Source organism: Xenopus tropicalis, chromosome 10 (assembly GCF_000004195.4).
Source record: "Xenopus tropicalis strain Nigerian chromosome 10, UCB_Xtro_10.0, whole genome shotgun sequence".
NCBI lineage: Eukaryota > Metazoa > Chordata > Amphibia > Anura > Pipidae > Xenopus > Xenopus tropicalis.
In genome coordinates this window covers 29,126,976-29,271,154 of record NC_030686.2, presented here as the reverse complement: position 1 = coordinate 29,271,154, position 144,179 = coordinate 29,126,976, and the positions used below count along the sequence as shown (strand labels likewise).

The window sequence follows — 144,179 nt, the reverse complement described above, 5'->3', positions numbered from 1 at the left end:
TTGGGTCACATGACCATACTATGAAACACGCCTCTGTGGTTGGTATACTGAGGGGTATATTTAGTAAAATTCGAAGTATTGAATCCCAATAGATTCCCAGAAGATGAATTTTATCACATTTTTTAAAATGTGTAATAAAAGTGTTTCAATGAATTGGCACATTTATGGTAGCATTAAGCTCTATCACGTCAGTGAAGATCAAGGAATTAATAAACAGTTAAATCAACTCAGTACTAGTACTAAGAGGGGCTTTTATGATTCTGAAAACATTTTTTTTTTCTGTAAAGGCCTTTTTTACCAGGTGATAGCCTGAGAGTAAGTGATTTCCTAGGGCACAATGGGTTGGGGGGCAAGTGATTAGCTGTAGGGGGGTAGTGGAATGGAGAGAAGGGAGGGGGCTTGCAAGCTACTGGCAGTAGGGGCGGCACAATGGTAGAGCACCAGGCTTTAGGTGCCTTAGGTTCTTTACTAGAAACCAACACACATGTAGGCCATGGAACTCTGCTTCCTTATTAAAAACCAACATGCTAAGGCCATTTCGGGAACAATGTAAGCCCTTTTTCCTTAATGAAGAGCAACATACAGTAGGCCATTTTAGAGAATATTGTAAGTCCTGCTTCCTTATTGAAAGCCAACATACAAAGGCCACTCACAAAACCATTTTAATCCCTATTTCCTTATTAAAAACCGACAATCTTGTGCAATTTTACAAAACAATTTGGAAGTCGTACTTCCTTACTGAAAGCCAACATACAGTACTGAAAACCAAGCATCTTTGCTGCAGTGTGTAATTCCAACAAACATGTTTGCACTCAGAACAAAGCACAAGTGAACCCCAGTAGGAGGTTTGCCCTTCTGCAGATGCTACAGAGAAGCAGAGTGAGAACTAAATGTGAATTCATTTCAAACATTAGTAATAAAAGTAAATACTGAATTCAATTCCCTGTTTAGGAAGATCATATTTACACTCTTGAAACATTAGACATGAGAAAGTGGCTCACACAGCCTCTTTTCATTACATGAATAAGGAGCTCCAGTTTATTACCTATATAGGACATAGTCCCTATTTATATTATTCTTTCAGCTGGATATAAATATCTGCTGCTCTGGGTGCATGACCTCTGGTCCTTCCATGTTTCACCATTAACAGAAATGTACACCATATCCATTTATCACATTACTATTTCCCACAGCCTTACTGTAGAATCTCATTGAAATGGTTATCCCAGACGTTTGACAGGATTTGAAATCCATGCTCTTTGTACATGTAATGAAATGCAACATATTTCTAAATTGCTTGGAAAAAAAAATAAATCCCGGTATTTTGCGTGGTTTACTTCACATGGGTCCAGTTCCAATTTCTCCAGAAAAACGATCTGTAAAGCAGTGCATAAAACATTTACAGCGCTAGAAAAGTAAACCACAGTGAGTTTATAAAGTCATTTGCTCCTGACACACAACATTGGCTAGATAACTTGAAAGCCATTGCGATATATACAATTACCCCTGACTTCCACTTTGGAGACGTCTTGTCAAATTGTCCTTCTCCTACATATTGTGACTGGAAATATAATTTAATCAAGAGAGAAAAAAAAAAAATAACTTTTTCCATTTTTACAGTAGGAACATTTGTGGGGAGAGATGGAAAGTAGAAGATTATGTTGTGTAGCAATAGAAAAACCTAAGGAGGACGATGTCGTGTGAGGACAATTTAAAAGCTAATCCTATAAGTTACAAAGGTCAGCCACCCAGAAGAAAAGCTTGTCCTTAAAACATGGAAATTTGGAAACCTGGTTGCTATAATCTGCGGTTATATGATTTCCAGCTCCTTCACGGATGCCAGGAAGAGAAGTGGTTTTTGTTTAAGGGTAAGGAGATGTTATGGAAGGATTTGAGGGTCTTCAAAAGAGCTTAAACAAACCAAGACAATGTGCCAACAGTAGCATTCTGCACTCTGATTGGATGCATTTTCTGTTATGTCATAGGCTTTTACCTCAGCCATTGCAGTGGGGCGAGGGATTCTATTCTCTGTCTGGGTGTATTATGAAAAAATATAAATTTTAAAAAATTGTGAAGTGTGGCTGTCTGCATTATGAACAGAACCCATGTACATTATGCCTTTATTCTGTTGTACATTATGTTTACCATATGAGCTGTCTGCAGCAGGCTTGCTTTTGCATGAGAGGCTACAATAAATTACAAATTGTCTTTCTTACCGCATACGGTTCCAATAAGCTCTTCTATATGCGCTCTTCCATTGAATGAACACTATGAAAAGCGAATGCAAAACTGCACTACGAAACATACACATATGTAACATGCACACACACATATTCAAACTTCTGCAGGGCAGAAAGTGCAACTTTATAAATGTACTTGCAATAAGGATTATTACAGTATATAAAGCTGCTGTAACCAAATCAGGCCTGAGGGGCTATATAAAGTAAGAATGTCCTACCTATGGCAACTACAACTATTTCAGAAGTAAAACTCATACTATCCACAATTGCCTTTAGCTTTTGGTAGGAATGGGTAGTTTTGAAAAGAAGCAAAAGGCCTCCAGGTTGGGCAACATTGTTCTGATGGCTGTGACATTGGTTGAATGTGACTACCTGAAGCCCTGTCCTAAGCACAACTGCTTCTTATCAGCTCCCCACTATGTGTGGGGCCAAGAGAACTCTCCCCTAAAGACTGCCCTGACCATAAAATCCCAAAAGGACTAAGGTAAAATATTGTCTTCAACAAAAACCCAGCATAGGAACAGGGCCCAGCATTTACACATTAGAGGTGGTTAATGCATTCCAGAGCATCTAAACAATTAGAAATGTTTCAAGTATGCCTAGGGTTTGTTTTCCTGTAGATGTGCAAAGTTGATCCTGTTTCAATCATATGGCCAAGACTCATGTGTTTTTCAAGGTCCCATTTCACAGCATGCCAGGCCTGGTGAGGTCAGTGGGATGGAAGAAGTTTTGACATATGGCATCCATACCTGATCAGTTCAACATTCTTTAAAATTTCTAAGAAACTATAGTACCCTAAGCCACCCAAAATGGAGTAACTGATGTGAAGCAATACTGTTCGTAACCTGATGAAGGGTGTGTTGGATACCCCCGAAACGTTGATGCACAGGTAGTCAGAATAAATAGGGTAAACTCCCTGACTGCATAAAGAAGTGGTAGTGCAGCTCCTTTAATATTTCTGCTTATAGTAAACCGTGCCCAGATTTCAGAGAAAGTTTGCATCACTAGTGAAATACAAGATGGTGGGTGTGTGGCTTATAACTGTATTGATTTTCAGGGGGCTCCAGGTCCCAGTCTTCTTTGCAGGTTTTTGTGCTTGTTGGTTGTAGGGATCAAAAAAGATCTGTTGTAGAAGCTACATTTTATTCAATTCCGGTTCTGGTACTAGGATTTTTCTGCAATTACTCAGTTTCTATGTATGTATGTTTATATAAAGGTATGTGATCTCTTATGTCACTTTTTATTGAGAAAGGTCCAAATTATGAGAAAGCCATCTCCCAGAAGAGTATATTTACAGCACATAAACGGAGGAATAGTGCAATAAATGAAAAATAAGTAATACAATATATACAGTTCCATTAAAGAAAGTAGTACAGGTATGGGATCCCTTATCCGGAAACCTGATATCCAGAAAGCTCCAAATTACGGAAAGCCTGTCTCCCATAGACTCCATTATAAGCAAATAATTCAGATTTTAAAAATTGATTTCCTTTTTCTCTGTTAAAATAAAATAGTGCTTTGTATTTGATCCAAACTAAGATATAATTAATCCTTACTGGATGCAAAATAATCTTATTGAGTTTAATTAATGTTTTATTGATTTTTTAATAGACTTAAGGTATGAAAATCCAAATTACGGAAAGACCCCTTATCCGGAATACCCTTGGTCCCGGGCATTCTGGATAATGGGTCCTATACCTGTACTGACACTAAATAACTACTCTTCAAAATATGAAAGTACAAAGAAAGTTACCCATAGATCATGTTAATGTTTTTTTCTGATAAGGCTGCTTTTGTAAGTAATTGTTACTTGAAGTCCCTAAACCTGACTGTTTTGCCAACCTGACTGTCCCTTCTCAGCCTGTCAGTTATACCTTCTAATGCTAACGGCCTCCTGCTGCACAAACATGGCCGCCCCCTCATAGAGGAACATGGGGGATCAGATTGGTAATGTAAAAGCATTGGGCATATACTTATAAGGCAATATTATAAATAGCACAGAAAGTCAATGCCATGATAGATGTGATGATAGAAAAAGATTTAATTTCTGATGTCAGTATATTTTTAAGTGCAAGAGGAAGGAGGTCCATGCCCCACAGACTGACAATTTAAGGGGGGGTAAACATAATAAAAGGGAATGGAAAGGAAAAAGTATGCAAGTTTTGCATTCTTTTTGTGAACAGTTATCACTTTCGCAAACCTGGAACCCGATTTGGCACTGGACAGAATGCAATGTGTATATTTTGCACTAGTTTGATCATTTATACTACAGGTATGGGGATCCCTTATCCGGAAACCCGATATCCAGGAAGCTCCGAATTATGGAAAGCCCGTCTCCCATAGACTCCATTTTAATCAAATAATTCAGAATTTTAAAACTGATTCCCTTTTTCTCTGTAATAATAAAACAGTACCTTGTACTTGATCCCAACTAAGATATAATTACCCTTTATTGGGGGCAGAACAGCCCTATTGGGTTTATTTAATGGTTAAATGATTCCCTTTTCTCTGTAATAATAAAACAGTACCTTGTACTTGATCCCAACTAAGATATAATTAATCCTTACTGGAAGTTAAATAATCCTATTGGGTTTGATTAATGTTTTATTGATTTTTTAGTAGACTTAAGGTATGAAGATCCAAATTACGGAAAGACCCCTTATCCAGAATACCATGGTCCCAAGCATTCTGGATAACAGATCCTATACCTGTACTTACAATTTGGAGTTTTCTCACCTAAAACTAGGACTCCTTCAATCAGGTATTAAAAATGCACAACTTGCATATAGAACTTACGCCTTTTCTCAGATGCATTTTTTCAGAAAAAATACTGTCCCAGATAAAATGAAACAGGTGGTGACATAATATGTGGGGAAATGCCATAAGGGGGCGAATCAGTGATGTAAAGGTGTGGGGGGAAGGTAGTGGGAAGGGGTGGTTTCTACTTTCTTCTGGGAGCAGGGAATGGGTAGGATCTGGGGCAGAACAATTGGGAATTACAAATTTACAGGCAAGTACATAATGTGTAAATGATTAATGCAAGCCCCTAGACTTGGCTGGTATTTTACTCCCATGCTGGGTATTTTCCCTCCTTGCCAGGTGGAAACCTTAGTGGCAATTAAAATGTCATACTTATGAATATTTTTCATTTATGACATTTATTAGATTTACGGCAATTATAATGGTGCTTTAATAAGCGGCTATTCAGCCAAATAAATGGGTATAGCACCACTATAATCACAAGGTGTGTGGTTATTTTTGTTGTCGCTATTGATTCCCTGCCAGGCATTTAGGCAGCCAGTGCACCACAAGGACACTCTGCAATTTTGTGTGTGGGAACCATAGTACACGGAGTTTATTTCATTTCTCCATTATTAAAACCAGGCACAGATTAATTCCCTATCCTTTGGGGAGCACTTAGTTTCCATATATGCTGCAGACTCCAGTGGCTTCGGTGTATCTATGCAGCCATGCAGTATGCATCAGTATTAGGCTGATGCCACACGAGGCGTTTTTACGCTGCGTATTTTCTCATTCTCTCGGCGGCTGAAAAACGTCCGATACCATCATCCATAGAAATAGTTTGAAAAGACTCGAAGCAAACCACACAATGCGGAAATACGCTAGAAAACGCCTTAGCACGGATTTTTCAAGCGTAGGCTGAAATACACCAGTACAGGTATCGGACCCCTTATCCGGAAACCCGTTATCCAGAAAGTTCCAAATTACAGAATGGCCATCTCCCATAGACTCCATTATAAACAAATAATTCTAATTTTTAAAGTGATTTCCTTTTTCTCTGTAATAATAAAACAGTACCTTGTACTTAATCCCAACTAAGACATAATTACCCCTTATTGGAGGCAAAACAAGTCTATTGGGTTTAATTAGTATTTAAATTATTTTTAACAGACTTATGGTATGGACATCCAAATTACGGCAAGATCCCTTATCCGGAAAACCCCAGGTCCCGAGCATTCTGGATAACAGATCCCATACCTGTATTTGCAAAGCAAGCTATTCCTATGTATACGCAAAGGCAGCTGCCAGACCTAGCGGAAATACGCGTCATTTTTTACTATTTCGCACTATTAGCACCATGGTAAACGGGATTTGCTATGTCACCAGTACTAGGCTGAAAAACACCATAGTCAGGGGCTGGGATGCTTGTGGGGCGTTTTTAGGCTGAGAAAAAACGCAGCGTAAAAACGCCACGTGTGGCATCAGCCTTAACTGCTAATTGGTTATTCAGCCTTCAGATATATTATGAGCCAGGTTTTAAAGGAGCACAGTGACAACGTTCTCGTAGCATGAATGGGTTAAGAAGAGCGAGTAAGGAAGGGAAGGGGTCTTCATAAAAACCCACACACACTGTTTCCATGTGACAGAAATCCCTCTACGGTCTCCTTTACTTTCCATTACCTAAACATCACAACACCTCCCCCCCAAATAACAGAACACCTGCAGACAGCTCTGCAGAAGGTTCCGTGACCCGCTGAACTTTCCTAGGAGTATTTGAAGCTTTTTTGACATTTTAATGTAGTGTCTCGAAACCAGGAGGCTGCTGGATCTGTCCCGGGAGTCTGGAGTGGGTGAGGGCAGGAAGGAGAGGTTTAAAGGGAAAGTGGAAATTGTTCTGGATTTCATAGATCATTCAGTTATGCAAGTAACACATGTTTTATCTCTCGGATACAGTAAATCTTTATATTTATATGTGAATGTGCACACGGTCTGCTGAATATTGCCAGTTTTTTGTCAATGAAAATATGCACCATTTAATATAGTGAATATATAGCAGAATATAGGAGTGTAGTTTATAGCGCATTCATAGCGCTGTCCTGCTTGCCTTGGCTGAGCCATTGTCTATAGGCAGCTAAAGAACTGCTCTGTTTAGTGCTCACAATGATGTTGTTTTATTGATATGACTCTAAGTCAGCTGAGAAATAGAGAAGTACAGGTATGAGATCCCTTATCCGAAAACCTGTTATCCAGAAAGTTCCGAGTTACGGAAAGGCCATCTCCCATAGACTCCATTAAAAGCAAATTATTCTAAGTTTTAAAAATGATTTCCTTATTCTCTGTAATAATAAAACAGTACCTGTACTTGATCCCTACTAAGATATAATTACCCCTTATTGGGGGCAGAACAGTTCTATTGGGTTTATTTAATGGTTAAATGATTCCCTTTTCTCTGTAATAATAAAACAGTACCTGTACTTGATCCCTACTAAGATATAATTACCCCTTATTGGGGGCAGAACAGCCCTATTGGGTTTATTTAATGGTTAAATGATTCCCTTTTCTCTGTAATAATAAAACAGTACCTGTACTTGATCCCAACTAAGATATAATTACCCCTTATTGGGGGCAGAACAGCCCTATTGGGTTTATTTAATGGTTAAATGATTCCCTTTTCTCTGTAATAATAAAACAGTACCTGTACTTGATCCCAACTAAGATATAATTACCCCTTATTGGGGGCAGAACAGTCCTATTGGGTTTATTTAATATTTAAATGACTTTAGCAGACTCAAGTTATGGAGATCCAAATTACGGAAAGATCCCTTATCCAGAAAACCCGAGCATTCTGGATAACAGGTCCCATACCTGTATAACCTATGCTATCTTATAATTATAATAATCAGCACCTTTTATAAGGATATTGTTTACAGGATATTCATGGCTCCTGTTTATTGTAGATGATAATTGGGTTAATTTACACGCCCTGCCTATGGCAGACAGTAAGGACAGGACGGGAACCAGGTACAAAGTACAGATACAAGCAGGCCCAATAGGGCACTATAACAGACGCTCCCAGTTATATCAGGAACCAATTAACTTACCTGTATGATTTTAAAGCATGGTACGAAACAGGAGTACCTGGAGGAAACCCACACAGACACAGGTAGAACATACAAACTCCTTAAACCCCAGGACCCCAACACAGCAAAGCAGCAGTGCCAGTCTCTGTGCCACAGAGCCCCATGTACAGTGTTGGGAGTATGTTGGCTCGTGTAGATGGAGGGATGAACTGTCCAGTGTAATGCTGGTCCCAGTACAGGTATTGGACCTGTTATCCAGAATGCTCGGGACCTGGGGCTTTCCGGATAAGGGGTCTTTCCATAATTTGGTTCTCCATGCCTTAAGTCTGCTAAAAAATCATTTAAACTTGAATTAAACCCAATAGGATTGTTTTGCCTCCAATAAGGATTAATTATATGTTTTTTAAACATTATAATCTTTATAAGCTTCTTTTTTAAGCTTATAATGGAGTCTATGGGAGACAGGCTTTCCGTAATTTGTAACTTTCTGGATAATGGGTTTCAGGATAACGCTTTGCTTCACATTTCCTATGGTCCATTTCATAATTTTGTTTAATATTTGGTGAATTATTAAAGTGCTGACTTACTGGTAAATGTAATTCTATGCTAGAAGAATTTGTTAAAAGGCATTGTGCTAACAACCAGCATTTGTTCTCAGCAGCTTTCTCTCTTCCATGGTATCTTTCTGTCATGTCAGGGCCTCTTGTTATAGGATGCAGTCTTTTAAAGGAACAGTAACACCAAAATAAAAGTTTATCAAAGTAATTGAAATTTTATGTACTATTGCCCTGCCCTGGTAAAAGTTGTGTATTTGCTTCAGAAACCCTCCTATAATTTATATAAACAAACCTGCTTTGTAACCATGGGGGCAGCCATTCAAACAAAAATTGGAGAAAAGGCACAGGTAACATAGCAGATAACAGATGAGCTGCTTAGATTCCCATTGTATTCTACAGAGCTTATCTTTTATCTGCTATGTAACCTGTGCCTTTTTTCCATTTTTCCAGCTCAAATGGCTGCCCCAATGGCTACACAGCAGTTTGCTTCAGAAACGCTACTGTAGTTTATATAAATAAATTTGTATGTATATGTAGCCATAGTCTTATTTTACCCATAGACTTTGTACTGTAGGTTTGAAATGATGTGATATTTGTATATAGAATTCTGACAGAGGAAGCACTCTTTCCTCCTCTCGCTTTTCTCCTGTTAACCAATCCAGCAGCCGGCTAACTGGGACCGGTGTGGGATAACAGGGAGAGCTTTGCTGAGCTCTAGTGGATAAAATCAGTAGCTGACAATGGACAAAATATTCTGTCAAATCCAATCTCTGGCTGAAACTGCAGCTAAACAGCAATCAGGCTGATTTAGAAAGGAGCATTGATTCAATTTCAAAATATCTTTTTTAACTTTATGTTCAGGGGCCCTCCAGCCAATAAGGAAAACAGCCTTGTGCCCTCGCCATCTTGTATTCATGCTTGAAGGCTCAAACCACTCCCTTTGCCAGCACTTACCAAGCCTCCTCTGTATCCCCAGACCCCCTGCAGTTGTTTTCAGGGTTTCTCCCACAGTATAGAGGAGAAAAAAGGCTCCTTTTAGACTGGGAAGAAACAATTGTCACCCAAAGCAATGTACATGATTCTTAGATGGGAGGGCAGGGAGTCTATGGAATGGTCTATTATGTTATGTTGTGATGTCAGAGTACATAAGATGGTCTTCAATGACTTATTTGACAGACAATAATATCCATTGTGTATGTACGTAAATATATATTCTGTATTCATGTCCAATGCACCTTATCACAGGGGGCATGGTGTGCCGGCAAAGGTGGGAGCAAGAGGACCAGTGCTGCCGTTTATATATTATATTTATATATTCTCCTTATGGTTGATTTTGTTGTCAGGACCAGCAGTTATGTCTGTCTTTTTAGCCAAATAATTCTTCTGCTGCTACTGCGACTGTTTTGCTATTACTGTAACCGGCTTACCCGACGGCAGGCAGAGGTGAAAAATGCCCCCTTTGCCCTGTCCTAGAAAGGACTAATAATACATAAACATTGCAGCCTTGTAAATCAGCCTCTCTATCCCCTGTATGTAATAAAAGGCACTAAGTTTGCCCAGGAGCAGTAACCCATAGCAACCACTAAGCAAATGCTACCTGCTGATTGGTTGCTATGAGTCACTGCTCCTGGGTAAACTTATTGCCTTTTATTACATAACCCCCTAAAAGTTTTATACAGGAAGATTCCTACACCGTTTCTAAGCAGCAGCAGCAAGTTTTCCCCTGTTTTACTATCGCTCATTGTCCCACCGGGACACACACAAACACACACAGTGATGCACCTGTAGCAGAACATTGCAATTCTTGGCCCGGTTCCTCAAGTTTATTCTTAGTGCAAAAGAATCGGAAATAACAAATATGTCAAAGTTTCCTGTAGGAAATAGTGCTCAGCAGTGACTGGAATCCCATCACAATCCGATCCCAAGTCCAGTTAATGAATCCTGTACCTTGGATATTCTGGATTTTATGTTTAGGGAAAGTTAATATATATTAAAAAGAGAAATAAACTCTTTGAAGTTATTTAGAATAACTAATGGAAACATTTGAGGAATAAATTCAGTTACTTTCCTAAAGGTTCTTAAGCCCCCAAATGGTAGGGAAGACAATCTGTTTCATAGAGATTGTATATCACTCAGGATGCCCATTGGGCTCTCTACTTTCTGGCATTTGCCAAAAGCAACTAAATCCGCTGTTTCTATCATCATAACTAGAAGCTACTGGCTCCATAGCAGAGTTCTTTAATGGCTCCCTGTCAGGAGCATTATCTGTTTCCCAAACATTTGCACATTGGTGCATTGGTCCACTAGAAATCACAGGTTCTGCTCTCCGTATTCTTAAGGTGGCCATACACGGGCCGATTCAGCCGAGTATGGGCACTAACGATGGGCCTGCCCGACCGATATCTGGCCTGAAATCGGGCATATCTCGATCGGGCAGGTTTAAAAATTTTGTCGGATCAGGGACCACATCAGCTCATTGATGCGGTCCCCGAACCAACTTCGACTATACCCATCGTTCTAATTCGATTGTTTGGCCCCAGGGCCAAGCAACTGAATTAACCTGTATTAGTCCGATATCACCCACCCGTAGGTGGGGATATCGGGAGAAGATCCTCTCGCTTGGCGACTTCGCCAAGGAACTCAGCGTGTATGGCCACCTTTACACCAGTGTCTTCTATTGTTACTCTTCTCCATAGCTTCCTGCCATGTTGGGATTGCTTATATTGGAGCTTAGGGGGAAGGTCAAACAGGCGTATTGTAAAGCTCTTGCCCCCATATGTAATAAAAGGCACTAAGTTTGCCCAGGTACAGTAGCCCATAGCAACCAATACAATATTTACTATTAAACAGGTGACCAGTAAATGCTACCTGCTGATTGGTTGCTGTAGATTTAATGCATCTGAGCAAACTTAATGCCTTTTATTACATAACCCTCTTAGTTCCATGTTACAGGGACTGATAGAGAAACTGGTCCCTGGAATTTGTGCCCCCTATAGAAGCAAACTGGAGATAAGTTCTGCTGGGTCTGCAGTAGAACATATCAGCACTTATCTTTATGGATAAAAGCTCAACTACTATGTAACTATGCTAAGCCTGATAAACAGTCTCCAAGGCAGTCAATATGGTGTTGAATTAAAGAAGCAAAAACAATGGTACAATAGCAATACTCATTTTATATAAGAGCTTAATAACGTTGTACCCAGTCACAATGAGGAGATTTGGGAAGCCATAAAAGAACCTACTATGTATGAAACAATTAGGGTGGGGGAGATGAGACGGAAATTCCTGTTTTCTCCTGATCTCCTGTTGCAGGTGTTTCTGCCCTACTGTCCAGGGAGTTTCCTTTTTTGCATCTTGACTTCCCGAGCAGAATGTGTGAAAAAACATGCACGAAAGTCAGGTCACGGGGGAAAGGTTAGTCCCTAATTACAGTAAGCTAATGTCACCCCCCCCCCCCAGAGCATGACTAGAATACATTCAGATATTGACATTTTGACATTTACATTATCTGCCTTCAGCGGCAGTGAACCTTGTAAGAACCCAAAAGTCTTATCAATTGAACTGCAAAAAATGTACGCAAATTGCCTTTTTTTTTTTTTACTTACTATGCAGCGGGAAAGGCTTTTTTAAACAGAATTTCAGCAACAATTTAGAAAGCAAAATGTTGGTGCATATTGCACTTACTTAAATCAAGTTGTACAGAGACATGCTAAAGGAACTCTTCCTCAGAGCGAGTGAGTGCTTCTGTGTGTCTGTGTGCATGCATTATGGATTTAAGTCGTCATTTACAAACTGTTGGGCAGGGTGCAAAATGTAAAAAAAGGTGAATACCACAACATAATTTGCGTGTAAATGTGAAGTGTGAGCCTTCCTATGAATACAGCTCTGCCTACATTCAGCAACACTGCATTCATAAGGCCTGAGCAGTGGGTGGCACGTGGGTATCCGCACAAATGCCCTATGCAAGTATTGAGCTCCGGTTATACAGAAGAGCCTTGTGCTTACTGCTTGCCTGTGCATTGGCGCTCAGTGCAAAGTGTTAGGCATATGTATGCACGCAAGTTTCTTTGTGAAGTACACAATTTTGCAAACAAGTTAGTGCTTTTCACTTTTTTACATTGCTATATCAATCATCAAATATGGGGGGAGAGGTTGTTAGACCTGGCCTATTTTTAAGGTCCCTTATACCACTGGGTAAGTTGATCTGTTTTGCACATCAGTGAAAAATAATAGGGGTCACTTAGACAATCAACAGAAATGCAGGGGCACTAAAGGTCCCCATACACGGGCCGATTATAGCTGCCGATATTGGTCCCTTGGACCGACCCGGCAGCTTATGGCCACACCAGGCTGACTTTTGTCCTGCAGATAAACACAGGCAGAGAATCAACCCCTACACTCCAATCAGCCTCCCCCTGTGCCTGCACACATGGCCGTATGCAAGTTCATGGAGCCGATTGCAGCGCTGAAATACATGTTTTGACACAGTGGCTCCGGGTGCATGCACAGGATAGGCTGATGGGAGCATTTGGGCGTTTTCTGAGCCTGAGGATAAACACAGTCCATATGCTCCCATCAGCTGGGTGTGCCTCCCAGATAATAAACACTAAAACACAAGAGAGCACAGCACCAGTAGACGCAATACAGTCCAGTTCTTACAGTCTGCTGTAGGCGATTCAGACCCTGGGCTGTGCCAGCCATTACTCCCTAACTTGCATGTCTGAATGATGTACCTATTTGCCTGCCCTGCCACTTATAAATACATTGCCGCCACACACAGACAACTCAGTATTCAGTTGATAAAATAGATTTCTGTGGTCCGTATTGGAGTGCTGAGACCTACACCAACTCTACCAGCTACCTGCACAATTCTTTTGTACTTTGCACCATTCCCTGCAGGTAGCAAATTACCCCTAATGAGTAACTGAGTGATTGAGAAAGATCATAAAACAGTGTTAAAAAATTAGCAGCCATAGTTCTCCAGCACTTGTGTCTTCCTAGTAAATGAGCCCTGCATAGTCAGCCTCAGTCATTCAACAAGATCTTGTAAACAAAGATTTACACCATTCATTTATGCCAACAAATACTGCTATCCACAGGCAATATATATGTCAAGAAACCCATGTGGCAGTTCTCCTTATTGTCTCTTAATTCCTTTAGCAAGATGCAGCTTGGAGTAATTACTATAAAGTCCTGTTTTCCTAGCTGTAACTAATAGTTGCCATAATGTTATCTCAATAAGGAGTAATGTGTACCCACCTAGAGTTTTCATGTTCAATTAAAACTGAAGGAAACTGTTGTGGGAATCTCCTGTAGAGCAGCTTTCACATAAACCCTATGGGAAGTCTGACAAAACAAAATCAGCTCTAGCCAGAATATAAGAAGGAGGGATGCACTGATAGGGTATCAACAATTATGATTAAATTGCCTAATGTATATGTGTCATTCAGGATATATTTTTTTATTGCTAGGGAATGTAGTAATGTTGTAATGCCTTGTGCTACGTGGAATATATAGCACCACCTTTTCCTGGAAGTTAGGAGATTTACCCTCTGAAAGCTGAGCTGTTAGCGGGGTCACAAGTGTCCTGACCCTTCTTATGAAATAGTGCGTGCAGCAGTGCATGTATGGGATTGCCTAGTGATGTGCACCAAGGCCAGTAGGCGAAGGGATGTTTTCTAAGTGTCATGTTTCAGTATTCTGAAGCATCTAAACCACAGACATGGCAGCATGTTGCAATTCAGGATAGAAGTACCTGAAAACAGATATAAAATAAAAAATAGCAAGAAAACATTTACAGTCAGTCTGGTTGCCGGGGTCAGGACCCCAACAAGCAGAGTGCAGTTTTAATCTAAGGTTGAAAACAGATACTGTACATTAGGAAGGATAAAAATTTAAAAACTTTTCAATTTACCTTTATTATCTGATTTTTTTTAAAGATGTCTATGTATAACTTACAAAAAGAACATTTAGGGTAAAGATACACAGAGCTACTTAGAAGCAGCTACTTGCCACAGCTACTTAACGCAGAAAACCCTGCCATAGACAATGCTGAGAACTACCTCTGCTAAAACACACATAGAGATGATTATCAGTAAATGATCAGCATTGTCTATTTTAGTAGCAGTGACAAGTAGCTGCTACTAGTAGCTCTGTGTGTCTTTACCCTTAAGGGCTCTGGCACACGGGGGAGATTAGTCGGGGGGGGAGCCCGCTCGCGAGTCTTTTTCGGCGATTTCCGCAAATCGCCCCGCCGCGTCTGCCATCCCGCCGGCGACTTACATGTTCGCTGGTGGGATGGCAGGGGTTGGCAACTCGGAGAGATTAGTCGCCCGCGAACAGGGAGTTAAATTGCGGGCGACTAATCTCCCCCGTGTGCCAGAGCCCTAAATGTGATCTTTCAGTTCAGATGCCATTGGTTGTCCAAGCAGATTAGTGCTATTAAGCAATGCAAATAATTAAATCAGTTCATATCCAACAATGTGCCCTGTAGGACATTCGGTTAAACAACCCTGAGGTCATCATTAGTAGAGCGACCAAAATGCAACAGCTGAAACAGTGCTACTGTCCTATTAAGCTCTCTGTATGGATTATTAAAGCTGGATAATTCTAATTAGTTCTGAATTTTGTACATAGCTTAGTTCTAAGCCAGTGCTGTCCAACTTCTGCGGTGCCGAGGGCCAGAATTTCTCTAGCATACATAGTGGAGGCTGTGGGCTGCCAGTGGGACAACACTGTTCTAAGCCAATGCCTTTGTTCCTATTGGCTATAGCAAACAAGGATTCTCAGAAGGCTTGATCAAAGAAATTCACCAAGCCTTAGAGTTCAACAGACCTTGGTTTTCTCCAAAGAAGATCTATGGTACTCAGGAGGACTAGCCTTTGAAGCTAAAACAAAGCCAAGGTAAAAAGATGAGCAAGACCCAAAGTAGGAAACTCTATAGATGTATATATGTATGTGCTTGTATCCAATACAGCCCAAATCCTATAGCTACCTTAATTACCCTGGTGACAACAAGCTTTATTTAGGGTGTCATTTTGTTTATGTCCATATAAATACATCTACATTTTCTATAGCAAGAAAGGGAAAGTTGTGCTCATCAATAAATTCTAAACGATTAGGCAGGAGTGCAAAATACATGTAGATAACAACAAAATATGCTCTGCACTCACCCATTATCAATATACAGTATATAGGGCATTAAGACATTCTGTGCACTAAGCTACCAAGATACACCCTCCCCTTTAAGCAAAACAGGGATTGTTTGTCCATATATTGCAATATACTTCTCTGCACTCACTGGCCAGCTTGGACACCTAAATATTCCCCTTTTATAAAGGTACATGGGAAAATAAACTCTGTAAATCTGTTCTGAAGCCCCTGCTTTCCTAAAGGTGCATCCTTTCCAATAATTTCATTGAAGAAGGAGACTGATATAGTTAACTTTATGGTCAAAAACATCACATTGTTGTCCAAAAGTAGCTGGACACTCTATCTAAAATGATATATCATCAGGGCTAACACCTAAACTGTCTCTGTAACCAACATTGGAAAAAAAGATATTCGTTGTCACCTTGTGGTTTTTATGGGCAGCCTAACATCCCCCTTGGATCCTAGAAACAGGAATATTAAATAGCATTTAACCATCTGGCAATCTATCAGAAAGGTCTGGTTTGGCAAGTTATAGGAGAACACTGGGGCATTGACTGGCCTGCACATTGCCCTTATCTCTCCCAACTAAACACCTATGGGATGAACTGGAATGCCAACTGTGAGTCAGGCCTGGTCCCTAAAATCAGTGCCAACCTCCTTTAGGCTCTTGTGGCTGAAAGGAAACAAATCCCACCATGAGATGCTCAGTGTGTAGATAATTATGGCCAGATAGTGTATTTTCTGTCTGTTTATAGCACAGCCCTGCACAATGCTTTTTTTCACTAGGATTCAAGGGGAATGTTGTCATGTGTAGCTGTTTCCTTGGAGTTTTTTGTATGCTTTACGGCCTATGGTTTAGAGCAGGGGTCGGGAACCTTTTTGGCTGAGAGAGCCATAAACACCACATATTTTAAAATGTAAGGCTTAGAACACGTCTTCTAGGTAGGGTGGGTGCCAAGGATGCCGGATGCGATGCGGAAGAGGGCATAGCCTGCGCTCGGCGGATAGAAGACGTGTTCTAAGGCTTAGAACACGTCTTCTATCCACCGAGCGCAGGCCACTCCCCCTGTTATTTTTTTATTTATGATTTGGCAGAGAGCCAGATGCAGCCATCAAAAAAGCCACATCTGGCTCCCGAGCCATAGGTTCCCTACCCCTGGTTTAGAGATTATATTTAAAGGGCATGTCAACCCCAAAAATAAGTTCAGTCTCCTCCAGCAAGACAGGTCTGTCAATCTTCTGGCTTGTGCCACCAGGGCAGAGAATAGAAAGGGACAGACAAACACTGCTTTTATTAGCAGTTATTATATACAAATAACTCACAAACCATAACAATGAATGTATGTTGCAAAGTTGCTTAGAATTGTGTTTTCTTTTATTAGGCAAGAAATTATATTCTGGGTTGACTTGTCCTTTAAGCTGGAGATGACAAAAGCGTAGAATAATGTGACTGAGGAAAGGCTATAGTTAGTATAAAGGGGATTCAGTGATATATGAATAAGAGAAGCCGATCTCTAATTCTCATTCACAAATAACTTTTATTGGCTGCTATAAGGGAGGAAATGTCTGCAAGCTGAATGCTAATTAGCCAAGGAATTTGTTGCTCACATTTTTATTTACATTCCTCGCATAAATCCAAAAAAATAATAGCTTTCCAAACCGGAAAAGGTTGCTGTTTTTGTTCAGCGCTTGGAAATAAAAATCCATTTTATTACAATTTTTAATAAGCATTTGGTACCTTTGATTTGATGGTGGCGAAACCACTTGTTTGTGTCACTTAGAGTTTCTTCCCAAACCTAAATTTGGAAAGAGTGAAAAACATAGATTGGGGGACTCGCTGCAGCTCCAGGGGGAGAGTTGGGGAAGGAGCATGTGAGTGTTTTGGCTCTCAGAGGTGTGAAAGGAAACAATCTTGACGTCTACAGGCAGGAAGAAAACAAATCTCCAGCCCTGACTGTGCCTCCCAGTGAGGCCATTTTTTTCGAAAGCTTAACATGTTCTTAAAAATAAAGTTGAATGCTGTGTTGAAAGGATATCCGGAATGAGAGATATAAGGGTGCAACATAGCAATGCCTTGGGTAAGTTAACCCATTCTTTCCCGCAAGAGTTTAAAAAGAAAAGATTATTTAAAATAAATGATTTTTTTTATACAGGTTATAAATTAAACAAGGGGTAACCAATGGAATTTACATATAAACAAATTTAGCTTAAAAGTAGACAGGGTCGGACTGGGGGTTGCAAGGCCCCTGCTGGCCGCGTCCCCTAACTCCCCCCCCCTCCGCAAGGACCCCCTAAACACCCCACAGGGTCCCCCACCTGACGTCCTCCCCGAGCGTGCATAAATTTAACACGTCAGGGGAGGAATAGTCGAGCAGGGGGCACCGGCAAGGGTCGGGTCTGGGCCGCCGGGGCCCACCAGGATTTTTCCCAGTGTCCCAGTCTGACCCTGAAAGTAGAGACAGTTTTGCTGTAAAATTAAAGTAGGCATAAGGGGGCATATTTACAGGTGAATGGAAATTTGGAGAAAATCTCTGTGAAAAATGTGATTGGTTGCTATGGGTTACTGCTCCTGGGCAAACTTAGTGCCCTTTATTACATAACCCCTTTGGAGTTTTTTTAAAAAAGATTTGCGATTACATTTCATGATTGAGTTTCGGCGGAAACAAATTTACAAATGAGTAAATCAGCCTTCCTGTCTTATGTCTATGAAGGGGATTTCTCCTATCATTTATCACTGCTGAAGCTACCAATTGAAAATAGGCTTATTGTAAAAAAAAAAGGGGTTTTATATGCAAAGGGGAACTGGGCACCTCGAAACAAATGTAATAATAATGAAGATATGTCTATGAAGATTTTCATTCATCCAGGTCATGGTATATCTAGTATAAATACATTTAAAGCAACAGGACTTGTTTGGTAATCATTGAAGATGTTTCACTACTCATCCGAGCAGCTTCTTCAGTTCAACTGACTGGTATGGGAAGCCCTCAGTATAAATACTCTTCCACTAATCCAATCACAATGGCACTTTGTAACTCTTCAGAAAGGTGACATCTGAAACTCACAGAGGTGTGAATGCTGTGGAGTTACTTTGAAAGGATTACCAATGTATCATGCAACTCTTCAAACAGGTGTTACTTGTTAGAGTTGCATGAATGGATGTGTGAAGAGTTCTGAAACTGCCGGGGTACAGATGTTAGAACAGCATTGTATGTAGCAGACAGATGGTGTTGAAGTCCCCCGCCTTTGTTTAGGGATGGTTTCTCCACTTTGACATGAATGGCCTCTTTTACACCTCTTTCAAACCAGCGGTCTTCTTTGTCCAAAATTTGGACGTTGCTATTTTCAAAGGAGTGTCCCAGCGAGATGCTTCTCTACTCGCTGGTGTTGCTCATTGTGCTCATCTGATTTGTATGCTTGACAAAGGGGTTGTTTTGCCCCGAAACGTTGCACTTCCGTAATAAAGTATCTAAAGGGCTAGTCCCGTTTGTAGCTCTTGAGTGCCATTGCTTTCTTCTATTTGGATTCTTTCGGAGGATCCCCCCGCAGTGAGCACCGAGCGCAAATTTTTGAGGAGAGTTAAGGGTGTGCGTATAAGGTCCTTTGTTCATTGTGCTCATCTGCCATTTGCTATGATACAAGGGCGCAGAGGAGTCATCTGGTCAAACAGAACAGCATGGGTGCTACTGCATCAAATTAATTACTTAAAAACTAGAAAAACTAATGATTAGCAGAAGAACACTTTTATATTTTTTTGTTTAGTTCTTCTATAAAATGCCCCATGGGAATATACATTGCATTGCTGTTCCTTCTAAGGTCTGTGCTGAAGCACCAGTTTATGACAGCAGCAAATATAAAAGCAAGGGATAAGGTATAAAGTCAAAAGGCCTTTATATATGAACCTCATATATATATGCATATATGCCCTGTTATATTTACATAGGAAAAAAACAAACAATTCCCAGACCCAATGGCCCATTGTCACCTGAGCTCGTAGTGTCATCGTCTGCAGCATTTTCCCTTTGCTTAATGTCTCGTCTAAAAGCCCCCTGCTAATTCCAGAATCACTTGTTAATAATCCCAGCTTTGTGATGTAAATGATATAAACAGAACAAATAACAGTTTAGTCACAGGAACAGATTATTATTGCATTTGTAGAGCATTTTCCAAAAAATGATGTCAAATAAGAACAAGCCTTTCTTCAAATAACTGCAGACATTGCGTAATATATTGTCTTACTGCAATGCCATTATATGCCCATGGTTAGCTAACATATACCAACTCTAGATAATATCGTCTTGATAAAAGAATACAGCAGCTCACAATTTATTCAAGTTTGAGTCCTGCATTCAAATAAATGCCATTTTGGTTTGCTTTTTATGCTGACTAAATACATTGTCCATAATCCATATCATGAACACCATTCGGTCTATGATTAAGGAGATTTTCCTGTTCACCGACATGGAAGCGATGGGGTTAAAGGTGAGAATATTCTTCCTCATAGAAGCAGGAAAAGTAGGGATGCAGAGGCTCAAAGTGTCTTCCTCACAGGATATCCAGCCTCGCCTCGGCTTGTAGCCAAACTCCCCCGTTTGATATGACCTCTATTCCATATGAGGGAACAATGCACATCATCTGTGTGAGACTTAACACATCGTGGGCCCACTCCTTCTAACTGCCATCTCTGGCCCAACCGAGCTCTATGATTATAACAGGTGTGCAGTGGAGACGGTCAGCTCGAAAAACGGCCTCATGGGAAACAAAGGCAGCTGAATATAGAATTTGACCCTAATGAGTAGGCCTAATGGAATCAAGTGTCTTTTATCTGAGGGCATCTGAAATACAGTTTTGCACAGTTAATTCCTATTCTGAATAGCACAAGCTATGAAAACTGATATAATTGATATACAAAAATGAGTGCATATTTAAACAATAGTTTTTCTGCCTATAAAAAAAGCTACAGGCAAAACATGGAAGGTGACCGATTGCCCAACAAAATTTTGATCTGGTACACACTAGGGAATTATGTATAATATGCCCCCCATCAGGAGGTAGAAATATAAATACTCTAGTTTCTCTAGTGCAAAAATACCAGCATAAGTAATACTTGTGTGTGGCACAATATGGATATTTTGAACAATACAATTAAAAAAATGCAGACCCTTTTTGTAACCCATAGAGATAGGTGCATGATTATATTCCTTTCGCAAGGTATTTACAGCTCTGTTTGCAGTCTCTGTCTTTTCTGTTAATAGTCCTTGTATTGTGCTTCTGCCATAATCTCCCATACCATCTTCTAGTGCCCTTATGCCATATTAATACTCACTGTATATACACAGATTTGCTCAACCCAGTCACCAAGCATCCTGAATCCTGGTGCATTGGCTCAAGGCCACAATACAAAGGTTGACCCTGAACACATTCTAATTGTTTATGGCCAAAACATGGACAGATGTTGGCCAGTTTGGTGCAGAATGATCACACTTCACCAGTGACCAGTGTGCGGACAGCTTTAAGGTGGCGACACACGTGGCGATTTGGGATCTTCAGTCACTAAAGATCGTTCAATCAGTCACTAACCATTCAGGGCTGAAACGGCAGATAAGGAGGTAGAAACAATAGGATTTCTACTTCCTTCTGCCGATTCAGCCCTGACGGCAGATTTTGCTCAGGCGCCTCTATCGAGTCGACCGATATCAGCAGCCTCCTGCGATATCGGTCGACTTGCCGACTTGCCATACACGCACCGAATATCATACGAAACCTCGTTTATTATCGATGCGTGTATGGCCAGCTTTAGTCTTCTGCTGCAATCTTTGGGAGGTGAATGGCTTGTGGTCAAACCATGTGGGTGTAGGCATAGCTCAACATCATTGGGGCCGGGGCAAAAGTGAAGATATACCAAATAGCAGACATTGGAAAGGCAAGCTTATCCCCATATGGCCATAAGACAAAAATGAAACAGTAGGATATACAGTAGGAAATAATAATAAACATGAAATCCACCTTCAGGTCATAAATAATTATTTATTGCAAAGACATTAGGCACTTAATCATAGGCTCATGACTATCTATGAATATTTTTTCAACGTCTGTATATCTATATAGCCTAGAATTCATGAGTGTCCATTTCTGTTGATGTACGGATATCTAATAGCTAGCTGAAAGTCTAGGGCTAGAACACCTGGACCCCTTCCTTGACATAGTAAGCTATCTCCTTGATATCATGTAGTGCTTTATTATTTCTCCGTAAATGCAGGATCTAATCAGTAATGGATAAGGTAATAAAATTGTCGTTTCTGTCTTTTTCCCCATCTTTCCTCTTTTTTCTTTTTTTGTCCTTTTTAAGATTTTTGAATTGTACATTAGTTGCCTTTCATATCGACCCCTCCATGTTTTTGTTCCATTCCTGCGGGGTACATGACAGCGACATTTTGTACAGATGTTTATTTGCATAATTCATTGTTCCTAGGGAGACGTTTACATTGAATTTTTCAACGCTGTATTTTTAACTCTGAAAAAGAACTTTCTGTGGCGTAAATCGAATTAGCTGTCTTTTCCACAAGAGAGTATCTCATTTTTTAAAATAAATAGGGAAATAATTATTCATAGCTTTAAGTGGAAATTTAATTAAAGATTGATTAATGCTTTTAATACTAGGCAACCACCAATACCCATTAGGCTTTATTTATTTTTAATTCATTATGTTTTCTTTTTTTTACTATTTTTAATCTTCTAAATATGCTACACTCCCACTCTCTTCTTCCTTGTTCTGAAGTTCTGTATACACAGCCTTACTTTTTTAGTCCTTCTGCCCTTCCAGTGTCTAAAATTTTCTGAGCTTAGAGAAACATTAGAATGGAGATTAGATCACGCTGACTACTCATGCCATTACCCTTATTACCACCCAAGCACAAGGTATTTTATCCTCAAGGCATACCTCTACCCCAGGGGTCCCCAACCTTTCTTACTCATGAGCCACAGTCAAATGTAAAAAGACTTGGGGAGCAACACAAGCACCATAAAAGTTCATGGAGGTGCCAAATAAGGGCTGTGATTGGCTATTAGGCAGCCTCTATGCACCCTATTGGCTTACAGGGGGCTTTATTTGGTAGGAAATCTTGTTTTTATTCAACCAAAACTTGCCCCCAAGTCAGGGATTCAAAAATAACTCCCTGGTTTGGGGGCACTGAGAGCAACATCCAAGGGGTTGGGGAGCAACATGTTGCCCCCGAGCCACTGGTTGGGGATTACTGCTCTACCCATTAGCCATACTCTTATCCATACTGCTATTGGTATAAAACTCATCTTCTGTCCTGTAAAATGAATTCTTTATTGTTGTCAAATCTTTTATCTTTAAGTGTTGGTTGCCCTTTTTTAAATAGAATCTGTATTCTTTAAACATAACAGGGCAGGTGTAGGGTTTTAAGGATAGCCAAAGAAAGTTAGGTAGAGTGGTCAGTAGATGTTACTGTAATTAAAGACCAACACTATAAATGATGGAGTATCCCTGCTAACCTCTGTAAATGACCCTTTAGGATAGTCATGTATGGTGAACCCAAATCCCAGCGGGAGTATCTGGACTCCAATCTAGGCCTGGTCAGTACCAGAAAACAGGAGCAGAAACATATGACAAACTCTAGGTCAATAACAAGCTGGGGTCAGAACCAGGAAACAAAACACGGGATGGGAGCAGGTAACAGGAGGTTCATTAACTGGAGCACTTAACAAGCGAGCGTGACCTACAACGGGCAGTGTATGAGCACAGAGCTGGGGATTTTATAGCCAGACTGATTGCTAACTCTGAGAACCTGTGGCCAGATTAGTAACAATTGAATTCACTATACCTGTCTGGAAACTAAGGTGAACGCAGCAAAAACCTAATAGCAATGCAGGCTGCATAGAAAAAGGGATATCATTGGCTTAAATCCAGACAGGATGTTACAGGTAGGGACACATACTAAGTTCATTACTTATCCAACTAGTTGGGGTTAACTGCTGGCTTTAGTGACTGAGGACCAGTGGGAGACAGGAGTCCCAGCAATTTTATTGAAGCCATCAGTGAAAGACTTATAGTGATTGGCTGCTGTGCTGGTGTGGCCAGCATTAAACACTGAACATGACTTCAGGAAAAAACATTTAACATTGAACATGACTTCAGGAAGGGCCTCTTAGCTGTCTCAACCAATAAACACTTTTGCATGGGTTGCCTATACACACACTCCTATCAGCACCTCTGTTATTTCACTATCATTTCCTGTTTGTGTTTTCTGCCGTCATTTCTAAAATGTGTTCATTGTTTTACACTAAAAACCAAACAACATGCAATATTGTCTGAAAAAGAATGTTTATTGCTTTGTACTTGTGCCAACACTAATCTTTACTGAAAATTGATTAATATTTTCAGTAATATGTTAATTCTCCTACAACAGCACCTTCAAAGTGTAGGGGATCAGAAAACTCTTTCCCCTGACATCATCCAGTCCGGTTACAGACTGGAGAGAAACCAATTGGCTGGGAGTCCCAGTGCACTTCTGAGATAAAGGGGGTGCCTGACAATGGAGCCAAAAATCAGGGGTGGGGCCAGCAGGTTATAAAGGGAATCCCTGCTGTATTGCCAGCCAGAGAGAGACCCATCCGGAGAGCAGTGAGAGGATAAATGGCTGAGAGGAGCTTTGCTTAGTATTTGGAGCGCCAGCCTGTAAAGAGAGATCCACTACGCTGCTGTTGGATGCCTTTACCACTGTGCGGGTCCCCAGTGAGTGAAGAGAGAGTTATTGAAAGACTCCTGTGTGTCCCCTATGTGAGGACAGGTGTTTCTCGAGTGCCTGCTACATGGGAGCAACTGCCTATCCAAAGGGAGAAGTACTTTGGGGCAGGTAGCACTACCTGGGGAAACTAAAGAGTTCTTGGGGATGGGACTTTGCCAGAGACTGAACTGGGCAGGGTATTTCCACCAGGAGTGGAGTGTGGGACTGTGTCCTGGGAGAGACTGTGCCACAGGTTTGGCTAAAACCACACGGGTTCCCCACAGCAGGGTTTATTACTGTTTTCAGTGTAATCCAACTTCTATAGAGTGTGTCAAGAAAGGGTTACAAAAGGATCAAAATATTAATGGGGCAAGCATATTTCCCATTACAGGCATAAAAGTAATATGCTATTAATGGAAAACACCCACTACACCTACCAACCATAATCAACCGAGTGAATTCCAATAGGAAATTTGAATATGGAATTGCTACTCTACACAACAATACTTCCCAATACCTCAAAATCTGGGATGTTGTGGGAACTACATGGCTTGCCACATAACTCAATCAAGCCTCATAGGGGACACCCACCCACTCGCTTATATTCTCTCGAGTCGCAGACCATCTGCCCTTATGGACTCCCCCATGACCAACAATTTAATAGCCAATCTTGGCGGGTATCATGCATCCATTAGTTACCTGTACCCATGGCTATAACTTTTTTCTTTCTTTCCCTTTGAAACCATTTTACTGTTGGTTACCCTTCTACAGAAGAAGCAGACAAAACAATCAAAACTCATTACTGGTATAATAGCTTTATTAGTTCATTGTTCCATGATAACTAATGTGCCTTCATACCATACAGCTCTGTATTTCTCTGTCTTTTTTTTCTTTTCTTTTTTTTCCTTCTCTCCTTTTGTACAATTGAAAAAGAAAAATATAAGTTACAAAAAAAAAAGTAATATGTTATTATGGCTGATGAAGCTTGCTCTATCCCAATGCCCTTAGCAAGCCCTGACATAGTTCCCACAAGTTTTATGGAAACTCGACATGTTGATGCAGCCAACAGGTAAGGAGCTGAAACACACTATATCAGTCAGATAGATACCATAAATGTAATGTAATGTATGTAATGTATTAAGTACAGCAATTGAACATTAACATCAGGAACAAACATATAAGTTAATTAAATCAAGGATTTTAAGAGTCCTTAACCCTATATGGTCCCTAACGGACCACTATTAAATTGCTACCTATGAGAGAGTGCAGCTGACCTCCTCAGAAAGAGTTCATCTCCTTGTAACACTTCTAGGGGGCATCTCTAACACACTAGCGCAAAATGATTGTCAACAATGTTTTTTGACACGCAACATTGTCGCGTATCGAAACAGGAGAGATTCGCTCATTACTACTTACAGAATATTCACAATATAAATTGACCACAATTATAGAGTTTGTGCTAACAATTCCTCACAATACCCCACAGCCTCTATAATCAGGTTCACAAAGGCTCTTCACTGCTCTCAACTATTCAGGTGTCACCACATCTTACTGAACAGGAACTGGTAAATCCCATTGAGGAGTGTCCAGTTGTAGTGGTGTGGGATCGAACAGGAATAGACTGGGCACAGCACACTAGATAAGACAGGAAATTACAGAGAAATCAGTCACTAACTTTCATGTAGTACAATGGCTGGAAGAGGATACAAGTAGCAAGTCTTGAGGAGCAGATGAAATAGCAGGACAGGAATGGCCAGGAACACTTTCAAACTGGAAACATCACTTCTACATAATACAAAAAAGGGAAGCAGTGCTGGGAATGGCAATGACTGACTGTAATAGACAATGCCAGACAGTATTAGAGAAGGCTGACCAATAGTAGTATATATTAATCAAAAAAGGTACCGCTCACTCATTCAGGAACTCGTGCAAATAAGTGATTTATTGAAAAAAATTAAATGTTTTAAGCACTGCTGATATATAAATATATATAGAGAGAGTGAAAGAAAGAAAGGTCAAAATGGGAGCATTCTACACTTGAAATCTAAAGCTGGCCATACACGCACTGATAATATCGTACGAAACCTCGTTTCGTACGATATTCGGTGCGTGTATGGCAAGTCGGCGAGTCGACTGATATCGCAGGAACCTGCTGATATCGGTCGACTCGCCGATTGGGCAGGTTAAAAGATTTTGATTGGGCGCCATAGAAGGCCCCTTACCAAAATCTGCCTTCAGCGCTGAATCGGCAGAAGGAGGTAGAAATCCTATTGTTTCTCCATCTTTATTTGCCGTTTCAGCCCTGAATGGTTTGTGGCTGATTGTATGATCTTTCGTGCGACCAATGGTCGCACGAAAGATCGCAAGTCGCCACGTGTGTGGCCACCTTAAGTGCCCAGGTGCTTAAATAATCAAATTTGCAAAGTATGCAAAAGTTCAAAAAAGTATAGCTCTAAACAGGGTTTGGTAACATATAAAAAGTGATTTTAGTGGTAACCCATAACCACTAAATAAATCCCTTTCTTACCAAGCCCTGCTGAGTGTCATACTTTTTTTGAAAGTATAAATACATATATATTTATTGTTCTTTCACCTGCAGGTTTAACAGGAACTATTGGGACTATTGGGACTGCATGGCCTGGTACATTCAGGTACCTCTCAGCCACGGGAGACTGAGTTCCTGTTGTGCCATTATTATTTCTGGGAGTTCCTTGTAGCCTTATTCTCCTGCCTTTTGCAGGTGTTGACAGTTATTCATTTTGTTCTCTTTAAAAGGTCCCCTCCCCTGTTTGACCCTGGCTGGATCATTTTGTTAATTTTGTTAATTTGCGGGTTGTTCCCGAATTGCAGTACTGTTCCTGAGTTCTTGGTGAGTTGTGTTTCCGTACCTTGAGTTTCTAGTACAGTTCTGTGCTCAAGATTCTTTGTTCCTGTCTCCTGGTAACCTGATATCCCTAACCTACTAAATACCAATCTATGGGGCTCCAAACTGGTGTGAACCCACACCACCATGACCTCCCTGACATAATTATCCAGCCCGGACGAAATGGAAAATGAATAATTGGCAACACCTGGCAAAAGGCAGGAGAATAAGGTGTCTACTTCTAAGAAAAATCCACTATCCTGTCTTCAAACTTTATATTCTACACTCAGCATCAGTAGTGTCCTACTGGGCGGATCAGTTACCCTTTATCTCAGTATGCAGCAGACCTCCCAAGGAACATCAAAGAAGTTGCTGGAAGTCTATACGAAAGTTAATTAGCTGGTGAATGCTAATTGTAAAACAATATGTGCCTCAACCAGATGACCAAACTGTCCCACAAGTTCTTAAGACACTTTGTACCTAAGCAAAAGTATCAGAGTAGACCAAAGTAGACTGACAGTTACATAAAAGTTTGTCAGAATATATTCCCCATAATGAATTGGTTGAGGCAGTACATTTCGTTCAAGTTTTTTATGTACTATTTTGTATGTAGAGTATGTACTAGCTATGAGAAAGGATTTGACCAAGACCGAACTTTGGTTACTAACCAACTTCTAGGCTATGCTCCCTGTTTAGGTCTTATAAAACAATTGCAACACTAGAGCAGGGCTATGGAAGGTGGTTCGGAAGATTGTGACCAGTCAGCCTAAAAACAAGGAAACAAATCTAAAGCTATAAAATGAAAACAAAAGGTAAATAAATATATATATTTACTTCATTGTATGCCCTTTAGATAAATATGCAAAGAAGGTATTGTATAGTTTAAAAAGTTTCTCAACTGGGTCCACCACATGAATCTGGGTGATGGATGGCAATAAATATTGAAGAAGGCAATGTGCAAAGTGCAAAGAAAGGAAAAATTTGCCATGTTTGATGCATTTTGCAGTCTGCTCTGCATGTAGAAATGAATGGCCTGCCTTCCCCATGAATACAGTGTGTAATGAGTGCCCCCTTCCCCATGAATACAGTGTGTAATGAGTGCCCCCTTCCCCATGAATACAGTGTGTAATGAGTGCCCCCTTCCCCATGAATACAGTGTGTAATGAGTGCCCCCTTCCCCATGAATACAGTGTGTAATGAGTGCCCCCTTCCCCATGAATACAGTGTGTAATGAGTGCCCCCTTCCCCATGAATACAGTGTGTAATGAGTGCCCCTCCCCATGATACGTGTGTAATGAGTGCCCCCTTCCCCATGAATACAGTGTGTAATGAGTGCCCCCTTCCCATGAATACAGTGTGTAATGAGTGCCCCCTTCCCCATGAATACAGTGTGTAATGAGTGCCCCCTTCCCATGAATACAGTGTGTAATGAGTGCCCCCTTCCCCATGAATACAGTGTGTAATGAGTGCCCCCTTCCCCATGAATACAGTGTGTAATGAGTGCCCCCTTCCCCATGAATACAGTGTGTAATGAGTGCCCCCTTCCCCATGAATACAGTGTGTAATGAGTGCCCCCTTCCCCATGAATACAGTGTGTAATGAGTGCCCCTTCCCCATGAATACAGTGTGTAATGAGTGCCCCTTCCCATGAATCAGTGTTAATGAGTGCCCCCTTCCCCATGAATACAGTGTGTAATGATGCCCCCTTCCCCATGAATACAGTGTGTAATGAGTGCCCCCTTCCCCATGAATACAGTGTGTATGAGTGCCCCCTTCCCCATGAATACAGTGTGTAATGAGTGCCCCTTCCCCATGAATACAGTGTGTAATGAGTGCCCCCTTCCCCATGAATACAGTGTGTAATGAGTGCCCCCTTCCCCATGAATACAGTGTGTAATGAGTGCCCCCTTCCCCATGAATACAGTGTGTAATGAGTGCCCCCTTCCCCATGAATACAGTGTGTAATGATTGCCCCCTTCCCCATGAATACAGTGTGTAATGAGTGCCCCCTTCCCATGAATACAGTGTGTAATGAGTGCCCCCTTCCCCATGAATACAGTGTGTAATGATTGCCCCCTTCCCCATGAATACAGTGTGTAATGAGTGCCCCCTTCCCCATGAATACAGTGTGTAATGAGTGCCCCCTTCCCCATGAATACAGTGTGTAATGAGTGCCCCCTTCCCCATAACTTGCACACTAAGGGTTGAGCTTTTGTGCCTCTTAGTGATCTTTCCCTGCCACCCGGGATCTGTGTTAATGAGCCCTAAATACCATACCTTTTCCCTTCTTTCCTATATGTATAAAAGTTGCTATATTTGCCCAGCTTAAATTACCCAATCCAGAGGCTTGTTTCAACCACCTGATCCAAAGTAAACTTTGCACCTTTTATTAGAATACCCCTTTGGAGTGTTTCCTGTAATATTGGTACTGGATACTATGTATGACACATCCATTCTAGTATCAGAGTACTAAGCAATACTGCCATAAACATATTTCAATGGATTTACTATTCATATCTATATAACAGAGAAGCACCTGCAAATCACATTTTACTAAATCTCTTTACAAGACCCATCAAAGCACAAACATTCTTGTACCAGACAATAATTCAGTAGAAACCATCAACTTGATTTAATGCTATGAAAACAAAATGTATGAAAGAGGTGTCCAAGGATGACTGATTATGCAGTGAATCCAAGAAGATGACTTTCCATAGGACCCTTGAGCTTATCAGCTGTTTGGGAAGTTAAAGGGCCAGTCCTCCTAATGTCACATGAGAAATATAGTATTATCAAAGGCAATTGTGTTGCTTAAGAGAAACAAACTCCATATGGCAGGATAAAAAGAATATCAGGTGCTACTATTTTTACAATGTATTATTGCCTAAAAAGACTTAAGCCTTGGCTTCCCCTCCCATCTGATAACCTTGGTCTGCAGCATTAATAGCATCCAACATGAAGGCTTAGGAGAGGACTAAAGGCTACTGATTTTTAGGAATGCATCAAATCTAGGGTTTGGTTTGGGATTCGGCCCAAGATTCTGCCTTTTTCGTCGGATTTGGCCAAATCCATGGTCCTGGCTGAACCGAATCCGAGTCACGTAAACACAGAAGTTGGAAATTTTTCCAAAATTTTCCAAATTTAACCCTTTCAAGACCTAATTAGCGTATGCTTATTTGGATTTGGTCCGCTATTCGGCCGAATCCTTTACAAAGGATTTGGGGTTTCAGCCGAATCCAAAAAAGTGGATTTGGCGCATCCCTACTGATTTTATTACCCAGCCAAAGAAAACTATCCATATTTAAGCACCCCTTCATCCAACTCTCTAACCCATTACAGATTTTCTTTTTGCATGCCAGCACAAATTTGAGTTATCAGTTATCACCTTTTCATGTGACATTTCAAAGGCCAGTCAAGGATATAGAGGACACATAGGGGCACATATACTAATCCACGAATCCGAAACTGAATGGGAAAAATTCAGATTGGAAACGAACATTTTGCGACTTTTTCGTATTTTTTGCGTTTTTTTCCGTCGCCATTACGACTTTTTCGTAAATTGTCACAACTTTTTCGTAGCCATTACGACTTGTGCGAATTGTCGCGACTTTTTCGTAGCCGTTACGATTTGCTCGTATATTGTCGCTACTTTTTCGTATTGAGCGCTCGTAAACGGCGGGCAAACTTTTCAGTCTCCCATAGGGCTCAGTGGCACTCTGCAGCTCCAACCCGGCCCAAGGAAAGTCTCCCATAGGGCTCAGTGGCACTCTGCAGCTCCAACCCGGCCCAAGGAAAGTCTCCCATAGGGCTCAGTGGCACTCTGCAGCTCCAACCCGGCCCAAGGAAAGTCTCCCATGGGGCTCAATGGCACTCTGCAGCTCCAACCCGGCCCAAGGAAAGTCTCCCATAGGACTCAATGGCACTCTGCAGCTCCAACCTGGCCCAAGGAAAGTCTCCCATAGGGCTCAATGGCACTCTGCAGCTCCAACCTGGCCCAAGGAAAGCCTCCCATAGGGCTCAATGGCACTCTGCAGCTCCAACCCGGCCCAAGGAAAGTCTCCCATAGGGCTCAATGGCACTCTGCAGCTCCAACCCGGCCCAAGGAAAGTCTCCCATAGGGCTCAATGGCACTCTGCAGCTCCAACCCGGCCCAAGGAAAGTCACGATACTGAAGCTTGAATGAATCCGAAACTTTCATACTCGGCGCGACGGCTACGAAAAAGTCGCGACAATTCGCACAAGTCGTAACGCTACGAAAAAGTCGTAACGGCTACGAAAAAGTCGCGTCAATTTACGAAAAAATCGCAAAATACCGATCATATGTGCCCCATAGTGTATAATTAAACCACAACTAATATGACTAATATGATTATGAGCCTTCCATATCCTTGGATGAACTCTGTTAGCAGGTTAATATTGTTCTGAAATAAGGATACATTTTTTTTCCTTTTTACTGGAGGACTTTAGTAATAACTTCCTGTGCCCAAAATTCAGGAAGAGATTCCTGTGAGGTAACCATGAATCCTCCTGTAAAAAAAGGTGTCCGGAATAAATGTCTATACATTCGCAATATCCTGAAAAGGATCCGGCATAGTGCGATATAACCAAATACAATGAATTATCATTTCTCGGCCTATTCTTAGATGCTGTCGCCCCTTGTCGGTTCAAACAATCAAGGAAAGATATTCCTGGAGCTTCTGTTCTTAGGAAGCTGTCAAGGTGATTGATACGGGCTTCCCCGAACTCTACATTTGCATTTGCAATAAACAAAGTGGTTCACATACTTACTGAAATACCTCAAGATCATAACCCAAGCATGCCTGAGGGTCAAACCCTTGTCTGCTTGCTTGTCTATTTTTGTGAATCATCCTAAAATGCCATCTAAGTTTGGATGCAAACACTACAATGCATCACATTAATGTAAGGGCCATACATTCTCAAACTGATATGTCGAAAATGTGGCACAGTTCAAATATGCATGAACTGTAAATATTATAAGCCTATCTGACAGGAATTGTCTGCACTAAGATAGACATTGCATGAAGCAAACCTGATTGTGGTCTTGTACATTGTCCCAACTGATCTGCTGGGATTTTACAAATGTTAGGAGATCTAAATATTGCTGACTGACAAAATGGGGCCATAGTGGATCCCTTTAAGCACCCAAATGTGAAATGGGTTTACCAGAAAAAGGTAAGAACTTGAGGTTGCCCAACCTGTGGCTCTTGAGTTGTTGTTGAAGTACATCCCCTGGAGGCCACTGCCAACCAAAAACAGCTGAATGCCATTGGTTGGATGTTATTCATATAAATACTAGGGTTCTCCAAAATGTATTGGCTATAGCTACAAGTACTTATGTGCTGCAAAGATCCTCCTTAGAGGCCATGCATAGCAATCCATGACTATGGCTATTTCACAAGACTGATGCAGCCAATATAATCCATAATATGATACTAAGTGACCTCTAGAGCTGACAGAATGTCCCAAACTTCTAGATGTAGTTAGCTCAGAATGACAAGCCTCTGTAGAATGCACAGAACGCTGCTTTAAAGGAAATAAAACCCTCAAAAACAATAACTGTAAAATTGCTAAAAAAAAAAAAAAAGATTTTAGATTTCAAGATATTAGCACATTTTTACACTGCAAATATAAGTCATCTGACACTTTTCTAGACTTTGCTAAGAAGAGCAGCAACACCGGAAGAGTTTTCTCTTTTTCTTCTGAAATGTTCTACTAATTCAAGTGGCAGAACTGACCAGCAGGTGGAGTTGGTTTAATTTCAGTATATTAGCAGTTTAAACATTTCCTAATATCTTGAAATGCAGAAAAAAAATATAAATTTAAGGTTTACCAAAAGCATATATGGGCAACCAATCGTCCTCCTAAATTTGAACTTTTGAAATATGGTTTACAAAAGCAGACCTGTCTTTAGACAGAGAGTTTAGCTAGGGGCGACTATATTGTTTTCAGCTCTTTGTGAGGCCCAGAATAGCAGCAAGCAAAACCCTACTATGCCCCATAAAAAGTTATGTATGTCACAGTTAAATTTTAAAAGGGCTAATTTTTCATTTGCACATGGGCAGTAACCCATAGCAACCAATCATAGTAAATTAGGTTGAAAAAACACACATCCATCAAGGTCAACCTTTTATGCCTATATATAACTTGCCTAACTGCTAGTTGATCCAGAGGAAGGCAAAAAACCCATCTGAAACCTCTCTAATTTGGCACAGAGGGGAAAAAAATCCTTCCTGACTCCAAGATGGCAATCAGACCAGTCCCTGGATCAACTTGTACTGAGAGCTATCTCCCATAACCCTGTATTCCCTCACTTGTACTGAGAGCTATCTCCCATACCCCTGTATTCCCTCACTTGTACTGAGAGCTATCCCCCCTACCCCTGTATTCCCTCACTTGTACTGAGAGCTATCTCCCCTACCCCTGTATTCCCTCACTTGTACTGAGAGCTATCTCCCCTACCCCTGTATTCCCTCACTTGTACTGAGAGCTATCTCCCCTACCCCTGTATTCCCTCACTTGTACTGAGAGTTATCTCCCATAACCCTGTATTCCCTCATTTGTACTGAGAGCTATCTCCCCTACCCCTGTATTCCCTCACTTGTACTGAGAGCTATCTCCCCTACCCCTGTATTCCCTCACTTGTACTGAGAGCTATCCCCCATACCCCTGTATTCCCTCACTTGTACTGAGAGCTATCTCCCCTACCCCTGTATTCCCTCACTTGTACTGAGAGCTATCTCCCCTACCCCTGTATTCCCTCACTTGTACTGAGAGCTATCTCCCTATCTCCTGTATTCCCTCACTTGTACTGAGAGCTATCTCCCCTACCCCTGTATTCCCTCACTTGTACTGAGAGCTATCTCCCCTACCCCTGTATTCCCTCACTTGTACTGAGAGCTATCTCCCCTACCCCTGTATTCCCTCACTTGTACTGAGAGCTATCTCCCCTACCCCTGTATTCCCTCACTTGTACTGAGAGCTATCTCCCATAACCCTGTATTCCCTCACTTGTACTGAGAGCTATCCCCCCTACCCCTGTATTCCCTCACTTGTACTGAGAGCTATCTCCCATAACCCTGTATTCCCCCACTTGTACTGAGAGCTATCTCCCATAACCCTGTATTCCCTCACTTGTACTGAGAGCTATCTCCCATACCCCTGTATTCCCTCACTTGTACTGAGAGCTATCTCCCATACCCCTGTATTCCCTCACTTGCTAAGAATCCACCCAGCCCCTTCTTAAAGCTATATAATGTATCAGCCAGTATGACTGATTCAGGGAGGGAATTCCACAACTTCACAGCTCTCACTGTAAAAACCCTTTCTGAATATTTAGACGGAACCTCCTTTCTTTTAATAAGCATTGGTGCCCTAGTGTCTGCTGGAAGGACCTACTGTTAAATAAAACATTAGAGACCTTATTATATGATCCCCTTATATATTTATCCATAGTTATTTTATCACCCCTTAAGCGCCTCTTCTCCAGTGTAAACAACCCCAGCTTGGCCAGTCTTTCCCCATAACTTACACTTTTCATACCTCTTACCAGCTTAGTTGCCCTTGGGATCCTTTCTAACTCAATAATATTCCGTTTGAGCACTGGAGAACAAAAGTGCGCGGCATATTCTAGATGGGGCCTTACCTGCGATGTAAAGTGAAAGAATAACCCCCTCCTCCTGCAAATCTATACCCCTTTTAATACAGCTCAAAACCCTGTTTGCCCTTGCAGCTGCTGCCTGGCATTGCTTGCTACAGCCAAGTTTATTATCTACAAGGACTTGTTCATTAATGTTTGGCATATGCAAATCCATAATGGAGAAGGACCTTCTCTGCCATTTTCCTTTCCTATTCCTGCTACCTCCTCTAACCAGTCTTTCACAGAATTATTCACCGCACCCCCCCATGCCAAGTTTAAAATCTCCTCCAACCCTCTAGCCATTCTCTCTGCCGATTGGCAAAGAGGCTGTAGCTGATTGAAAAATCCACCCAGTTCTCCAGAAACCCAAAGCCCTCCCCTACACCAATCTCTCAGCCACACAATAATCTCCCTGAGCTCTCACTGCCTTCTTAACGTTGCTCATGGCATAGGCAGTATCTCTGAGAAAATTACCTACGAAGTCTTCGCCCTCAACTTTTTGCCTAGTTTTTAAAATCGTTCTTGAGGACCTCCCCCCTCCTTTAACTTTGTCATTGGTACCTATGTGTACCAAGACCACCGGATCTTCCCCAGCCCCTCTCAATAATCTGTCTACTCATTCCCCTGCATTCCAAACCCTTGCACCAGGCAAGCAGCACACAGTTCAGCATGTAGGGTCCTTGCAACAGATTATCCTATCCACCTATCCACCTTTCTAATAATTAAATCCCCTATAACCTGTTTTTTTCTGCCAAGCACTACTCCCCCCTGTATTAGAGGTGCTGCCCCCCAGGGTGCTCTGAGAGTCAGCCTTCTTCATACATGCCAGTTCAGAGCTGTCCTTCCCAGTATCTTCACCCAAAATAGCTTATTTGTTGGTTTGGACAAGCTGTGGACCAGCCCCATTACCCTTCCATCCCCTACTTTCCCCCCTGATTGTCACAAACTTGTCTTCCTCATTAACCTCCACTGTCCCCTCTCCACGCCCCACTATACCGGCCCCTGCCAGTGGTTGCTCCGTGTGCCTCTTGTCCTCTCACATGTTTGCAGCTGCCCCTCAGTGCTGCCAGTTCCCCCCGTAGAGTCTACACTTCAGATTCCAAGAAGAAAACCCACCTGCATCTCTCACAGGTAAATGCTGCATGGAACTGCTGCTCCAGGATCACCAGGATCATTTCTACACTGGGAACTTACAGTCTCCCGAGTGCAATTCCTTGTGTAACACCTGTTTTGTTTTAAAAGCCTTTTGATTTTTAATGTCTGCTAAACACTTAATTCACATGCAACACTCGCTGTGCAGTCAGCAACTTATTGAGGTACAAATCAATTATTGGATTTTTTTCTGCCAGCTGCTGAAATTTGATTGGTTGACGTGGGTTACTGCCCATGGGCAAATTTGCACAGTGATGATATATTACCTTTCAAAGGCCTCTCCCAAAAATGTGTGTATAGTAAAGCCAAACAATGAATCCCATTATATCAAGGTGGTTAAATATGCAGACTGCAGCAAAAATCAAAGAACACTTGTATACTTTGGCTTCAAAATCAATAATGCTATATCTTTTTGTCTTAGCATGCCACAATTTACAATTTATTGTATAGGGCTTTGCCTTGACAGACACCAATCATAAGACAAAAGTTTTCTTCAGATAAAAAGACGATCACAGAAGAGATTATGCAGAACTGCACACACCATCGTACAATGAAAGTAAAATTATTATTCAGGGGAGATAATTGTCTTCATCTATTGTTTCTAAGGCGCACTTTGAAAATGTAAATGATTGCCTTATGTAAGTCGTTCACTATTCAGTATCTTTTTTTCATTGATGTTCTGAAAGAGAAAGTTTGAGCAATACATTTTAGGAGCTTTCAGAAGAGTGTTGGCATCAGTTGCCGTCCAGGGTATTGGAAGGTTTTCCAAGCAGCCAATCAAAATGTTCCTAATTCAAATGTTAGCACAAGCTTGAATTTGTAGGGCAAATTGCGGTTAGGTATGAAAAAGGTAGTACTGGAATTATATGGAATGCTTGGGACCTGGGGTTCTCTGGATAAGAGAAATCTGGAGCACTATGCCACAACATATGTCTGGTAAAAGCAAAAATCATTTATATATTAAACAAACCCAATAAAATTGTTTTGCCGCCAATATAGATTCATGCATCCTAGTTAGGATCAAGTACAGGTATGGGATCCCTTATCCGGAAACCCGTTATCCAGAAAGCTCCGAATTACGGAAAGCCTCCCATAGACTCCATTTTAAACAAATAATTCAGAATTGTAAAACTGATTTCCTTTTTCTCTGTAATAATAAAACAGTACCTGTACTTGATCCCAACTAAGATATAATTACCCCTTATTGGGGGCAGAACAGCCCTATTGGGTTTATTTAATGGTTAAATGATTCCCTTTTCTCTGTAATAATAAAACAGTACCTGTAATTGATCCCAACTAAGATATAATTACCCCTTATTGGGGGCAAACAGTCCTATTGGGTTTATTTAATGGTTAAATGATTCCCTTTTCTCTGTAATAATAAAACAGTACTTGTAATTGATCCCAACTAAGATATAATTAATCCTTATTGGATGTGAAACAATCCTGTTGGGTTTAATTAATGATTTATTGTTTTTTTTTGTAAACTTACGGTACGGAGATCCAAATTACGGAAAGACCCCTTATCTGGAATACCCTTGGTCCCGAGCATTCTGGATAACAGGTCCTATACCTGTACAAGATACTGTTTTATTATTATAGAGAAAAGGAAATTATTTTAAATATGGCTTAAAATGGACTCTATGGAAGCTGGCCTTACAGTAATTTGGAGCTTTCTGGATAACAGGTTTCCCCAGTACTTAAAGTATATACAGAACTCCTGGGCAGTTTACTTTGCCTTTTACATATCAACAAATGATCCTCCGCAACACCACCAACTGGAATATACAGTATATGGTACTTCAAGGTATGGATGAAGAAAAGACACATGTCCATCTGGCTGAACCTTTCATGTCTATATAATAACCTGCCCAACTGCTAGCTGATCCACAGGAAGGCAAAATCCTATGTGAAGCATCTCCAGTTTGCCTCAGAGGGGAAAAAATTACTTCCTGAATTGATTCCCTTATATATTTATACATCATTATAATTGCTCCCTTTACGCTGGAAAAGAGATGCTAAAACAACCCCAACTTGGCCACTGACACTTTCCATCCCCTTTACCAGCTGAGCTGCTTTTCTTTGGACCCTCTCTAATTCAATAATATCCCGTTTGAGCACTGGAGACCAAAGCCACCCTGCAAATTACTACTCATTTCTTATCCAATGCCACGCTTAACACAGACAAATGTTGAAATAGATCTGACTGCCTCTTATGACTCTGTTTATGAGAAAAACTAACCCACCGCTCTCCATTAACTGTATCTAGGATAATAAGAGACCTAGAATCAAACTCAACATAATGACTAAACCAAGGACTATAGCGACATGGTAGCAATGCATAGAAGTCCGTCAATGCCATGGTTGGACATCAAAAATGCATGTCTGACCCCTCTGTCTCTACAACAGATTATATAGATACCAGAAATACAGAACGATAGGGATGGAATTCCAGTCCACCATGGTTCACTCTATACAACTTTGAGACAAACATAGGGAAAAGTTGCACCTATCCCCATGAAATTCCACATAATGCTCCTTTCTAGGGAATTCCCCCAGGGGAAGATTTCAAAGCATTCCCCCATGGATTAAATATCAGGCCTTCCTATGCACTACAGAAGCCACCACAGAGAGAGTTTGAAGCTTTTAAGATCTTATGGAAGATTTTGGGATGCTAAATATTGAGTTCTTTAGCTACCTGCACGTGGACGACAAACCACTCTGAAAAGGCTTTCCACCGGTAACAGGAGGAGTCGCCAGGGGAAAGTCCTTAATTTCAGTAATCCAATATTGCATAGTCTCCTCCTGCAGCAACTTTGTGCAACTTTGGATTATTAAAGCGATGTGAAGGGCTTACCACCAGCTACTCCTATTGTTGCCGGTAGAAAACTTTTCAGAGTTGTTTGTCGCAGAGATCTGTGTTCTTACCCTTAAGGCGATGGTACACACCTGCGGTTAAACTTCGTGACTAATCTCCCTGAAATACCTTCCCACTGGCAATAAAGTGAATTGCTGATGGCATATGTAGTGCTTTGTTTCCAAAGTTTCCCTTTGGCCTAACCTGCTGTTCCTTGCCTTTAAATACAAATACTGACCAAGGTTGTCCATAAATATTAGCACCTCAACAGGTGCACACTATGGCTCCTGTTAAATACCAACAAGTACCACAAGCCTTGACAGAGTGTCTCACATACTTGCTTATGGAACAGCAGCTCTGCAGCACATACGGTCAGCCAAGGCATCAGTTTAGGCTCTCAAGTGTTTCAAGTCCAACCAAAAGTTTCAATGATTCAATGGTTTTTTATTTAACCTCAAAAAATATACACGTGTCTGATAAGAGAATACACACAGCACTCAACTACTGGAGAACTGTATGCCCAACACCAAGCCAAGAAATGCTGTGTATCCACATCCAGAAAAATCTTCCCAAACAGCAGACACCAGACAGAGAAAACAGAAAACCAGACAAGCAAAATAAATATTTATCCCTGCATTTAAGTCTTGTGGTCTTCAGTGAGAAATCTGCAAACATATTTTATCTTGATGGAATTTGTGACATTTCTGCCTGCATTTTTATTTTTTTGCAAAAAGGTAATAAACACTCCTTTTTTTTCTAAAATCAAGAACGTGTGAAATTAGGAATCTGCAGAGAATGCCAGGAAGGATGGAGATCAGATTATATGTTTTCACATGGAACTTAGATAAAAAAAAAACCCACTTGGCTAAATCTTCTTAAATAGCATTCAGATGTTGACACCTTTACAGTTTCTTTTGACATGAAAAAATCCAGAAGAAAAATCCAAAATGGACTGAATACACAGAACAGTGAGCCTTAGAAGCAGCATGCACCTGGAAAGTCCTGAGATCCCACATTCCCACTGCTGCGGATACACTGGACACAAATATGATTTAACCCTGCAGACTGTAGAACTTTTACTTACATTTACTTACCATCAATTTTTTTTGTAACTCAAATCAAATTTGTAGCGCAAAAAGTCACAGAGAAAAAACACTGTCACTTTTTCAAAATTTCCTATGCTTCTAAATGGCTAGAAATCCAAATTTGACAATTTTCCAGGTTAAACTTGCTGAGTTCATGGAGAAGTCAATGGCAAAGGGCCACGTGACTGCAGGCGTGAAATACAATAAATCCCGAGGGTCTCCAGCAGCATGAGTGATCCCTAGCCCTTGGCTACCAGGTACCCGCTGCATAACACACCAACTTCTTTGCTCTTAAACTGGCCCTTGCACAATTCCGCCCAATAAACTGTGACAGTAAAGAAAAAACACAATATGAACAAAATTACAAAAACAATAACAACACTTAAGAAAAAACCAACGGAGGGCGGGTGGGATGCTTTCACCGTAAATGCACAGCTACACCTGCATCACCTTCTAAAATAGCACAAGCCCACAGGATCGGACTGGGGGGTGCAGGGCCCACCGGGTGATTGCAGGGCCCTGCAGGTGCCCCAGCCAGCCGTGTCCCCTACCCCCCCAGGGGCCCCCTAACCCCCCCACCTGACGTCCTCCCCGAGCGCGTATAAATTGTACACGTCAGGGGAGGAACAGTAAGAAGTTGGATCGCCGGCAAAGGGATTTTTCCCAGTGACCCAGCGGCCCAGTCCGACCCTGCAACCCCACCATTCCCATAATCACTGTGCACCAATGGAAACCCGTAACTCCTGTTAAACCTGACCTTCCTATTTAGTCCATCAGCCATGGTCCTGCGCTCCCAATGAGTGACTTGCGGGCCCCCTTTCCAGCCTGCCAAAATGTGCTAGGTTGCATGTGTGCCAAAGCCCTTAATTAGTGATGAACAAATCTGTCCTGTTTTGCTTTGCCGAAAAATTCACAAATGTGGCTATTGCACAACTTTTTTTTTTTTACACAACTGCAGCTTATTTGACGTGACCGTCGCCGAACTTTTGTCCCAGAAAATTTTTGCACCCGTTTTGTGAAAACATTTACCAATAGCGAAAAGTGGAATATCACAGCAAATCCACGCCTGACAAAACATTTCGCTCATCACTACCCTTAATCACACTTTCTTTGGAAACAACCACCCTAAATCTATCAGCTGTATGCCGGGTGGGAATTACTTTGGGAAAACTACTATATAACTATGCGAAAGGATACACAAGGACCCTCGCTTTCCCACTGAAATCAGAAAAGAGTGTGGTAATTACCTTAAGACAAAAGGGCCCAAAGGCCATTCCCCTCACCTGTTGCCCCAGATCCTAGTGTGAATAACCCCTAAATTCTAGTTTCAGCATCTAAAGCAACCAAAGGTATCAACAGCTGCAGGAAATGGGTAAGAGCTAATCCTCATCTACTGATGTACCATCTACACCAGAAATCCCCACCAGTGGCTCGGGGGCAACATGTTGCTCACGAACTCCCTTGGATGTTGCTCTCAGTGCCCCCAAACCAGAGAGTTATTTTTGAATTCCTGACTTGGTGGCAAGTTTTGGTTGAATAAAAACAAGATTTACTACCAAATAAAGCCCCCTGTAAGCTGATAGTGTGGATAGAGGCTGCCTAATAGCCAATCACCCTTATTTGGCACCTCCATTAACTTTTATGATGATTGTGTTGCTCCCCAAGTCTTTTTACATTTGACTGTGGCTCACGAGTAAGAAAGGTGGGGGACCCTCGATCTATACGCTGTACTGTTTAATTCGGTTGTGCAGTGCCGTGGGACCTTATCTGGGCATGTAATAGCTCACAAGGTGAATTATAATGCAGTCAAGGGTGTAATTCTAGTTTGAAACCCAAGTGGTCAACAAGAGACTGAAAGGAGGGACAGAACACATATTTTTATTGGGATTTCAAGTAAAACACAGCAACAAAAATGATTGTTTTTGATTTTTAAGATTGTTTTTGTCTAGAAATTGCATTCAAAATCACTACCGTTATTTGTTAAAGTCAATCTTCTCCTTGAAAGGAAAGAGAGCACAAAAGATCACTTAGGGTCGTGAAACAGCAATGAAGTATATTGTGGGGATACATGGTGGACAGATAGCTGCAATAATATTCCAGATCCCCCTCAACCCAGCTGGCTGAATGAGAAATGCAGTGAGTTTTAGCTATTCGGCATTTGGGGTAACAAAGGCCCACTGGAAGGGCTCACTTTTGCCATCATTAGGAGTATGGCCAGAGCTGAAAATGATAGCAGAAAGTGGGCAGAAGGAATACAAACACACACCAACGTTGCCCAGGAATGTCCTGTCCAGCATATGGATTTCTTGTTACAAGGCAAAAACAAGAAAATAATAATAAAGTGTCTACTTCTCACCATAATTAGTAGCACCATATAAATACCTTTGCAGTTTAATGGCTATAAGGCAACATTATTCTAGGTAGTTTATCCTCTATTTATGAATGCCTATAATATAATATTAATTATTAACATATAATATATGTCAAATATTGTGGCACCAATATTTAGTGAGCATTAAGTAAGGACTCCTGGTACGGGTCATCAGTAAAGTGGAGTCATTCAGCAAATAAGTGATTTTATTATGGTTTAAAGAAAATGTAGTTCCCTTGAAAGAAGAAATAAATCCAGGATAGTTTCAAAAGAAGGAATGATATGATATTAAGTAACAAAACTCCCAAAAACTAATTAGTAAAAAATGCATCACAAATATTTTTTTTAAATGGAAAGCTGGGGGCGGGAGCATTTCCGTTCAAAGTTAAACAGATACCGTTCGGAGCTGTGGTTCATAATAGCCGTGTAAAGTTCCCAATTCCTACAAAACAAATTGCAAAATCTGGAAGTCAGCATCCCATGTACGGCATCTATGGTATTTGGAATCTGGCAAATAATCAGACTGCTGGACCATTTCACTTTTACGTAGATCTGGTAGGAAGACTGTAAATCAGGAATGTCTGGCCTGAGGACCTCCAGCTGTTGCGAACCAAAACTACCAGCAAATCTAGATATAACTTTTCCCTGCCTGTTGGTAAATAATGCTGAGAATTGTTGTTACCATCAGCAGTGCTGTAGCTTGAATACCCCTGGGTAACTTAAGGGTGAAGACAGACAGAGCTACTAGTAGCAGCTACTAGTCATGGCTACTAAAATAGACAACGTTGATCATTACTGATAATTGTCTCTACGTGTGTTTTAGTAGAGGCAATTCTCAGTATTGTCTATGGCAGGGTATGTTCTGCGTTTATTAGCAATGAAAAAGTAGCTGCTACTAAGTAGCTCCATGGTTCTTCACCCTAAGGTGGCCATACACTGTAAGATTTGCTAGTTTGGCGAGGTCACAACACAAGCAAAACTTTCACCTGACATTCCCGACTTGGGTGGGCAATATCTCGCTAATTCAATAATTTGGTCCTAGGACCAAACAAACGTATTGCGATGAAGGGGATAGGAAAAGTCGAAGAGAGGACATTGGTTGGGGAGGCCTGTAGGTGGGCCCCAAACACTGGAAGATAAGCTGCTGAGTCGCTCTTAAGGAACCGAATCGGCAGCTGAAATCTGCCCGTTTATGGCTATGTTTACATGAATTCTACTTCAGATACGGGGCCCATTATCCAAAATGCCCAGGACCTGGGGTTTTTCAGATAAGGGATATTTCTGTAGACTTAAGTCTACTAAAAGATTATTCAAACATTAAATGAACCCAATAAGATTGTTTTGCTTCCAATAAGGATCAATTATATCTTAGAACCTTGTACTTGATCTCAACTGTTTTATTATTACAGAGAAAAAGGAATCATTTTTAAAAATTAGAATTATTTGCTTATAATGGAGTCTATGGGAGATGGCCTTCTAGTAATTCGGAACTTTGTGGATAATGGGTTTCCGGATCCCATACCTGTACAAACATGACTTTGTGTGGTTTTGAGCCAAGTGAAAAAAATGTTTGTAAGTTCTAATACACCATTCACCTTGTATGGGTCTATTTATACATTATAGCACTGCTGTACAAGGCACTGATTTCCTGCTGTATACGTTACTGCCGAATCATTGCGAGTAGGCACAACATGTTAAGCAGGGTACAAATGCGAACATCTGTATGTTCCTTGTAATAACCACTGGTATGGGAAAGATTCAGTGTGTGTATGTAAGAAATGTGGGGAGAGGATTCCTAAGGACATGTCCAGAGTTATCTATTACTACAGCCAGCATTTACTAAATATATACTAAATATGTAACAGAGGTATTATCATGATTTCATGATTTGTTCCCTACTACAAATGTATTGCATTGGTCAGACGTCTTTTTAATTATGCCAAGAAAATACCTCCCCCTACGTATGTAATTGGCAATGACAGAAACACCCAGCCCAATCGCTTGAGTTTCTGTCTCCATGAAAATGTATTTAAACAAATATATGGGGTAAAAAAGCCTGCTGCAGAGGTTACCTGCCCTTTAGGATAAGGACTTGACTTAGGTCCCATCTCATCCTGTCTCTTAACTTTTGCATCAACTACTAGAAAAGTTGGTACAGGTATGGGACCTGTTATTCAGAATGTTTGGGACCTGGGGTTTTCCGGATCTGTAATTTGGATCTCCATAACTTAAGTCTGCTAAAAATCATTTAAATATTAAATAAACCCAACAGCCCACACCTTGTGTCTCAATCCTTTCTCCTTGTAGATTGTAAGCTCTTTTGGGCAGAGCCCTCTTCACCTCTTGTATTGGTCATTGATTGCTTTATATGTTACTCTGTATGTCCAATGTATAAAACTTATTGTACAGCGCTGCGGAATATGTTGGCGCTTTATAAATAAATGTTAATAATAATAATATGCTTGTTTTGCCCCCAATAAGGGGTAATTATATCTTAGTTGGAATCAAGTACATGTACTGTTTTATTATTACAGAGAAAAGGGAATCATTTAACCATGAAATAAACCCAATAGGGCTGTTCTGCCCCCAATAAGGGGTAATTATATCTTAGTTGGAATCAAGTACAGGTACTGTTTTATTATTACAGAGAAAAGGGAATCATTTAACCATTAAATAAACCCAATAGGGCTGTTCTGCCCCCAATAAGGGGTAATTATATCTTAGTTGGGATCAAGTACAGGTACTGTTTTATTATTACAGAGAAAAGGGAATCATTTAACCATTAAATAAACCCAATAGGGCTGTTCTGCCCCCAATAAGGGGTAATTATATCTTAGTTGGGATCAAGTACAGGTACTGCTTTATTATTACAGAGAAAAGGGAATCATTTAACCATTAAATAAACCCAATAGGGCTGTTCTGCCCCCAATAAGGGGTAATTATATCTTAGTTGGGATCAAGTACAGGTACTGTTTTATTATTACAGAGAAAAAGGAAATCATTTTTTTAAATTAATTATTTGCTTATAATGGAGTCTATGGCAGATGGCCTTTCCATAATTCTGAACTTTCTGGATAACGGGTTTCTGGATAAGGTATCCTATGCCTGTACTTTTTTTTTTTTTACATGAAATGTACTAGAAATCTGGTAATTTCTGACTTTTTTTACTATGCAAATGTCCTCTTTACATCTTGATATTAAGGATATAGATATGGTCCCTTTAATGTTAGACTCCAGTATAACAGAGGGTTAACACAAGGAAGAAACTGCACAAAATAAAACCAAACACAAGCTTTGTTTGACATTAAAAAATATAATTGGTATGCAAGACATGTCACTGGATTGGAAATATACTCCTAGTTTTCTCTGTGTTTTGCTCATTAAGGACATACATAGTATTATAACCCCACAGTATCCGCTGTCGAAGTCATACAACATACAATGGCCAAATTTGAACTAAACAGAAAAAAATGATGCCCTGAATAAACTCACCTCTGCACAATACAAACATTTCTATTTGTCATGGATACCATGACTGGTTTACCTCTTGCAAAGACCTGCAGGTGCCTCATGCAGCAACAAAAAATGGTTATAAATTAAAAAAAACAAAACAAAAAAAAAACTGTGTGTAATTTATTAGAAATCACAATTTACTCAGGTGTTTTTATGGTGGATTCACCCTCATGTAGATCTAGAAAGGGGAAAAAGTTCTAATCAGTTGCAGACCCCTCAGGGGAAAAGAGGTATAAAACACAGAAAAAAAATATATATATAATTTCTAAATGCTGTAAAATACTTTAAAAAGAGTAAAGCACAAGCAAAATCCTCCAACAGGAAAAATGAGAAAGATAAGGGGCAAAGGACAAAGAGGAAGACAACCTCTGGGAAGAGTTCGACTTCAACAGAAACCTCAAATGTTACTGGTTACAGTGAAAGTCTGCGTGGACAAAAAAAAATGATTGGTTGGCCCTATGTCGCCCTATAATTATCCAAAGTAGCAAGATATATGAAATAAGAAGGGAGGTAGGAGAACTAGAAGGGCCTGCTGCATGTAACCACAAACTGTCAATAAGATTGCTCACCACAGGAGAGGTAAATCATTTTAATTCTCTTCTCTTTCAGGCGTAACATTATTACAGAACCTCAAGATTATTCTACAGGAAAAAATCTCCACTTTTAAAGGTTATTAAGGCTTCAGATAACACAGTAGACTATGTCTGGATTCCTTCTGAGAGGGGACAACTGCCTGCCCCTCAGTAATCAACAACAAGCCAACACTATTTATTCATGTGTGACCAAGTCATAATCTCCGCACATATACCTATTCTCATTCCAAAGAAAAATTCCAGAATTCTTTAGCAGTTCCAGAAACAAAACAAAAAAAAAAACAACTTAAATAATAGCGGACACAAAGATTTCACCCTCTCACCAGCAAAACCCTATAAATATTTGCCACTGTTCTCCTCTTATATCACACACACGTCCTTTCATAAAAACCAAACCTAATCAGAATACAGAACATAAATATCTCCAAAATGAAAGTAGGAAGGAAAAAAATAAAGAAGAAACCATGTTAAAGAGGAACTAAAATAGCACCTAGAACCAATACAAAAAGGTCAAAAAGAATAGGAAACCTAAATATAAACCCCATACGGCAGCAGTCAAAGTTACACCCTTTGGCAAGAGGCATCTATAGTAACACCTGTACAGCCATAAGGGTACCTATGGCAGCATAGGGGTTAGACATCTTTCCATGCTGGAAAAACCGTTCCGTAGCGAAGAGTGGCCATTAGAAAGAACTATTGAGTCCAGTTTTCCCAGTCCCATGAGGCATTTCTACTGGTGCTTGATTAAGTAGGACAGCCAATTTAAGCCATTCCGTGTGTCCTGTCAGAGGAAAAGTCCATGAGAAGGTGAGACCGGCTATACTGCATATACTTAATCTCCCAAGATGCGTTTAACGAAAGATGCCACATCAGTGTTCTTGGATTCATGCAGCACAAAGAAATGGTGTTGCTGTAGCAGAAACAAAGACAACAAGGATTATTATCTACATACCAATATTACTGTCCCACATGCACAGCCTAAAAGTGCTTTTCTACAGGTATTCCCAATAGACTTTCACGGTGTTTTTCTCAAAACCCTACACCGCTGGTCCCGTATCAGTGGCTAATAAGCAACATGTTGCTCCCAGTGGAGGCAAGTATTGGTTGAATAAAAACCAGATATACTGCCAAACAGAACCGTATGTAGGCTTCCAGTCCATATAGGGGCTATCAAATAGCCAATAACAGCCCTTATTTGGCACCCCCAGGAACATGTTTTATGCTTGTGTTGCTCCCCAAGTCTTTTTACATTTAAATGTGGCTTACAAGTAAAAAAGGTTGGGGAGCCCTGCCCTATACCAGCTGCTCCCAAACTAAGGGGCTGGAACAGTAGCAAGGGGGCTCAGTCTGAAGGCAAGTTAGGATTTGGAGATATTAAAGAGAATGCTTGTTTTCTTTCCTACATAGGCCTTAAAGTTCAGCTTGAAGTCAACATGGTGAGAAATGGGGTAAAAACTGATTGAGCCACAATTATATCAGAAGCAGAATATCTAGGACAGAAAATGACTGATATATCTATATATTCCTGTAACCTTCAGGATAGTGGCCCCTGACCAAAGGTTGGAGGCTCTAAGGCTAATGCCCCAGAGATAGATTAGTCACCCATAATAAATCTATGCTACTGCGGGCGACTAATCTCCTCGAAATGCTTTTTCACTGGCAACAAAGTGAATCAGCTGTGCAAAGTCATACATGTCACTTTGTGTGAAGTTGTAGGATGAAACTTTGCGTGACTTCAGAAAAACAAAGCAATGGTTTGACTTTCCACTGGTTATTCACTTTGTTGCCAGTGGAAAGGCATTTTGGGGAGATTAGTCGCCAGCTGTAGCAGAGATTTAAGATTTAATCTTTCTGTGGGGCTTTAGCCTAAGGGTGGTTTAAACTGAAGAAGCCTAACATCTTCCCATCTATTCTCTTAAACACAGTTTAGAAATGTGGCAAATTATTCTGTTTCCAGATACTATGGGAATGAGAACACAGAGGACTGGATTTGCCGCTAAAAGTTCATATTGTTTATAATACCGTGTAATAAAGTGTTAAACTGTGCCTTCAGCCTGGGTAAATAAAGTTATATAGGTGATAAGGGCATAATATGAGTGACGTACCATAAGCTCTGGATAAGTTGGACGCTCTTTGGAATTTTTCTTCAAGCTATGGAAGCAAAGAAAAGAATATCAATATCAATTAAAAAAAATATTTGAGTGGATTTTATTCTTTTTCCTTACCCTGAGAGCTGGAATTTTTTTTTCTTTGGTATTTCCTAAACACAACCCAAATTACAAGAAGATTCTAACAGAAAGGAACTTTAGCTGGCCATAAATGAGCTAAAAGGTTAACAATTTATATTTATTTCCTGGTATTTATATAGAGCCTACACATTTGCGCAGTTCTTTACAGAGATTATACATCATTCAAATCAGTCCCTGCCCCAGTGGCACTTAAGGTGGCCATACACGAGCAGATCCGCTCGCTTGGCGATGTCGCCAAGCGAGCGGATCTTCCCCCGATATCCCCACCTACGGGTGGGCGATATCGGGGAGCATTTAGGTAAAAAAAATAATAATCCGATCGTTTGGCCCTGGGGCCAAACGATCGTATTATGTGGGCGGCAATGGGGCAGTCGGATCGGGGACCGCATCAACGAGCTGATGCGGTCCCCGATCCGACCAGATTTTCTAACCTGGCCGATAGAGATCTGGCCAATTTCAGGCCAGATATCGGTCGGCCAGGCCGCTCAGCTCTCCCCATACACGGGCCGATTAGCTGCCGAATCGGCAGCTATAGTCGGCCCGTGTATGGCCACCTTTACAATCAGCCCCTTATCACCTTCCCACACACTAGAGTCAGTTTAATCTGAAGGTGGGAATGATTCCCACTGTTTAACAAACCCCCCCAAAAATTGCAGGCGAAGTATAATCTTTGCAGATGTTATCACATAACATCTTAATGTCCTTGACTACACTAAATTAAGTGCTACGGTTTAAGTAAACAGCTGGACACACGCAGGGGTCAGTGTCAAACCGCGTGACATCCGTTGCATTGCAAGCAATGGCCTCCCCCTGTGTGAATGAGCTGCCCACCCTCAGTCAGGAAGTTTCCTGTCATTACTTCTCCTGCGATGATCCTGGGGAAACTTCCCAGACAGACAATTGCAGCGTTGGTTGCATCAGACAAAACCAGTAAAATGTGAGCCCATACAATGACAAACAAGGTCTTCCCACTGGGAATTTTTTTTTTTAAAAAATTTAAAAGCGGAAAACCAAGCTTGAGTAATATACTCCTTCCTGGTCCTTTTTATAGCTGCAAACAGACTGCTCACCCTTACAGTAATAGTAAATGTATACCTGTTCCAGGATTATTGTGCCGGCTCATGAAGAAAGGGATATTGCACTCATGGCAAAGCTTGGTTACACACAAATACACACATGCTACAATTTCCATACTCATATACTACATACTACATATAGAGAGAATCCAGAGAAGCATATATAAAGGACAAGGCAGTCCTGCCTAATGGTTTAAAATTTAGGGGTGAGCACAGCTTTCCCTTTTTTGCTATTGTTTATACAGGAGCAGTGGCCAGCTTCATGTTGTTGCTCCCATCATTCCCAGCTACAGTCAGATCCCAGCAGTGGCCAATAAAAAGGGCAACCATTTGGGGGTTCTAACCTTGAAAGCAAGCAGGTAAAACTCAGTCCCTGTGTAAAACGTATAATGAAGCATTAGAATTCTCAATTAATCAGATAAAAGTTGGCCAGACTGGGGGTGACTCTGACGTAGTTGGCCAGCTTGAATATATTGCAATATATAGACAAACAATCCCTGTTTTGTTTAAAAGAGAGGGTATTTTTAGTAGCATACTAAACACCTTTGTTTTCATATGTAACAAACGGCATTAAGTTTGCCCAGGAGCAGTAACCCATAGCAACCAATCAGCAGGTAGAATTTTCTTGTCACCTGTTAAAAAGCTTATTGGTAGCCATAGTTTACTGCTCCTGGGCAAATTTAGTGCCTTTTATTACATGTAGGGGTAAAATGTCTTAATTTCCTAAATAAAGTGAATAAAGTACCCCCTATTGTAATATATAGGGAAGTCACATAAGACCACAAGGCCGAGAGCTTTTATACAGGTCATGGAACTCCAAGGTGACTCCTAATATCCTTATATATTACAACAAGGTGTACATTATTTATTATACAAGTTTAAGTCATGTGACAAAAATGACATCACTAAGCTCTGATTATAACTGATGACATCACTAAGCACAGTTTATAAGGATGTAATTTACAATTTGGTCCCATAGGGAAATGACCTGTTCTGCTCTAAATCCCTGCAAGTAGCGTTATATAAATAAAAATATACATAGAAATCACTCTGTCAGATGATCACTTATGCCCCAGGCCGGAGCTTCTTGCTTTGGGCAGGGGATATTCCCATTACGTCTGCATATTTAGCCATTTCCAAAAAGCTTTTGTGGCTATCCAGGACAGATTTTTAATATAGCTGAAAGGGACCTTTGGGAAGCTGCTGAACATGGCAGCACGGCACTGATATGAACAGGTAAGCAACTGTAATCTAAAGCTGGCATTCCCCTGGGGGATTTTCACTGTCCCTGTCCAAAGCCAAAATCTCATTAGGATATACATTTCCTTTATGTTGCCATAAACAGCAGAAACTATTTATACAGGTTATGTTTCCATTCTCAGCATATTATATATATATATATATATATATATATATATATATATATATATATATATATATATATATATATATATATATATATATATATATGGCAGTGTACTCTGGCCTGGTGTATGTTTAAAAAAAATAAATATATTGTGCCAGCCAGGGGTAGGTGGTCAGTAGTAGCAAAACGAATCCCAAAAACTTTTACTAGCGCAAAGAAAGTAATTTTAAGCCATTGCATTAATTTGGTTTTAAAATAATTTGTAAATATAACTGCATTTTGTCCCTAAAATTGTGCATTATTGGCAACTAGTTATACAACAAATTTTAATAAATTTTAATAAAAGTAGGTCTTAGACACCACTACAAGTTTGCAGGTCCCCCACCCAGTTTCCATAGATTTATTTGCCTGGCACATACCACTTTGAGGTAAAGTCAACAAACTCAGCAGAAAACTTGTCTGCAGGCAGCTGTGGGGAGGGCTCTTCGACCACTTGTTTTAGCTGTTGGAAAGGGGTCCCCCAGGAGTCATATGGAAACCGCAGAATGGCCAGTTCAATCTACGGAACAGAAGATGTCACACATACACACCAGCTAAAAATTAATACAGCTTCTCTTTTATAAAAGTCATATTGACTAAAAGACTTTTTTCAGTTCTGTACAGGTCAATGGGGAGGCAAGGCTGACATTCCTTATGCGGGTCGCTTGCTCGCAAAAGCTTAGAGTCTGCTGCCATCTGCAGGTGCTAGGCATTAATGGGGAAATGTAACAAGCACTGTAAATGGGGAATAAATTTATAAATTAAAACAAAAACAGGCCACTAAATACTTCCCCGTGTCAATAGGTAAAAGAGAACCCTATTTGGAAAGGAAGGCAGGAAGGACTGTGCAGCACAGAGAACTTGCAAAGAGCTCATTTTGAGCAGTCATAAATGGCCCCTTATGGCTTTATAGGGGTGCATCAGCATTCTTCTTGCTTAATAATAGAAAGTTTTTGGCACCTTGCAGTACCCCTGAAACAATGCAGCAGATAACAAACAGTAGGACTCAGCTTTGAGCATGTATTGCATATCTGTGAATAGGAACTAACTGGTATAAAGATCTCCAAAATAATCATACATACCAATGTTATTCCAAGGCTCCAAATGTCCGATTTTACACTATACCCTTTCTGGTTCAGCTCTGGGTTTATTCTTTCAGGCTGCAAAACAAAAAAATTATTTTTAGCGGCTAATCTGAAAGCAAACCAACATAATGCTTAAAGGGGCAGGCAAGGCACCATCTTCAGCTTCTATATTAAGGCTAGGAACAGATTTCCTAAGCATTGCTAATAAAGCTAAACTTCACTTACAGCCATGTAGGGTTTGCAGCCAGCATCCATGGTTTTGGCTACAGAGTCAACAAGATAACCGCTGATTCCAAAGTCACACATCTTCACCTGGCCTTCTTTGTTTATCAGTACGTTGGAGGGTTTCACATCTGCAAGCAAAACAGCAAGTTTGTGTTTAGATATAGGTAAACTGGCAACATTCAAAAGAATAAATTCTTAATCAGGCATGGAGCACAGAGACCCATTATAGACTTGCAGGAATATTGATCTTTTTACAGAATAAAATAGCCATGCTGGGTAAATACCTGGTAAGAATTCAACAGGATACAAGTCCTTAAGAAGGATATTAATGAGCTGGAGAGAGTGCAGAGACTGCAACTAAACTGGTAAAGGGGATGGAAGATTTAAACTATGAGGTTTAGAGTTGGAGTTGTTTTCTCTGGAAAAGAGTCGCTTGCAAAGGGACATGATTACTCTGTACATGCGGGGATGTTATAGACAGCGGGGGATCTTTTTTCCTATATAAAAGTACAAACACAAGACACTCCTTTAGAATTAAGGGACTGAATTTTCATTTGAAGCCACAAAGATGGTTCTTTGGCAGTGATTTCCCTGCCAGGTGATGTTATGCTAGATTTTACTAATACCTTGGATGATTTCTTGAACAAGCATAATATTCAAGTATATAGTGATCTTAAAAGAACTTACAGTAACACCAAAATATGGAAGTGTATCAAAGTAATTAAAATATTATGTATTAGTGCCCTGCCCTGGTAAAAGTTTTGTGTTTGCTTCAGAAACCCTACTATCGTTTATATAAACAAAGCTGCTGTGTAGCTATGGGGGCAGCCAATATAAATTAAAAAAGGAGAAAAGGTACAGGTTACATAGCAGATAACCTGTGTAGATTTCCACTGAATTATATAGAGCTTATCAATTGTCTACTATGTATCCTGCACCTTTTCTCCTTTCTTTCCAGCTTATTAAATTGCTGCCCTCATGGCTACACAGCAGCTTATTTATATAAAGAAAAGAAGCCTTTCTGAAGCCAAATACACAACTTTTACCAGTGCAGGGCCATGTTAGATTTTAACTACTTTAAAAGATTTACATTTTTTGGTGTTACTGTTGCTTTAAGGTATAAGTATAGAGGTATAAGTATATATAATTATATATAAGTGTGGGAGTGTATATAAACATCAGTATAATTGTGTGTGTATATGTGCACTGGGGTTCATTTGGAGGGGTTGAACTTGATTAATTTTGGTCTTTTTTTATCCTAACAACTATGTAACTATAAAGTGGCAAGTTTACTAACAATAATATTCCATAGGCAGTAAGGCAGCCAGATACATCAATCACACTCCATCTTGCCAGTGACAGAGGTGATTCCCATCTTTTCTGTTCCTAAAGATGGTTAATATATTTTACCTTATATACTTCCTCCAATGAGTGGCTTTTGAACCTGTAGAGGATCTGTAGAGTATGTTGGCAGTAAATATGCAGTGCAGCACAGATCAAACAGCAATGTGGAATCTACAGCATTTGCCCGATGCTGCTTTTATGCCAACACCATTACATTTGTTGTCACATAGAGGGCTAGAAATATTCTATCTTGTGAATGAACACTTAAAAGGAATTTCACCTTTATTAAGTGTAGAAGAAGGGACAAGTTGTTCCAAAACACAGCTTATTAAAGTGCCCTGATGTTTTGAGATTGCAACGGCTATTGGGATGGTGGCAACACCCTTTCCAGTGAGCGCTGCAAAAGAGACAACCTTAGCAGATTGCCTGCAGAAAGTTGACTTGCATCTCCTGTTGGATGTTTATTACCATAGAGCAGGAAAATAGAGTGCCTTTATTCATAATACAAATGAAGGCACATCGATTTGAAGTATCTAATGTTCTGTAAAGAAACAGGGCGTAAAACCAAAACTCTGGTAATATAATTACTAAGGTGTACATGTGCGTGATTATCTGCTCAGACTGGGGAAACCAGTTTTCCATTGCATTGGTTGCTCCTTGTCCCGAGTCTGTAACCCGTTACAGCAAGCCATGTCAGGAAGCTACAATACTGTACCAACAGGAGGATTCTGGGAGTTGTAGTTCCTGATTTTTGATAACTGCCAAAGCCTACTACAGATGACAAATGTTTAACAAAAAACCTCCATATACATTTCAAATGCTAACTATGGGATACGTTATACTATATAGTAATATATCATTTTCTAGTTATACATTTTAATAGTTTCATATACATCACAGTTTATATATATCTTTAATTTTGGAAACAAACAAAAAGTGGAGCGGGTAACTGCAAGCTCTCCCTAGTGTAATCCATGGGGCCATAACCAGTTCTGTTTCCATGGAAAATACCTGTTATGAAAACACCATGTTTGCTGCCACCACCCTCAGGCCAGTGCCATAGCTGAAACAAGGGTGCCCGTGGTGGGCCTATCTGATGCAGCGTGCTTGGATTCGCACACTGGGTAGGGGAAAGCCAAGCTGATCTTATGTCTAGGATCCAAGCCATAAAAAGAATCTGAAGAACCTCATTCATATGAGATTATTCCCATTCCAGTGCAATTAGCAACCAATAATATAGTTCAAAACTCCTAGGCAAATTACACAATGTTTGGTGCTTAGGCACATTAGACACTCACCTCTGTGGATCACTGAGAGTTTACTATGCAGATGTTCTAATGCTCTAACAATCTAGAAAAACAAAGAACACAGAATTTGTATGGACAGAGCATGCATGAGGGGCCCTATTCTCATTCTTTATACAGTGGAGAGAATTCAGACTTTTTGCTAAAGATCATTATTGTTAAAGCTTCTTGTTAATTATTCATAATGTTCCCGGAATTACAAAAAGTTTCAGGTTAATTCTTTATATAATCGCTATGTTTTTGTTTTTCCTTCAGGTTAAAGGTTTAGGGCTTATTCAGTCTGCAACCCACCAGGTTCAGACTGGTTTTATAAGCACAATGTCATATTGGTTCAACTTTATTATAATTGTGATTTGGCCTGGCCATTCAGAGTGGGAAAGGGGTAAAAACTAAACTAGTACAAGATGTATTTAATCAAATTTAAACTTTATTTATTTATTTTATGTGTCACTCTATCTTTCTATTAAGAAGCAGCTGTCTCAGCTATATCTGTGCAGGGTAGGGTGGTGCTAGGCATAGAATGGTCAGTCTAACTTCCAAGCTTCAAGATAATCACACTGATTGGATGCTTTGACGCTACTAGTTGAATTTTTTTTAGACAACCTTATATTCCATCTTCACAAGGATCATTCAGACCAAAAATGAAAAAGCTATATACTAAGGGCATTTTTATTACTGTCTCTTTAATGCTGATAAATCTGACACTCGTGTGCCAGTTGATCCTTGTGTTATGGACCTTTCCTGGCATTCATGCAATTCTAGAACATTGCCCTGTGTAACTTTAGGCTCTGCTTACTACTTACCGAAACTGCTATTTTTCCTAGTATGTCCTCGGGGATGGTCAGGCCTTTGTCAATCACATTCTTGTAAAATTTATCCAGTGACGTATCCATCAACTCCATGCAGATCCAGACATCCCCCTAGAAAATATATAATTCAATATGAGCACTGGGGCTGTAACAACTACTGCTAAGCCCCATTAGCAGTCAATGGCACATGTGGTATTCTGACAGATACTTCCAGTAAAAACTGTAAAAAACACCCCTTCCCTTTGTGACCACTTTCAGTGTATTTTAATAATGACACACATAAAGCAGTGACAGACAGACCTCAATGCACTGTATATTCCATTAGCCTAAAGCTGACCATACACACACCAATATAATTTTTCGGACCATGTGTGGGCTTTGAATTAACATTCCGTTAATTTTCATAAATAGCAACCAGATTGAAATCAATTGGACAGGTTAGAACATTTCGGTTGGATAACATGTATTGTCGATATCCCTTTGGGGCCTACAATGTATTTCCAGGAAGTCACTTTCATACGATTGGTGTCTGCCAACTATTTCATGTTCAGAACATCCATCGATTTGTTATTTTTAGGGCTGAATGTTAGTTTTAGATTGTTGCATTTAAATATATGATCGATATCCGATCATTCCACAAAAGACTAAAATCTGAATGTGTATGGCCACCTTAAGATGTAGCCTGATCTGGTGAGGACCAAGTACACAAAGCAGAGCACAGAGAGCACAGGTAGCCAAGAGAAAGTCAGAGGTGTGCCAGGAAGCAAGCACACCTAATATCATTTAAAATAATGTAATCGACACTGTACTACCGCAATGCAGCCTTGTGCTGCATATTACACCCAGGCTGGTTAGCGGCCCAGATAGGCAAAACAGTGTTACGCAATAGATTTTGGCAAAGGGGGATGTCTCCACTTGGCCCCAGGATAAGTCCATGAGTCCATTTATCATTCGCTACTCTGTTATTAAGATTCTGTTGTAGCATCTGTGATTATGCCACAAGTATAACAAACATGATATTAACACATGATGACTGATCTCCCTCATGCCTTTAATAACACAGCACACTATACACAATTAAAGTCTGACAATGTGAGATCGACCATAGGTTAAGTTGTCCAAATCTAAATAAATAATAGGGCAATGAATATATACGTATGCTGTTAATACCTCTCTAAATAAGGCCCCATAAAACGTGACAGTAAAATGGCAGTCCACTGTGCGCATAGAGATATCCAGGTCCATCAGCAGCCTTTTCTGTTCCTGGCTGTTCACAGTTGCTCTGATGCGCTGCAGAGAGATGGAGAGAGAATTTCAGTCTGGGCAAATAGGAAAAAAAAGCTTAATGCATATCAGTACTGATGTATCCATACAGCCCAACTTTATTTTGTACCAACCATAAAATCTAATATGACAGCCTTCTTTTCAAGCTGTATGCAAAGTCCAATACAAGGGAAATTGCCTCACCGAGAGTGAATCAGATCTTTGAGCAGAAACGCTACCACCATTATCTGCCCCTGTCGGCAACTCTACAATCAATCAAACTGCAGTGCAATCAAACTATAACTGACCATCCAATAGCAGGCAGCACAATGATCTGATTTGACCGATATATGGGTCACTGACCCTTGGACCGATTCGGCAACTTATCGGCCCGTGTAGGGGCAGAACCCAGGGGCCTGGCCGACCGATATCTGGCCTGAAATTGGCCAGATATTGATCGGCCAGGTTAGAAAATCCAGTCGGATCGGGGACCGCATCGGCTCGTTGATGCGGTACCCAAACCGACTGCCCCATTGCCGCGTGCAGAATTCGATTGTTTGGCCCCAGGGCCAAACGATCGAATTTGCCTACATGCCTCCCCGATATCGCCACCCGTAGGTGGGGATAGCGGATCTGCCCATGTATGGCCAGCTTAAACTGTACGAATGTTCTGCACTTCCACAGAGAGATCTTGCAGATTAGCTTTCGGGTTGATCGGTACAGGTATGTGATTCCCTTATCCGGAAACCTGTTATCCAGAAAGCTCCGAATTATGGAAAGCTCGTCTCCATTTCAATCAAATAATTCAGAATGTTAAAACTGATTTCCTTTTACTCTGTAGTAATAAAAAAGTACCTTGTACTTCATATATGTCAAACACAAGGCCCGGGGGCCAAATCCGGCCCACCTGGCTGTTTTATGTGGCCCTTGGTGAGTGTGTCTGACCATCCAGCCTAATCAATTTCTATTTACCTCACATAGTAACAAAGACTAAGGGGTATATTTATCATGCTGTGTAAAAAGTGGAGTGAAGCATTACCAGTAATGTTGCCCAAGGCAACCAATCAGTAATCAGATTTCAACAGTAGCAGAGCATCTATTGGCTGCTATGAGCAACTTAACCGGTAATGTCTTACTCCACTTTTTACACATTGTGATAAATATACCCCTAAGTATCTTACTAAGTATATTAATAAAAAATTTGGCCTGTGTTTTAGATTTCGGCCCCCTTATGTGATTGAGTTTGACACCCCTGTTGTACTTGATTCCAACTAAGACATAATTATTCCTTATCAGATGCAAAACAATCCAATTGGGTTGAATTAATATTTTGTTGATTTTTTAGTAGACTTAAGGTATGGAGATCCAAATTACGGAAAGACTAAGCCTTACATAACTAGCTGCACTGTAATACAATAATCTCAGGCCTACTTTTACCACACATAACATTCCTAGTGCGTTCTTAGTTTGAGTGTAAATCTCCATGGTAATAAGGAGATAAATTAGAAGCAACAGCACACAGGGTATATCTTCCACCCTCTCACCAAACTGGAAATCACATGATTATCAAATCATTGGAAATCACCCTATGTGACACTGCCCTTATAGTTCCAAAGCCAGGCAGTCTGAATGACTCTGCTCTAATGGATTGGGCTCCTCCCTTCAGCAAAAAATGTACTAAGCCCTTTAAGTGCAAGAGTCAGTGGTAATTCCCTTATCTCCTCTGTAACTTTTGTCATTTGGGTTAACTCAATTGGTTTGTTAAAGGCAAACTCCAACACGTTACAGACAACTCATATAGCCTGCCCGGTTTGGAGCTGGTGCCTGAAGAAATGCACATAATGTTGTGCATTCTTTTGCAGGATGCACACCGATACTAACATACCTGTCATAGAGACAGGAGCCCAAAAGCAGGAATGTAACAGTACCTTGTAGGGCCACATCCGGCCTGTGGGCATCCCGTTGGACACACAAACTAAATGTAATAAGTACATAGATAATAAAGGTGGCCATGCACAGTAAAATTCGCTCATTTGGCAAGGTTGCCAAACAAACGGATCTTCTCCATATATGTCCACCTAGGGGTAAATGATTGAATTACAATGGCGGGCATAGGCACCATCAGAGTGAGCACCGCGTCAACAAGCCGATGCGGTCTCCCATGTGATGGAAAGTCAAACCTGCCCGACCAAGATCTGGGCAATTTTAGGCAAGATATTGGTCAGGTAGGCCTGTCGGTGGTGCACATACATGGGCAGATACGCTGCCTAATCGGCCCCGAATTGGAAGCTGAAATCTGTCCATGTAGGGGCACCTTAAGCTTATTCAAACGCTAAACTGAGATTTTACTTTTCCTACATAAAAAAGATATAATATAATGTGCTTCTAAAAAAAAATAAACATACAATCAGCAGGACAGCTACTATATTTAGCATTACAGTAAAGTGACTTTAGCCTTTAGTCAATGCAGAAAGCTCTCTGGCTTACGTTACATGGAATACGGGCCTATATTTTAATAAGGTTCTGACACATAAGCCCTTCTGATCCCCAGAACACTGCGGAAATAATTTGGAGTCATGGCATGACTGGGTCAGGAGTAACCGATCTCCCAGAAACATGCGACAAAGTGTTTTCCAATGAATGTTATTGATACCTGCCACAGAACCAAGTATCAGCAGTCATAAAGCTTTGTCAGTGCCCTCCTTTCTTTCTCACCTTCACTGCCATTATCTGCTCACTGGGAACATGGCGCATCTTTTCCACGACACCATAGGCTCCCCGGCCTAGCTCTTCTATTGGTTCCAAGTCATCGGCCTTGACTTCAAAGTTCTAAACAGGAGAGGATTGAGAATGAGAAAGAGAGCATTGGTACATAAACATCATTTGTCACCACAGTAGATATCTATTCACATGTTGCCCATAGATACCAACATTCCCTAGTTCATCTCTGGCTGCCACCACTGATGGTTTCATTTTTTATTTATTATGGCTTTTCAAGCATATTTAGCTTCTGGAATTTCTGGAGCTATCAGGTTCCTAGGGTCTTGTTCACCTTAGCAACCAGGCAGTTGTTTGATTGAGTGATTGGAATATGAATAGGACTATTTATGGCTTTTCAAGCGTATTTAGCTTTTTTGTTTAAAGGTTCTTCTGGAATTTCTGGAGCTATCTGGTTGCTAGGGTCTTGTTTACCTTAGCAACCAGGCAGATGTTTGATTAAGAGATTGGAATATGAATAGGACTAAATAAAAAGAAAAGGGAATACAAAGTAACAATTATAATAAAAATGTAAGCACGCAGAGCAACAGATTTTTGGCTGCTGGGGTCTGGAAGCTGGAAAGATGTAGAAGAGGAAGAAAGATAATTCAAAACTATAAAAAGTAAGTTGACCCACCCCTTTAAGTTACCAGGGTAATCTCTGGGGCATGGCTGCCTCATGGCTTGCAAAAGATGGACTAACAAGAGCCAAGACAGGGAGCTAATGTGGACAGCTTTGAAGGCATGAATCATTACTAACATAGGGCTGCTGAACCTCTGGGCAGGTATAGTAAGTACAGCATATACAATGCAGCATTTCTAGTCATAATCATTTTTAGGCTTTAGTTCTCCTTTAAACACAAGGCTGAGTAGTAGAATAAAAACATGGAGCAGCCCTACCTACAGAAAAGATCATGATGTGCTATAACGTATGTAGCGGTGTCCCAGATGTGTTCAGATTCTGTTGTGGGTTTGTCCCTAGACCAAGCAGTCTGGCTGAATGTGTGATGGCTCACTTGGTCACTCTGCGATGCTACTAAATAAACATACTTGAGACCGGTACATTGTGTTGGGTTTACTGGGATTTATACCTCAGTACCAGCTGCCGAACTGCAGGTTTTACATCCCTGCTTTACCTTCACTATGAAAGCCATGGATCAAGGTGGACAGGAAGAAGAACTGGTACAACAGGTTCTTACATTTGATGACTTTCCTCCCTTTCTGTAGAATTCAGAAAGATATCCAGGGTAATTCCCAGTCACAAGAGCATGGGGGGTGCATGCATAAAATATTACTTAAGCAATGATCCATGCAATGCAGGTTTAAGGGAACCTACCAAATCCACTGCCTTAGCTCTACTGTACTGTAAATAATGTGCAGTTCCTCAGCACAAATTACTGTATATACTCGAGTATAAGCCTAGTTTTTCAGCACCCAAAATGTGCTGAAAAAAAAAAGTCACCTTACGGCTTATACTCGAGTCGGGTGCCATGGGTCCCTCTAGAATAGCACCCTCTCTCCTTTGTGTACAATTTAGGCAACCCGCAACCAGACCCTCCAGTGCCCTCCCTAGGCTCCCACTAGCAATACTTATTTCCCCTTACATCTCCTCCGGGACTGGGTCTGCTACCAGTTTGCCAATGCGCAATGTGCGTGGGGTAGTACTCATATTGTTTTTGTTGACCCACTTCTCCGCTTCCAGAGCTAGTTTACTGTTTTTCTTTGAAATAAATATTGAATAACATATACCCCACTGATGCCTCAATTAATGTAATTTTATTGGTATTTATTTTGATTATTAAAACTTAGCAGTAGCTGCTGCATTTCCCACCACAGGCTTATACTCGAGTCAATAAGTTTTTCCAGTTTTCTTAGGTAAAATTAGGTACCTCGTTTTTTTTCGATCGGCTTATACTCGAGTATATACGGTAATAGTCACTGCCACTAGGGGTACTGAGTCGTGTCACAGTCAATACAAGCAGCATGGCAACACTCCCAAATGCTCATTTTTGGAGAAGCATTATTAAATGCACACAGAGATATCAGAGATTTGGCAGAACTTGATGGTGGCTCATTATACTTGCTTTATCCTATTTAACCATGGTTGAGGGAAAATTTTACGCTGCAGAGGAGAATAAGCTTTTGGCTGTCCAACTGCAGATGAATGACACCTCCCATCATCCTTTGCCAGCCACATCCTGTGGATTATTGCTTCATTCACAGAATGTCACAAAGAGGAAGCACCAAACCACAAAGGCTAATAATAGCCAAGCTTTCTAGCAAGCAGCAAGCATACGGGCTGTGAGCTTACATTGATCATCTGGCTGCCAAGCCTTAGGTGGCACATCGCCTTCTATTTACCTGCCTTACTCTGCAGACCATTTATAGGTCTCATTATGAGTTGGATAAATTAAATGAACATTACATTTAAATGCATTCCAAAGAGTCTGCAGCAAAATAGCTATATCCAAATATCCTTTAATGTCAATGGTCACAAGTGCTGACAGTATGTGTCATTTTTCAGAATCAGTCAGGATAAGGTCATGGAAAGTCCCTACTACAGCAGAAGCCTTGAATCTATATAATAAGGGCAAAAGAAACCCCTATATATGCAAGCACTTATACTTTGGTTGCCTTAATAGGCATGTCATTAAATGGGTTGTTCACCTTCAAAATAACCTTTAATATGATGTAGAGGGTATTATGCTGAGACAACTGCAATTGTTTTTTATTTGTGTTTTTTTTATTTTTTGTTCAGCAGCTCTCCATTTTGAAATTAGCAGTTATTTGGTTGCTAGGGTCCAAATTATCCTAGCAACCAGGCAGTGGTTTGTATCAGAGACAGGAATGTGATGTGCGACTCACAGGTTTAACCTTAAATCAGGCAGGTTAGGATTGAAATATGGATAATCACTGTGGGTTTGGGTTGGGTGTGGGTCAGACTGGGAAGTTTTTCCTGACCTGCAGATCAATAACAGAAATGGGAATAGGAGAGGCCTGAATAGAAAGATAAGTTATAAAAAGTAACAATAACCATAAAACTGTAGCCTCACAAACCAATCATTTTTTGGCTGTCGGGGTCAGCGACCCCCCCATTTGAAAGCTGAAAAGAGTCAGGAAAAGGCAAATAATTAAAAAAAAAAAACTATACAAAATAAAAAATGAAGAACAATTGAAAAGTTGCTTAGCATTGGCCATTCTATAACATACTAAAAGTTAAATTCAGAGGGAACTACCACTTTAATGCTGCACGTGATTTAGCCACATTTCTTCTTCTATAGCAGTATAGCAGTAATGGGAACAACATTTATCATTGCATCCATGTACAGGTATGGGATCCCTTATCCGGAAACCTGTTATCCAGAAAGTTCCGAAATACGGAAAGGCCGTTTCCCATAGACTCCATTATAAGCAAATAATTCTAATTTTTAAAAATGATTTCCCTTTTCTCTGTAATAATAAAACAGTACCTTGTACTTGGTCCCAACTAAGATATAATTAATCCTTATTGGAGTCAGAACAGTCCTATTGGGTTTATAAAATATTTAAATGATTTATAGCAGACTTAAGTTATGGAGATCCAAATTACAGAAAACCCCAGGTCCCGAGCATTCTGGATAATAGGTCCCATACCTGTATATTTACATGCATATACATTTCCCTAATGGTTGTCTTAGTTAAAGCCTTAATGTCAGCCAGTGGCTCAAATCACCCCCAAAATAGAGGCAACTGGTATAGAGGTGAGGCCCTGCCCACAGAGCACTAGCACATTGTGTCACATTGTATCTTAAGCGGCTCAGTGCAAGGTAAAACATGCCGCACATTTCCATTAATACACAGAAGCTCAGGAAACTGGCACTAGTGCCACCAGTTTTAAAAGTTTCCACCAGGCAGAGCCGGCCGGCTTGTGCTTCCGTGAACTCAGCAGGTTTCCTTCGAATGAAGGAATTTTCTTGGATTAAGATTAAATGGTTTCCAAATGATTCTTGGCTGCCGAGCCCAGTAACAGTCTGCAAGCGGCCCATTTAATGAACCAAAATGTAAACTTAGAACCTGCTGAAGTACTACCTGCAGGATTAACACTGCACGCTCCAACTGTCCTTACTGGACCCAAACGGCCGGGAGGGGTGCCGCTCGGAATACAATCACTTCTCACATTCACCTTTTCCAAAATGCTCTCAACTCTTTTGGAACACAAACTACAGCGTCTCTGGGAGGGCCCCTGGCTCTCAGGAAAGTCAGGGTCATTATGTCTAAACATCTTTGGGCTTTGAATGGAATCAGTAACAGGCAGTTACAATAATCTAAAATAACATAGTAGGTGAGGCTGAAAAAAGATACCTCCATCAAATTCAAACCTTTGCGCCAACATTTGCAGCCTTAGTATTCAGGCAATAAGAATAGGAACTAAAAAAAAAATGTACTTCTCTTTATTTTCCTAAGTTATCCAAATATATAGGGGCATTATACTCACCAATTATGGTTTAATTTCATGTATCATTTACCCATTGTATTTGTCCAATGGAAACATAAGAGGAAACTGTATTTTATTTCCCACTAACTTTAAATAATTATGTCAGTCTGTTTGCCCTCATATTGGGTTATACTTCCCTAAAAAGAAACTGTACAAGAAGCTGTTACTGGATTCCTCTTGTGAAACTATTACAAAAACAATAATATAACATAGGTTTTATTTACTATTTTTTAGTGTTGTGCTAAGGTCTTTGTTAATTTATGCCAATGTGCCTGTTGTGCCTGGAATGTCACTGCACAGCATGCAGGGCAGAGCCACAGAGTATTCCTGTAGTTAATACCCGCCTTAACAAAGCATTACATATAGAGCTCATTTGGTAGTTTGCCCATGCTTAATTCTAACTAAAATCCTGTGCACCTGAATGCATGTCCATGTTCTGCCCATTTGCTTTGCCTTTTGTTGCTGGAGAAAACTGCACCATTCATTATTAGCTGGTACAAAATTTGATGCCACATTTATCCCACTCCACTGGTGTGTGGCAGATGCAGTTATACTGCAATTTTATGAAGTGGCTAGTAAACTTGGTAGACGGCACCACAATTTTGCCCACCATTAGTAAATGAGGTCCCATGGCAATTATATAGAAAACTCCCAGTGATATGCTCCCACTCAGCCACATACATAAGGCTGGATCTAATTGCACAGACAAACTAGGGATAACAGGGCTCTTGTGCTAACGCTGCAGCTTAAAACATTATTTAGCCCACAAAAAAGGAGCAATTATGCACAATACACCCTCTTTGTAAATGTGCCTGAATACGATTGGTTTACTCAGCAAAACAAGATAATGAAACATCTATTTGCTTTCAAATGTCAGTATAACAGGCTATTGAAGGAAGGCAATTACGACTTGCCCCATCTTTTGTGCAGAATTTTATTTTCAGCATTTCCCGGTAGCTTCCTACTTTGTGCATCAGAAGCGCTCGGTTATCCAGGGTCATCTCAGGTGATTCTGTGCGCTTGGTACTTGCTTCTCTTTTGTGCGCTAGTCATTTTATATTGCAGCGGTAATGTAAGATTGTTCTATGGAGGTAATGCTAATTATTTATACATCATTTAGGCAGTGCACTCTGTGTGCCACAAAATAAAACAAGGGATTTAAATGTGATACTGTAATCCAATTTCATTTTTATACAGGCTAAAGCAAGGCAGCGCAGTATTCTGTAACACACATGTAGTCTGGACAGGAGGTTATCTTCTACTAATTCAGCTCTTGTGGGTCTTGGAAATACCCTTCATGAATCCAACCAAACATGCCCACTTGGGGTCGCTGTCACTGTGGCATATACAAAGGCTTGTATTCTTGGAGACCAGGCGGCCACGGGGCGCCCCGACTATAAATCCGCCGCTGGGTGCATCCCTAGCTGAGAAACAAACTGGGGTGGGAAAACAGACTAGTACCACTCAAGCATACCTTCTCCAAAGAGTTTGTATGTTCTTCCCAACAACATGGATGATTAATTGACTCCTAGTAAAAACTAATTACAGTGTGTATGAATGTGATAGGGACCATAGATTGTAAACTCCACAGGGGCAGAGACAGATGTATAATCACTGTGCAATATAAATAAAGGCTAATAATGATTTATTCAACTGAAATCCTTTCTTACCTTTTCTCCTATGAGGATGCAGGCTTTGGAGTCCAAGTCCCGTGGTGGCCTGTAAGAAAGTGCAAGCAGACAGTGGACATTACTATAAAGCAATAAATCAGTGTCTGACCCAATCATCCCTTCAGTTAGTCTGTTCCAGCTGTGACAGGACAATGCATTTTCACAGGGTCGTGCATCTGACTCTATACAATCCTGGTTCCATTGCAGTGTGGGCAGCCGGCGCTGAATAGAGCAAAGGCAAAGGGGATATTACACACGCAGTCTGAAGCCTTTTGTGTGAGCTTCCGCATGTTCGATACTAGCACTGGCGACAGCTGCAAGGTTAAATAATTTGACCCCCCCCAACCCCCAAATAGATTTCTTTTACTGGTTTGATAGTTGCTTGCCCACCATGAATGCAAAGATGGACCATTATTCACAAACCGTAAATAGAAAGATCTAAAAGCACTGACATCAAATGAAAAGAAAGGCAAAGTAGTTTAAAGCTCTTTAATCTGTCAGGCAGGGAAATAAGAATAGTGGCACGCAAGCTGCTGTACAACTACAATTGTACGGAACTCCCTTGCCAGATGCTGTGAATGTTTGTGCCGATACTGCTGCAGCATCCAAGTTCATACCTATCCCTTCAGTTCATCTTCAATTCAATTCAAAGCCATATATTTATTTATACATTCTTTTAGGGCGAAGACACACAGAGCTACTAGTAGCAGCTACTTGTTGTGGCTACTAAAAAAGACAATGCCGATCATTTACTGATAACGGTCTCTGTGTGTTTCTCAGTATTGTCTATGGCAGGGTATTTTCAGGGGTTTAGTAGCCATGAAAAAGTAGCTGCTACTAGTAGCTCAGTGTGTCTTCACCCTTATAGTGCCAATTTGGACAGGCGGGGGAAAAATTTTTATGAAATTAAGAGGCTAGAATTCATGCTGCATGTAAAGCCACCAATATGGCTGCAAACATAAATACAAGTTAGCAAAAAAAACAAAAATGAGCTGCAAATTTAGATCATGGCACAAAAAGAGTAGATTTCTAACTGGTTTGGCAAACCAAGTTGTCCAAAGCACCAAAGATTTTGATAGAGAGGGCTTGCAGACCTGAAGGGCTCAGTCTGTACCCATAGTATTACAGTGTCCTCAGCCAGCAACATTTTCTGCACTGCCCTGTATATAGGGCTCAAATACTATGGCTGCAATTGTTGTGTATTGAAACTATTCATTAAGCGGCATATTTATTATGCTATGTAAAAAACTGTGAGAAAATTCGCCACACATCGCCAGGCTTCGCTGTGTGGAACTTACGTAAAATAACGGCGTAAAATCTGGCGTTCAGAAAGCGATCTTCTCCATTTGTTTTACACAGCTTTTTTATGCCGTTATTTCAGCAAATTTCCTTTTACACAGCTTAATAGATATACCCCTAAGCGTACTGGTGTCTGACCACATTCCGTGCACTTGCTTTTCCTTCCACCAAGTACCCATGCCACAGTCCTGCCTCTTTGGTTGAACCAGCTGACATGAGGGAACCCTGTACCTGCTTGTTATATACCAGGGTCTCCACAGCAAGCTCCATCAATAGGTACAACAGACTTGTGCCCAAAATTGACGCACAAATATCACTTTAACAGTGCATAATGAAATCTACACTCTGACCACAAGTTGCAGTCGTTTTGAAGCATCTGGTGCAAATCTATGCACGTCTGCAATTCCGGTGACATTGCATTGTGGGTACAAACATGTCAAACTGCACTTTGTAGAGACCCCGTTTTCAGAAATTACCTTTACTTTTTGACTGATCCTAGACCAGGTGCGGCTATTTATGGCTGACAAAAAGGCTCACAAGGCCACATTAAAGATCCTTATAAAGAATAGCATATGCCCACATGCTTTATCTTTATATTAACAGGTAAAAAGGAGGAAGTATAAAACCATTTATAAAACATTTCCTGTTCAGAGCGCCGTATACCCCTTTGTTCAAGTTTAATGCGTAGTGCATGCAATGAACACCCAAGTTCCTTATTGTTTTAATCAGGAAAAATCTATGGGTTTTGTTATTTCTTGGGCAAAAAGGAAACTGAACACACTCAGTGTTTAGTCCTTGTGAAGTATATCATTACATTACCAGTGCACAGATAATCCCCCTCCATAATGGACTTCTGGTTACTGGTAAAAACATAAATATTATAGAGGGACGTTTAACTCATAATTTAAAGGGGGAGTTCACTGAAAAGTGATATTTTAGTATGCTGTAGACTATTGCAAATGGTCTTTTACGTTATTTTGTTGTGCAACGGTCATCTGCAATGAAAGTTTTATTGCCCCAACAACCATGCAGCAGTTTGGAAGTCAGAACAGAAGATGAACAGAGCAGAAAGATAAGAAAATATACATAAAATGTGTTTGTGTGTTTTTGGCTACCAGTTGCAGGCTAGAAACTGAGAAGCACACAACTATGCAAGGTGAAGCAGAACCGTCTGACAAATATTCTGCATATAGCCTCCATGTATTAAATGTGCAAATGTTTTCTTTAGTTTCTCAACACTTTATAGGGCCCCTACAGGAGGCAATTTTCTTTTTTGTTACACAATTGTGCGACTAGCCTTTAGATATGTCCCAAATATTTTGCATACTTCAATAAGAGACAGGCCTGGTATGTAACACAGCACCACTGCTAGACTAGGAGTGTGAATATAACAAGTGGGCTGAGTACATCTAGATGAATGCTAAATATACACTACTCCCAATTAAATACAATTTATTCATTGTGAGTCAGAAGGCAGCTCCTTCCGGGAAAGCCGTAGTGTGCTTCCGGCAAGCCCTGAGCTCTCTACTGGATCTATTCAGGCAGCAACAGGAATTCTAGGAATGCAGTAGGCCAGGAATCTCCCAGCTGCTTGTGTCAGCACAGCAGCACCTTTATTATTCCCTGTGAGGGATCTACAGATATTTTCTTTTATGTTGCATAAAGCTTATCTCCTGAATAGTGGAGAAAAGAAGTATCCTGGCACAAGACTCCATTTGTGTAGCGGACCCCTATATTCATATTTATTTACAAGCTAAATCCAAGCAGCCCAATGGCTCCTATTTAATGAATTGTATCTGATAATCCAAATATTCAGGCCTGTATGACATATAAAGAAGAAGCCAGAGGGATGGATGGATTTTTATAAAGAACAGGGCTAGTATATGTGGGAAGCTGTGCAGCAGCCCTATGCCATAGAAGGAATTCAAAATATCCTTACTTTACAAGAGGTTTATTGCCCTTCATCAAGTTATACATATGTAGAAGATCATATTTCTCTCAATTATACCGAGACCTTACAGACATGTGACCCTCCTAACAGCACTTCAGTTAGCCAACCTGCAGTTACAGATATAGTTTATCCATAGGTGAAATGTCAAAACCAGGACACATGGGCCACCTTACTTCATTCAGCCAATAATTCACAATACCAAGTTAATAATCCACAATATCCATCTATTTTGACGCAGACATCAAAACACCCCATGTGCCACTGTCCTAAAGGGGATATCTACCCAACACGTGTTAACTTTCCAATATACCTTAATTCAAAATTTAGGGCAATGGCACACAGGGTTATTCTTATGCTTGCAAGAAATGACCCTCCCTGCTGGCAAAAAAAAACCTTTTTATTGTAAACTGTGATGTGCCAAAGGTAAAAACATTTGAGTCTTGCAAAAAATTCCTTTTTCTGTATTTTCCATGGGACTCAAAGCTTCCCGTGCACCATTGCCCTAAAAGTAATTTATAGCTGCTATCTACCTGTTCCCTGCATTGCATATCCTAACTCTTGATACAATGTAAAGAACCAGAACTGACTTCTGCTACATTGTTTCAAGAGTCATAACCAGTGAACTGAAAATGACAAAGCAAATACTGCTTTCAATAGCAAATACATGTACTGTTACCTTTAACATCACTGAAAATGAAAAACAACTAAAAAAGGAGTAAGCGAGGGTTACTCACTTGGGTAGAGACAATCAGCACTCCCTGGGACAGGCAACAAGAAGGTGGTGGGGTCTGAGGCAAATCAATGTAGTTTCCTAACTAATTGGCAAACCCCCAATATTTATCCCTTTCCTTCCTCTTTTATATATATTAGAAGGTTGCCTAAATTTATATTTTCTTTCATTACGAAAACACAGCATATGGGTGGCGCTCCCCTTTAAGGAACATGCCAAATCCTCCTCAATCTCAATGGCTCCGTTTAGAGAGCTACCTTTGGGTAAAACAGGTGCTTCCTTAATCTAAATCCTAGCATTGTACCTAAACATATCTCGCTGCGCTCTAAAGTAGGTACTTTAGAGAATGGATGAATTAATAGGGCAATTTAAGATCCTCAGCAATCTACATTGCAGAGCACCCTAGAATGTCTCAGGCTCTTCCTTTTTTTTTTTTTTTGCTTAAATCTCTGAATTACAGATTCACACAGAAACTAATATACTTGGGCGAGGCCCAGTCTGGTTGAACTTCTCACTCCTTGAGTCACCTGAATGTGAGGGCATTATCAGGAGTGCAAGGAACAACTGCTCCCTGTTGATGACACAACACCACATGCTTTTAAATAAAAAAAAAAATTCTGCCCCTAGTCCTTTTCTGATGTTGTTTAATTCTCTAATCAATTAGAGAGGGCAGCACTGCCACTCTTGCAGATTTTTCATGTTTAATGGAAAATAAAACAAAAGATTTAAGGATAACCTATACAATCTCAGAAGCAAACAGTTTCTGTGTTTGTTTTGTGGTCAGCACTTGCCTGTAGTTCAGAATGCTTAGCGGTTTCACAATATTGCAAGAACGGTCAATGTGCATAAATCTGCACACATTTGGTGAATATGGTTATTGTGATGTGTATTTTATGACCTGCAAAGCAAAGATTTTACTGTATAAAGGATACATTGAGGGTGGAAACTGAGCCAGTGGGGTAATTTGACCACAGGAGAGAGAGAGGGGGAAGTTAGGGTCGCTGGAGCACCAGGGGTCAGCCTTTCCAGGTAAGATAAGTGAGCAGGGGTTACTCACATTGTGTGCAAATTTCTGTTCCATAACAAAAGGCTATTGGGAGTCTGAGAGTAAAAAGGTTACAAAGATCCCACCACATGAATGGGGGAGGCGGGGGCACAGAATCAACTCAGAATGATGAATCTGCAAACTCCACAGGAGACTCAGTTCCACCAATGGCCAAGTCAAATGAAGTGTATTGGCTTGCAGACAGACAATAAGTGCTGGTTCTACTGCAATTATGCAGGCTCCATGCAATCTGCATACAAATAACTCACCGTGATGTGACTATTGCCAAAACAATAAGAAAAGCCAGTGGCCAGCAGTGAGGCATATGTATGGCCATGGCAACATGGAAGTGTAATCAGTGTGACTCCTAAATAACCGAGCAATATGGCCTGCTACAGGCATTGCAAATGAAGATGATAGTATGCAGCTTAATGGGTTGTATCCAGTGTCCTGGGCTCATGGTGGGGTTTAAATTAGCATGTAAGTAATAATTTATCACAGTTATACATAAGGGCTCTGGTACACGGGGAGATTAGTCGCCCGCGAGCAGGGAGTTTTGCCGCGGGCGACTAATCTCCCCGTGTACCAGAGCCCTAAGACTGATCACAGAATGCATTATACAATAGGAGTTTGTATTCAAGTTCTTGATTCAAGTTCTTTTTGCACTAAAAAAAAAAAAACTTTAAATTGAATTACGGTTCAAAAACTTGAGTATCTGGTATTTAATAAGCACAAAAGCACAAAAAACCCGACAAATTGAATGTGAAAATTTGCCATATAAAAGCTTCTATAAAAGTCAATGAGAATTGTCCTAGCACAGCCATCCCATTAGCGCCACATCACCAATGCCTAAATAAAGTGTTTAGCAACCCATGGGGCTACTATGCGTCAAATGATTTATGAATGTGTATTATAATAGGGCGTATTTAAAAATGCTAGTGGGTGCACAGTCACAAAGTAAGGAAACAATTATTAAGCCCAAGATGGAGAAATGTATGCCCATGTCAGCTCTAAGTCTACTTAGTATAATGAGACCCAACATATGAAGGCTGTCGTTTAATAAGTTGCTAAAAAGCTACATAAAAACAAAATAGATCATTCTAGATCAGTGATACCCAACCAGTAGCTTGCAAGGAAAAGGTTGCTCACTAACCCCTTGATGGAGCTCCCAGTGACCACAAAGCAGGTGCTTTTTTTTGACTTCCTGACTTGGAGGCAAGGTGTACAAATGAAACAAGCCCCCTGTAGGCTGCCAGTCCACATAAAGGCTACCAAATAGCCCTTATTTGGCACCCCAATGACTTTTTTTATGCTAGTTTTGCTCCCCAACTCTTTTTACATTTGAATTTGGTTCACAGGTAAAAAGGGCTGGGGATCCTTGTTCTAGATAGAGGATTGTGGGCCAGCAAACAATGCAGTGAATGGAAGAGAGACATCTTTATAGAAAGAATGAGTTGAATTTAACAGCATATACCAAGAAACCACTTAGAACAAGTAAAACCACAAAGCAGGATAATGGTCACAATGGTGACTGCTACATTGAGATGTTTCATGTTTTCCTCCAGTTCCTGTGTCTGTCAACCATTATATTGCCCTTAGGTCACAATTAAAGTGCTATTGTTCACCAAACATTTACAATACAATACCCAAGGGGAATGCCTCAGGAGGCATCTAAAATACTATTGTCCAAAAAGTCCCTTCTTTTTAGGGATTGAAAGGGTTGTTCACCTTTATTTTACGGCCTATTGATAAAAGTCTACGAAAAACACTGTAAGTTGTCTACATTTTTCCCCTTTCTAATTTAAAATTGTAAATTTATTTGGTTACAGAGAGACAAGGTTCTGCATCAAAAGTGGCATTTGCCTAAGACAGACCACCCAAGAAACTTTTTGCAAGGGATTTAATCAATGTCAGAAAATCTCACGAGATCATCTGTGCCCAATTGTGTGTCAAGCTTTACCTTGAGTATCGGACTATAAGCATCCTCCTAGCCAAAAGATCAATCTGAATGAAAACAACAGACTGAAGTCCAGTCTCTTCTGAGCTGACCTAACACTATTACCCACCAGTTTAAAGGAATATGGTTATAGGAAAACATGTTAATAGAGCTTCTCCAGCAGAATCCTGTGGTTTTAAAACCACAAACAGATAATTTTTAAATTTTACATGGGGCTAGCCATATACTTCATTTTCAAGGGTGCTACAGCCATGTGACTTGTGCTCTGATAAACTTCAGTTACACTTTACTGCTGAGCTGCAAGTTGAAGTAATATCACCCCCCCCCCCCCCCCTTCAGCCAATCAGCAGAACAATAGGAAGGTAGCAAGATAGCAGCTCCCTGACAAGTCCAGGTCATGACTCCTGGAGACTCAGGCACAAAGAAATGGGATGGCTGCCTACACACCAGTATTACCACCAAAAAATAAAAAATACATTTGTTGGTTCATGAATAAAAAATGTTTATGGTAGTAGAATGTATTTGCTATGTAAACAGTGTAATTTAGAAATAAAAAGTACACTTTAAAAATCATTACAGAATCCCTTTTTGTTGCACATTCCAATCGGTACAACTATCCAGTCTGGCTGATTTATGAACAAAGGTGCTAAATTGCACAATTGCAACATAAACAAACAGGTCTTTGCTTTTAGTTTCCTGCTTGTAGCAGACTATTTAAACTAATTGCTGATAATGGCAGCTACACTTGTACAACGTTCATATATCAGCCCACCATCATCTAAATGTTATAGTTAACATTTTTTAATTATTGACATTCAAACCAATAAGGTCAGGCAGGACAACCTGATATTATTTACATGCTAAGAAGGGTTATTTTGTGTAAATAAAGCTTTTTTTATGCAAAATACATTAATAAGTAGTATTGAATAATCCCATTATTGAAACACTAACATTTTCAGCACTAAAGTCTGTTACTCTGGCCATTATGAGTTACTGTGCGCACACACAATCCACATACATGCTAGCATACATCAGCCAAATAATAACTTAACTGTGTCCTTAGGGAGCATGCAGACCATCATAAAATGGCGGCTCAAGGTAAAAGATGTAACAGGGTAATATTTACTTATGTATATGTCAATTTTGAAAGGCTCTTTAATAGGTCACTTATTATAATAATTTTATATTGGTAAACATGCATTCTGATGGTATAATGTTCCTTTAACATTTCATTTATCATGTGAACCTTTTTGCTGTAAAGGAGATTACAAAAAAACATTAAATATATATTTATATATATATATATAAATAAAATCCTTACGTCGGAGAGCTGACTTGTGGCTGGTCAAATGCCTCCTTTGGAATTTTCAGCCCAGGATTTTTCTTCTTGCCTAAAATCAAAACAAAATATGTTAAGACGCAGAGCACAATCTCGCTGAATTTATAATAACGTGCTTGTGCTAAAAATATAGACATGCTTATCTCTGGTGTAACGAATGCATATGAGCAGTTTTTGTATGAAAGTGCAATCCAAATTCTGATTACCAAAAACTTGTGAGACTAGGTTTATTTTTGTAAATATATAAAGAATAATGCACCACCTCTATAAAACATATGTCATTCCATGATCATATAAGGCAGCAGGCCAAGCACTTTTATACAGGTCATGGAACTTTGAAGTGGCTTCGAATAATATTGTATATGAAAGTAGACAGTACATTAGGTTTAGTGAGCCACCTCTAAAACACACTTTATAACAAATGTCATCACCAAACGATCACTATACGATTATGATGTTACAACAGTTGGACAGAACCAAAATAAAACACCGGTCAATGCTTAACCCGTGCCACTTCCAGACGCATACGGTCTTGGCATAGGTAAAAGAGAAACAGGTGTAATTTACCTGAAACAAATATGAATGGGTCACAAGGTGGCCATCCTCAAAATCTTCAAGCAATTTAAAAACCTGCTTGGGAACCAGATTCTCACTTTTCCAGGCACCTATCACCTGAAGAGCACTTGCAGAACTGCTTGTAGGCCTGGGTGCAGATTGAGGCACATTTTTACATTGCCTATACACAGCACCGACGGGTTTATTGAGCCTTTACTCTTGAAAACCACTAGGAAAGCCACCAAGGCAGATATTAGCATAATACATAGTTTCCCTTTCTCAAGAGACAACAGTAAAAAAATAAGAGGGGTGTGCCAGAGCTGTCTGTAGGGCACCGAGACCTAAACGGCAACAATGGAAGCAGCTTATTCATTGGCTGATTTCTTACATTTTTTAACAGAGATGATTTACTACCCTAATTGCAAATACAAATGAAGATATTCCATTAATTCACCACATTTTATCCTCAGTCCCTAAATGGATGCCAAAGCAATTATTAAACCTTTCTTTCCCTCTACATCAAAATTACTCTGCTGTTTTTAATACTGCAGAGATATTTTAACATTGCTGGAAGGAAAATACTTTTTTATATAAAAATATCATTTCCATTTCTCTCACAAGTCTTCATTGTTGTCCCTGCAAAAGTTCCTCTTTCAAAGGAAAATACCCCCATAAGGGATTGGCACACTGGATGTTCCGAATGTTGCGGCCTGTGGTGGTGGTTAAAACACCTGCTAACTTTGGTAGAATGTTCCCCATTTACTCAAATGAGAAGTGCAGAGGGAGCCACCCTACAGAAAATGGGGTGTCCTTGGGTGACGAAAATCTGTGCATAGAGACCATTGCCTCTGATTTAAAGCAATAGGAAGTGTTCTGTGAAGGACAGTGGGTCATTTGAGTAGCCATAACGGTTATTATTATTATTAACATTTATTTATAAAGCACCAACATATTCCGCAGTGCTGTACAATAAGTGGGTTTCATACACTGGACATACAGAGTGACATATAAAGCCATCAATAACAGACACAAGAGGTGAAGAGAGCCCTGCCCAAAAGAGCTTACAATCTACAATTGCAACAATTGAAATGTCCCATAACTTTGAATGGTTTTAGGACCCCTCACCCCCAGTAAAGAAATAAGAACAAGGCTGTTATTACATTTTTTTTTACAAGGCAGGAAAGGTCTATTAACTTTATGGTAAAGTTATTTGACTTCTAAACAACGATACAGCAGAACTCTCATTTTAATTTTTTTGGGACCACAAAACTGGATTATATATTGGTGGGGCCGCAAAAATTTTTAAAAATGAGGGGAAATTTTAATCAGGGTAAGTAAAATTGAGGTTTCACTGTATTAAATTATATAAATTACTATTATTTTTTTATTAATTTACTCCTTCTAAAATTATAGAAGTGTTTGGAAGTATTTACCACAGACAGTTTGTGGCTAGGCCTTTATTCTTTATTATATAAGAACTTTCCAGAATGGCAGCACAATTCGCCACACCTAATGTATATGATATGCTTAATAATTATGGTTATGGCAGACACAGAACTACTCTGCTGATTAAACCACTGAAAACCATCTGTGCAGTTGGTCATTTTGAAAGAAAAACACAGACACACTGAGACAAAATAGTTAAATCTAGGGGCTGTCCTTGGTAAATAATGGATAATACTTGACAACTATGGATAAATGTGATTTATTATGCAATATCATCAGCCAGTGCAGAACTAAGGCCCAAAATAACTAAATGTATGCTCATGAAATGCTAAGCAATTCCAGTCCATATAGCACAGGAAATCATAAAACGATCTTTCTGAATAATTCACATGAGCATGAATGGCACAATGTCAAATGCAGTTTCAGCCTTGACTTGCTCTCCATTTGTGATCTTTAACTTGTTATGCAAGAAATTTGACATGTCTACACCTTGGATGACTAACCTGTATTCGCTACACACAGACTTGTGAATATAGAAAAAAATATGTAAAATTATTTTATTTACTATAGTCTATTGAAGGAAAATATTTCACTTTATTAAATGGGATCACGGAGACCCCCCCCCCCACAAAAATAAATTGGATGATGAACCAAAGGACCAGTTGAACCTCCTTGTTTTGCAACAAAAATCTGTTCATAATTCTTGAGCCAACAGAAATAACATACCATATATCATACTAGACACATTTAGATCATCTCACTCAAAGTGAAGCAGACTGAAGCAAGGAGGTAGGTAGACAAACCATGGTTATTTCAATTGGTTGTACCCAAATTAATTATGATCAGATCAGCACTTACCACAGGGCAGTTTATACATTCTAAAAGCCTATTCAGAAAAGATCTTTGCATTTTCTATTCTTGGTTTAGCATAAGCTTAATGCATCAGTAAATATTGCTATTTTACAACTTGGTGGCACTAATGAACTTTAATGTTTCATGGACCCCCAGCTGTTCATAAAGTAAAGTGGCAATTTAAATGTAAGAAGTAAAGTACCAAGGACCATGCCACAACAGGCTATTTGCTTTGGCAATTACATTTCTTATACTATATGGCCTGGTGTAATTCAACCTTTGGGTAGCATATACACAAGTAACTTCACTACAAATTACCCTTTTGCAGTAACCTTTTGTAATTTGAAAACCACAAGATGTGCCATCAGGCCTTACATTCTCAGAATACTTCGTCTGTACAGGTATGGGACCTATTATCCAGAATGCTCGGTACCTGCGGTTTTCCGGAAAAGATGTCTAAACGTAATTTAGATCACCACACCTTAAGTCTACTAAGAAATGATTTAAACATTAAATAAAATGCAATAGGATAATTTTGCCTCCAGTAAGTACAAATTATATCTTAATTCAAGTAACAGGTTCTGTTTTATAACAGAGGAAAAATAAAATCATTTTTAAAAATATTGCATTTTTAATCAAAATCGACTCTATGGGAGATGGCCTTCCCATATTTTGGAGCCTTCTGGATAATAGGTTTCCGGATAACAGATTCCAAACCTGTACAATAAAATACCTGCCTGTTGCAAGGTCAATCAATCCCCAAAAGCAGGCTTTCACTAGACTGTATCCGGTTTTGAAATGTTTGTGACCCAGTAAAACAATGACAACCTGTGACTACAACTCCCTTCGGCCTGGTGATTTCTCAGAAACAAAAATGGTGCCACATGTGCAGCAATGTTGCTGAGACACAGAAGGAGACCATGAGATTTTTGACGGGTACAGATAATCTTGGATCACCAGGAGAAGTAGCAACAAACAATTTTCTGGGAGTACGAATGTTTATCATCCCGGTACTGAGGATATGTATCCTGAAGCACAAACAAACTTTAGACTCAGAGATTGTGTTATTTATAGAACAGCAGATAATCCAACAAAAACATTTCCCAGCCATATTTTTGCATTTTGGAGAATTCAGACCTACTACCATGTCTTTGGCAAGTTTTGGAGGGTATTCCAAGAAAAGCTATGGCAACAGCCATTGCCAATTCCTATCCTGGTGTATGGAAAGCATCCAAATACTATCCTAAAAAGATTATGTACCTCTATTATAAGGCTGCTGCATGAGACCAGAGATACCTGAATATACAGGTATAGGACCCATTATCCAGAATTCTTGGGACCAAGGGTATTCCGGATAAGGGGTCTTTCCGTAATTTCCATTCCATACCTTAAGTCTACTAAAGAAAATCAATAAACCATGAATTAAACCCAATAGGACTGTTTTGCATCCAATAAGGATTATTTATATCTTAGTTGGGATCAATTATAAGGTACTGTTTTATTTCTACAGAGAAAAGGGAAATCAGTTTTAAAATTCTGAATTATTTGATTAAAATGAGGTCTATGGGAGACAGGCTTTCCGTAATTCACAGCTTTCTGGCTAACGGGTTTCCAGATAAGGGACCCCATACCTGTATATCTAAAGTTAAAGCACACAGTATTTGACACATGCTAAACTTTGGTGGTCTGCACTTTACAGAAAAGTGGCAGGATTGAAATAAAGCATGCAACTAAATTGAACAGCAGTGTGATTAATGGAACTGTGCACTAATCAATACTTGAAATACTGTTCAACTTTCTCTGTAGTGAGCTCTTTATCCAGTACACCACATGTTTAGGGATTAGATGGTATTTCAATCTACTTCAATTTCACTGTACTACATTGTACATTGTATCATATTGTATATACTATATATATCACATTGCTGCTTTTTGCATTTCTGATTGGACGCTAAACCACATTTCGTTACCCTGTATTTATACATGTGTATAACATGACGATAAACTTGAATCTAATCTATTATTATATGATAATGTCAAGCAAAGGCAACAGTGGACATTTGGGGAGGCTAAAGGCAATTACAATTATTGGAGGGCCACCAGCTAAACAAGCCTCAAAATTGAGGAGGCCATACACATGCAGATTTCAGCTACAGACCAAGTCGGCAGCTTATCTGCCTGTGTATAGACACCCTTTATGACCCTACACGATTTATATCTTGCTTAAAATGTTCCAGATCCCGATCATACAGGTTTGATTTTCCTGTCGGGACCACATTGGCTCACTGATGTGGTCCTAGGGCCAAATGGTCGAATTCGCCAGATATGCCCCACCTTTAGGTGTATGGCCACCTTTAGGTTCCAAACTGTGTGGCTTACTCCCTGGGGGACCAGCCAGAAGATTAGTTAGAGCATGATAAGGAATTGTCTCGTGAAATAATTGATACCACCAGGGTGGCACTTTTGTTTGTACATATTTCCTCATTCCTGTCCAAATTTAGGATTTCTGGAAACATATACCTGTGCAGCTACACAGACTCCAGGATAGTGCTGTATAGTATATTTTCATAATTGGTCCTGCAAAAGCAAGTAAAGACATACTACCTAAGACCAATGATATGTTTAGTTGCTATGGGATACTGCCTCTAACCAGTTTTGCCCTCTGTCAAATTTGCACCAGCAGGAAAATGTAATGGGAACAACCTGTATCTTCTCCACTAAGGACGTGCAGATAAAACAGGGCTGTCAGGTTTAAAGAATCCCTAAGCTGAGCACTTGAAATCAGATCTAAGATTCCAGCTTTCCCTGCTCCAACCATTGATGTAGAAAAAGCTATTGTTTGTGTGAAAAGCAAAGAACAACAAAATATAAAAAAAAAATTCTCTATATTAAGCATCTCTGTATATATATATATATATATATATATATATATATATATATATATATATATATATATATATATAGTATTAATCAATATATTTAGATCAGTAAGTAAACCAAGGTTGGTGTAAGCCAGTGCAAAGTATGTGATACTGTTCTATTCAGTAACAGGTACACAGCATGGGCAAACAGAACTGCTGGAACAATGCGTTGCCAGCAACAAAAAGGTTAAAGGGCACATTTGACAATGCAGGCAGATTTTCAATACTAATTTTATATCATTTACAGTTGGGTCAAGATTATAATAACAGTGGATTTATTTTTACAGTGAAATGTCAATAACCTGTGCAGGGCCTTAGATGATCAACCTGCAGGCCTCTGAGTGTTATGAAACATGTCCCAGCATGCCCTGACAGCCTGTGCCTGCTAGGGGTGCTGGGAAATGTAGTGCTAAACCAATAAAGAAGGAATCCACTCCTTCCCTCCCGAGAGGCTTATTTAAGATGCAAACGTAGAAGAAAGCAGTGTGTGTACTCAGTACAGCTCTGCAGTGCAGCGGCGTCAGCGAGGCTAAAGAGTGCAGTAGTCGTGCTGGTTAAGATCTGTGCCAATCAATAATGAGCCTGACTGTGCAAAAGGCAAAGAAAGGGAACCCAGTAATCCCATCTGAAGAATGCACAGCTGAAATGCAAGCCCTGCCTTACACCAACTATTTCTGCAGAAGCCCCAGCACTACAATCCTGCTATTAAATCCCTCTGTCTGCAGTGTGCAAATGCACTGAAATTATTCATGCAAAGCAATTCAACTCTGCAAGAATTCCCTTGCGCTATGCATTCTCCAGGCTGCAGCAATGCAAACCCTAAAGGCCTATGTAGAGCAAGTTTGCAAACAAAAATCTAAGTAAAATATGCATTGAAAAAGTATATAAAAAATATATAAATTTCAATATCAAGGAGCTAGGGGTGTTTACCCGAATCCCTGCAACCCTGCAGAAAAGACGCAGCTAAAACGCTGCACAAAAATCCCTCAATCTGTAACATGCATACACCAATGCATCTATTGCAATGCATGCTAACTCTCCTGAGCATGAAGTTTGCACAATGCAGGCTGGCAAAAAGGGGTAGGTTCTATAACAAGAGACTCTAGCAATCAAAAACAGTCAACGTTTCTAAAAATGCATGGAAAAATCAGTAATAAAAAAGGATTTAAACAGGGAGGGCCGAGAAGTGTTCCTGGTTTAATCAGACATATTGCCTTGCAGGAACTCTGCAGCAAAGGGCACACACCAAACAGGAAATGCAACTCAACTGGGGAAGGCTCAAACTTCTCAGTGCATGTGCCTGGAATTAAATGCATGCATGCACTCTCCCCTACATGCAGTAGTTTTTGCATTTTTTGGATGGATCTTTGGAGTGCAGCGCTCTTACCTCTCGGCTGAGCCATTCTCTCTCTCTCTCTCTCTCTCTCCCCTGTGCTGGGCTGGGGGAGGGGTGCACAAAAGACTTTGCCTCTCCCCTCTCTCTCTCTCTAGTTGTACAACAAAGATGCAAACTGCAGGCTCCCAGTCTAGTTTATGCAGGATCGGGCTGCTGCAGGACTCCTCGCTCGGCTGGATCTGTGGAATTGCACAAGTGCAAGTAGCAAATGCAAACTGGCCAAACAGCCCTCCCCTTCTCAATGTCGCTTTCCTTTTCCCTCTCTCTCTGATATCCCCTTTGCAGTTGCAGCCGAGAGCCCGGGCTCTGCACCTACATGATGGGCCAGGGCTGCCAGCTGAAAAGCTCCAAACTTGGAACCCCGAGAGCGCAATACGCATGCGCACTTCCTACGGCCGTTCCGAGGAATGATGGGAAGTGTAGTTCCTGACTGGGGAGGGAGGCGGAGCTTTCCTGGGAGGTGGAGGAAGGAGTCATTATCTGATTAGTCACTTCGCCGTGTGGAGGTTTTTTTTTTTTAATCAGTGCGGCTCTGTAGTGTTCCCACTGGCTGAGTACAACATAAGCAGGCAAGGATATAAGGCTGGCCTGAGTGTATTCAAAGGAAGCCACATAAGGGCAGTGAGTGTGTGTAATCAGCCAGATAAAACCGGTCTGGGGGGTTTGCTTACAAACAATGGGCTGCTGCAGGGGAGGCTACACTTGGGGCTGGGGGTTAGGGGTTTAGTAGTTGAAGAAGCAGCACACAGAGGTATCTCAACTAACTTGTGATTTTCTCAGGAGCAGAGAGGAGCAAACAAGAAAATGGAGACACATAGAAATGCCTGGATGGGTTAAGAGGAATCACATAGTACCTCCAAAAAGTAAGTGCTTCTAATTCCAACCCATCATGCTCCCATATTGCACCTAAGTACAAGCACCACCTTTATCCATACCCACAGCATTATGCCCCACCATCCCCTCTGTCCCAACGCCTCTGCAATAAGAACTTCAATTCTACAACCAATATTTTCAGTTTTTGCCATCAGTTTGGCCTCAATGCAGTACCAGCATTTCCACCCTTTCCCAAGATGGCGCTGTGCCCCACTCCCGCTAGCAAGTCTAGCGCCCTCAGCCCTCCCTTCTTAGTAGCGCAGGCTCAGCCCTGCCCATTTGTTGCCCCATGTGATGTCACATCTGGAAGCATTGCTCCATTTCCTCCCACCTCTGCCCCACTTCCTCCCACCTCTGCCCCACTTCCTCCCACCTCTGCCCCACTTCCACCCACCTCTGCCCCACTTCCTCCCACCTCTGCCCCACTTCCACCCACCTCTGCCCCACTTCCACCCACCTCTGCCCCACTTCCACCCACCTCTGCCCCACTTCCACCCACCTCTGCCCCACTTCCTCCCACCTCTGCCCCACTTCCACCCACCTCTGCCCCACTTCCTCCCACCTCTGCCCCACTTCCACCCACCTCTGCCCCCCTTCCTCCCACCTCTGCCCCACTTCCACCCACCTCTGCCCCACTTCCTCCCACCTCTGCCCCACTTCCTCCCACCTCTGCCCCACTTCCACCCACCTCTGCCCCACTTCCACCCACCTCTGCCCCACTTCCTCCCACCTCTGCCCCACTTCCACCCACCTCTGCCCCACTTCCTCCCACCTCTGCCCCACTTCCTCCCACCTCTGCCCCACTTCCACCCATGCCCATTGTGGCATCATGTCTTGCAGTGCTCCCCAGCAGGATTCTGGTTGCAAAAAGAAGTCTGCTGGCACACACACTTCAGGTAATGGTACCTGTTTTTTTAGAATTCTCAGGACCTGCGGTGTTTTGATAAGGGGTCTTTCTGTAATTTGGATCTCGATATAGTAAGGGTTATATTTATCATGCTGTGTAAAAAGTGGAGTAAAATATTACTGGTGATGTTGCTCATAGCAGCCAATCAGATGCTTTGCGTTGGTTTTCCAAATGTTGAAATTGCTGATTGGTTGCCCTGGGCAACATCACCAGTAATGCTTCACTCCACTTTTTACAAAGCATGATAAATATACCCCTAAGTCTACTAAAGACTTACATAGTTGAAGTGCACCTATTACCCTCAAATTGTTTGCCCTACCAGAGGTTCAGGCTAAAAGAGCTTGCACTCCATTTTGGGGCCAACACACAGCAGTTGGGCATTTGGGTCTCCGGGTGGTACCTCTCTCCCCCACTCTAACTGTTATAATAAGAACTTCAATTCTACAACCAATATTTTCAGTTTTTGCCATCAGTTTGGCCTCAATGCAGTACCAGCATTTCCACCCTTTCCCAAGATGGCGCTGTGCCCCACTCCCGCTAGCAAGTCTAGCGCCCTCAGCCCTCCCGTCTTAGTAGCGCAGGCTCAGCCCTGCCCATTTGTTGCCCCATGTGATGTCACATCTGGAAGCATTGCTCCATTTCCTCCCACCACTGCTCCACTTCCTCCCACCTCTGCCCCACTTCCTCCCACCTCTGCCCCACTTCCTCCCACCTCTGCCCCACTTCCACCCACCTCTGCCCCACTTCCTCCCACCTCTGCCCCACTTCCACCCACCTCTGCCCCACTTCCTCCCACCTCTGCCCCACTTCCTCCCACCTCTGCCCCACTTCCTCCCACCTCGGCCGTTCCGAGGAATGATGGGAAGTGTAGTTCCTGACTGGGGAGGGAGGCGGAGCTTTCCTGGGAGGTGGAGGAAGGAGTCATTATCTGATTAGTCACTTCGCCGTGTGGAGGTTTTTTTTTTTTAATCAGTGCGGCTCTGTAGTGTTCCCACTGGCTGAGTACAACATAAGCAGGCAAGGATATAAGGCTGGCCTGAGTGTATTCAAAGGAAGCCACATAAGGGCAGTGAGTGTGTGTAATCAGCCAGATAAAACCGGTCTGGGGGGTTTGCTTACAAACAATGGGCTGCTGCAGGGGAGGCTACACTTGGGGCTGGGGGTTAGGGGTTTAGTAGTTGAAGAAGCAGCACACAGAGGTATCTCAACTAACTTGTGATTTTCTCAGGAGCAGAGAGGAGCAAACAAGAAAATGGAGACACATAGAAATGCCTGGATGGGTTAAGAGGAATCACATAGTACCTCCAAAAAGTAAGTGCTTCTAATTCCAACCCATCATGCTCCCATATTGCACCTAAGTACAAGCACCACCTTTATCCATACCCACAGCATTATGCCCCACCATCCCCTCTGTCCCAACGCCTCTGCAATAAGAACTTCAATTCTACAACCAATATTTTCAGTTTTTGCCATCAGTTTGGCCTCAATGCAGTACCAGCATTTCCACCCTTTCCCAAGATGGCGCTGTGCCCCACTCCCGCTAGCAAGTCTAGCGCCCTCAGCCCTCCCTTCTTAGTAGCGCAGGCTCAGCCCTGCCCATTTGTTGCCCCATGTGATGTCACATCTGGAAGCATTGCTCCATTTCCTCCCACCTCTGCCCCACTTCCTCCCACCTCTGCCCCACTTTCCTCCCACCTCTGCCCCACTTCCACCCACCTCTGCCCCACTTCCTCCCACCTCTGCCCCACTTCCACCCACCTCTGCCCCACTTCCACCCACCTCTGCCCCACTTCCACCCACCTCTGCCCCACTTCCTCCCACCTCTGCCCCACTTCCACCCACCTCTGCCCCACTTCCTCCCACCTCTGCCCCACTTCCACCCACCTCTGCCCCCCTTCCTCCCACCTCTGCCCCACTTCCACCCACCTCTGCCCCACTTCCTCCCACCTCTGCCCCACTTCCTCCCACCTCTGCCCCACTTCCACCCACCTCTGCCCCACTTCCACCCACCTCTGCCCCACTTCCTCCCACCCTCTGCCCCACTTCCACCCACCTCTGCCCCACTTCCTCCCACCCTCTGCCCCACTTCCACCCACCTCTGCCCCACTTCCACCCACCTCTGCCCCACTTCCTCCCACCTCTGCCCCACTTCCACCCACCTCTGCCCCACTTCCTCCCACCTCTGCCCCACTTCCACCCACCTCTGCCCCACTTCCACCCACCTCTGCCCCACTTCCACCCACCTCTGCCCCACTTCCTCCCACCTCTGCCCCACTTCCTCCCACCTCTGCCCCACTTCCTCCCACCTCTGCCCCACTTCCTCCCACCTCTGCCCCACTTCCACCCATGCCCATTGTGGCATCATGTCTTGCAGTGCTCCCCAGCAGGATTCTGGTTGCAAAAAGAAGTCTGCTGGCACACACACTTCAGGTAATGGTACCTGTTTTTTTAGAATTCTCAGGACCTGCGGTGTTTTGATAAGGGGTCTTTCTGTAATTTGGATCTCGATATAGTAAGGGTTATATTTATCATGCTGTGTAAAAAGTGGAGTAAAATATTACTGGTGATGTTGCTCATAGCAGCCAATCAGATGCTTTGCGTTGGTTTTCCAAATGTTGAAATTGCTGATTGGTTGCCCTGGGCAACATCACCAGTAATGCTTCACTCCACTTTTTACAAAGCATGATAAATATACCCCTAAGTCTACTAAAGACTTACATAGTTGAAGTGCACCTATTACCCTCAAATTGTTTGCCCTACCAGAGGTTCAGGCTAAAAGAGCTTGCACTCCATTTTGGGGCCAACACACAGCAGTTGGGCATTTGGGTCTCCGGGTGGTACCTCTCTCCCCCACTCTAACTGTTATAATAAGAACTTCAATTCTACAACCAATATTTTCAGTTTTTGCCATCAGTTTGGCCTCAATGCAGTACCAAGCATTTCCACCCTTTCCCAACGATGGCGCTGTGCCCCACTCCCGCTAGCAAGTCTAGCGCCCTCAGCCCTCCCGTCTTAGTAGCGCAGGCTCAGCCCTGCCCATTTGTTGCCCCATGTGATGTCACATCTTGGAAGCATTGCTCCATTTCCTCCCACCACTGCCTCTCACTTCCTCCCACCTCTGCCCCACTTCCTCCCACCTTCTGCCCCACTTCCTCCCACCTCTGCCCCACTTCCACCCACCTCTGCCCCACTTCCTCCCACCTCTGCCCCACTTCCACCCACCTTCTGCCCCACTTCCTCCCACCTCTGCCCCCACTTCCTCCCACCTCTGCCCCACTTCCTCCCACCTCTGCCCCACTTCCTCCCACCTCTGCCCCACTTCCTCCCACCTCTGCCCCACTTCCTCCCACCTCTGCCCCACTTCCTCCACCTCTGCCCCACTTCCTCCCACCCATGCCCATTGTGGCATCATGTCTTGCAGTGCTCCCCAGCAGGATTCTGGTTGCAAAAAGAAGTCTGCTGGCACACACACTTCAGGTAATGGTACCTGTTTTTTTTAGAATTCTCAGGACCTGCGGTGTTTTGATAAGGGGTCTTCTGTAATTTGGATCTCGATATAGTAAGGGTTATATTTATCATGCTGTGTAAAAAGTGGAGTAAAATATTACTGGTGATGTTGCTCATAGCAGCCAATCAGATGCTTTGCGTTGGTTTTCCAAATGTTGAAATTGCTGATTGGTTGCCCTGGGCAACATCACCAGTAATGCTTCACTCCACTTTTTACAAAGCATGATAAATATACCCCTAAGTCTACTAAAGACTTACATAGTTGAAGTGCACCTATTACCCTCAAATTGTTTGCCCTACCAGAGGTTCAGGCTAAAAGAGCTTGCACTCCATTTTGGGGCCAACACACAGCAGTTGGGCATTTGGGTCTCAGGGTGGTACCTCTCTCCCCCACTCTAACTGTTATAATAAGAACTTCAATTTTACAACCAATATTTTCAGTTTTTGCCATCAGTTTGGCCTCAATGCAGTACCAGCATTTCCACCCTTTCCCAAGATGGCGCTGTGCCCCACTCCCGCTAGCAAGTCTAGCGCCCTCAGCCCTCCCGTCTTAGTAGCGCAGGCTCAGCCCTGCCCATTTGTTGCCCCATGTGATGTCACATCTGGAAGCATTGCTCCATTTCCTCCCACCACTGCTCCACTTCCTCCCACCTCTGCCCCACTTCCTCCCACCTCTGCCCCACTTCCTCCCACCTCTGCCCCACTTCCTCCCACCTCTGCCCCACTTCCTCCCACCTCTGCCCCACTTCCACCCACCTCTGCCCCACTTCCTCCCACCTCTGCCCCACTTCCACCCACCTCTGCCCCACTTCCTCCCACCTCTGCCCCACTTCCTCCCACCTCTGCCCCACTTCCTCCCACCTCGGCCGTTCCGAGGAATGATGGGAAGTGTAGTTCCTGACTGGGGAGGGAGGCGGAGCTTTCCTGGGAGGTGGAGGAAGGAGTCATTATCTGATTAGTCACTTCGCCGTGTGGAGGTTTTTTTTTTTTAATCAGTGCGGCTCTGTAGTGTTCCCACTGGCTGAGTACAACATAAGCAGGCAAGGATATAAGGCTGGCCTGAGTGTATTCAAAGGAAGCCACATAAGGGCAGTGAGTGTGTGTAATCAGCCAGATAAAACCGGTCTGGGGGTTTGCTTACAAACAATGGGCTGCTGCAGGGGAGGCTACACTTGGGGCTGGGGTTAGGGGTTTAGTAGTTGAAGAAGCAGCACACAGAGGTATCTCAACTAACTTGTGATTTTCTCAGGAGCAGAGAGGAGCAAACAAGAAAATGGAGACACATAGAAATGCCTGGATGGGTTAAGAGGAATCACATAGTACCTCCAAAAAGTAAGTGCTTCTAATTCCAACCCATCATGCTCCCATATTGCACCTAAGTACAAGCACCACCTTTATCCATACCCACAGCATTATGCCCCACCATCCCCTCTGTCCCAACGCCTCTGCAATAAGAACTTAAATTCTACAACCAATATTTTCAGTTTTTGCCATCAGTTTGGCCTCAATGCAGTACCAGCATTTCCACCCTTTCCCAAGATGGCGCTGTGCCCCACTCCCGCTAGCAAGTCTAGCGCCCTCAGCCCTCCCTTCTTAGTAGCGCAGGCTCAGCCCTGCCCATTTGTTGCCCCATGTGATGTCACATCTGGAAGCATTGCTCCATTTCCTCCCACCACTGCTCCACTCTCCCACTTCCTCCCACCTCTGCCCCACTTCCTCCCACCTCTGCCCCACTTCCTCCCACCTCTGCCCCACTTCCTCCCACCTCTGCCCCACTTCCTCCCACCTCTGCCCCACTTCCTCCCACCTCTGCCCCACTTCCTCCCACCTCTGCCCCACTTCCTCCCACCTCTGCCCCACTTCCTCCCACCTCTGCCCCACTTCCTCCCACCTCTGCCCCACTTCCTCCCACCTCTGCCCCACTTCCTCCCACCTCTGCCCCACTTCCTCCCACCTCTGCCCACTTCCACCCCTCTGCCCACTCCCCACCTCTGCCCCACTTCCTCCCACCTCTGCCCCACTTCCTCCCACCTCTGCCCCACTTCCACCCATGCCCATTGTGGCATCATGTCTTGCAGTGCTCCCCAGCAGGATTCTGGTTGCAAAAAGAAGTCTGCTGGCACACACACTTCAGGTAATGGTACCTGTTTTTTTAGAATTCTCAGGACCTGCGGTGTTTTGATAAGGGGTCTTTCTGTAATTTGGATCTCGATATAGTAAGGGTTATATTTATCATGCTGTGTAAAAAGTGGAGTAAAATATTACTGGGTGATGTTGCTCATAGCAGCCAATCAGATGCTTTGCGTTGGTTTTCCAAATGTTGAAATTGCTGATTGGTTGCCCTGGGCAACATCACCAGTAATGCTTCACTCCACTTTTTACAAAGCATGATAAATATTACCCCTAAGTCTACTAAAGACTTACATAGTTGAAGTGCACCTATTACCCTCAAATTGTTTGCCCTACCAGAGGTTCAGGCTAAAAGAGCTTGCACTCCATTTTGGGGCCAACACACAGCAGTTGGGCATTTGGGTCTCCGGGTGGTACCTCTCTCCCCCACTCTAACTGTTATAATAAGAACTTCAATTCTACAACCAATATTTTCAGTTTTTGCCATCAGTTTGGCCTCAATGCAGTACCAGCATTTCCACCCTTTCCCAAGATGGCGCTGTGCCCCACTCCCGCTAGCAAGTCTAGCGCCCTCAGCCCTCCCGTCTTAGTAGCGCAGGCTCAGCCCTGCCCATTTGTTGCCCCATGTGATGTCACATCTGGAAGCATTGCTCCATTTCCTCCCACCACTGCTCCACTTCCTCCCACCTCTGCTCCACTTCCTCCCACCTCTGCTCCACTTCCTCCCACCTCTGCCCCACTTCCACCCACCTCTGCCCCACTTCCACCCACCTCTGCCCCACTTCCTCCCACCTCTGCCCCACTTCCTCCCACCTCTGCCCCACTTCCTCCCACCTCTGCCCCACTTCAACCCACCTCTGCCCCACTTCCACCCACCTCTGCCCCACTTCCACCCATGCCCATTGTGGCATCATGTCTTGCAGTGCTCCCCAGCAGGATTCTGGTTGCAAAAAGAAGTCTGCTGGCACACACACTTCAGGTAATGGTACCTGTTTTTTTAGAATTCTCAGGACCTGCGGTGTTTTGATAAGGGGTCTTTCTGTAATTTGGATCTCGATATAGTAAGGGTTATATTTATCATGCTGTGTAAAAAGTGGAGTAAAATATTACTGGTGATGTTGCTCATAGCAGCCAATCAGATGCTTTGCGTTGGTTTTCCAAATGTTGAAATTGCTGATTGGTTGCCCTGGGCAACATCACCAGTAATGCTTCACTCCACTTTTTACAAAGCATGATAAATATACCCCTAAGTCTACTAAAGACTTACATAGTTGAAGTGCACCTATTACCCTCAAATTGTTTGCCCTACCAGAGGTTCAGGCTAAAAGAGCTTGCACTCCATTTTGGGGCCAACACACAGCAGTTGGGCATTTGGGTCTCAGGGTGGTACCTCTCTTCCCCCACTCTGTTATAATAAGAACTTCAATTCTACAACCAATATTTTCAGTTTTTGCCATCAGTTTGGCCTCAATGCAGTACCAGCATTTCCACCCTTTCCCAAGATGGCGCTGTGCCCCACTCCCGCTAGCAAGTCTAGCGCCCTCAGCCCTCCCGTCTTAGTAGCGCAGGCTCAGCCCTGCCCATTTGTTGCCCCATGTGATGTCACATCTGGAAGCATTGCTCCATTTCCTCCCACCACTGCTCCACTTCCTCCCACCTCTGCCCCACTTCCTCCCACCTCTGCCCCACTTCCTCCCACCTCTGCCCCACTTCCTCCCACCTCTGCCCCACTTCCACCCACCTCTGCCCCACTTCTCCCACCTCTGCCCCACTTCCTCCCACCTCTGCCCCACTTCCACCCACCTCTGCCCCACTTCCTCCCACCTCTGCCCCACTTCCTCCCACCTCTGCCCCACTTCCACCCACCTCTGCCCCACTTCCACCCACCTCTGCCCCACTTCCTCCCACCTCTGCCCCCACTTCCACCCACCTCTGCCCCACTTCCTCCCACCTCTGCCCCACTTCCACCCATGCCCATTGTGGCATCATGTCTTGCAGTGCTCCCCAGCAGGATTCTGGTTGCAAAAAGAAGTCTGCTGGCACACACACTTCAGGTAATGGTACCTGTTTTTTAGAATTCTCAGGACCTGCGGTGTTTTGATAAGGGGTCTTTCTGTAATTTGGATCTCGATATAGTAAGGGTTATATTTATCATGCTGTGTAAAAAGTGGAGTAAAATATTACTGGTGATGTTGCTCATAGCAGCCAATCAGATGCTTTGCGTTGGTTTTCCAAATGTTGAAATTGCTGATTGGTTGCCCTGGGCAACATCACCAGTAATGCTTCACTCCACTTTTTACAAAGCATGATAAATATACCCCTAAGTCTACTAAAGACTTACATAGTTGAAGTGCACCTATTACCCTCAAATTGTTTGCCCTACCAGAGGTTCAGGCTAAAAGAGCTTGCACTCCATTTTGGGGCCAACACACAGCAGTTGGGCATTTGGGTCTCCGGGTGGTACCTCTCTCCCCCACTCTAACTGTTATAATAAGAACTTCAATTCTACAACCAATATTTTCAGTTTTTGCCATCAGTTTGGCCTCAATGCAGTACCAGCATTTCCACCCTTTCCCAAGATGGCGCTGTGCCCACTCCCGCTAGCAAGTCTAGCGCCCTCAGCCCTCCCGTCTTAGTAGCGCAGGCTCAGCCCTGCCCATTTGTTGCCCCATGTGATGTCACATCTGGAAGCATTGCTCCATTTCCTCCACCACTGCTCCACTTCCTCCCACCTCTGCTCCACTTCCTCCCACCTCTGCCCCACTTCCTCCCACCTCTGCCCCACTTCCTCCCACCTCTGCCCCACTTCCTCCCACCTCTGCCCCACTTCCACCCACCTCTGCCCCACTTCCTCCCACCTCTGCCCCACTTCCACCCACCTCTGCCCCACTTCCACCCACCTCTGCCCCACTTCCACCCACCTCTGCCCCACTTCCACCCACCTCTGCCCCACTTCCACCCACCTCTGCCCCACTTCCACCCACCTCTGCCCCACTTCCTCCCACCTCTGCCCCACTTCCTCCCACCTCTGCCCCACTTCCACCCACCTCTGCCCCACTTCCACCCACCTCTGCCCCACTTCACCCACCTCTGCCCCACTTCCACCCATGCCCATTGTGGCATCATGTCTTGCAGTGCTCCCCAGGAGGATTCTGGTTGCAAAAAGAAGTCTGCTGGCACACACACTTCAGGTAATGGTACCTGTTTTTTTAGAATTCTCAGGACCTGCGGTGTTTTGATAAGGGGTCTTTCTGTAATTTGGATCTCGATATAGTAAGGGTTATATTTATCATGCTGTGTAAAAAGTGGAGTAAAATATTACTGGTGATGTTGCTCATAGCAGCCAATCAGATGCTTTGCGTTGGTTTTCCAAATGTTGAAATTGCTGATTGGTTGCCCTGGGCAACATCACCAGTAATGCTTCACTCCACTTTTTACAAAGCATGATAAATATACCCCTAAGTCTACTAAAGACTTACATAGTTGAAGTGCACCTATTACCCTCAAATTGTTTGCCCTACCAGAGGTTCAGGCTAAAAGAGCTTGCACTCCATTTTGGGGCCAACACACAGCAGTTGGGCATTTGGGTCTCCGGGTGGTACCTCTCTCCCCCACTCTAACTGTTATAATAAGAACTTCAATTCTACAACCAATATTTTCAGTTTTTGCCATCAGTTTGGCCTCAATGCAGTACCAGCATTTCCACCCTTTCCCAAGATGGCGCTGTGCCCCACTCCCGCTAGCAAGTCTAGCGCCCTCAGCCCTCCCGTCTTAGTAGCGCAGGCTCAGCCCTGCCCATTTGTTGCCCCATGTGATGTCACATCTGGAAGCATTGCTCCATTTCCTCCCACCACTGCTCCACTTCCTCCCACCTCTGCCCCACTTCCTCCCACCTCTGCCCCACTCCTCCCACCTCTGCCCACTTCCACCCACCTCTGCCCCACTTCCTCCCACCTCTGCCCCACTTCCACCCACCTCTGCCCCACTTCCTCCCACCTCTGCCCCACTTCCTCCCACCTCTGCCCCACTTCCTCCCACCTCTGCCCCACTTCCTCCCACCTCTGCCCCACTTCCTCCCACCTCTGCCCCACTTCCTCCCACCCATGCCCATTGTGGCATCATGTCTTGCAGTGCTCCCCAGCAGGATTCTGGTTGCAAAAAGAAGTCTGCTGGCACACACACTTCAGGTAATGGTACCTGTTTTTTTAGAATTCTCAGGACCTGCGGTGTTTTGATAAGGGGTCTTTCTGTAATTTGGATCTCGATATAGTAAGGGTTATATTTATCATGCTGTGTAAAAAGTGGAGTAAAATATTACTGGTGATGTTGCTCATAGCAGCCAATCAGATGCTTTGCGTTGGTTTTCCAAATGTTGAAATTGCTGATTGGTTGCCCTGGGCAACATCACCAGTAATGCTTCACTCCACTTTTTACAAAGCATGATAATATACCCCTAAGTCTACTAAAGACTTACATAGTTGAAGTGCACCTATTACCCTCAAATTGTTTGCCCTACCAGAGGTTCAGGCTAAAAGAGCTTGCACTCCATTTTGGGGCCAACACACAGCAGTTGGGCATTTGGGTCTCAGGGTGGTACCTCTCTCCCCCACTCTAACTGTTATAATAAGAACTTCAATTTTACAACCAATATTTTCAGTTTTTGCCATCAGTTTGGCCTCAATGCAGTACCAGCATTTCCACCCTTTCCCAAGATGGCGCTGTGCCCCACTCCCGCTAGCAAGTCTAGCGCCCTCAGCCCTCCCGTCTTAGTAGCGCAGGCTCAGCCCTGCCCATTTGTTGCCCCATGTGATGTCACATCTGGAAGCATTGCTCCATTTCCTCCCACCACTGCCCCACTTCCTCCCACCTCTGCCCCACTTCCTCCCACCTCTGCCCCACTTCCTCCCACCTCTGCCCCACTTCCTCCCACCTCTGCCCCACTTCCTCCCACCTCTGCCCCACTTCCACCCACCTCTGCCCCACTTCCTCCCACCTCTGCCCCACTTCCACCCACCTCTGCCCCACTTCCTCCCACCTCTGCCCCACTTCCTCCCACCTCTGCCCCACTTCCTCCCACCTCGGCCGTTCCGAGGAATGATGGGAAGTGTAGTTCCTGACTGGGGAGGGAGGCGGAGCTTTCCTGGGAGGTGGAGGAAGGAGTCATTATCTGATTAGTCACTTCGCCGTGTGGAGGTTTTTTTTTTTTAATCAGTGCGGCTCTGTAGTGTTCCCACTGGCTGAGTACAACATAAGCAGGCAAGGATATAAGGCTGGCCTGAGTGTATTCAAAGGAAGCCACATAAGGGCAGTGAGTGTGTGTAATCAGCCAGATAAAACCGGTCTGGGGGTTTGCTTACAAACAATGGGCTGCTGCAGGGAGGCTACACTTGGGGCTGGGGGTTAGGGGTTTAGTAGTTGAAGAAGCAGCACACAGAGGTATCTCAACTAACTTGTGATTTCTCAGGAGCAGAGAGGAGCAAACAAGAAAATGGAGACACATAGAAATGCCTGGATGGGTTAAGAGGAATCACATAGTACCTCCAAAAAGTAAGTGCTTCTAATTCCAACCCATCATGCTCCCATATTGCACCTAAGTACAAGCACCACCTTTATCCATACCCACAGCATTATGCCCCACCATCCCCTCTGTCCCAACGCCTCTGCAATAAGAACTTAAATTCTACAACCAATATTTTCAGTTTTTGCCATCAGTTTGGCCTCAATGCAGTACCAGCATTTCCACCCTTTCCCAAGATGGCGCTGTGCCCCACTCCCGCTAGCAAGTCTAGCGCCCTCAGCCCTCCCTTCTTAGTAGCGCAGGCTCAGCCCTGCCCATTTGTTGCCCCATGTGATGTCACATCTGGAAGCATTGCTCCATTTCCTCCCACCACTGCTCCACTTCCTCCCACTTCCTCCCACCTCTGCCCCACTTCCTCCCACCTCTGCCCCACTTCCTCCCACCTCTGCCCCACTTCCTCCCACCTCTGCCCCACTTCCTCCCACCTCTGCCCCACTTCCTCCCACCTCTGCCCCACTTCCTCCCACCTCTGCCCCACTTCCTCCCACCTCTGCCCCACTTCCTCCCACCTCTGCCCCACTTCCTCCCACCTCTGCCCCACTTCCTCCCACCTCTGCCCCACTTCCACCCACCTCTGCCCCACTTCCTCCCACCTCTGCCCCACTTCCTCCCACCTCTGCCCCACTTCCACCCATGCCCATTGTGGCATCATGTCTTGCAGTGCTCCCCAGCAGGATTCTGGTTGCAAAAAGAAGTCTGCTGGCACACACACTTCAGGTAATGGTACCTGTTTTTTTAGAATTCTCAGGACCTGCGGTGTTTTGATAAGGGGTCTTTCTGTAATTTGGATCTCGATATAGTAAGGGTTATATTTATCATGCTGTGTAAAAAGTGGAGTAAAATATTACTGGTGATGTTGCTCATAGCAGCCAATCAGATGCTTTGCGTTGGTTTTCCAAATGTTGAAATTGCTGATTGGTTGCCCTGGGCAACATCACCAGTAATGCTTCACTCCACTTTTTACAAAGCATGATAAATATACCCCTAAGTCTACTAAAGACTTACATAGTTGAAGTGCACCTATTACCCTCAAATTGTTTGCCCTACCAGAGGTTCAGGCTAAAAGAGCTTGCACTCCATTTTGGGGCCAACACACAGCAGTTGGGCATTTGGGTCTCCGGGTGGTACCTCTCTCCCCCACTCTAACTGTTATAATAAGAACTTCAATTCTACAACCAATATTTTCAGTTTTTGCCATCAGTTTGGCCTCAATGCAGTACCAGCATTTCCACCCTTTCCCAAGATGGCGCTGTGCCCCACTCCCGCTAGCAAGTCTAGCGCCCTCAGCCCTCCCGTCTTAGTAGCGCAGGCTCAGCCCTGCCCATTTGTTGCCCATGTGATGTCACATCTGGAAGCATTGCTCCATTTCCTCCCACCACTGCTCCACTTCCTCCCACCTCTGCTCCACTTCCTCCCACCTCTGCTCCACTTCCTCCCACCTCTGCCCCACTTCCACCCACCTCTGCCCCACTTCCACCCACCTCTGCCCCACTTCCTCCCACCTCTGCCCCACTTCCTCCCACCTCTGCCCCACTTCCTCCCACCTCTGCCCCACTTCAACCCACCTCTGCCCCACTTCCACCCACCTCTGCCCCACTTCCACCCATGCCCATTGTGGCATCATGTCTTGCAGTGCTCCCCAGCAGGATTCTGGTTGCAAAAGAAGTCTGCTGGCACACACACTTCAGGTAATGGTACCTGTTTTTTTAGAATTCTCAGGACCTGCGGTGTTTTTGATAAGGGGTCTTTCTGTAATTTGGATCTCGATATAGTAAGGGTTATATTTATCATGCTGTGTAAAAAGTGGAGTAAAATATTACTGGTGATGTTGCTCATAGCAGCCAATCAGATGCTTTGCGTTGGTTTTCCAAATGTTGAAATTGCTGATTGGTTGCCCTGGGCAACATCACCAGTAATGCTTCACTCCACTTTTTACAAAGCATGATAAATATACCCCTAAGTCTACTAAAGACTTACATAGTTGAAGTGCACCTATTACCCTCAAATTGTTTGCCCTACCAGAGGTTCAGGCTAAAAGAGCTTGCACTCCATTTTGGGGCCAACACACAGCAGTTGGGCATTTGGGTCTCAGGGTGGTACCTCTCTTCCCCCACTCTGTTATAATAAGAACTTCAATTCTACAACCAATATTTTCAGTTTTTGCCATCAGTTTGGCCTCAATGCAGTACCAGCATTTCCACCCTTTCCCAAGATGGCGCTGTGCCCCACTCCCGCTAGCAAGTCTAGCGCCCTCAGCCCTCCCGTCTTAGTAGCGCAGGCTCAGCCCTGCCCATTTGTTGCCCCATGTGATGTCACATCTGGAAGCATTGCTCCATTTCCTCCCACCACTGCTCCACTTCCTCCCACCTCTGCCCCACTTCCTCCCACCTCTGCCCCACTTCCTCCCACCTCTGCCCCACTTCCTCCCACCTCTGCCCCACTTCCACCCACCTCTGCCCCACTTCCTCCCACCTCTGCCCCACTTCCTCCCACCTCTGCCCCACTTCCACCCACCTCTGCCCCACTTCCTCCCACCTCTGCCCCACTTCCTCCCACCTCTGCCCCACTTCCTCCCACCTCTGCCCCACTTCCACCCACCTCTGCCCCACTTCCTCCCACCTCTGCCCCACTTCCACCCACCTCTGCCCCACTTCCTCCCACCTCTGCCCCACTTCCACCATGCCCATTGTGGCATCATGTCTTGCAGTGCTCCCCAGCAGGATTCTGGTTGCAAAAAGAAGTCTGCTGGCACACACACTTCAGGTAATGGTACCTGTTTTTTTAGAATTCTCAGGACCTGCGGTGTTTTGATAAGGGGTCTTTCTGTAATTTGGATCTCGATATAGTAAGGGTTATATTTATCATGCTGTGTAAAAAGTGGAGTAAAATATTACTGGTGATGTTGCTCATAGCAGCCAATCAGATGCTTTGCGTTGGTTTTCCAAATGTTGAAATTGCTGATTGGTTGCCCTGGGCAACATCACCAGTAATGCTTCACTCCACTTTTTACAAAGCATGATAAATATACCCCTAAGTCTACTAAAGACTTACATAGTTGAAGTGCACCTATTACCCTCAAATTGTTTGCCCTACCAGAGGTTCAGGCTAAAAGAGCTTGCACTCCATTTTGGGGCCAACACACAGCAGTTGGGCATTTGGGTCTCCGGGTGGTACCTCTCTCCCCCACTCTAACTGTTATAATAAGAACTTCAATTCTACAACCAATATTTTCAGTTTTTGCCATCAGTTTGGCCTCAATGCAGTACCAGCATTTCCACCCTTTCCCAAGATGGCGCTGTGCCCCACTCCCGCTAGCAAGTCTAGCGCCCTCAGCCCTCCCGTCTTAGTAGCGCAGGCTCAGCCCTGCCCATTTGTTGCCCCATGTGATGTCACATCTGGAAGCATTGCTCCATTTCCTCCCACCACTGCTCCACTTCCTCCCACCTCTGCTCCACTTCCTCCCACCTCTGCCCCACTTCCTCCCACCTCTGCCCCACTTCCTCCCACCTCTGCCCCACTTCCTCCCACCTCTGCCCCACTTCCACCCACCTCTGCCCCACTTCCTCCCACCTCTGCCCCACTTCCACCCACCTCTGCCCCACTTCCACCCACCTCTGCCCCACTTCCACCCACCTCTGCCCCACTTCCACCCACCTCTGCCCCACTTCCACCCACCTCTGCCCCACTTCCACCCACCTCTGCCCCACTTCCTCCCACCTCTGCCCACTTCCTCCCACCTCTGCCCCACTTCCACCCACCTCTGCCCCACTTCCACCCACCTCTGCCCCACTTCCACCCACCTCTGCCCCACTTCCACCCACCTCTGCCCCACTTCCACCCATGCCCATTGTGGCATCATGTCTTGCAGTGCTCCCCAGGAGGATTCTGGTTGCAAAAAGAAGTCTGCTGGCACACACACTTCAGGTAATGGTACCTGTTTTTTTAGAATTCTCAGGACCTGCGGTGTTTTGATAAGGGGTCTTTCTGTAATTTGGATCTCGATATAGTAAGGGTTATATTTATCATGCTGTGTAAAAAGTGGAGTAAATATTACTGGTGATGTTGCTCATAGCAGCCAATCAGATGCTTTGCGTTGGTTTTCCAAATGTTGAAATTGCTGATTGGTTGCCCTGGGCAACATCACCAGTAATGCTTCACTCCACTTTTTACAAAGCATGATAAATATACCCCTAAGTCTACTAAAGACTTACATAGTTGAAGTGCACCTATTACCCTCAAATTGTTTGCCCTACCAGAGGTTCAGGCTAAAAGAGCTTGCACTCCATTTTGGGGCCAACACACAGCAGTTGGGCATTTGGGTCTCCGGGTGGTACCTCTCTCCCCCACTCTAACTGTTATAATAAGAACTTCAATTCTACAACCAATATTTTCAGTTTTTGCCATCAGTTTGGCCTCAATGCAGTACCAGCATTTCCACCCTTTCCCAAGATGGCGCTGTGCCCCACTCCCGCTAGCAAGTCTAGCGCCCTCAGCCCTCCCGTCTTAGTAGCGCAGGCTCAGCCCTGCCCATTTGTTGCCCCATGTGATGTCACATCTGGAAGCATTGCTCCTTTTCCTCCCACCACTGCCCCACTTCCTCCCACCTCTGCCCCACTTCCACCCACCTCTGCCCCACTTCCACCCACCTCTGCCCCACTTCCACCCACCTCTGCCCCACTTCCTCCCACCTCTGCCCCACTTCCTCCCACCTCTGCCCCACTTCCTCCCACCTCTGCCCCACTTCCACCCACCTCTGCCCCACTTCCTCCCACCTCTGCCCCACTTCCTCCCACCTCTGCCCCACTTCCTCCCACCTCTGCCCCACTTCCACCCACCTCTGCCCCACTTCCACCCACCTCTGCCCCACTTCCACCCATGCCCATTGTGGCATCATGTCTTGCAGTGCTCCCCAGCAGGATTCTGGTTGCAAAAAGAAGTCTGCTGGCACACACACTTCAGGTAATGGTACCTGTTTTTTTTAGAATTCTCAGGACCTGCGGTGTTTTGATAAGGGGTCTTTCTGTAATTTGGATCTCGATATAGTAAGGGTTATATTTATCATGCTGTGTAAAAAGTGGAGTAAAATATTACTGGTGATGTTGCTCATAGCAGCCAATCAGATGCTTTGCGTTGGTTTTCCAAATGTTGAAATTGCTGATTGGTTGCCCTGGGCAACATCACCAGTAATGCTTCACTCCACTTTTTACAAAGCATGATAAATATACCCCTAAGTCTACTAAAGACTTACATAGTTGAAGTGCACCTATTACCCTCAAATTGTTTGCCCTACAGAGGTTCAGGCTAAAAGAGCTTGCACTCCATTTTGGGGCCAACACACAGCAGTTGGGCATTTGGGTCTCAGGGTGGTACCTCTCTCCCCCCACTCTAACTGTTATAATAAGAACTTCAATTCTACAACCAATATTTTCAGTTTTTGCCATCAGTTTGGCCTCAATGCAGTACCAGCATTTCCACCCTTTCCCAAGATGGCGCTGTGCCCCACTCCCGCTAGCAAGTCTAGCGCCCTCAGCCCTCCCGTCTTAGTAGCGCAGGCTCAGCCCTGCCCATTTGTTGCCCCATGTGATGTCACATCTGGAAGCATTGCTCCACTTCCTCCCACCTCTGCCCCACTTCCTCCACCTCTGCCCCACTTCCTCCCACCTCTGCCCCACTTCCTCCCACCTCTGCCCCACTTCCTCCCACCTCTGCCCCACTTCCTCCCACCTCTGCCCCACTTCCACCCACCTCTGCCCCACTTCCACCCACCTCTGCCCCACTTCCACCCACCTCTGCCCCACTTCCACCCACCTCTGCCCCACTTCCTCCCACCTCTGCCCCACTTCCTCCCACCTCTGCCCCACTTCCACCCACCTCTGCCCCACTTCCACCCACCTCTGCCCCACTTCCACCCACCTCTGCCCCACTTCCACCCACCTCTGCCCCACTTCCTCCCACCTCTGCCCCACTTCCTCCCACCTCTGCCCCACTTCCTCCCACCTCTGCCCCACTTCCTCCCACCTCTGCCCCACTTCCACCCACCTCTGCCCCACTTCCTCCACCTCTGCCCCACTTCCTCCCACCTCTGCCCCACTTCCACCCATGCCCATTGTGGCATCATGTCTTGCAGTGCTCCCCAGCAGGATTCTGGTTGCAAAAAGAAGTCTGCTGGCACACACACTTCAGGTAATGGTACCTGTTTTTTTTAGAATTCTCAGGACCTGCGGTGTTTTGATAAGGGGTCTTTCTGTAATTTGGATCTCGATATAGTAAGGGTTATATTTATCATGCTGTGTAAAAAGTGGAGTAAAATATTACTGTGATGTTGCTCATAGCAGCCAATCAGATGCTTTGCGTTTGTTTTCCAAATGTTGAAATTGCTGATTGGTTGCCCTGGGCAACATCACCAGTAATGCTTCACTCCACTTTTTACAAAGCATGATAAATATACCCCTAAGTCTACTAAAGACTTACATAGTTGAAGTGCACCTATTACCCTCAAATTGTTTGCCCTACCAGAGGTTCAGGCTAAAAGAGCTTGCACTCCATTTTGGGGCCAACACACAGCAGTTGGGCATTTGGGTCTCCGGGTGGTACCTCTCTCCCCCACTCTAACTGTTATAATAAGAACTTCAATTCTACAACCAATATTTTCAGTTTTTGCCATCAGTTTGGCCTCAATGCAGTACCAGCATTTCCACCCTTTCCCAAGATGGCGCTGTGCCCCACTCCCGCTAGCAAGTCTAGCGCCCTCAGCCCTCCCGTCTTAGTAGCGCAGGCTCAGCCCTGCCCATTTGTTGCCCCATGTGATGTCACATCTGGAAGCATTGCTCCATTTCCTCCCACCACTGCTCCACTTCCTCCCACCTCTGCCCCACTTCCTCCCACCTCTGCCCCACTTCCTCCCACCTCTGCCCCACTTCCTCCCACCTCTGCCCCACTTCCTCCCACCTCTGCCCCACTTCCTCCCACCTCTGCCCCACTTCCACCACCTCTGCCCCACTTCCTCCCACCTCTGCCCCACTTCCTCCCACCTCTGCCCCACTTCCACCCACCTCTGCCCACTTCCACCCACCTCTGCCCCACTTCCACCCACCTCTGCCCCACTTCCACCCACCTCTGCCCCACTTCCTCCCACCCTCTGCCCCACTTCCTCCCACCTCTGCCCCACTTCCACCCACCTCTGCCCCACTTCCTCCCACCTCTGCCCCACTTCCACCCATGCCCATTGTGGCATCATGTCTTGCAGTGCTCCCCAGCAGGATTCTGGTTGCAAAAAGAAGTCTGCTGGCACACACACTTCAGGTAATGGTACCTGTTTTTTTAGAATTCTCAGGACCTGCGGTGTTTTGATAAGGGGTCTTTCTGTAATTTGGATCTCGATATAGTAAGGGTTATATTTATCATGCTGTGTAAAAAGTGGAGTAAAATATTACTGGTGATGTTGCTCATAGCAGCCAATCAGATGCTTTGCGTTGGTTTTCCAAATGTTGAAATTGCTGATTGGTTGCCCTGGGCAACATCACCAGTAATGCTTCACTCCACTTTTTACAAAGCATGATAAATATACCCCTAAGTCTACTAAAGACTTACATAGTTGAAGTGCACCTATTACCCTCAAATTGTTTGCCCTACCAGAGGTTCAGGCTAAAAGAGCTTGCACTCCATTTTGGGGCCAACACACAGCAGTTGGGCATTTGGGTCTCAGGGTGGTACCTCTCTTCCCCCACTCTAACTGTTATAATAAGAACTTCAATTCTACAACCAATATTTTCAGTTTTTGCCATCAGTTTGGCCTCAATGCAGTACCAGCATTTCCACCCTTTCCCAAGATGGCGCTGTGCCCCACTCCCGCTAGCAAGTCTAGCGCCCTCAGCCCTCCCGTCTTAGTAGCGCAGGCTCAGCCCTGCCCATTTGTTGCCCCATGTGATGTCACATCTGGAAGCATTGCTCCATTTCCTCCCACCACTGCTCCACTTCCTCCCACCTCTGCCCCACTTCCTCCCACCTCTGCCCCACTTCCTCCCACCTCTGCCCCACTTCCTCCCACCTCTGCCCCACTTCCTCCCACCTCTGCCCCACTTCCACCCACCTCTGCCCCACTTCCACCCACCTCTGCCCCACTTCCTCCCACCTCTGCCCACTCCTCCCACCTCTGCCCCACTTCCTCCCACCTCTGCCCCACTTCCTCCCACCTCTGCCCCACTTCCTCCCACCTCTGCCCCACTTCCACCCACCTCTGCCCCACTTCCACCCACCTCTGCCCCACTTCCACCCACCTCTGCCCCACTTCCACCCACCTCTGCCCCACTTCCACCCATGCCCATTGTGGCATCATGTCTTGCAGTGCTCCCCAGCAGGATTCTGGTTGCAAAAAGAAGTCTGCTGGCACACACACTTCAGGTAATGGTACCTGTTTTTTTAGAATTCTCAGGACCTGCGGTGTTTTGATAAGGGGTCTTTCTGTAATTTGGATCTCGATATAGTAAGGGTTATATTTATCATGCTGTGTAAAAAGTGGAGTAAAATATTACTGGTGATGTTGCTCATAGCAGCCAATCAGATGCTTTGCGTTGGTTTTCCAAATGTTGAAATTGCTGATTGGTTGCCCTGGGCAACATCACCAGTAATGCTTCACTCCACTTTTTACAAAGCATGATAAATATACCCCTAAGTCTACTAAAGACTTACATAGTTGAAGTGCACCTATTACCCTCAAATTGTTTGCCCTACCAGAGGTTCAGGCTAAAAGAGCTTGCACTCCATTTTGGGGCCAACACACAGCAGTTGGGCATTTGGGTCTCAGGGTGGTACCTCTCTCCCCCACTCTAACTGTTATAATAAGAACTTCAATTTTACAACCAATATTTTCAGTTTTTGCCATCAGTTTGGCCTCAATGCAGTACCAGCATTTCCACCCTTTCCCAAGATGGCGCTGTGCCCCACTCCCGCTAGCAAGTCTAGCGCCCTCAGCCCTCCCGTCTTAGTAGCGCAGGCTCAGCCCTGCCCATTTGTTGCCCCATGTGATGTCACATCTGGAAGCATTGCTCCACTTCCTCCCACCTCTGCCCCACTTCCTCCCACCTCTGCCCCACTTCCTCCCACCTCTGCCCCACTTCCTCCCACCTCTGCCCCACTTCCTCCCACCTCTGCCCCACTTCCACCCACCTCTGCCCCACTTCCACCCACCTCTGCCCCACTTCCACCCACCTCTGCCCCACTTCCTCCCACCTCTGCCCCACTTCCTCCCACCTCTGCCCCACTTCCACCCACCTCTGCCCCACTTCCACCCACCTCTGCCCCACTTCCACCCACCTCTGCCCCACTTCCACCCACCTCTGCCCCACTTCCTCCCACCTCTGCCCCACTTCCTCCCACCTCTGCCCCACTTCCTCCCACCTCGGCCGTTCCGAGGAATGATGGGAAGTGTAGTTCCTGACTGGGGAGGGAGGCGGAGCTTTCCTGGGAGGTGGAGGAAGGAGTCATTATCTGATTAGTCACTTCGCCGTGTGGAGGTTTTTTTTTTTTAATCAGTGCGGCTCTGTAGTGTTCCCACTGGCTGAGTACAACATAAGCAGGCAAGGATATAAGGCTGGCCTGAGTGTATTCAAAGGAAGCCACATAAGGGCAGTGAGTGTGTGTAATCAGCCAGATAAAACCGGTCTGGGGGGTTTGCTTACAAACAATGGGCTGCTGCAGGGGAGGCTACACTTGGGGCTGGGGGTTAGGGGTTTAGTAGTTGAAGAAGCAGCACACAGAGGTATCTCAACTAACTTGTGATTTTCTCAGGAGCAGAGAGGAGCAAACAAGAAAATGGAGACACATAGAAATGCCTGGATGGGTTAAGAGGAATCACATAGTACCTCCAAAAAGTAAGTGCTTCTAATTCCAACCCATCATGCTCCCATATTGCACCTAAGTACAAGCACCACCTTTATCCATACCCACAGCATTATGCCCCACCATCCCCTCTGTCCCAACGCCTCTGCAATAAGAACTTAAATTCTACAACCAATATTTTCAGTTTTTGCCATCAGTTTGGCCTCAATGCAGTACCAGCATTTCCACCCTTTCCCAAGATGGCGCTGTGCCCCACTCCCGCTAGCAAGTCTAGCGCCCTCAGCCCTCCCTTCTTAGTAGCGCAGGCTCAGCCCTGCCCATTTGTTGCCCCATGTGATGTCACATCTGGAAGCATTGCTCCATTTCCTCCCACCACTGCTCCACTTCCTCCCACCTCTGCCCCACTTCCTCCCACCTCTGCCCCACTTCCTCCCACCTCTGCCCCACTTCCTCCCACCTCTGCCCCACTTCCTCCCACCTCTGCCCCACTTCCACCCACCTCTGCCCCACTTCCACCCACCTCTGCCCCACTTCCACCCACCTCTGCCCCACTTCCACCCACCTCTGCCCCACTTCCTCCCACCTCTGCCCCACTTCCTCCCACCTCTGCCCCACTTCCACCCACCTCTGCCCCACTTCCTCCCACCTCTGCCCCACTTCCTCCCACCTCTGCCCCACTTCCTCCCACCTCTGCCCCACTTTCTCCCACCTCTGCCCCACTTCCACCCATGCCCATTGTGGCATCATGTCTTGCAGTGCTCCCCAGCAGGATTCTGGTTGCAAAAAGAAGTCTGCTGGCACACACACTTCAGGTAATGGTACCTGTTTTTTTTAGAATTCTCAGGACCTGCGGTGTTTTGATAAGGGGTCTTTCTGTAATTTGGATCTCGATATAGTAAGGGTTATATTTATCATGCTGTGTAAAAAGTGGAGTAAAATATTACTGGTGATGTTGCTCATAGCAGCCAATCAGATGCTTTGCGTTGGTTTTCCAAATGTTGAAATTGCTGATTGGTTGCCCTGGGCAACATCACCAGTAATGCTTCACTCCACTTTTTACAAAGCATGATAAATATACCCCTAAGTCTACTAAAGACTTACATAGTTGAAGTGCACCTATTACCCTCAAATTGTTTGCCCTACCAGAGGTTCAGGCTAAAAGAGCTTGCACTCCATTTTGGGGCCAACACACAGCAGTTGGGCATTTGGGTCTCCGGGTGGTACCTCTCTCCCCCACTCTAACTGTTATAATAAGAACTTCAATTCTACAACCAATATTTTCAGTTTTTGCCATCAGTTTGGCCTCAATGCAGTACCAGCATTTCCACCCTTTCCCAAGATGGCGCTGTGCCCCACTCCCGCTAGCAAGTCTAGCGCCCTCAGCCCTCCCGTCTTAGTAGCGCAGGCTCAGCCCTGCCCATTTGTTGCCCCATGTGATGTCACATCTGGAAGCATTGCTCCATTTCCTCCCACCACTGCTCCACTTCCTCCCACCTCTGCTCCACTTCCTCCCACCTCTGCTCCACTTCCTCCCACCTCTGCCCCACTTCCACCCACCTCTGCCCCACTTCCACCCACCTCTGCCCCACTTCCTCCCACCTGTGCCCCACTTCCTCCCACCTCTGCCCCACTTCCTCCCACTTCAACCCACCTCTGCCCCACTTCCACCCACCTCTGCCCCACTTCCACCCATGCCCATTGTGGCATCATGTCTTGCAGTGCTCCCCAGCAGGATTCTGGTTGCAAAAAGAAGTCTGCTGGCACACACACTTCAGGTAATGGTACCTGTTTTTTTAGAATTCTCAGGACCTGCGGTGTTTTGATAAGGGGTCTTTCTGTAATTTGGATCTCGATATAGTAAGGGTTATATTTATCATGCTGTGTAAAAAGTGGAGTAAAATATTACTGGTGATGTTGCTCATAGCAGCCAATCAGATGCTTTGCGTTGGTTTTCCAAATGTTGAAATTGCTGATTGGTTGCCCTGGGCAACATCACCAGTAATGCTTCACTCCACTTTTTACAAAGCATGATAAATATACCCCTAAGTCTACTAAAGACTTACATAGTTGAAGTGCACCTATTACCCTCAAATTGTTTGCCCTACCAGAGGTTCAGGCTAAAAGAGCTTGCACTCCATTTTGGGGCCAACACACAGCAGTTGGGCATTTGGGTCTCAGGGTGGTACCTCTCTTCCCCCACTCTGTTATAATAAGAACTTCAATTCTACAACCAATATTTTCAGTTTTTGCCATCAGTTTGGCCTCAATGCAGTACCAGCATTTCCACCCTTTCCCAAGATGGCGCTGTGCCCCACTCCCGCTAGCAAGTCTAGCGCCCTCAGCCCTCCCGTCTTAGTAGCGCAGGCTCAGCCCTGCCCATTTGTTGCCCCATGTGATGTCACATCTGGAAGCATTGCTCCATTTCCTCCCACCACTGCTCCACTTCCTCCCACCTCTGCCCCACTTCCTCCCACCTCTGCCCCACTTCCTCCCACCTCTGCCCCACTTCCTCCCACCTCTGCCCCACTTCCACCCACCTCTGCCCCACTTCCTCCCACCTCTGCCCCACTTCCTCCCACCTCTGCCCCACTTCCTCCCACCTCTGCCCCACTTCCTCCCACCTCTGCCCCACTTCCTCCCACCTCTGCCCCACTTCCTCCCACCTCTGCCCCACTTCCACCCACCTCTGCCCCACTTCCACCCACCTCTGCCCCACTTCCACCCACCTCTGCCCCACTTCCACCCACCTCTGCCCCACTTCCACCCACCTCTGCCCCACTTCCTCCCACCTCTGCCCCACTTCCACCCACCTCTGCCCCACTTCCTCCCACTTCTGCCCCACTTCCACCCATGCCCATTGTGGCATCATGTCTTGCAGTGCTCCCCAGCAGGATTCTGGTTGCAAAAAGAAGTCTGCTGGCACACACACTTCAGGTAATGGTACCTGTTTTTTTAGAATTCTCAGGACCTGCGGTGTTTTGATAAGGGGTCTTTCTGTAATTTGGATCTCGATATAGTAAGGGTTATATTTATCATGCTGTGTAAAAAGTGGAGTAAAATATTACTGGTGATGTTGCTCATAGCAGCCAATCAGATGCTTTGCGTTGGTTTTCCAAATGTTGAAATTGCTGATTGGTTGCCCTGGGCAACATCACCAGTAATGCTTCACTCCACTTTTTACAAAGCATGATAAATATACCCCTAAGTCTACTAAAGACTTACATAGTTGAAGTGCACCTATTACCCTCAAATTGTTTGCCCTACCAGAGGTTCAGGCTAAAAGAGCTTGCACTCCATTTTGGGGCCAACACACAGCAGTTGGGCATTTGGGTCTCCGGGTGGTACCTCTCTCCCCCACTCTAACTGTTATAATAAGAACTTCAATTCTACAACCAATATTTTCAGTTTTTGCCATCAGTTTGGCCTCAATGCAGTACCAGCATTTCCACCCTTTCCCAAGATGGCGCTGTGCCCCACTCCCGCTAGCAAGTCTAGCGCCCTCAGCCCTCCCGTCTTAGTAGCGCAGGCTCAGCCCTGCCCATTTGTTGCCCCATGTGATGTCACATCTGGAAGCATTGCTCCATTTCCTCCCACCACTGCTCCACTTCCTCCCACCTCTGCTCCACTTCCTCCCACCTCTGCCCCACTTCCTCCCACCTCTGCCCCACTTCCTCCCACCTCTGCCCCACTTCCTCCCACCTCTGCCCCACTTCCACCCACCTCTGCCCCACTTCCTCCCACCTCTGCCCCACTTCCACCCACCTCTGCCCCACTTCCACCCACCTCTGCCCCACTTCCACCCACCTCTGCCCCACTTCCACCCACCTCTGCCCCACTTCCACCCACCTCTGCCCCACTTCCTCCCACCTCTGCCCCACTTCCTCCCACCTCTGCCCCACTTCCACCCACCTCTGCCCCACTTCCACCCACCTCTGCCCCACTTCCACCCACCTCTGCCCCACTTCCACCCATGCCCATTGTGGCATCATGTCTTGCAGTGCTCCCCAGGAGGATTCTGGTTGCAAAAAGAAGTCTGCTGGCACACACACTTCAGGTAATGGTACCTGTTTTTTTAGAATTCTCAGGACCTGCGGTGTTTTGATAAGGGGTCTTTCTGTAATTTGGATCTCGATATAGTAAGGGTTATATTTATCATGCTGTGTAAAAAGTGGAGTAAAATATTACTGGTGATGTTGCTCATAGCAGCCAATCAGATGCTTTGCGTTGGTTTTCCAAATGTTGAAATTGCTGATTGGTTGCCCTGGGCAACATCACCAGTAATGCTTCACTCCACTTTTTACAAAGCATGATAAATATACCCCTAAGTCTACTAAAGACTTACATAGTTGAAGTGCACCTATTACCCTCAAATTGTTTGCCCTACCAGAGGTTCAGGCTAAAAGAGCTTGCACTCCATTTTGGGGCCAACACACAGCAGTTGGGCATTTGGGTCTCCGGGTGGTACCTCTCTCCCCCACTCTAACTGTTATAATAAGAACTTCAATTCTACAACCAATATTTTCAGTTTTTGCCATCAGTTTGGCCTCAATGCAGTACCAGCATTTCCACCCTTTCCCAAGATGGCGCTGTGCCCCACTCCCGCTAGCAAGTCTAGCGCCCTCAGCCCTCCCGTCTTAGTAGCGCAGGCTCAGCCCTGCCCATTTGTTGCCCCATGTGATGTCACATCTGGAAGCATTGCTCCTTTTCCTCCCACCACTGCCCCACTTCCACCCACCTCTGCCCCACTTCCACCCACCTCTGCCCCACTTCCACCCACCTCTGCCCCACTTCCTCCCACCTCTGCCCCACTTCCTCCCACCTCTGCCCCACTTCCTCCCACCTCTGCCCCACTTCCTCCCACCTCTGCCCCACTTCCACCCACCTCTGCCCCACTTCCACCCACCTCTGCCCCACTTCCACCCATGCCCATTGTGGCATCATGTCTTGCAGTGCTCCCCAGCAGGATTCTGGTTGCAAAAAGAAGTCTGCTGGCACACACACTTCAGGTAATGGTACCTGTTTTTTTAGAATTCTCAGGACCTGCGGTGTTTTGATAAGGGGTCTTTCTGTAATTTGGATCTCGATATAGTAAGGGTTATATTTATCATGCTGTGTAAAAAGTGGAGTAAAATATTACTGGTGATGTTGCTCATAGCAGCCAATCAGATGCTTTGCGTTGGTTTTCCAAATGTTGAAATTGCTGATTGGTTGCCCTGGGCAACATCACCAGTAATGCTTCACTCCACTTTTTACAAAGCATGATAAATATACCCCTAAGTCTACTAAAGACTTACATAGTTGAAGTGCACCTATTACCCTCAAATTGTTTGCCCTACCAGAGGTTCAGGCTAAAAGAGCTTGCACTCCATTTTGGGGCCAACACACAGCAGTTGGGCATTTGGGTCTCAGGGTGGTACCTCTCTCCCCCACTCTAACTGTTATAATAAGAACTTCAATTCTACAACCAATATTTTCAGTTTTTGCCATCAGTTTGGCCTCAATGCAGTACCAGCATTTCCACCCTTTCCCAAGATGGCGCTGTGCCCCACTCCCGCTAGCAAGTCTAGCGCCCTCAGCCCTCCCGTCTTAGTAGCGCAGGCTCAGCCCTGCCCATTTGTTGCCCCATGTGATGTCACATCTGGAAGCATTGCTCCACTTCCTCCCACCTCTGCCCCACTTCCTCCCACCTCTGCCCCACTTCCTCCCACCTCTGCCCCACTTCCTCCCACCTCTGCCCCACTTCCTCCCACCTCTGCCCCACTTCCTCCCACCTCTGCCCCACTTCCACCCACCTCTGCCCCACTTCCACCCACCTCTGCCCCACTTCCACCCACCTCTGCCCCACTTCCTCCCACCTCTGCCCCACTTCCTCCCACCTCTGCCCCACTTCCACCCACCTCTGCCCCACTTCCACCCACCTCTGCCCCACTTCCTCCCACCTCTGCCCCACTTCCTCCCACCTCTGCCCCACTTCCTCCCACCTCTGCCCCACTTCCACCCACCTCTGCCCCACTTCCTCCCACCTCTGCCCCACTTCCTCCCACCTCTGCCCCACTTCCACCCATGCCCATTGTGGCATCATGTCTTGCAGTGCTCCCCAGCAGGATTCTGGTTGCAAAAAGAAGTCTGCTGGCACACACACTTCAGGTAATGGTACCTGTTTTTTTTAGAATTCTCAGGACCTGCGGTGTTTTGATAAGGGGTCTTTCTGTAATTTGGATCTCGATATAGTAAGGGTTATATTTATCATGCTGTGTAAAAAGTGGAGTAAAATATTACTGGTGATGTTGCTCATAGCAGCCAATCAGATGCTTTGCGTTGGTTTTCCAAATGTTGAAATTGCTGATTGGTTGCCCTGGGCAACATCACCAGTAATGCTTCACTCCACTTTTTACAAAGCATGATAAATATACCCCTAAGTCTACTAAAGACTTACATAGTTGAAGTGCACCTATTACCCTCAAATTGTTTGCCCTACCAGAGGTTCAGGCTAAAAGAGCTTGCACTCCATTTTGGGGCCAACACACAGCAGTTGGGCATTTGGGTCTCCGGGTGGTACCTCTCTCCCCCACTCTAACTGTTATAATAAGAACTTCAATTCTACAACCAATATTTTCAGTTTTTGCCATCAGTTTGGCCTCAATGCAGTACCAGCATTTCCACCCTTTCCCAAGATGGCGCTGTGCCCCACTCCCGCTAGCAAGTCTAGCGCCCTCAGCCCTCCCGTCTTAGTAGCGCAGGCTCAGCCCTGCCCATTTGTTGCCCCATGTGATGTCACATCTGGAAGCATTGCTCCATTTCCTCCCACCACTGCTCCACTTCCTCCCACCTCTGCCCCACTTCCTCCCACCTCTGCCCCACTTCCTCCCACCTCTGCCCCACTTCCTCCCACCTCTGCCCCACTTCCTCCCACCTCTGCCCCACTTCCACCCATGCCCATTGTGGCATCATGTCTTGCAGTGCTCCCCAGCAGGATTCTGGTTGCAAAAAGAAGTCTGCTGGCACACACACTTCAGGTAATGGTACCTGTTTTTTTTAGAATTCTCAGGACCTGCGGTGTTTTGATAAGGGGTCTTTCTGTAATTTGGATCTCGATATAGTAAGGGTTATATTTATCATGCTGTGTAAAAAGTGGAGTAAAATATTACTGGTGATGTTGCTCATAGCAGCCAATCAGATGCTTTGCGTTGGTTTTCCAAATGTTGAAATTGCTGATTGGTTGCCCTGGGCAACATCACCAGTAATGCTTCACTCCACTTTTTACAAAGCATGATAAATATACCCCTAAGTCTACTAAAGATTTACATAGTTGAAGTGCACCTATTACCCTCAAATTGTTTGCCCTACCAGAGGTTCAGGCTAAAAGAGCTTGCACTCCATTTTGGGGCCAACACACAGCAGTTGGGCATTTGGGTCTCCGGGTGGTACCTCTCTCCCCCACTCTAACTGTTATAATAAGAACTTCAATTCTACAACCAATATTTTCAGTTTTTGCCATCAGTTTGGCCTCAATGCAGTACCAGCATTTCCACCCTTTCCCAAGATGGCGCTGTGCCCCACTCCCGCTAGCAAGTCTAGTGCCCTCAGCCCTCCCGTCTTAGTAGCGCAGGCTCAGCCCTGCCCATTTGTTGCCCCATGTGATGTCACATCTGGAAGCATTGCTCCATTTCCTCCCACCACTGCTCCACTTCCTCCCACCTCTGCTCCACTTCCTCCCACCTCTGCTCCACTTCCTCCCACCTCTGCCCCACTTCCTCCCACCTCTGCCCCACTTCCTCCCACCTCTGCCCCACTTCCACCCACCTCTGCCCCACTTCCACCCACCTCTGCCCCACTTCCACCCACCTCTGCCCCACTTCCCCCACCTCTGCCCCACTTCCTCCCACCTCTGCCCCACTTCCTCCCACCTCTGCCCCACTTCCTCCCACCTCTGCCCCACTTCCTCCCACCTCTGCCCCACTTCCTCCCACCTCTGCCCCACTTCCTCCCACCTCTGCCCCACTTCCTCCCACCTCTGCCCCACTTCCTCCCACCTCTGCCCCACTTCCTCCCACCTCTGCCCCACTTCCTCCCACCTCTGCCCCACTTCCACCCACCTCTGCCCCACTTCCGCCCCACTTCCACCCACCTCTGCCCCACTTCCATCCACCTCTGCCCCACTTCCTCCCACCTCTGCCCCACTTCCTCCCATCTCTGCCCCACTTCCACCCACCTCTGCCCACTTCCACCCACCTCTGCCCCACTTCCACCCACCTCTGCCCCACTTCCACCCACCTCTGCCCCACTTCCACCCACCTCTGCCCCACTTCCACCCACCTCTGCCCCACTTCCACCCACCTCTGCCCCAATTCCACCCACCTCTGCCCCACTTCCACCCACCTCTGCCCCACTTCCTCCCACCTCTGCCCCACTTCCTCCCACCTCTGCCCCACTTCCACCCATGCCCATTGTGGCATCATGTCTTGCAGTGCTCCCCAGCAGGATTCTGGTTGCAAAAAGAAGTCTGCTGGCACACACACTTCAGGTAATGGTACCTGTTTTTTTAGAATTCTCAGGACCTGCGGTGTTTTGATAAGGGGTCTTTCTGTAATTTGGATCTCGATATAGTAAGGGTTATATTTATCATGCTGTGTAAAAAGTGGAGTAAAATATTACTGGTGATGTTGCTCATAGCAGCCAATCAGATGCTTTGCGTTGGTTTTCCAAATGTTGAAATTGCTGATTGGTTGCCCTGGGCAACATCACCAGTAATGCTTCACTCCACTTTTTACAAAGCATGATAAATATACCCCTAAGTCTACTAAAGACTTACATAGTTTAAGTGCACCTATTACCCTCAAATTGTTTGCCCTACCAGAGGTTCAGGCTAAAAGAGCTTGCACTCCATTTTGGGGCCAACACACAGCAGTTGGGCATTTGGGTCTCAGGGTGGTACCTCTCTCCCCCACTCTAACTGTTATCGTAGGTACAATCCCAAAAAATATATTGCTAATCACTGATGCAAATAGCAGAGTTCAGCAGCAACAGGACAACAGGTGCCTGTGCAAGCAATGCCTGCATAATCTGCATTGATGAATTTCCTCTGTTTTCTAGTGAGTCTGTGAATAACCAGCTATGGTAAACAGAGACTTTGAGTCCCATAATTTACTACTTTTCAATAAAACTAAGTGTGGGAGGGGATTACATTGCACACTCAAGTACAATGGTTCCTGGAAAACCGCTTATTGGAGTTTTTATAGTTTCTTTCAGTCTGTGGAATCTGGTATGTTTGTGTAAAACAAAAACACATTTTTAGCTGGAAGTTTAGATAGTGTTCATGCATCTTTTCTGTATAAGCCCAACATGTTGTGCTTGTGTCAAAATGGTGGGGTGGGGGGGGGGGTTATATTTTCTGTTAAAAAGAAGAGCAAATCTTCTCAGTTAGTGAGGCCAAAATCACTAAAGCTATGGAAGAGTTACAGTTGCCACAGCAGGGAACTCTCATACCTGTATTATTGCTTCTCACCTGACCATCAGCATCTGACCATCACTTGGGCCCTAGGTCTAAGGGCTCTGGCACACGGAGGAGATTAGTCGCCCGCGATTTAACTCCCTGTTCGCGGGCGACTAATCTCCCCCGTGTGCCAGAGCCCTAAAGGTGGCCACACACGTAGCAATTCCCACCTTCCACTGACATTCAAGGCTGAATAGTCAGATATGGAGGTAGAAACAATAGAAATTCTACCTCCACCTTGTGATTCAGCCCTGAACGTAGATTTTGCTAAGGCAACTTCAATGGTGCCCGATCAAAATCTTTTAACCTGGCCGATCGACGAGTCGACCGATATGCCCAGCCTTCTGCGATATCGGTCAGCTCTTTGAGCCGGCATACATGCACCGAATATTATCGATGCGTGTATGGCCGGCTTAAGAATGCAGTAGAAAATTTTAAATTTATTGATGTGTTTGAAATTTTAAGTGTGGCCATTATGGCAAGATCAAGGAAAACAAGAGGAGCGGGAGAGGTTAGACAAAAGAAACAGATGGTTCCAGGGCTAAAAGGTTTTCTGGTATATGCTAGCTGCTATTTAGATAAAAGTCTAGTGCAGTGCCTTAATGTGCTTAAATACATTGATTTAATGCTTACGACCTATTCATCTGGGAGTGGAAATGACTGGTTTGAATGTGATATGGAACTTAGAAGCAAATTGCTGTCTGATACATTTCTTACATTTAGCCATAAGGATCTGCACCTTTGAACCAACACTGTAACTAGACACAGGAATTCAGGAAAAACCAGCAGAGTTATTTCTACAAAGTTTGGAGGAAATCAGTTTAGAATATGCAACAAATGTTGAGCATTTAATTAAAAAAGATTCAGCCATCCATTATGCATGCAAAATCAGGCATGTTTGCACCTCAGGTTATGGTTCCATATAGAGCTGGGCGGTATGACCAAAAATTTATATCACGGTATTTTTCAAAATTATATCGGTATCACGGTATTTGACGGTATTTTTTTTTTCCATACATAATTAGGTGTTAACCCCATTTCCTAATAAATTAGAGAATAATTACTGCAGTATTGAAAATCAGAGTCAGGCAAGCGAAGGATCGGCAACAGAAAGTCGTAAGGTAAATCAGGCAGGCTTAGTTTCCCAGGCAAGGCCGCAGACAACATAGCACAGGAGGAGGCGTTTGATAGCTTTAAATACCCCCCACGCATGCGCAGAACCTGCGCCGTCAGCGCGTCGCGGACGTGCACGCTTTGTGCGCTTTGACGCACGCGCATCCGGACGCGCGTGCGCAACGTCCCGCAGAACACGGGACGCGCACGCAAGGAGGCGCGCGAGACTGGCCCGCACGGGTGAGTACCCTGACACCCCGGTATTGCGGTATCTAAAAAATTAATATAGTTTAAAAAAAAAACACCGGTATTCGGTATTAAACGGTATATCGCCCAGCCCTAGTTCCATACAGTATTAGATTGCAAAGATGTGCCAATATGACTGCAGGAATACACTGATGAACAGATGGCTAATTTCCTAGTGTAATATTTTTCATTTGGTTTCGCTATACCAGTTCCTAGGGTGGTCAAAAGTGCACCTAAAAGAAGCAACCTTAAAGGGCATGTCAACCCCAAAAAAAAATATTTTTTTTTATTTGCCTAATAAAAGCAGGTTTCCAATATTACTGTATTAAATGTTTATTTGTAAATGTATTGAAAGCAGCATTTGCTGAACTCCTGGTTATGACTTTTTAAACATTGTTGCAAAAGCCAGTCTCCTCCAGCAAAACAGGTCTTTCAATCTGCTAGTTTGTGTTACATTGGTCCAAAAGCCCGAGCCGCCAGGGCAGAGAATAGAAAAGGACACATTTTGCTTTTAAGCTAAGCCTTTTAACTATAATCCCTTACTATAAACAAGCCCCCAGAATAACATACCTTTGTCCCTGCATGCAATTTTATTTTGTTTATCTGTTATAAGCAGTGTATCTCTCTTTCTGACTTCTTTGTCTAGCGTGACGCTCTCACTGCATCTGCTTCAATTCAAATCAATCGGGCATGCACAGTAAGCACCTCTTTGAGGTCATCATAGTCTGAGAGAGAAGGAGGGCTCAGAAAGAAAAAAGGGATGGAGTTTCATGCTAGATAAGGAGGTCAGTAAAAGAGATGTAGTTCAGCTGCTTGTAACAAAATAAATCTGGATGCTGGGAGAAAGATATGTTATTCTGGGGGCTGTACAGAGTAATTTTATATACTTTTAAAGGTCTCATATACTTTCCACTTAGTTCCCAAAAAGTAGAGGGTAAATTCAGGTTAATGCAGCACCTGTTTTACTCAAAAGGTAGCTCTGTAAATGATGCCATTGAGATTGAGTTAAAATAGCTAGTTGCCACTGCATCCAAGCAACTTTGGAGTGCCCATTACCTTGATGATATGCTTTTAGTTTGCCCTATCAACTCAACCATTGGTGCCAATGAGAGAGGAGAAGACTACCCATTACCAGGCTAAAATTCCTAGGAATTTAAATGGATTCTGAGCTGGGCAATGCTGATAACAATTCAAAGTGATACCAGTGGGTAGGATATGTACTGGTAGGTTTGAGACACTGTTGAGTGGAGGGCCAGCATTACACCACATACAGTGGCTTGCAAAAGTATTCGGCCCCCTTGAACTTTTCCACATTTTGTCACATTACAGCCACAAACATGAATCAATTTTATTGGAATTCCAAGTGAAAGACCAATACAAAGTGGTGTATACGTGAGAAGTGGAACGAAAATCATACATGATTCCAAACATTTTTTACAAATAAATAACTGCAAAGTGGGGTGTGCGTATTCAGCCCCCTTTGGTCTGAGTGCAGTCAGTTGCCCGTAGACATTGCCTGATGAGTGCTAATGACTAAATAGAGTGCACCTGTGTGTATTCTAATGTCAGTACAAATACAGCTGCTCTGTGACGGCCTCAGAGGTTGTCTAAGAGAATATTGGTAGCAACAACACCATGAAGTACAAAGAACACACCAGACAGGTCAGGGATAAAGTTATTGAGAAATTTAAAGTAGGCTTAGGCTACAAAAAGATTTCCAAAGCCTTGAACATCCCACGGAGCACTGTTCAAGCGATCATTCAGAAATGGAAGGAGTATGGCACAACTGTAAACCTACCAAGACAAGGCCGTCCACCTAAACTCACAGGCCGAACAAGGAGAGCGCTGATCAGAAATGCAGCCAAGAGGCTCATGGTGACTCTGGGGGAGCTGCAGAGATCTACAGCTCAGGTGGGGGAATCTGTCCATAGGCAACTATTAGTCGTGCACTGCACAAAGTTGGCTTTTTTTGGAAGAGTGGCAAGAAGAAAGCCATTGTTAACAGAAAACCATAAGAAGTCCCATTTGTAGTTTGCCACAAACCATGTGGGGAACACAGCAAACATGTGGAAGAAGGTGCTCTGGTCAGATGAGACCAAAATTGAACTTTGTGGCCAAAATGCAAAACGCTATGTGTGGCGGAAAACTAACACTGCACATCACTCTGAACACACCATCCCCACTGTCAAATATGGTGGTGGCAGCATCATGCTCTGGGGGTGCTTCTCTTCAGTAGGGACAGGGAAGCTGGTCAGAGTTGATGGGAAGATGGATGGAGCCAAATACAGGGCAATCTTGGAAGAAATCCTCTTGGAGTCTGCAAAAGACTTGAGACTGGGGCGGAGGTTCACCTTCCAGCAGGACAACGACCCTAAACATAAAGCCAGGGCAACAATGGAATGGTTTAAACCGAAACATATCCATGTGTTAGAATGGCCCAGTCAAAGTCCAGATCTAAATCTAATCAAGAATCTGTGGCAAGATCTGAAAACTGCTGTTCACAAACGCTGTCCATCTAATCTGACTGAGCTGGAGCTGTTTTGCAAAGAAGAATGGGCAAGGATTTCAGTCTGTAGATGTGCAAAGCTGGTAGAGACATACCCTAAAAGACTGGCAGCTGTAATTGCAGCAAAAGGTGGCTCTACAAAGTATTGACTCAGGGGGCTGAATAATTACGCACACCCCACTTTGCAGTTATTTATTTGTAAAAAATGTTTGGAGTCATGTATGAGTTTCGTTCCACTTCTCACGTGTACACCACTTTGTATTGGTCTTTCACGTGGAATTCCAATAAAATTGATTCATGTTTGTGTCTGTAATGTGACAAAATGTGGAAAAGTTCAAGGGGGCCAAATACTTTTGCAAGCCACTGTATATGGGCTTAATAATTCAGTTTAGGAGGAGGAGTTTCTTTTCTAGGTTCTAGTTAGAATTAGGCAGCAGAGCCCCCTCTCCAACCAGATATTGCCCCTGTTAGCAGTATGAGTATGGATTTCAAGCTTATTCTGATGGTCAGTTTTGTGGATAAAATGGCACCTTGGCTGGTTGTCCATTGGCACTAAAAATGACATTTGAGCTCTTCCTAGCTTAGAGGTGGAGGGCAGGTTGGTAACAATTTGTTCAGATTATATGAGTGGTGTTTTAGCAAAAGCTTATCATGCAGCTTTTACACAAGTAATATCCTTGTAAAGGCATCTAGTCCTCTGCATAACATTTATTTCCTGGCAAAGCATGTTTCAAGGGGTAAACAATGTTATTGCTAATGCACTAGGGGCATGTAGGAGCAGCATGGCAACGGTTACAGAGTGGTCCCAGCAGCCAAAAAACAGGGTAAATTATGTCCCAACCCCCTTTGACATATCTCCCCCCCAGTAATTGATCTCATTAAAGGGGTGGTTCACCTTAAAGTCAACTTTTAGTATTTTCAATTGGTCTTCATGATTTATTTTGTATAGATTTTGAATTATTGGCCTTCTTGTGACTCAATAACCCCAGCAGCCAAAAAGCTATTTCTCTGTGAGGCTACAATTTTATTGTTAGTGTTAATTTTTATTACTTATCTTTCTGCTCTGACCCTCTGCTATTCATATTCCAGCCTCTCATTGCAGCGCTACCCTGGCTGCTGAGATAATTTGGACCCTAGCAACCAGTTAATGGCTAAAATTCCAAACTGGAGAGTTGCTGAACAAAAAGTAAAATAATTAACAAAAACAAAAACACAAATAATGGAAAAAAAAATGAAGACCAATTGCAAATTGTCCCAGAATATCACTCTTTACATCATACTAAAAGTTAACTCAAAGGTGAACAACCCCTTTAAAAGGGAATGCCACCCAAACACAACTTGAGCTTTTTGAAAAGTAAACATAATTTCAAGCAATTTTGCAATATATATCAATAAAAAATATGCAGCCTTTTCATGATTTTTGGTAATATGTTTTGGAACAGTTGCCTAAGCCTAGCCCCCTGTTCCTCTGATAATCTGGCTGGCTACTTTGTACTACTGTAACATAAGTCAACTGTCCTCCACCTGCCATCTGCCTGCATCCTCCAAATCCCAGAATTCCCTGCACACATGATTTCAATAAGGAAAGGAACATCACAGAGTGATGCATTGTGGGTTATGTAGTTCCTGCATGCTGTCTGTAAGCTGTGGAAAAGTTGTTACAATTTGTAACATCTACGTTTAAGGGCTCTGGCACACGGGGAGATTAGTCGCCCGCAGATTGCCATCCCGTCGTGTATGCCATCCCACCGGCGATTTACATTTTCGCCGGTGGGATGGCATACACGGCGGCGCAAGTTGCCTTGAGAGGAAACTTGCGACTAATCTCCCCTTGTGCCAGAGCCCTTAGTCCTGCCTCCCCTACAACGATTTCAAATGATACTGAAAGAGAAGAACTGTTTTGTAGCTGGATTTTAGCATATAGACGTGTTTATTCATATAAACAGATTACAGTGATAGGTTTAGTAGGGGTTTCCATGTTATGGGGCTCTCTATCAAAATTTGGTTCAGAAGCGGGGAGTACCCCTTTAAGAACCCATTGGCTGCTAAGACCGGGACCAGGCATAAAAGTAGCTGAGAGGCTTGGCTTTTCTCTGCAAAGGAATCAGCCAGTGGGTGTAAAACTAGTGACAGCAGTTGCCTGCTGTGCTATATGCTCTATCGAAAATTGAAATGCCTTGGGTATCTGTTTCATGCGTGCAGAGATGTCGGGGAGCACATAACTAGAGAGGTATTAATGATGGCATTACAGAAATTTTGTAGTAACAACTACAACTTTTGAAAGCTGTGTTTGGCATAAACTGCTAGGGCAAGTGGGCCTACTGGCACACATCAAATTGGCACTATCCTCTTGAATGTAAGTTGGCCAAGTCAAACTGTCACAAGCCATGGTATTATATTTTCATGGGGTGGTCAAAAACTGATCCACTAAACAAACACTCTTAAATTAGCTTAAATGCTATAAGTGACTAAACGTGTCCCCACTAAGCAGTGCAGAACTACTTACTGGCAAGGGCAGGGCCAATTATTATAACAGAATAGATCATTTTTGGTTATTTATCTAGGATTGGGGGTAACCACAACAGATAAGGCATTTAGGGTGAAGGCACTCCGCAGCTTAAGTAGACCCTAACTTAAAAATGTTATAACTTATTTTACAGTTGAGGAAATGGAAGGCATTCTCTCTGTTGCAGGCAGCAGTGCAGGCGTGGGGGTTGGTAGGCCCTGGAACTGTGTTGGGCAACCACTGGGAATCAACATGGCCCTGATTCTGGCACTGGTTCTTGCTTCCTTGTCAAAAAGTGCCTACAGGAGAAGCAATACATGTCTACTTTGATAACTGAGGTGGGCCTGCCCACTTGCAATGGTGCAATGGGTGGTTTCCCGTTAAATATGAATTAGGGGGTCCACATATTGTCTTAATGGTGTGATTTTTGTTAAAATTTTAATAAAACAAGACCTGCACTTTTTTCCAAAATGAATTGTGTCTGTGTGGTTATTCTTATTACAATGTTATGTACAGGCCTACAAGCTCTGCAAAAATACTCATGGCTCCAGCAATGCAAACACTGAAGCTCCGTCTAGAGCAAATTTGTAAACAAAATACAAGTTAAATATGCAATGAAAAAACTTCTGTGCTTCTCAACATGCAAGCACCAATACATCTATTGCAAGGCATGCTTACTTTCTTGAGCATGAAGTTTGAACAATGCAGGCTGCAGACATTTTAAACTAAAAATATAAAAAGGGATAGGTTCTGTAACGAGATTCTAGCAATCAAAGACATTAAGGGCAATGACAGATGAGGAGATGCTTTCCAGCAATAATGTAAGGCGCTGTTAGGAAATTGTATACATCGCTTCATCTTTACAAAGTCGCCTGAAGTTGCCTCCCAAGGAAACTTGGGGCAACTTAGTGATGCATATGTTTCCCCACCAGCGATATTACATTATTGCCAGTGGGAAAGCATTTACAGGAGATTAGTCACCTGCTGTAAAGGAGATTTTGTCACTAACTAATCTTGTCTTTGCCCTAAAAGTTTTGAAAAAAGCATGGCGTATCCATAATAAAAAGGCATTTTAACAGAGAGGGTTAAGAAGTGTTCCTGGTTGAATAAGAGTAGTAGAGTATTGTACTGTGTCAGCCATAGCTTTAGAGAAAAAAACTTTTTGTGGTAACGATGATACCATTTATTGGCTAACTGATAAATGTAGGTAGGCAAGCTTTCGAGAAACATTACATCTCTCATTAGGCATTTTTATGATGTGATTTCTAAAACAGTAACTGAAGATGTTTATACACACAGACACAATAGTATGCAATTACATCAAAGTAGGAATCTGGCATGGACATATAAGGGCTCTGGCACACGGGGAAATTAGTCGCCCGCGACAAAACTCCCTGTTCGCGGGCGACGAATCTCTCCGAGTTGCCATGACCCGCCATCCCACCGGCGAACATGTAAGTCGCCGGCGGGATGGCACACGCGGCGGCGTGATTTCGGGAAATCGCCAGAGCCCTAAAGCGAAAGGTAGATAACAGACAATTGAATAAAGATAAGATAAGGATAGTGGCTATCCTGAAAGTACTTGGGTACTAAATGTGTGCTTGAATATTCAAAGGGGACGTGTACTATGGTCATTTGGTGCTGCAGTCCCTTTGAAATATCCATGGTTCACATGGGGAAGGTGGAGAGGAGCCCCCTTGGATATTGCAGGCTAGTGGGGGGGGGGGGGGAGTTATAGCTTACAAAGATTTTTAAGATGTTTAAGCCACTGGAAGGTGTCAAATGTTCCAAAAAAATTAGAAAGGTGGGGGAATGTAATCTCTGAGTTAAAGTTCCCCATTAGTACAGTGACTTTAAAGTCACTAAAACTGGTTGGCACTGTTAAAATGTGCCCCCATTCTGCATTCTGTTTTCCTTTGTTTTAACTTTAAATCTGTGCCCTCTCATTCTGTCTCGGAGCATCTGTCCTGTTTCCCCAGCATACGTTTCTGTAGTGGGACATTTCAGGCACATAATTAGGTAGACCACATTTGACTAGTGGCAAGAGAATGACCAGTGTTCCATTTGGGAATGTAGTATCTGCTGTTTATGGGGGCATTGGTCAAGTGTATCTTGTGTCCACATTTGGCTAGGTTCCGGTTCCTGTCCAAGTCTTTAGAGCAGATACGGTTGTATCTTTTGGTCTTTCTGCATAGTTGAGACTTTCCATGCTTTACCAGCTTAGTTGCCTTTCTTTGGACCTTCAATAATATCCCAATTGAACACAGGAGGCCAAAACTGCATGGTAAGATGGAGCCTAACCAGCGCTCCCACGAATCTATGACTCTTTTAAAGGAACAGTAACACCAAAAAATGAAAGTGTATAAAAGTAATTACAATATAATGTACTGTTGCCCTGCATTGCTACAACTGGTGTGTTTGCCTCAGAAAGACTATTATAGTTAATATAAATAAGCTGCTGTGTAGCCATGGGGGCAGCCATTCAAAGGAGAAAAGGGACAGGTTACTTAGCAGATAACAGGTAAACCCCCATTATATGGGGCTTATCTACTAGTTATCTGCTATGTAACCTGTGCCTTTTTTCCAGCTTGAATGGCTGCCCCCGTGGCTACACAGCAGCTTATTTATTTTTTTTGTATATTCTTTATTTATCATTTTAACATGGGATAGGTGAGGGTACAGAAAGGAATGGGGGGGGGGGGGGTACAGCAGCTTATTTATATAGTAGCTTTTCTGTAGCAAAAACACCAGTTTTTTGCAGAGCAAAAGCACATTATATTTTAATTACTTTAAAACTCTTTAATTTTTTGATGTTACTGTTCCTTTAATACAGCTCAAAACCATGTTTGCCCTTGCAGATGCTGACTAACATTGCTTATTGCAGCCAAGTTTGCTATTTACAAGGACTCCAAGGTCCTTTTCCATTATGAATTTGCCTAGTGCAGTCCCATTAAGGGTATAAGTGGCTGCATATTTTTACATCCCAAATGCTTGACCTTACATCTAACTCTTATCTGCCATTTAGCTGCCCAGGTTGCCAGTTTCTCAAAATCCCGCTGAAAGGATGCCACATCCGGGATGGAATTAATTGGGCTGCATAGTTTTGTGTTATCTGCAAACACTTATACATTACTTACAAGACCCTTAACGTGACCCAATACAGAATCATGTGGTACCCCACTAAGAACCTTACTCCAAGAATAGAATGTACCATTGACAACCTCCCTCTACATCAGGGGTGTCAAACTCAATCACATAAGGGGGCCGAAATCTAAAACACAGGCCAAATTTTTTATTAATATACTTGGTAAGATACTTAGGGGTATATTTATCACAATGTGTAAAAAGTGGAGTAAGACATTACCGGTTAAGTTGCTCATAGCAGCCAATAGATGCTTTGCTACTGTTGAAATCTGATTACTGATTGGTTGCCTTGGGCAACATTACTGGTAATGCTTCACTCCACTTTTTACACAGCATGATAAATATACCCCTTAGTCTTTGTTACTATGTGAGGTAAATAGAAATTGATTAGGCTGGATGGTCAGACACACTCACCAAGGGCCACATAAAACATCCAGGTGGGCCGGATTTGGCCCCCGGGCCTTGTGTTTGACATATATGCTCTACATGATCCTGTAGCCAGTTTCCTGTCCGTGTAAAAATATCATTACTAAGACCAATAGACCTTAGTTTAGAAAGCAGTCATTTGTGGGGCACTGTATAAAACACTTTGGCAAAATCCAAATAAATCACATTTACTGCAGCCCCACTGTCCAGCTTCTTACTAACCTCATCATAAAAAGCACTAAAATTTGTCTAAGATATCCGATTGATCAGAAAAGTCAAAATGATTGCTACTCATAGTGCCATTCTCCAGAACGTAATTTTCAATGAGATCCCTTAACAAGCTGACAAATAACTTGCCCAACATAGATGTCAAACTTGCGTATAATTGCCAGGCTGAGACCATAATCCCTCTTTAAATATTGAAATTACATCAGCTTTCCATCAATTCATAGGTAAAATACCAGATGAAAGTGAGTCAGAGAAAATCAGAGATAAAGGCCTGGCTAAAACTGTACTAAGCTATGAACCCAATGGTGTATTACATCTGGCCCTGGTGCCTTGTTCATATTAAATTTCACTGAAGTTTTATGTACCATATCATTTGTCAACCACTGACAAAATTGAGCTGAGCCATCGATGCCCCTTTTGGGTGGGTCTTGAAAAATCTGACACCTTAATTGTATACAGCAAAGAAAAGAACTGATAAAGTAGATTTGCCTTTTCTGTATCCTTTATAACCGCACTATTTCAATTATTTAATGGAGCCACACTCTCAACCTGTATTTTTTTTAATATTAATATACTCAGAAAACTTTTGGGGTTAGTCTTAGCCTCTGCTGCAGTTGGTTAGTGTTTATATTCATGAAACGTGCCCTCTGGCTTGTCATTTTTAAATGCTTTCCTTTTCTTTCCTATTAACTTCTTCTGAATTGTGCCAAATAGGATTGTCCTTAACACTTGTATATTTACTTTTTAAGGGAATAAATTAAGAACAATGATTTTATATCACTTTAAATGACAGCCATTTCTGTTGTGTGTGAAATAGTAAAGAAACACAAAATGTTGACCACGTTTCTTGTGTAGACAAAATAGTTATAGATTAGCAGATGAAAGGCAGGCTTTATGAGCGACTTTGAACTCTGGCTTCATACCACATTTCCTATCAGCATACAGTTTGAAGTTTTTATGTGCTTTAGACATGGATTAACGGAGTAGCTTAAAATCAGATGTTAAAAAGTTAACCAGTCCTGTATAGCTGGTACCAACATTTCAGGCAAAGTAGAAGGGAAAATGGCAACATGGAAAACATAATTAGCAAAGAAGTGGAAAACTGGTTTCTTCCTTGCTAACTAGCAATTAGATAGGATTTATACCGGCATGGTCGTGTTTCTTTTTTCAACCTAAGTTACTGTGATATGTATGTTAGGTCAACTTAGTGCTGTCACCTATCAACTGAATCTTACTTCTTCCTGGTGAATACACCCAGTGTTCAACTCAGAATTAAGTCAACTTGTTACTCCAAATCCATTTTTAGGCTGTTCTGCCTCTCCTCCTCTTCTGGTTTTGGTTGATGATCAAGAAGAATTTAAAGTAGAGGAAAATCTTGGACTACAGACTCAGGGGCACACAGCCACAGTACTTAGTCAAATGCAAAGGCTATAGTCATAAAGACAATTCATTATAACCCAACACAGATGTGTGCATGTTTTGGCACCAGCATTTCCTCCTTACAAGGATATTCATGCTTTCACCCAGCACTATGTTATTAATTTGTACTTGCTTTCCTCAGCTTGACTCTCATTCCTTGACCTGTTATCTGCCCTGACCTGGACTTGTTTTCCCACTGATCTCATTTAACCCTGGTACTTCATTTTGGCTCTCTTGCAAGCGTCTAGCTATCTCAAGGCACTTGTGGACTTTTCATATACGACTACTTGCGGCTTGACCAAATTCTTCCACCCTTTACCTCTTCTCCCCAAGATCCTCAAAAGAATCAAGCAGGGGACAGTCAGGGTACACTTTAAGGCACCCCACTGACCAAGAAAGGCATGACTCGCAAACCTCACCAATCTCTCAGAATGGAACCCGACAAACACGTGCCCCTAAGGGTCATTGCTTATTCTATGGTGGGTGATTCATGGGCATGAGAAATTTTAATCACAACCATTATTTATATATACATATACGTTTATTTTATTAATGTTTATTTGTTAAGAAATGTATTATCAAAGTTACCCTTATAATTATTAAGTTTAATGTCAGGTGCTTTTGAAACTTGTTGTTAATGCTTTGCTTAATCTTTCTATACCACGTGCCATGTAATTTTGAGCTTGCAATTTTATTTATAAAGTTTTTTCAAAACATTTTTGTGTATAAGGCATACAATCCAACATGTGAAAATCAGTCACAGTTTAAAAATATGTTAGTGCTGATTCATTCATTTGGAAAAATGGGTGCAGTTTCACTTCCTAATGCACAGAGCACAGGCTCTCAAACTTCCGGGGCTCAAGCCCCCCTGTTCTGTCAAAATAAGGTCAAGCTACTCCTCTGCAACAGATAAGTAATGGACGCATCTCAGTTGCATTACAAGGTACAATTTTGGACAAACATGTTTTTGTACAATAAACTGTTTCATGAAACCACCACTTATTTGTTTTGAAGGTTTATTGGCAATGCATTTTATAAGATGACAATTTTTTTAGTATGGTTGCCTCTACAAAAGTCCCTCTTACCTCCATTGTATTTGTTTAATGACTTGTACATGAGTCCTCTTCCCTGTCTTAGCTTGTTCAGGTGTGTTTTGGTGATCTCTAGTTGGGTTTTCTAATGTTTCTCAGCAGTGAGGTTTTACTTATTCTTCTACTGCAAAACCCCTTTGATTTAGTTGGTGATGGATAGTGTGGGTTAAATTGTTGTACTTTGTGTAGGCTGTCCTTTTCCCTTGTAGGGTAGTATAGGCTTCTCAACATGCTGCAGACTCTGTGCTGGTTGCAAAGTCTTACAAATACATAAAAAATATCACCTGGAGAGCACAAAGTATCTTTTGGCTTCACCATAGTATTTTTATTGCAGGGATACCATCCACTGCATATTTCGGCCCAACCAGTTATCCTGAATCTAATTGGGACGAAACATGTAGTGTATGAAATTCCTGCTATAAAAATAATCATATAATAATATACTTCATGCTCTCCGGGTTTGAAGATCAGCTTGAATCAAGGTTCTTTCACTGCAGTTCAACCAACTGTTCTCTGCAGTCTTTGATACATTTACCTCTTGCATCCATATCCAGGTAGATTGACTACAATTGCATTGACCTTAATACTTCTTTAATACTTCTTAATGATATTGCATATGGTCAAAACATTAAGGTCACTGGAGATGAACTTGTAGCTTTCTTTTATCCCTGTTCAGTGTAGGGAATACAGACATTTCAAACTGGTTTAATTTGTGCTCCTTATATTATAGGGACCTGCAACTTATTACAGTTTACTTACAAATGTAAACTCCAAGTTTTTTGTTCCTGAATTTAGAGCAAACTGAACAAGTATGTCCTTCTTCCCCATGTTTGATTACAGTATAATATAATGAAGCCAAAATGGCACAGTAATCTCTGTATGTACATAAGTGCAAGATGCCTGGCATAGTTCTTACAATCCACATCCTAATTGGTGAATTAGCTTGCAACCACAATTAACGTTTTGGTCAGCAGAATTCTCATTGGTGAATTGTTTTGCACATCTAATTAAGTTTTATAGTTGGGCAAGTGCCCCTTTCAAGAGAATCACCAGCTTGAATTTAACTAGCAAGGAGAGTAGTTTCTGCGTGTGCTTTATTGTCTTGATTTTTACGGTTTACTGGCTTTTGGTGTGATCTCCACTGCAAACTCTTGTCTGTCTGAACTCGGAATCATGCTTTTGCTTGACCGCTCTGCTACTTTGACTCTGCAAGTGCTTCTCTTCCTCCTTACTACTCATTTTCTGGTCCTGATGACCCAGTGGCCTTACAATGTTATTATTATACTACAGTGCAAATTTCACACAGCAATGTTCAAAAACTTTTTCAGGTGTAGTGAATATCTTCCTTTTTGTAAATCCGTGGGCAAGAAGATTTAAGTACATTGTTCAAGCTGAAGAAGTATTTGGCACATTCAAACCCAGAGTCCTTTGGCTTAATCACTGAGAAGCTCCTCTTCAGATGAAGTACCTTCATGTAAATCTTTTTCCTAAATGGAAGTGTTTTTGGAACTGAGAAGCAGTGACTCATTTCTCCTTTCAAGTAGATACTCATATGTTTTACATATTATGGTGCCCATAAAATGATTCACATATCTCCTCTGAGAGCCATCTTTTACCATAATCCAACTGGCACTGTATGCTCTGTAACATTATATTCAGATTCAACATCCCATAAATAAACTTTGGACTAGTCTCTGTTTACATGGACATCTTTCAGCATGGGCCTGCCTACACACAGCTACTGCAGTAGATCAAGGAAGACACAATTGGTGACAGTTCTGGCTTTCCTAGTGTGGCTCATCAACAACCAGTTGCTCTCTAGCCAGAGATAATTCTGCCAGAATATGCTTTTCAAGTCAACTGCTGGAAAAAATACATAATGCTATATTTTCCTCAAATTATTTTTTTTCCAAACAAATGCATCTGATTAAAATATTTACTCCCCCAAGACTCTACATTGTACATATTTCAATGCGTTTATGGCCACATGGTGGTATTGACAGCTTATAAAGATCTTGCGTGGGATTTATTCCCATGCAAGATGGCATGTTGTGCAATACCTGAACCTTTCCAATTTGTCTATACTGCATTACTCTTTTTATCTTTTAAAATTTATTTTAGATAAGCCAACATATTGCCTAAATTAGATCTAAATTATTCTAAATTAATTGTACCAATTTAGTGCATATTTTAGGCTGGGGGCCTACAGCATGCTATATGCAGTGTCGAACTGGCCCACCAGGATACCAGGAAAACTCAGGTGGGCCCAGGTGTCAGTGAGCCCCCTTACTTCTAACTATTTAGCCTATTTCATGGTCATTCCCTATTTCTTTATGGGAACAAGGAAGCTTGATAGATGGAAGAAAAGAGTATAGTATGTAGAAAAAAGACATAATAAAGAGTTTGAGGGAGGAGATGAGGAATTAAAGTTTTGAGAGTGGGCCCCATGGTCCAAGGCAGTAGATCCCTGCCATCTCAGTCCAACACTGGCTATATGTCAGCAGGGGCTTCCATTCCCAGGAAGAAAAGGCTAAATTTGGGCTCTGTAGCTTTTACAAGAGGAACTTTGAGCAGGTCACAAAATGAAGGGGGAAGACCAGTTTTGCGTTAAGCAGGCATTTTTGGGCGGACCTTCCCTCCACGTATCTGCAATCAAGCAGAAGCGGTACTTTTTAGTGCAGATACACGGGGATGCGGATGGGAGCAGATCACTTTCTCTAACCCTGCAGACAAAATGCTCCCCTACATAACCAACTGTAATATTGTACCATGCTGACATCTAGAGATAATACAGCAATATTTCTGTATGACAGAGATACTCTGTAGGATTCTACAGTCTTTATGCAAAATTTACTTTGGTATGTATTAACCCATTAGGTACCCTGTCCATTTCTAGTGGTTTAGAAGGGAATGTACTAAGGGCTACTGAATTGTAGGCAAAGAATCACAAACGTCAAAGGTCTTGAAAAAAAATAATTGTAAAACTATTAAAAATAACTAGTGATAGTCAAATCCGGAATATTTATAGTGCTAATAGTTCTATTTTTATTGTAAGGCTTATATTTTTGTTTCATGACATCAAAATTCAAGTTCCGCAATAAAGAACGGAGTTCAAAACATTCCAACAATTATAGTGAAATGCCAATTAACGTAGTGTTGCCTAATTACTCTCTGTATAACTTGTCAGATGTATATATTTATATGGACTGGTTATTATAGAATAAAGTCAGCAATTTATATTGGGATCTGTTTACTGAATTATACCAGCATTTCCTACATTATCTTTTCAGCAGGGTAATGGCTCATTATTGGGCCCTTATGCTTATGCAATTTACATAACTTATGCAAAAATGCTACTACGCTACTTATTTATCTAGTTAGTTCCACTGTCCCCTCCCCAATTCAAAGACTGACCTATTAGCACATTTTTTTTTACTATTTTTGTCAACTAATACTGACTAGTTATTGGGCCCCAAAATTTACATCGTTTACATAACCTTGTGCAAAAACTCACATAACTTACATACAGTATAAAGCAATGACAGCACAGAGCAGGGGCAGGTAGGTGGGAAGGGGTTAATCTTAGGGCAAACTCCACTGACCCCCAATGAACTGACTTATTAACATAATAATCAGTGGAACTCTTTATATGAACCGCTTATTGTAGAGTAACATCCGCTGTTTATATTGCACACATGGACACAAGGGGCATGGGCAGAATTGTAGTACTGAGCACTTGTGTTAATGGGGGGCCCATATAAATAACTTGAACGGAGCCCCATATTTTCTGATGGCGGCCCTAATGCTGAGTGTCGGTTTATATAATACAAAGTGAATAATGTACCACCTATTGTAAAATATTATTATTATAACTAACATCACTAAGCACCAAAGAGCTATTTATATAATGCTTCATAACCCACAAAAGCACATCCCATCATAGAAAAGTGCTGCGTTTTCATTGTTTTATTATACTGAGATTCCCCCCCCCCGAGTGTGAGCTGTGCCGCTACACTATGCTTACTGAGTGCCGGGGCCACAGGCTGAGGATGAGCATTCGCACTACTGAATTTTAGCTGCAGGAAGTGGTGATAAGTAAAGCCAAGATAGGGGCCACAATGTATAAGGTATAGGTCATACATGTGAAGGCCATGCCTTTAGTTTAACAATCTGGAAGAAAAAACAGTAGAAGACATTATGATGCAAATCTGTGCACATTTGTACCTTTGGGTAACTTTCACCTTTAGGGCTCTGGCTCACGGGGAGATTAGTCACCCGCGACAAAACTCCCTGTTCGCAGGCGACTAATCTTCCCGAGTTGCCACTAGTTGCCATCCCACCGGCGACAATGTAAGTTGCCGGTGGGATGGCACACGCTGCGGCGCGATTTCGGGAAATCGCCGAAGTTGCCTCGCGAGGCTTTTTCGGCGATTTCCCGAAATCGCGCCGCCGCGGAGATTAGTCGCCCGCGAACTAATCTCCCCGTGAGCCCTTAAGGAAGGATAATGGGACAATGATTGAAAGAAAGAATCCTAGCTTCTTACCCATAGTTGAACCCAGCCTGGTTTCAGTGTGCATCCAACTCTACACAGAATGATGGGAAATGTTAGCTTTTATCAAGGAAATTGGGAGTGGGCTTTGGGGCCTGGGTATATCAGACCTACTCTTGTTGAACTTTTTTGTGCTTGGTGAATGCACAGTTGGCTTGTTATTTTCAGTACTTTCTGGAACCATGCAATGGCTTGAGTTGTTTAAAGGAGATTTCAAATATCCTTTATTACGCCATTTTTCACTTTTTTAAAGGTTTTATTTTTGCAGCACGGTGGCTCCATGGGTGGCACTTTATGCCGTGCAGCACTGGGGCCTGAATTTGATTCTAAACAAATGTTCTCTTCATGTCTGTGTGGGTTTCCTCCTGCGCCCTAGTGTGTGTGATAGTCATAGGGACCTTAGACTGTAAGCTCCACTGGCGCAGGGACAGATGTGAATGGCAAACACTCCCTGTAAGGGGATTTCCTTATTGTACGACCAAAAGTGTTTGATATTGCCTTTGAAACCAACTACAGTATACTCGCTTTGATCCCATATAATCATTCCCTGTTCCTTATAGCAACACAATTATAATATTGCAGCAGCAACACATTTTCATTTAACAGCTGGACTTGTTTTTACTAGACAACATGGATCCCAACGGTACCTCAAAATATCTTTTTGCCTTTTATGAGTGAATCATTAAAAGAACAATTTATTTTGTTTATTTGGTTCATTTACCTCAAAGGGTTACAAAACAGCTTTCCTTGCCCATTTACAGTCATTTAATGGCTGCGTAACTGAGGATTCTGTAGAGGAAAATAGGATCAAATACAGCTAGGAATACTCTATACTCTTGATGCAGGATACAGTTATTTTGGTAAGCAGGAACAATTCACAACTTGATAGAATAGGAAGAAATAGTAATGCCAAAGATAAAAATAAGGGTCATTTTCTATTGAGCTTTTGTATATTAGGGAGCCAAGAAGCTTACCTGTCAAAAATAATCAAAGCAGAACAAGCGCGCGCGCGGGGGGGGGGGTGTTCGCGAATGCGCATTCGGGGGGGGGGGGGCTGTGATCAACACTGGAAGATGAGTCTGGCGCTAAGCCCAGCACATCAGCAAGAATATGTACCCAAAGTTTCTGTGCTTACTATTTTTAAGATAAGCCAGGAATCTTGTGTCTTTTCTGCTTACTGTGGCAATAGATATACACACACTGTAAATTAATATTACACATATACTGCAGAGTGGATAGTGGCACCCATGCACGTTATACTGAGTGAGAGTAAATAAAAATACAAGCTCTCGATTACCTGATATGCGGCACAAGCATGAAGTAAGGTAATCCAGCAATATAATCTGGCACAGTGTGTTGTAATATTACCCAGCACAGCAGTGTAACATGGATTCAAAAAGCTGTTTGACAGGTTCTCTTGTGGCTCACTTACTAGCTCTTGGCAAATTTGCCCCGTGCAGTACATCCTGGCAACCAATCAGCAATTTTCTTTGATCAGTCTATTGCAACCTGATTATTAAAACCAAGTCTCTTATTAGGATGACATGGGTTACTGCAAAGGGCAGATGTTCCCGGTGTTAGGGTTATAGACACCACTGGATCGGCTGAGCAGTTCTGGGCTGTACCAATAATGCTTCTCAGTGGGAAGCATGTAGTTATGGGGTATCATGGGTTAATATCAGTAGAACACTTGTGATTACTGAAAGGGGGTTTTCCAAATGATTGTATTGCAAGCATTTCTCAAAGGGGTTAAGATTAGTTTTAAGGCTTTCAATTCAGATACAGTTGTACAGTTCAAAGTTCCACAGCAGAAGCTATCAAAACAAGGGCAATGCACCTTGTAGCCTAATAATGGGACTCAGCACATCTGGGTAATGTGGCATTCATAGGAGCAGAGAAGATGATTACATTAATGAATTAATAAATTAAATTCACAATTAAGTTGCATGGGTGAAAAAGCACCCCGTCTGCCATTACCCTTATATTATAACCAATTTAACTCAACGGCACTCTGCAAAGTAAGGTAGCACAACAGTATCACAAAGTGCACAGCAATGGTGTTTGGTACAGTTTTTTGGGACAAGCCCTTCAAGTCCAACTGCCCATCATTTGACTAGAGCCCCCGTACCTCATATCCAGGTTAGAGGCATATGAACATGCTGCTGTGCCAGCCAGTCATCCACAGTTCCAAGAATAGTTAGAATTGAAAATAAGGGTCTATCCCCCAGTCTTAAACTGGTCATACACAGGCTAATAAAAACTACTGACTCAGGAAGGCCTACCAGTCAGGTATCTGTCTGTATATCACCCTGATATCTATCAACCAGGTTAGAAAATCCCATCAAGCGTTGATGTGGTCCTTGTCCAACGAGTCTCTCGCTCATTTTCTTGGAGTGCTTTGGGATTAGTTCCCAGAATTCTTTCTGTTTATCCTCAAAACTAACACTTTTGCTTTATAATTCCTGTTTTTGAAAACATTCTGTACAAAAGAAATTATACAGTAATACAGTTCACCTGGTCCTGATAACAGCAAATTGGAAAATAACTTTAACTGTTTATTGTTTGTTATGATTAATGGATGGGGCAAACTTCGCTCACATTGTTACAAAATAGGGGTCATTTACAAATGCAAGTGCAGTTTCAGGGCTTCTAAATTGGCCACAGTCAGTTGTGTGAAAAATCCCATTAATTCAAATGAGGGGTGGGTATCTTATAATGGTCCCTGTCAGAAGTACAGTAGGGGGGATAGCCAATCATAGCCCTGCGCTCACACAAGCAAAGACATAATTCAGTTCCCTATCAAGTCAGCCTAGCTGCTGATTGGTTCCTATCCTACAATCCAGTGTGCAAAGTGACACCGGCCCCCCTGAACAAAACGAAACACAATTATTTTAAAGCACATTCTACTATATTTAGAGGCCTATAATGCACTGGCACATTTTTTTTTTTTTTCAAACAATATGTCTCCTTGCACCATATAATTGTGCTTTGTACCGCTGCCTTCCTCCTACCTCCTGTTCCAAATTCAGCACAGTTACACCTACTGATGCAGGGAAACCATAGAGCTACTGCCCCCTCTAAAGGTGACAATAGCTCAGGGGTTCCCAAGCGTGGGCTGGGTCAATAAATGCAGCAGACATGCGCCTAAAGAATTAGCCACACTCGTCATTCTGACAGCAAGTACAGGAAGTGGCGGCAAACCAACGTGTAAATTTTCCAGTGCACATTTTCACTTTGAAAATGCAAGCGCATCTTTATATGCAAGTGGCGACTGCTATGACACTTGAATTATGAAAAAACGGTGTATTGTGGGTAAAATTTCAGGATGCACACTGCACTTGCTGTTAGGGATGCACCAAATCCTATATTTTTTGGATTCGGCCAAACCCAGAATCCTCCATAAAGGATTTGGCCGAATACTTAACCGAATCCAAATCCTAATTTACATATGTAGATTAGAATACGGAAACGAGCCTGGTGAAAAATTAATTTGAAAATATGTGACAAAAAGTTAAGGATTCGGTTCGGCCAGGAGTATGGATTCGTTCAAATCCTGCTGAAAAAGGCAGAATCTTGGCCGAATCCTGAACCAATTCCTGGATTCCCTAGTTGTAACTCCTGCTATATTGTAAATATAAGTGTATCTGTATCTAATTCTAATTGATACTTCACTGTTAGAAACCCTCTTTTGTTGCATCTGATTGGCGTACCATTGTGTTTTAATGCCATCAGAAACTCATCTACATACAGAAATGGCGCAGGAACAACTGCAGGCATGTTTGGCATGTTTACAGGCATGTAATCTGCCTGAAACTGCTAAATAATCCTAATTTTTTTACCTCCTGGAAAGGGTTTCATTGGCATCAGATGCCAAGAATATATCACAGAGCAGCACTCTAGTGAAAGTGGCTGCAAGGAACACTCGCTTTGTGTAACAGAGCAATGTACTGTGATTAAAGTACTGTATATACTCGAGTATAAGCCTAGTTTTTCAGCACCCAAAATGTGCTGAAAAGTCACCCTCGGCTTATACTCGAGTTGGGTGCCATGGGTCCCTCTAGAATAGCACCCTCTCTCCTTTGTGTGCAAATTACGCCACCTGCAACCAGACCCTCCAGTGCCCTGGCCTAGGCTCCCACTAGCAATTCTTATTTGCCCTTACATCTCTTCCGGGACTGGGTCTTTTTCCAGTTTTCTTAGGTAAAATTAGGTACCTCGGTTTATATTCGGATCGGCTTATACTCGAGTATATACGGTAATATTTGGGATTTTTGCATTCCAAGGAATATTTTCAAAAATACAGGGATGGGACATGTTATTGAGAATGTTTGGGACCTGGGTTTTTTTCTGTAAATTAGATCTCCATACCATAAGGATAAAAAATGTAACATTAAAATTATCCCTGATTTACCCCTTGGGAAAGGCTTGTTTCTGTTTCAGCACAACAGTGCCCATAAATAGGGACAAAGGGAAGTCCATGCAGAACTTGACTGGCCTACACAGAGCCCTGACCCAACTGTACATCTGTGGGATCAATTGGAACACTGACTGCAAGTCAGGCCTGACATCAGTGCCCAACATTGGAAGTAGATCCCCCCAACAATTTTCCAACATCTAAGGGAAAGCCTCCTGGGAAAAGTAAAGCCGCTATAGGAACAAAGAGAAAACCAGCTTCATATGAATACACATAAAGTACTGGGCAAATATTCTATGGCAAAATTCTAAAGCTAATGCAAGGACAAAATTATTTATATATTTAAAAAACAGTTTAATTTCAGGTGTCAGTATCTCTTTAAGGGGAATATGTATGTATAAATATATAAGAGGCTTAAATAATAAAGTGTTTTATTTACTTATACCTCTAGGGGGTATAAGAAATATGGTTTTATCCAAAATTGTAAGAGCTGTGAAGTTGTGGAATTAACTTTCTGAAGCAGTTGTACTGGCAGATGCATTAGATGGCTTTAAGAAAGGGTCTTATGTCTAGTTTATACTTAATACAATGCTCATCTAAGGACTAGTCTGGTTGTTCCTTTGGAGTCAGGAAGGATTTTTTTTTCCTTTCTGAAGCAAATTAGAGACAGTTTGAGATGTTTATTTTTTGCCTTTCTCTGGATTAAATGGAATCAAATAGCATCTACTTTAAGGCTATGAACAATGTAGCTTCTCAAGAAAAAGTACCAAAATAGCTCTGGTGTTGTAATGACCTTGTAACACATTCACATTATTATCCCATCCTTGCAAGTTCCTCAGACTTAAATGGGCAGGGAAAGGTAACACAAATGGTAACAAATATTTAGGGGTTGAACATTCAACTTGTGCCAAGATTTTTCCACCACTTCGGTTATAATAAATAGAGAAAGTCTGAACACCACCTCTTAGTAGGGACTTTGTTTTTGGTGGCAGCAGCAAATCACTGTACGTGTAAGTAAAAACAGCACTTTGGGGAGAATGCAGCAGGTAAGACTGCAGTGAAGGATTAGGGTCTAGTTACACGGCACCAAGCAGCCAGTACAGTGCATGACAGAGGGACTGAGCCAGGCGCCTGCAGTAGGATTGGGTTCCACCACCAATGTAATTAAGAACTGTGACAGAGACATGGATCAGCAGCAGGGACGTGTTCCCTCACACTGATGACTGACTGAGGCAGGTGGAAGAGCTTCTGGAGCAAGGCTGAGTGTCAGGAATCAGGGGAGTGGCACGAGTCTGGAAATACTCCAACTTGCTAAAGGGTATATGGATTTCATGTATATGTCTGTGCGCACCTGCATGGATACATACACATAGCAATCTCAAATGCAATGTTCACTCTAGATCTGATAGAGATATAATATGATTGGTTAGGATAAACAGTAACATAAAACATGGCAATTTCCTGCCGTAGTTTTACCACTTTTTATCCGCAACCTGTTCTTTCCTCAGCTATAATAAGCAATCATATGCCTGAAAAACAACCACAAATGAATTAGGAAATAATGTTTTCCTGATATATTTTTGACTAATCATCAGGTGCATGACTTTCCAGTATCCACCTTGGATACATGGACAGTTACTTTGTTTTTTTTTTTTAGTAATTTACCTGTTTTTATTAAATTCATATAAAAAAGAAATCCAACTAAAACAACTTTATATTGTGCCTATTTATAAATAAATAGTACTTCTCAGTGATTCCAAGATACAATTATGGAATATGAAGTTGAATAATGGATGCACATTTTTAAATTGGCATATTAAATTACAAAATGTAGCCCATTGTGGGAAGCCTTCACTGCACACTGGTGGGCCGCTGTGTCCCTCCCCTGATACGTTTTACTTAAGAGCGCTCAGGGGAGGACAGTGGGGAGTTAGGGGGGTGTGGGGCCCCTGGGGCGGCAGCCTCAATGGGCCCTGCAGCCCCAAGTCCGACTCTGCTCTGTGAAAATCATCACAAAGCTTGCATTTTACCCCATTGTGTACCCCCACATTTTGTAAAGTATCAACATAGAACAGTTTGATTTACCAAACTACGTGGCGTACAAATGCACCCAAATAAAAATAGTGCATAAGGATTTTCACATCTGCCAATTTGGCTGCTGCAATATAAGCACCCGGTATGTGTATTATGTGCCATAAGACCCCCTAACGGTACAGGGACGCTAGAAAACCATATATTTTCCAAATGTACACATTCTGACAAAACAAAAATGGGTAAACATATCAACATAAAACACTGTAATTATGAAGTCAGGGGTCTACTGAACAGTTTGATGCCCAATATGCACAGATTTATCAAACTATGTGGTGTAAGGAGGCACCTAAATTGATATATAGCAGACAAAATGTCCATGGGCAAAGACATGTAACAAAGAACAATGCAAAATGCAAAAAAATCAAAAATCAATGGGGTTTTTTTTCGCCTAGTGAAATCTGCAGTCAGAAACACAGTTTGAGTATTTTGGTTTGGGCAAATTAGTTTTACAGCCAAAGTCAAGCGAACAACACCTATGCATAACTGAAAAGCGAGCAGGAAATGACAGGCACGTAGTACAACATACCTGTCATTTCCTATGGGGCCCCTGGGCAATCGTGCCCCATGGGCCACTCGTTCCCCACCTCTGCTCATTGCCTAGGGGCTGGGGAACAAGCGGGGCCCAATGTTTAGGGGCCCAATGATGTTTCTGTGAGGCCCAATTACTAGTTATTTTACTGCTGGAAAGTTCATGTAGGTCATATAATTCAGTAAATAGATCCCAATAGTAACAGCTGATGTTACTCTATAATAAGCAGTTCAAATAAGTAGTTCCATTAATGAATGTGCTATTAAGTGAGTCAGTTCATTGGTTTTGCCCCAAGTTTAAACCCTACCCACCTCCCTGCCCTTATCACATTGCTCTGTGCTGTCATTGCTTTATACAATAAGGTATATAACATTTTTATGAAAGAAACACAAGTTTTTGCATAAATCACATACATTACATGTAATTGGGGGCCTATACCTAGTCACTCCACTGCTGAAAAAGTAATATAGAAATTAGTTTATATTATATAATGGTATAACCAATGATACCAAGAGAAGATCCAAAATCAATAGATTTGTAAAATTTCACTAGTGAAGTTTAACACCTAGCTCCCCCCCCCCCCCAGAGTTCCTGTTACAGGTATAGGACCCATTATCCAGAATGCTCAGGACCAAGGGTTTGACGGATAAGGGGCCTTTCTGTAATTTGGATCGTCATACCTTAAGTCTATTAAAAAAACATTAAAATATAAATTAAACCCGATAGGATTGTTTTGCCTCCAATAAGGATACATTTGTAGACTGTAAGCTCTTTTGGGCAGGGCCCTCTTCACCTCTTGTATCGGTTACTGATTGATTTATATGTTACTCTGTATGTCCAATGTATGTAACCCACTTATTGTACAGCGCTGCGGAATATGTTGGCGCTTTATAAATAAATGTTAATGTAATGTAATGTAATTATATCTTAGTTGAGATCAAGTACAGGTACTGTTTTATTATTAAAGAGAAAAGGGAATCATTTAACCATGAAATAAACCCAATAGGGCTGTTCTGCCCCCAATAAGGGGTAATTATATCTTAGTTGGGATCAAGTACAGGTACTGTTTTATTATTACAGAGAAAAGGGAATCATTTAACCATTAAATAAACCCAATAGGGCTGTTCTGCCCCCAATAAGGGGTAATTATATCTTAGTTGGGATCAAGTACAGGTACTGTTTTATTATTACAGAGAAAAGAGAATCATTTAACCTGTGAATAAACCCAATAGGGCTGTTCTGCCCCCAATAAGGGGTAATTATATCTTAGTTGGGATCAAGTACAGGTACTGTTTTATTATTACAGAGAAAAGGGAATCATTTAACCATTAAATAAACCCAATAGGGCTGTTCTGCCCCCAATAAGGGGTAATTATATCTTAGTTGGGATCAAGTACAGGTACTGTTTTATTATTACAGAGAAACTCTGAATTATTTGATTAAAATAGAGTCTATTGGAGACAGGCTTTCCTAAATTCAGAGCTTTCTGGATAACGGGTTTCCGGTTAAGGGATCCCATACCTGTACCAGCACGCTTATTATGATAGGAGTTCATTTACGATGAAGAACATTTCATATGATTGTAAAGGAGACGCATGAATGGTCAGTAACAAGGGTTGGAGCCTTGACGTGGCGTTACTGCTCACATGTGTAACCATGGGCCAATTTAACCCATTGTGTGAATGCACCTATTGTATGTTTCATTTATATACTGCCCTGAACTACTGCATGCTGACAACTGTATATAGTGTGCATGCACTGTTAAAGGAGAAGGTTACATTACTAAATGTTTGGCACGGCCCCATGATTATAATTGTTTGTATGATGTTCCCCCGGGCCAGTGCTCCTGTTAGAAGCAAAGTACACCGGGCTGGGGTACTTCTGAGCGAGCTCCATGGTGCGATTGTCTTCTTCCCCTACTTCTTTCTCTGATTGCCCTAGGCCTACACACGCTCACTGGGGTGAAAATATAGTTACACTTTCACTCTCCTGTGCATGCACATCCAGAGCAGGGAAGAAAGAAGGTCGCTCCATGGTGCTTGCGCAGAAGTACCCCTGGCCAGGGCAGTTTTTTTGCTAACAGGAGCACTGGCTTGGGGTATCAGGTAAGTGATTATAATTACTAGGGGTGCCTAAAATTTGTCATTACCCAGTGATTTAAAGGGAATGTTTACATTTTGCAAATTCCTAACAAAGTGGAATCAGTTTTAAAAAATTCTTCCTTCATATTATTAAAGTGGTTAAAATTTCCACTAACTGGACCCTTAATGATGCGCTATCACCCACTCCCCACACAGATAAGCAGCAGGGTGTAAGGAGATTCCCAGGGTAAGCGCTTCTGTGCATGTACGTCTCCTGGAAGGGGCACAGTTTATAGTTTTACAAGCAGGACCAATGGTATGTGAAATAAACATATTTTTTACTTAATTTGAGAGTACTGGTCTTGCTTGTAAAAACTATATATCTATATATCTACATCTAACCATATATCTACCTTTTTATCTGTGTGTGTATATATATATATATATATAGAGAGAGAGAGAGAGAGAGAGAGAGAGAGAGAGAGAGAGAGAAGATTTTCAGTTATCCAGGATGAATTACAGGGAAGCCATCTCCCATAGATTCCTTTATACTCAAATAGGTCAACTTTTTTCCCTGTAATAATAAAAGGTTTTGCTTGATTGTAAGTAAGCTGCAGCAATCCATATTAGTTTTATTTAATGTGTAACTGTATTTACACATTAAGCATTCCCGATAAAAAATTCATATATATATGTAGGGATCTCCCCTAGGATGGTTACCCCCAGGTTAGACCCCAAGGGTGGGTAGTACTTTAATAGTGGGACACTTTGGGTAGTTTGGTACCTAAACAGTTAAATGAGAGTTAGCTCCCCTACAGTTCAGGGTTATGGCCACAGGGTGGTACACCTAGTATATAAGGCTGTGCAGCCATGTGCTGCCAGGTCTTCCTGCCTGGGACCCCTCTGGCTAGAGGCTAGTGACAGGCCAGTGTATAGTTAGAGAGCTAACTGTTATAGACCACTCTAGGAGTGGTAGATAGGTTATTTAGCTGGGCAGCTTGGCCCCAACAGGAGATTATATGAGATTAAGATCTCCCAGCACAGCACTCATTGCTGGAGTGAGGGAATTAAGTGGAAGGAATTGGAGGTTTGCCTAATCCAAGGGGGTAGCCGGTGGATATTACTGGGGTGAGGTCTCAAGGGGGTGTCCGCTTGGTGGGAGTACCGGGGAGAGCCCTAGAGAGGGTCTTCTGGCGCGAAGTACCAGAGGGAACCCCAAAACACGATCACCTGGCAGGGGTATTGCTGGTATCTCAGGAGAGAGGGCCTCATAAGGAAAGAAAGTGTTCCCTGAATGTTCTGTGACTTCTGCAACGCCTGTCTGTCAAGCTACAATAAAAGGTATCACTTGGTTCATCATAATACCGGAGTGCAGTGTCTTACTATCAGGAGGATCCACTCTGCCTGGTAAGAATCTACCCCAAGGGAGGGGGCAAGGTGCCAGGAGTGCTGGGAGTCCCCAAGTATAAGTACAATATCAAGTTCTCAGGAGGGGAGTTACAGTTCAGTCTGTCCCTATCCTGGGTGGAGGCACGCCAAATAGTACAGCAACATCTGTTCCCCAAAGTAAGCGGGGCTCAGGATCCTGTTAGTGCCACTATATCTCAGCAGGTAGCAGCACATTCTCTAAAGTGGGCTACATATATATACACTCCAGCTTCCTTCAATCCACTTTATTGATAATTTACTTCATGGTTAAAAAACATCAACGCTTCAGTCCTGGTCTGGGACCTTGTTCACCATGTCAAACCCCAGAACCTATACACACAATGAAGGTATATAAAGGAAACATAACCCACCCACCTGTTTTGTATCAGCACCCTGGCCCCACAACCCCCAACCTGCTTACCGCATGTAGAAATCATATATATATACACACACAACCACCCTAAATTTGTATCTTACAATATGGTCATTAAGTTAAACACATTTTTAGATTTTGAATCCTGTTTTATTGAAAATATAGAGATAAATGTGCATCCATATTTCTTGAAGAATCTCATAATTATTCACCACAGCTTTTTTTTTCCATTGAGGGATCTCATTGTAGGTGCAGAGATCTTCTGTAAATGTAACTTGCTTCTCCTTCTGTCGTAGTTATACTTCTCCCCACCATCTCTTCATCCTCATTTTCTTCCTCTGACAAAACCATGCTTAAACCAATTTCTAAGTGAAACCCATGAAACTTCCAGTTGATCCAGAGGAAGGCAAAAAAACCCATCTGAAGTTGTGGCCAATTTGTCTCAGATGGGGAAAAATTCCTTCCTGACTCCAAATAGGCAGTCGGACCAGTCCCTGGATCAACTTTGCAACAAGAAGTCCGTTTAATAATCTTGTAGTTTGTCCCTCACTAAAAACAAATCCATCAAGATCAATCTTTTGCTTCTAAGAGAAACCCGCCAAGCTTCCAGTTAATCCAGAATAAGCCAAGAAACTCCACCTCAAGTCATAGGCAATTTGCCTAAGATAGGGAATTCCTTCCAACTTCTGACTCTAAAAAGGAGTCCATCAAGATCAAACTTTTTTCAATATGAAACCCACCAAACTTTCAGTTGACTCCAGAAAGGCAGGCAGGCCATTCCCTTGATCAACTTTGCAGTATGAGGTCATTTCAGCCAACTTGCATATATTTCCTGCTAAAAAGCCATCCAATGCTGAAAACTATCTAATATATCCAATAGTACAAGATTCAAAGAATGCAGATATGAATCCAGTTCAGAGCCTATCATAGGAAATAAATAACCACTAAAAACATTTCATATATCAGACAAAATAGTAACTGCAAACAGCTAGATACAGGGACCTGCCCCTCCATAAAGTTACCTGCTCTCAATTCATAATCACAATTAACTGCCCCATTGTAAACAACTTTACAAATATAACACATTGGTATAACAGCATTTCACCCATCATTCAAAGCAGGGGTCCTCAAACATTTTAAACAGGGGGCCAGTTCATGTTGCCTCAGACTGTTCGGGGGCCGGACTATAGTCCTCAAACTACGACCCCGCCACCTACTCTCTTCACTGCATCCTCACACTACGGCCCCGCCCCTCCTCTCCCCGCTGCGTCTTCATACTACAGCCCCGCCCCCTCCTCTTCCCGCTGCGTCTTTATACTATGGCCTGCTCCTGCTCCCTGCTGCTTCCCCAAACTACAGCCCAAACTACTCTCCATTCTTTCTTCCTCACTTGTCCCACTGCTTTCAATTCCTTTCTGTTCCTTTCCCTCTTTGCTTTGAGATTGCTCTTCTGCAATTTTTTCACTGCATGAAGTATTTTCCATAGCAGTTTTGTAACTCTCTTCAGTGAGTTCTTCTTTTGGTGTTCTATAGTCTTCCTCACCTGATCTTTTCTCTTCATTTCCATTATCAGGGCCTGTATATTGGTTATGACCCCTGATATTTCATCTACTCTGCCCTACAAGTAACTTGTTGCTGGACCTTTACATGCATCTAGGGCAGGGTTCCTCAAACTTTTTAAACAGGGGGCCAGTTCACGGTCTCTCAGACTGTTCAGGGGCCGGTCTATAGTCCTCAAACTATGACCCCACCCCCCCACTCCCCACTGTGTCCTCAAACTACGGTCTGCACCCCCCTCTCGCCGTTGCATCCTCAAACTACGGCCCCGCCCCCTCTTCCCGCTGCATCCTCAAACTACGGCCCCGCCCCCTCTTCCCGCTGCGTCCTCATACTACAGCCCGCTTCAGCTCCATGCTCCCCACTCCTTGCTGCGTCTTCAAAC

General features: G+C 43.1%; 1 protein-coding gene and 1 long non-coding RNA gene across 5 annotated transcripts; one reads left to right on the top strand and one right to left on the bottom strand.

Moving 5' to 3' along the window:
• Nucleotides 1-45,803: 45,803 nt before the first annotated feature.
• map2k6 (mitogen-activated protein kinase kinase 6) lies at nucleotides 45,804-82,094 on the bottom strand. Its single transcript, NM_001005653.1, is given in 12 exon segments — nucleotides 45,804-47,522; nucleotides 48,718-48,763; nucleotides 51,723-51,862; nucleotides 52,425-52,502; nucleotides 52,653-52,780; nucleotides 55,295-55,346; nucleotides 56,104-56,220; nucleotides 57,280-57,399; nucleotides 60,088-60,201; nucleotides 66,274-66,322; nucleotides 74,577-74,646; nucleotides 81,756-82,094. Coding segments are annotated over 12 exon segments (1,008 nt in total). The 5' UTR covers nucleotides 81,772-82,094; the 3' UTR covers nucleotides 45,804-47,444.
• A 186-nt stretch (nucleotides 82,095-82,280) lies between these two features.
• LOC105945762 lies at nucleotides 82,281-120,935 on the top strand. 4 transcript variants are annotated; one of them, XR_004220679.1, is made up of 8 exons: nucleotides 82,281-82,385; nucleotides 82,545-82,627; nucleotides 84,773-84,855; nucleotides 88,301-88,383; nucleotides 94,646-94,728; nucleotides 104,546-104,628; nucleotides 116,095-116,233; nucleotides 120,615-120,935. It is a non-coding gene; the product is annotated as an uncharacterized LOC105945762 (long non-coding RNA). The 4 variants fall into 4 exon arrangements; XR_004220678.1 differs by lacking the exon at nucleotides 82,281-82,385 and having other exon boundaries at nucleotides 82,417-82,627; XR_004220681.1 differs by lacking the exons at nucleotides 82,281-82,385; nucleotides 116,095-116,233; nucleotides 120,615-120,935 and adding an exon at nucleotides 105,353-105,496 and having other exon boundaries at nucleotides 82,412-82,627.
• Nucleotides 120,936-144,179: the final 23,244 nt, after the last annotated feature.